At 46.5% G+C, this 137,989-nt stretch overlaps 1 protein-coding gene across 2 annotated transcripts; it reads right to left on the bottom strand.

Moving 5' to 3' along the window:
• Positions 1 to 1,289: 1,289 nt before the first annotated feature.
• Positions 1,290 to 121,595, bottom strand: RTN1 (reticulon 1). 2 transcript variants are annotated; one of them, XM_056851534.1, is made up of 9 exons: positions 121,568 to 121,595; positions 65,089 to 65,829; positions 61,288 to 62,085; positions 15,084 to 15,291; positions 11,042 to 11,180; positions 8,587 to 8,656; positions 6,847 to 6,893; positions 3,787 to 3,845; positions 1,290 to 1,520 (listed from the first exon to the last, which is right to left on the bottom strand). In XM_056851534.1, exons 1-9 carry the CDS (start codon positions 121,584 to 121,586, stop codon positions 1,478 to 1,480), a joined length of 2,124 nt encoding a protein of 707 aa, XP_056707512.1. In that variant the 5' UTR covers positions 121,587 to 121,595; the 3' UTR covers positions 1,290 to 1,477. The 2 variants fall into 2 exon arrangements, with proteins under 2 accessions (XP_056707512.1, XP_056707513.1); XM_056851535.1 differs by lacking the exons at positions 61,288 to 62,085; positions 65,089 to 65,829; positions 121,568 to 121,595 and adding an exon at positions 33,430 to 33,490.
• Positions 121,596 to 137,989: the final 16,394 nt, after the last annotated feature.

The following is a 137,989-nucleotide window of genomic DNA, read 5'->3' on the forward strand; positions in this document are numbered from 1 at the left end:
ACCTGTATAATATGGATTCTTGGCTGTATTTGCTATCTAGTGTTAAAACTGTGATCAAAAACAGCAAAAAGCAAGAACTTTGTGTGTAACATTTAGTAACATTTATTTCTGCATTCGGTATCAAGTACATAAGTGCAAATATTCAGAGTCCATAATTAAGTCCTACAGAGAACATAATACAAATTTGTGATACATGAAACAAGCCGGAAGTCTTCGGTTCCCATACATGTAAATCAGACTGTTGATCCCTTGACAACCAAAAGAAAAAGAAAAGTACCGGGTGGGTTGGTTGGTTTGATGTTTTTTGTTTTTCTTTTCTTTTTTTTTCTTGAGAGAGAGAGACAAGAGAGTTATACAAAATGGATTATACCACGTAAGTACCCGCTGCTCTTTCGTTTCTGCTGGGAAAAAGAAAACAACGTAAAGATGTTAAGTCTACGATTCTAGGATAGTAAAGAGGACCCAACCAGCGAACCCAGTGGACAATTAAGCGGACGGCATCAGTGCACAAAACAGAGGGAAGCCCCTAGCCACATGTAACATTAAAAGTTATCGAAGCAAAGCCAATAGAAGAAATTGTCATAGTAGTAGTAGAAGCACTAGAAAATAAAAAGGAGAAAGTTTTTTTTGGCTCTCACCATCATGCACTTGAGAAGCAACACAAGAACCACACCGAGGATACTTTTTTCCCTTTACTATACTTTAGTGCTTGACACACGTGATTGCAGAATAAGTCTAGAGAGTACAGAAACAGCAGAAGAGGGAAAACAGACGGCTGCTTCACTGTTTCATGCCTCCAGAGATTGTGGTGTTTTGCGAGAGAGAGAGAGAGAGAGAGAGAGAGAGAGAGAGAGAGAGAGAGAGAGAGGAGAAAACGGGTGAAGACAGATGTGACATTGTTAGAGAAGGGGGGGAGATGTTCTAGAAGCACCCTCGCTACGTACGATCCAAATGTACCTTCCCCACGGGGGGGGGGGCAGGACCCTGCCAGTTCTGGAAGTTTGAAGCAAAAATTGGCTGCACGCACAGTACTGATTGGCCAGCGCCCCGTGACGGCACCAAGAAACCTTTTCCCACCCCCGATTCCTGGGGCAATTTGGTACTTAAAAAAAAAAATACTAAGGTGAAAAATGACCAGAGAAATGCATGAACATTCACACACCCCTTTTATGGATCACCTTTCTGAAGCATTGGAGAAGGGCAAGTGATAAATTGGGCCAGAGGATGGATCCCAGGGACGTACATTAGTTATTTCAGCTGGGATGCCTGGGGGGAGACCAGGGTCACCCCCATGACTGAAGGACATGCTATGAACTGTCCTCTGGTACCACATCTGTCTTCACCCAAAGAGAGAGAGAGAGAGAACGAGAGAGAAAGGAACAATAAATTATGCGGTAAAAAGTAAGAACAGAGCTGTTTTCGTCCCAGACTCCCTCATCATTCACTCCTGTAAGCTGATGGATCCTCGCCGCCGCCTCTACTCAGCCTTCCTCTTTGCACCTGGGATTTTTGCTTGGATCCTAAGGGTGAAAAATGGGATTACAAAAAGGGGAAAAAAATTAAACAGCAGTTCACGCAAGCTGTTCAACAACACTGATTCAGTTCCCTAGAACGTGACTTCGTACTGCTTCTTTCCTTCAGGGACACTAATGACCAAACTAGACGTTATGGTGACCACAGGTCGGACCTGTGGATGCTGTAATGTCTAGTTTGGCCCTCTAAACTGAGCTTTAAAATTGAGAGCCAGCATGATATAGTGGTTAAGAGCAGTGGTTTGGAGCGGTGGACTCTGGTCTGGAGAACCGAGTTTGATTCCCCACTCTTCCACATGAGCAGCAGACGCTCATCTGGTGAACCGGGTTTGATTCCCCACCCCTACACATGAAGCCAGCTGGGTGACCTTGGGATAGTCACAGCTCTCTTAGAGCTCTCTCAGCCCCACCTACCTCACTGGGTGTCTGTTGCGGGGAGGAGAAGGAAAGATAATTGTAAGCCAATTTGATTCTTCCCTAAGCGGTACAGGAAGTCGGCTTATAAAAAACAACTCTTCATCTTCTTCTGTCTCCTTCCCTTCCCCTCCCCACAACAGACACTTTGTGAGGTATAGGGGGAAAAGGAGGATCCATCAGCTTGACTTCTATACCCGGAAAAGTGTTCGAACAAATCATCAAACAGTTCGTCCTTGAGCATTTAGAAAGGATGGATCTGATCACTAAGAGCCAGCACGGGTTTCTCAAGAATAACTCATGTCAGACTAATCTTATCTCCTTTTTTGAGAAAGTTACTACCTTGCTGGATCAGGTGAATGCTGTAGACATAGTTTATCTAGATTTCAGTAAGGCTTTTGATAAGGTTCCACATACTATTCTAGTAGACAAATTGGGAAAATGTGGGTTAGATCCTATTATTGTTAGATGGATCTGCAACTGGTTGACAGATCGTACCCAAAGAGTGCTAGTTAATGGTTCCTCGTCCACTTGGAGACGTGACTAGTGGAGTTCCTCAGGGATCTGTGCTGGGCCCTGTGTTGTTCAACCTCTTAATAAATGACTTGGATGAAGGAATAGAGGGGATGCTTATTAAATTTGCAGATGATACTAAATTGGGAGGGGTAGCAAATACAGTAGAAGACAGAGCCAAGATGCAGGATGATCTTGACAGGCTGAAGAAATGGGCTAGAACTAATAAAATGCACTTCAACAAAGACAAATGTAAAGTTCTGCATTTAGGTAGGAAAAATCAAATGCATAATTATAGGATGGGGGAGACTTGTTTGAGCAGTAGTGTGTGTGAAAAGGATCTTGGGGTCTTAGTAGACCAAACACTGAACATGAGTCAGCAGTGTGATGCTGTAACTAAAAAGGCAAACGCAGTTTTGGGCTGCATCAACAGAAGTATAGTGTCCAGATCACGCGAAGTGATGGTATCGCTTTACTCTGCTCTGGTTAGACCTCAACTAGAGTACTGTGTTCAGTTTTGGACACCACAATTTAAGAAAGACAAGCTGGAACGTGTCCAGAGATGGTGAGGGGTCTGGAGACCAAGTCCTATGAGGAAAGGTTGAAGGAGCTGGGTATGTTTAGCCTGAAGAGGAGAAGACTGAGAGGGGATATGATAACCATGTTCAAGTACTTGAAGGGCTGTCATATAGAGGAGGGTGCTGAGTTGTTTTCTGTTGCTCAAGGAGGTCGGACCAGAACCAACGGGTTGAAATTAAATCAAAAGAGTTTCCGTCTAGACATTAGGAAAAAATTTCTAACAGAGCGGTTCCTCAGTGGAACAGGCTTCCTCGGGAGGTGGTAAGCTCTCCTTCCCTGGAGGTTTTTAAGAAGAGGTTAGATGGCCACCTGTCAGCAATGCTGATTCTGTGACCTTAGGCAGATGATGAGAGGGAGGGCATCTTGGACATCTTCTGGTCACTAGGGCTGTGGAGGGGGGAGGTAGTTGTTAATTTCCTGCATTGTGCAGGGGGTTGGACTTGATGGCCCTGGTGGTCCCTTCCAAGTCTATGATTCTATGATTCTAGGTAGGTGAGGCTGAGAGAGTTCGAAGAGAACTGTGACTGGCCCAAGGTCACCCAGCTGGCTTCATGTGGAGGAGTGAGGGAATCAAACCCAGATCTCTAGATTAGAGTCCACCGCTCTTAACCACTACACCACACTGGCTCTCCTAAGCCTAGGTGTGGGACATACTGCAGGCCATACTGGACAACCCCAATACCCCTCTGTAAAATATAGCTGTCAGAATAACCTGACCCCTTTCAGGAAAGCTTTTTCTTAGACTCACTTTGCCACAACAGTATTTATGTGGGTCCTCACAAGTCCCAAGTACTGGTCAATCTGTGCCTGAAAAAAAAAAGGAAAAAACAAAATTAGAGAGAAGAAATCAAAATTGTAGAAGACTTCTCAGAGGCAGTTTACCAAACTAATGCAGCTTTGTTTGTATTCTCTAAACCAGGGGTACTCACAGTGTTGCTCACAGACAGCCATATTCAAACATATAAAAAAGTGTTCAGGGGTTTCCGGCTTGTGTCCCCTCAGAGGTGCTTCCTACAATGTGGACCTTCCCACAAGGGGGGAAGAGGGAGGTAAAGAACATAAGAAAGGCCATTCTGGATCAGACCAAGGCCCATCAAGTCCAGCAGTATGTTCACACAGTGGCCAACCAGGTGCCTCCAGGAAGCTCACAAACAAAACGACTGCAGCAGCATTATCCTGCCTGCATTCCAAAGCACCTAATATAAGGTGCATGCTCCTCTGATCCTGGAGAGAACAGGTATGCATCAAGACTAGTATTCATTTTTGTAAGGGTCTGTAAGCTTTTGCTTTGTGTGCTCCCCCCCTGGGCTCATAAAAGCAGTCCAGGCCTTTTGCCTTTCTTTGGTTCAGGCGCTGCGTCCAGCAGGCCCCAGGTTGGAATGTCTCTTCCCACCATCCACCTCCCTTGCTCTCTCCGACTCCCTCCCACCAGCTATTGCCTTGGTGTGTAGATAGCAATTACGAGCTTCCTGAGATCTTTGATGTTCCTGTACCATGCACAATTATCCCGTAGATTCCCATAACATGTATTTGACATCTGCTTCCCTGTAGGGGTTATAATTCTGTCTTTGTGAAATTGCTAGCACATGCAACTTTGCCATTGTAGGGCCTATACTAACCTGAAGCTTCCAATAAAGTTCCTTGTTTCTGCATGACCGTCTGAGCAAGTGATTTTATGGAGTTTGCACAGGGAGGTTGGGAACCCTCACAATTTTGAGTAGTAGCCATGAATAGCCCTCTCCTCCATGAACATGTCCACTCCCCTGTTCAAGCCTTCCAAGTTGACAGTTATCACCACATCCTGGGGCAGGGAGTTCCACAGTTTAACTATGCGTTGTATGAAGAAATACTTCCTTTTATCTGTTTTGAATCTCTCACCCTCCAGCTTCAGCAGATGACCCCGTGTTCTAGTCTTACGAGAGAGGGAGAAAAGCTTCTCCCTATCCACTCTCTCCATATCATGCATAATTTTATAGACCTCTATCATGTCTCCCCTTAACTGCCTTCTTTCTAAGCTAAACAGCCCTAAGAGTTTTAACCACTCCTCATAGGGCAGTTGCAACAGCAATGCATTCTGCGCAGAGTTTAGGAGCACACTCTCTGTTTTCTGCGACTGTAGGAGATTGCTCATTAAGGCCCTCGTGTCTCTCTTGGCAGGCAGCCACCTGACAGTGGCCGATGCCAAGATGGACTCCATCCACAGGGCAGTGCCAACCATCTGCTGAGCTTTTAGCCCGGCTAGCTGCTCCCGTGAACCTTGTGTATCTTGCTGCTCTGTGACTGGGTTGCCAGCTCTCTTGTTCCAGCCTGGATCTGTCCGGCCTGTCATTGGCCAACAGATGAACTCTGCATTCTGGCAGAGGAGATTCAAACCCATGCTTCCTGTGTGCTTTCCTATGATGAACGGCTGGGAGATCCCTTGAACCCTCGCGATGGAGAAGTCTCGGCCCTTCGTTCAGACTCGCCTAGGCCAAATGAACTGTGAAGGTCTGTGAGTGATGTGGTCAGAACAGCCACGATTTCTTCTCGGTGCGTCTGCTTGGGGGAAAGGGAACAGGGTTGCAGGCGAGGAACCAAACCCATATCTGCAGAGATGCGCGCTCATTCCTGGGCTCCTGTTGGTCAGGCCACTGTTCTCCTGAGTTGTATTTCCTTTGTCCCTTCAGTAATGGTGTTCTGATTGTGGGTGGTGCTCTCAGCTGCATGGAATTCGGCCTTTCTTGTCAATGTTTCCATGGGGAAGGCACTGGATATTGACTAGCTGTGTTGGCACCATGCCAGGCATTCGAATTCCACCAGCACACGGAGCTTAGGTTTTGACTGGCAGTGTAATCAATGCCTGTTTTAATGCTGGTGGTTTAATACATGGTTATTTCCTGTGGATTTTTTTTAAAAAAAATCTATTGTTTTAATGGCCTTTAAGCTGCCTTGAGCACTTTTGGGTGGAGAGAATGGGATAGGAACGTCTAAAGTTAATCAATACTCAGATAATAAATAATAAGTACCCTGATCCGAATGGGAGACCACTAAGGAATTCCAGGGTTGCTATGCAGAGACAAGCAACAGCAAACTACCTCTGTTCATCTCTTGCTTTGAAAATTTTATGGGATCACCATAAGTCAGGGGCAACTTCCACCACCCAAATTAAATAATAATCTTCAGTCATTCTCCCCTAAACATGCACCTGTATTGCTAACTTGCACACCTCCTCTTTTAACTGCACTGCACTGTACAAAAAGGTAAATTGAAAAAGATCCAAATTCTATAGAAACTTAAACATTCATTTCTAAGTAAAGAAAGCAGACTGAGAGCTGCTGTCCACATTTTTAGAGAGATACATATATGAATTGAATTGTTCCGATATAAATTATTCAGATCTATTGAATAAACTTACTGCATTGTTCGTGCAATAATACAGTCCTGACCTGGATAGCCCCAGGCCAGCTTGATCTTGTCAGAACTTGGAAGCTAAGCAGGGTCAGCCCTGTTAGTAATTGGATGGGAGACCACCCAGGAATACCAGATTTGTTGTGAAGAGCCAGGCAATGGAAAACCACCTCTGTTAGTCTCTTGCCTTGAAAACCCCACAAGGGGCTGCCATAGGTCAGCATAAAATTATTATGTCCTGACCTGGGCAGAAAAACTTATTTAATAGTTAGCATGCCCCTATGCATTTCGCACAAGCTTCTTCAGGGGGCGCTTTCTTTGCTCAAGCATCCAGAGCAAGCAATAAAATAATCATGAAATCAGGCCAGGCCGGGGCATTTAAGGTGCTACCAATAGCTATACAACAGGCTTTTGGACGTACCTGGTACTTGTCATATACGACAGGTAGAGTAAACATTGAGACCACAGCTAGACAGGAAGGAAAAGAAAGAGTGTTAACTGCACATCCCCCAGCATCATAAATACATGCATCACACAGACTGTAAATTGTGTTTCGCGTCACAAAGGTGTAAAATCGAGGATGATTGGAGGTTGATGAAGAGGTGATTTGGGAATTTCTGAAGTCACAGGGAGCTCTGCTGTGCTCTCCATAATATTTGTTCACACATTATGTGAACAGGATTTTCCTGTCTCCCCAATGCAGATCACAGATCTCCCCAAAATGCTGCTCCTGAGAGACAGGTGATCCTGAGGCAGGGCTGGTTTGGGGTTTTGGGGCCTCCTGGACAGACAGTACCCCATCTGGCACCCACCAGGGCCCCCATGCTGAGAGCCAGCATGGTGTAGTGGTTAAGAGCGGCCAACTGTATTCTGGAGAACCAGATTCAATTCCCCACTCCTCCACATGCAGCCTGCTGGGTGACCTGGGGCTACTCAAAGGCCTTTTATGCCTGGCGGTTTCCCTCGCCGTCACCCCTCCAACGACTTGGGGTCTTTGTTGTGATTATGTTGTGATGATGCCTGCCGTTTCCTACCGTCAGAGGTCGCCTCGCTCTCCCCTTGCGTTTCCCCGCATTTTGCCTGCATTTTGAAATCTGAGATAGAACAACTCTCTGAAAACATGGGCAAAACGTGGGGAAACGCAGGAACACATGAAGTTGCCTTGTACTGAATCAGACCCTGGGTCCATCAAAGTCAGTATTGTCTACTCTGACCGGCAGCGGCTCTCCAGGGTCTCAGGCAGAGGTCTTCCACATCACCTACCTGCCTAGTCCCTTTAACTGGAGATGCCGGCGACTGAACCTGGGACCTTCTGCATGCCAAGCAGAGGCTCTACCACTGAGCCATGGCCCCTCCCCGTGGGGAGGGGAAAGGGATGCCTAGATCATCGCACCATTTCATGTAAGAATTTCATCAGCCTTTTCTTTAAACAATGCTGCAATAATACAATCTTCCCAACTACAATCTTCCCAACAGGTGCAGGATGACCATTCTCTACTGAGTACCTGCTGGGAAGATCGAGACATCCCGTTCCTTTCCTCTACGTTAACACTGGAATTACACTTACCACGTGACTTCAGTGATGCTGCTGTCTTCTTTTGAATTTGTTTCTTTACTATATGGACTCTTCCACATTACCGATGTCTGATTGTTCTACTTGTTCATATTGCCACTGGAATGTATCTTACTATGCGTAACATAGATTACTGGTACGCATTAGCACACATGGTTTACTTTGAATACCCCACTGACCTGCAATTGCTATTTCACAAGGTATTTTCATGTGTGTCTGAGCATATGTTATGAATTACTAGTAAAATCATTATTATTGGTAGCCATTGCCTGGATGTTTTCCAGTGTGTTTGTATTTATCTAGCCGTTTATGCTGATGTTTGTATTACCTCGGTTACATTCAGCATAGATCTTTACGTTGGTCGAGAAAGGCGTGCATAATCAAAACGACGCACCGGAGCAGTCGGCGGTGTGACCGTGAGGGAAACAGCCCTGCACAAACGGCCAGTGTTACCCAAATAATTTGTAGTCCTTGCTAGGGAAGGCAGAGGGAAACAATTCCCGTGGAGCTGATGATGCTGTTTTGTTGTAACAGATATCGCTACTTTAATTGAAAGAGGAGATCTTGAAATAAATGATGCCACTTTACCCATTATCAGAAGAGTCAGGCCATTGAAGAGTGCTCCAACGTAAGTCAGCAGCCACATTAGTACTGCAAACTAAATTAAAATACAATAATTACATCTCCCGCAAGCACATTCGGCTGTCTGCAGAACAGTACATAACACTGGGAAACTTTGCTTTTTCACATCACTGTACTGTTTGTCACCCCGCCAGCTTAATTTGGCTAAGCCTGTAAATCAGTATGTTATAATCACTGTTGGCTCCTTCTAACCAATTTGTGTATGTGTTTTGTGACCTCTATGGGTTCTCAGCTACCTTTACGGAAGCTCAGAATTTGGGAGTCAGCACCACATTCAGCAGCCTGACCTACCTACCTACCTACCTACCTACCTACCTACCTTCCTTCCTTCCTTCCTTCCTTCCTTCCTTCCTGTCTTTCTTTCTTTCTCTCCCTTCCTTCCTTCCTTCCTTCCTTCCTTCCTTCAAAAAATAAGTTTCTAGTCCTTAAGGTTTGAAGGGACATGCGAACTGAGAAGGATTTCCAGATATTTGACAACAGACCTTCAGTGGCCAGCATAATTTTTGCATCTTCACATGCCTAGCAGAGCCAGAAGAAACTATGCAAATTAAATATGCTAATTCATACAATTTTTATAGGCTGTAGAACTGAGTTTCTCTTGGCATAGGGCATACTTTATTTCAATGCAGAACAGTTATTTGTTTTAGGCATGTAAAGAAGCCAGTCTGTAATATCTTAACAAACCAATTACTGCTCCATCCTAATGCCCTTTCCCGTGGATAACTTTTAATTCTGCATTGCCTTAAAAATCAATAAATAATTAGTCCACATTGACAAACACCCAAAACGTGCACATATGATGCATTCAGAGGTTTTGGCACTATGGGGTCACCATAAGTCAGCTGTGACTTGACAGCATTTTCTACCACCAATTGACAAGCGCTGATCTTGTGCAAATGGAAGTATTTGTGGTGAAGGAAGTGATCTGTACTGCTGCCAGAATGAAACGAGTACAGAACACGATCACTGGATGCAAGCCAGTGCGTCCAGCGACATACTGCCTCTGAACGAAGAGTGTTTGCTTAGTCCTCATGGCTACGAGCCATTGACAGGTCTATCCTGTATGAATGTGTCCAATCCTTTTTTTAAAAAGCCATCTAGTACAGACCATTAGTTTATCCTGCGGCAGTGAATTCCACAGCTGTGCTGCACACTGTGTGAGAAAATAATTTCTTTTGTCTGTCCTGAATCTACCGCTCAACTGAATCTACTGACATATAAGGACTGACAGATCGACATTCCTACTAGTATCCGATGAAGGGAGTTTTGACTCTCAAAATCTTATACCCTGAAAATTTTGTTGGTCTCTAAGGTGCTACCAGACTCGAATCTAACTGTTCTACTGCTCAACAGTTCTGTTGGCTTTGTCCAAAGAAGCCTTAGCAGAAATCTTTGAGAGGTATGGAATTGTCCTGCCTCTCCTCTCTCTTCCACTGCCATCTGCTTACAATGCTGCCCCCCACCAGGGTTAGGGGACCTCAGAGATGAGCACAGGGTACAACATGAGGGTCTACATTGGGAGGAGAAATGCCTCGCAAGAGCAGAAAAGGTTTAGAGCCAAGCCATTGACAGAACCTGGAATCCTAGCATGAGAAAGAGAGAAAAACTTCTCTCAGGTCATTTATGCATGGGAGTTTTACCTGAGGTCCGTTGCTCTCTAGTCTAGACCCACACTTTCCTGTTGGGAATCTATGCACCAGCAGTCTCCAACCTCAAATCAAGTTCTCGCCCCTTTAAATGCTGCTTTGTAATTAGCTTACTTTGTGGTGCTTACTGTGAGAGAAAAGTCCCCCCACAACCCAACTGCCTTATAAAAAAGCTTTTTAAGAACAAAAAACGGAGCAATGTGAAAGTGGAGTGGGGGGGAGAAATTCAAGCCTCGGTTTTAAAAAGCCTTTCCTCTGCTCAGAAAGAGCTCTGAGGAAGCAGGAAGCATTTAAATCCCTGCCTCTTTACATGCTGCTTTGTAATTGGCTGTGAGAGAAACCAAGCTTGCATGTCCCGCACTTTGCCTTATGCATGGGGATTTCACCTTGGCTGAGCTCAGGGGAGAAGAATCGGGTTAACAGAGGGACAGGAAGCTCAGGGGAGGTGGTAGAATCAGGTTAATAGAGGAACAGGAAGTCCAGGGATTTGTGAAGGCTAGCAGCAAGGTCATCTGTAATGGATGGAAAACCCATGAATAACTCCAAGGAACAACCGAGACAGACTGGGGGCGAAAGTACCCATGCATAAACGACCTCAGTCTGTTACACCATAATTTTATAAGCCTCCTCTCGAAAGAAGTTTTCAAAGGCTCATGAGAGCTATTGGCACGGAAGCAAAGGGACTGTGGGACTTTTTGTAGTGCGTCCAAGTGCGACTCTTTCCAAACCCTTTCAGCTCTTTGCTGGCCACGTACTTTTAAGGAATCCACCAGATCCTGGACGAGGAAAAGCCGCCGGAGCTCTTTGACTGTGTTGTTGACGTACAACTGGAGGCAATCTGTGTATTTCTGAATCTGTTCCGGGGAGAGGGACATTTCCATCTCCAAGTAATTCCTGTTGGGAAACACACACACACACACAAACACACACAGGCAGGTCAGTTTACAAAAATGCAGGCATGTTTCGAAGGAATTTCACACATGAACACAGGAAGCGGCCTTATACTGAATCAGACCCTTGGTCCATCACGGTCAGTATTGCTTACTCAGACCGGCAGCGGCTCTCCAGGGTCTCAGGTGGGGGTCTTTCTCATCACCCACTACCTGACACTTTCAACTGGAGAAGCCGGGGATTGAACCAGGGACCTTCAGCATACCAACCAGATGCTCATCCACTGGGCCATGGCCTTTCCCCGCTGGCTTGTCTTCTTTTCCCTTCCCTGCATTCATTCAGAGACTGCCAGGACCTGGAGCATGCACAGGCAGTCAAAATGGTGCCTACAGCCTGCAACGGGGCAGCATCTTTGAGGAGTGGCCCACCCAACCTTACCTGTACTCGTGTTGGTTGCTCACAGCAGCCACAGAACCCAGAGGAGAGGCGGAAGGCATCACATCGGTTCCGCTGGCATTTGGCCTTTCCCCTCTTCTTTGAGGCTTGTCCTCCAAGAGCCAAACCAGATGTTGCATGTGACACGAATCCAGATTCGGATGCCCGACCTGACTTGTCGTCACTGGAAAGAACTGGGCTACGTCCCTTGAAAGTGTTCTGTTCGGCTCTGCTGGTGAAAACAGCACGGGAGGGAAACCGGAAGCCCCTCTTCTCCCTCTGGCGGAGCTCCAGAGCTGAACAGAGCAACGGAACACTTTAAAGGTAAGATACCAAGTACTTACAGGGGACAGTGGTTCAGGTTGGGCATCCATATCCCGACTCATATCCCATGTAGCATCTCGTTTGGCTCTCAAATATCTGGATTTTGCCTCTGTTCCGCAACAGAAGCCAGAGTGGTGTAGTGGTTAGAGCAGGAGTGTCAAACATAAGGCCCGTGGGCCGGATCCAGCCCCTTAAGAGTTCTTATCCGGCTCGCGAGCCAGCTGAGGCAGCCACCCCCCACTCTCAATCTGGGCTGGCAAGGCATGGCCCGGCCCGACCAAGCGACATCTATGTCATGTCCGGCCCTCATAACAAATGAGTTCAACACCCATGGGTTAGAGTGTTGGACTAGGATCTGGAGGCCCAGGTTTGAATCCCCACTCAAGCCACGGAGGCTCACAGGGTGACCTTGGGCCAGTCAAACACTCTCAGACTAGCCTACCCTACAAGGTTGTTGTGAGGATAAAATGGGGGGAGGTAATACGAGCCGCTTTGGGTTCCCATTGGGGAGAAAGGCGAGGTATAAATGAAGCAAGCAATAAATTATAAATAAATGGCATGGCTGCGGAGGCTGGATTCCTGAGCAGCTCCAAAGCATCCAGAGCCTCACGTGAACACATGAAGCTGCCTTATACTGAATCAGACCGTTGATCCATCAAAGTCAGTATTGTCTACTCAGACAGCAGCGGCTCTCCAGGGTCTCAGGCAGGATAAGAGCTCTCAAGGGACCGGATCCGGCACGCGACTCTTTATGTTTGACCCCCTTGCTCTAACCACTGCACCACGCTGGCTCACATACAGGCTTAAGGGAATCAATCTGTCTGCCATAACAGTGCTGATTACATTTCAGCGTCACATGAACACATGAAGCTGCCTTATACTGAATCAGACCCTCGGTCCATCAAAGTCAGTATTGTCTACTCAGACAGCAGCGGCTCTCCAGGGTCTCAGGCAGAGAGGTCTTTCACATCACCTACTTGCCTAGTCCCCTTAACTGGAGATGCCGGGGATTGAACCTGGGACCTTCTGCATGCCAAGCAGAGGCTCTACCACTGAGCCACAGCCCCTCCACAGCCTCCTGCTGTGGGAAGATGGGCTGTACAAGCTGACCAGGCCATGTGGGATAAATTCAAGATAATTAACCCCAAAATGGTAGAATGGGGGGATGGAGGGGTTTGAAGAATTCCCTACCAGCAGTTAAAAACTGGATAGCAGACAGAGCTGGCACTGTGAGGAATTGCATTTCTATTAAATGACAGTAATTAAGTGTAAATTAGGAAAACGAATGTTAATTGGAATTATACATGTAGTCCATTTTCCCCTCTCTTTTGTCTTGTGCCGAACTCATTTGTTACGAGGGCCATTCACACAGGTCACCCTGCTGATTGCTCCGGTGCTTCGTTTTGATTATGCATGTCTTTCCCGACCATCAGAGGTCGCCTCACTTTCCCCACACGTTTCCATGCGTTTTCCAGATTCTCGCTAAAACAGCATCTGGAAAACATGGGCAAATAGCGGAAATGCACGGGGAGAGCGAGGCAACCTCTGATGGTCAGAAAAGGCATGCATAATCAAAGCAAAGCCCCGAAGTAGTCAGAGGGGGTGACCACGGGGAAACAGCCCTGCATAAATGCCCTTTGGGTCATCTGTAGATGGCCTCCCTGATTTAGATGTGGGTAGCCACAGACAACACCTCAGCATTTGCCTTATCAATTTTTGTTCATATCCCTAGAAGAACTTTGGCTTCTTCTCTGCTGTCAGACTTCCAAGCCTCAGTCTTTGCCTGTCTGCCCAGTGGCTTCGTTTATTTATTTTATTCTATCCACTTATTGAAAATGTTTATTAGCTGCCTTGCTACCTTACAGGAACTCATGGCGGCTTACAGTGTAAATTGTAACAAAATACCTAAAAACCAAAAGTTAAAATCAATTAATTTAAAACCGCCAGTAGGCAGAAGAACTAATCAAATGCTGTCAAGAATAAAACTGCCTTCAGCTGCCTCCAAAAGGCTGAGAGTAAAGGGTCCAGGCGCACCTCCCTGGGGAGGTTGTTCCATAAACGTGGGGCTGTCACTGAAAAGGCCCTCTCTTGTATACCTATCAGACACACACATGAAGCTGCCTTATACTGAATCAGATCCTCGGTCCATCAAAGTCAGTATTGTCTACTCAGACCGGCAGCAGCTCTCCAGGGTCTCAGGCGGAGGTCTTTCACATCACCTACTTGCCTGGTCCCTTTAACCCCACTGGGGATTGAACCTGGGACCTTCTGCATGCCAAGCAGATGCTCTACAAACTAAGCCACAGCCCCTCCCCGAGCTTCTTTGGACAATGGGACAGTCAGGAGGGTCAACTGTTGTGATCTTAGTTCCCAGGCAGGAATGCATGGGAGGAGACAGTCCTTCAGATACCCCAGTAGGAGGAGATGTCATTTGTTTTCCAGATACCTGGAGCTGACAAGTGAGGAGAGAGGGAGGCAGGGTTACCAACATCCAGGGGGGGCCTGGCATTCTCTTGGAATTATAACTGAGCAGCAGACTACAGAAATCAGTTCCCATGGAGAAAATGGCAGCATTGAAAGGCAGACTATATGGCACACATCCTTGGAGAGCCAGCGTGGTGTAGTGTTAGAGCCAGTGTAGTGTAGTGGTTAAACTCTGATCTGGCAAACCAGGTTTGATTCCCCACTCCTCATGAGCAACGGATGCTAATCTGGTGAACCGGGTTAGTTCCCCCACTCCTACTCATGAAGCCAGCTGGGTGACCTTGGGCTAGTCACAGGTCTCTTAGAGCTCTCTCAGCCCCACCTACCTCACAGGGTGCCTGTTGTAGGGAGGGGAAGGGAAGGAGACTGTAAGCCGGTTTGATTCTTCCTTAAGTGGTAGAGAAAGTCGGCATACGAAAACCAACTCTCCTTCTTCTTGGCAAGCGCCCTTCCCTCCCCAAACTCTGCCTTCCCCAGGTTCCGCCCCCAAAACTGCAGCAATTTCCCAACCTGGAGTTCCTAACCCTATTGGGAAGAAGCAGGCAGGGAGGCTCTCTTGGGCAATGTTTTCCCTACCTCCCTCTCCTCATTTTCGCAAAAAAAAGAAAAGAAAACATTTCTTGCTCGTGCCAAATGAAACGGCAAGGCCCGCCGAGGACTCACTTGAAAGGGTGCCCTTCATCGGTCTTCTGCACAGCCTGTAGCACTGACTTGTAGATTCTGAAGCTAATGGTGGCCGAGAGAGCTGCAAGCGCCAGGTAGGCGACCACGCTGACGACGCTGAACTGGGTGAGGGAGAAGAGCAGCAGCAGGATGCTCCCAAAGACGATGCCCGTCTGCTTGATGTCGCGCCAGTACAGCAGGTCCATAGCTGTGGATGAGTGAGTGGGGGAGGGGGAGGGTTGTGGGGGGGGGGGAGAGCAAGACAAAATGTTAAAGCCGGTCTCTGAAATGGGCCAAGGAAGGTTAGTGCTTTGAATTCCCAAGAACCCACCTCCTTGGCAGAGCAGCTGTGGGAACAAAAAAATTACAAGAGTGTAAACAGAGACCAACATCCCCAGTCACATGAACACATGAAGCTGCCTTATACTGAATCAGACCCTGGGTCCATCAGTCAGTATTTTCTACTCAGACTGGCTGCGGCTCTCCAGGGTCTCAGGCCAGAGGTCTTTCACATCACCTATTTGCTTGGTTCCTTTAACTGGAGATGCCGGGGATTGAGCCTGGGACCTTCTACATGCCAAGCAGATTCTCTACCACTCAGCTACAGCCGCTACCAATTATAGAATTACAGAGTTGGAAGGGAAGTTGAAAGGTACCACCTGGGTCATCTAGTCCAACCCCCTGCACAATCTTCACAATTACGCTGTGAAATAGGTGCCCAAGGAAAAATTTATGAGATGAAGAAAGTTCGAGATGAAGATTTAACCCTGGCCATTTATGCTTGGTAATTAGCAGCACATTCCAGGCTGAAGTGCCCTGCATATTTTTTTGAGTTCTTCACACTGAATCGTCATTCCAGAAGTCACTGCAAAGACGGCACATACTGGCTACGCATTTCTTAAGAGCCCCTTTAACACGACCTTTTTTATTTCCTCCATCCCTGCCTCGAAGCATCCACTCAGGGGAGCATGAAGAATCACAGCTGCGGGTTAGCTATGCAAATGACGCAGGAGCAGGCGAGTAGTGTGGTGGTGAATTTGTTTGACTTTCTCCTCTTGCATTGGGTCCGTGAATAGGCATTTTAAAGGTCGGATTTAAAAAAGGAGCTTTGAGCAAGCATCAAAATCGACCCTGCATAAATGGCCCTTGTTTTCACACCCAAATGCAATACTCTTACACCTGCACCGCTTTTTGGAGCAGTGAGAAGTTCCAGGCTGGTTTCCTCTGGAGAAGAGAATGCTGGAGGCCAATGGCTTTTTTGGGTAAAATTGTAGTATTTCTTTATTTATAAATATGCAAGTAGAACGCAAATGGAGGCAAACAGGCACTCCTGCAAGGCAGCAATTCCACTGTTGCACAACAGATCCCCAGAGAGAGATAAATCTTTTATGCAAGGGAGTTTTACCTGGGGTTCGATGCTCGCTCGACCCACACTTTTCTGCTGCGAATTCTAAAAAATGCTATGCACCAGCAAAATCACCATCTCAAATCCAGAAGCGTCTGAGTCCCTGCCCCTTGAAAACACTGCTTTGTAATTGGCTTTACTACTTAATGTGACAAAAACGTCCAGTTTCCCTCTCCCCCTGGTGGAAACCCAAGTGCCATTTTAAAAACGATTTCCCAAAATGGAGCTCTTTAAAAGGAATGGGGTGATGGGGGAAACCGAAGCATGGTTTCAAAACCCACTGTGAGGCAAATGTCTGCTCAGGAAGAACTCTGGGTGGGAGATAAAAACTGACCAGTTTCCAGAAGCTACCATTTTTATTTCTCAGTGTTGTGGAGGTAGGAGAGAAGCAAGCAGGTGTGAAATGATGGAAGAGCGTGACTTAAGGAAGCAAGGGAGAAAGATTAAAGGCATCGTACGGCACAGGTGCGCTGCCACCTGGGCACTGGAGACCTTGACGCACCCCCCCTCTCTCAAATGTCTGTCCCAAACCTTGAGTGCAAGATATTAAAGGTAAAGGTCTCCTGTGCAAGCACCGGGTCATTCCTGACCCATGGGGTGATGTCACATCCTGACGTTTACCAGGAAGACTTTGTGTATGGAGTGATTTGCCAGTGCCTTCCCCAGTCATCTTCCCTTTACCCCCAGTAAGCTGGGTACTCATTTGACCGACCTCGGAAGGATGGAAGACTGAGTTGACCTCGAGCTGGCTATTAGCATTCAAAAAAATCTAGCTGATATCTAGATCAGGAGAGCATTCTTGATAATGGAACAACACAGGAGGTTGCTTTTATAAGAGCACAGGTCTATAGTCTATTGCAATGTTTAGTGTGTGTTTCATCTTGCTTTTAGTGCATCATCATCTACCTTTGTAACCTACTTTCCACATTATGGTATGTCTTGCCATAGATAAATTTTGCATTGCTTTGCTTGCTTTGCTTTTCAGTTCTACAATCCTAGTACTATTACATTGTTTGTTAGATGTTTTATGCTGTTTTATTGAATTTCTTTAAATTCTGCAATCCACCTTGAGTCTTATCAAGGAAGGCAACTACAAATTAATTAGAGAGAGAGAGAGAGAGAGAGATTCTGCACCAAATACCAGATTTCATGTGGAATCTCAGAGAGGCATCTCTTGCTACCATCATGGGGTAAAATATAACCAGATATTGCCTATTTCACACATATAACATTTTGTCTGACCAATGAGGAAAGCTGACAGGAAGAAAGTTGATTCATTTGAAATGTGGAGTTGGAGGAGAGTTTTACGGATACCCCAAACTGTCAAAACGGACAAAGCAGTGGGTTCAAGATCAAATCAAGCCTGAACTCTCCCTAGAAGCTAAAATGACTTAAACTTGAGGCTATCATATTTTGGTCACATTATGAGAAGTCATTGGAAAAGACAAGAATGCTAGGAAAAGTGGAAGACCTAACATGAGATGGATTGACTTGATCAAGGAAGCTGTGGCCATCAGTTTGCAAGACCTGAGCAGGGCTGTTAACGAGATGGAGTTTTGGAGGCCATTAATTAGTAGGGTTGCCGTAACACACAACATTTTCCCTCTGAGGCAGCATTGTGGTTAAGGGAGCTTTTCCCCAAGGATACCCACCTGTTGCCCACTCTCTTGGCTTTTAGGCGCCAGGCAAAGACTGCTATATTTTCCAGAGCTTTAAAAAAACCTTCATCAGCTTCTGTTGAGAACTCTTGCTGCTGTCTAACTTGTTTATAGCTGGTGCCTTTGTTACGGTTATTGCTCTTAGATTTTTTAGAAAGAAAGAAAGAAAGAAAGAAAGAAAGAAAGAAAGAAAGAAAGAAAGAAAGAAAGAAAGAAAGAAAGAAAGAAAGAAAGAAAGAAAGAAAGAAAGAAAGAAAAAGAAAGATGATAGATTGACAGACATATAGATAGCTGGACAGATAGATTGATGACAGATTGACAGACAGACATATAGATAGACAGATAGATGGATGGATGAAAGAAGGAAAGATAAAGATAGATACATTGAAAGACAGACAGACAGATAGCTAGATGAAAGACAGAAGGATAGATAGATTGAAGATAGACAGGCGGACAGATAGACAGAAAGATGAAAGAAAGGATAGATAGGTAGACAGATGAAAGAAAGAATGCTTCTTAAGCCAGCCAGTGGGGAGGGGCTGTGGCTCAGTGGTAGAGCATCTGCTTGGCATGCAGAAGGTCCCAGATTCAATCCACGGCATCTCCAGTTAAAGAAAGTAGGTAAGTAGGTGATGTGAAAGACCTATGCCTGAGACCCTGGGGTGCCGCTGCTGGTCTGAGTAGACAATACTGACTTGGATGGACCAAGGGTCTGGTTCAGTATAAGGCAGCTTTATGTGTTCATGTGCTCAAACCCAAATAATGACCAAAAGTGTTTGTCTGATGAAGGGAGCTTTGACTCTCAAAAGCTTATACTCCCAAAATCTCTAAGGTACGACTGGACTCCAATCTAGCTGTTCTACTGCACACCAACATGGCTACCCTCTGCAACAAAACAGTCCAGGCACTAAATCAGTTCCCATCCAGATGACAAAACAAACCAAGGATCTTCTTATCGCCTGGGTGACTCAGGGCTGGAAGCCTGGCTTTATCACGTTAATTAAAGAAATAATTGACTAATGAGATAATGAGTTGTTAGCATTTTGCCTCTGAGAGCCTCTCCTATGCCAGGCACGTTGGGCCTTGATGTTTTTGCCTTCCTTTTGAAGATGCCTTCCCATCTCTGAAGAAGAAACATTGTGTGTGTTTGAAGAGAAAGAAGAAAAGAGGTGGTTGTTAATTCAGGTCCATCACTGGATAAAGAATTGAAATCTAAGGAGAGGCCTAGCTGTACAGGAGAGAGGGAAGGAGAAATGGAGGGGGTGTCACCAGCTAATCAAATGAATGCATAGTGAGCAAATTTGGCTAGCAAGAGAAGAAGAATCTGTCTTTTGGAGAGACTGCCGAATTTTCTGTTGACCCTGGTGATTTTCCTGTTTAGAGGGATTTATTGTTACATATTTCCTCCTCTTTCTCTTCTCTTAATTTCATTAACTCTACTTGTTCATTTTCCAAGTGGTCTCACTTCTACCAAGACTTGATGGGTGCAGCCGTTTTCCTAGAATCTCCTCAAGCTTTCCCCCAAAGGTTGCTTGATGTTTGTTTTAGGAAAAAAGGAGGAAATCCCAATGTCAGATGACATGGTCATACCCAATTGGATCATTACCCCTAGCCCAGCATTGTTGAATCTAGGAAACAGCAGCTCTCCAAGGTTTGGGCAGAGAAAGATTCATTCTAGATGTGCTACTTGAAGATCTTTTTTTGTGAGAGATGACAACTAGTGATTCTGGGACCTTCTGAATGTGGGAATGATGTTGTGAGGCAGAGGCAGGGTGCCTATTTTCCATGCGGAACATCCCAGGTTCCATCTACCAATAAAAGGCTCAGGTAGTATACACACATGAACACATGAAGCTGCCTTATACTGAATCAGACCCTGGGTCCCTCAAAGTCAGTATTGTCTACTCAGACCGGCAGCGGCTCTCCAGGGTCTCAGGCTAGAGGTCTTTCACATCACCTACTTGCCTAGTCCCTTTAACTGGAGATGTCAGGGATTGAACCTGGGACCTTCTGCATGCCAAACAGATGCTCTACCACGGAGCCACAGCCCCTCCCCAATGCCCTGGCCTGGATGGCCCAGGCTAGCCTGATCTTGTCCGATTTCAGTAGCTAAGCAGGGCTGGTCCAGGTTAGTACTTGGATGAGAGACCACCAAGGAAGTCCAGAGTTGCTACACAGAGGCAGGCAGTGGCAAACCTCTGCTCATCTCTGGCCTTGAAAACCCCATGAAGAGTTGCCATAAGTCAGCCAACGTATGCAACTTGACGGTACTTTCCACCACAGTAGGTGATGTAAAAGACCTCAGATTGAGACCCTGGAGAGCTGCTGCCAGTCTGAGCAGGCAGTACTGATCATGCTGGACGAACAGCCTGACTCAGTGTAAGGCAGGTTCATGTGTTCTAAGCATGTATTTCACCCCAGAAATACAACCCCTCCTAAGCATCAACCTAGGAGCACGCAAACACCTTTGAATATTTTGCTAGTCGTTTTGGCTTCCGTTAAATTCCTCAGCTATTTTGCCCTGGGCGGGGGGAGATCTCTACATCTGGTGGGCACAATTCTCTTGCAACTTAGAGATATATGGAGTTTCCCCAAGAAGTTTTGCTAAGCTGGAAGCTGTTTTTTGTTTGCCCCAGACATATCAGAATAACCTAACTCATGTTACAAAATATGAGATCATGCACTTTATACTCCCCCGCGTAACAAAAACAATAGTTCCCCAAGCGGGTTGGCCTCGACCTTTCTATAGCATTTACACCTCTGTAATTGCAAGCGCTGGGGGAAAGGCTCCTTAGGCACCCGAAGTTAACTGAAGAGATTAGAATTCATTCTATTTTTTTTTGCAATACACAATAACCAAACGCATAATAAAACTTAATTCATTTTATACTTCAATAGCTAGTGTTTATTCATCACAACCAATGAACACATGAAGCTGTCTTCTATTGAATCAGACCCTTGGTCCATCAAAGTCAGTATCGTCTACTCAGACTGGCAGCGGCTCTCCAAGGGTCTCAGGCAAAGTATACCTATTATATTAGGTGCATTGGAACACAGGCAGGATAATGCTGCTGCAGTCGTCTTGTTTGGGGGCTTCCTAGAGGCACCTGGTTGGCCCCTGTGTGTGAACAGACTGCTGGACTTGATGGACCTTGGTCTGATCCAGCATGGCCTTTCTTATGTCCTTGTGTTATACTCTGAAACTCTCTTTGGTCTCGAAGGTACTGTGTGTGTTGTGTTAAGTGCTGTCAAGTCGCTTCCAACTCATGGTGACCCTATGAATCAATGTCCTCCAAAACGTCCTATTGTCAACAGCTGTGCTCAGGTCTTGCAAAATGAGGGCCGTGGCTTCATTTACAGAGTCAATCCATCTCCTATTCCGGCTGGACTCAAATCTAACTGAGCAACTCCTGCAGCCCCCAGGAGCTGTCCAAAGTCCTGATTCTAGCCAGCTACCCTAAAATAGTTCTCTGCTTGCAGAGACCACTTCCTTAGTCTTTGTTAACACACTCAGCTGCCTGCTGCTGTTCTTTCTCTGTTCTAGGTCATTTCTTTGGACTGACCTTATCTAAGAACATAAGGAAGGCCATGCTGGATCAGATCAAGGTCCATCGAGTCCAGTAGTCTGTTCACACAGTGGCCCAACTAGGTGCCTCTAGGAAGCCCGCAAACAGGACGACTGCAGCAGCACCATCCTGCCTGTGTTCCTTCCAGAGCATCTAATATAACAGGCATACCCCTCTGATCCTGAAGAAATATTTACTCAGAAGAAACCATTAAAAGCTCTTCTTTACAAGCATAAACACCATTGTTAAAGGCTATCTCTTGAAAATGCCACTGGAAAACAAGGAAAATCTATAGGAGATTGATCCTGTACAATTTACAGACTCGCCACAGAGCCAGCGTAATGTAATTGGTTACAAGCAGCCAACTCTAATCTGGAGAACCGGGTTTGATTTCTCGTTCCTTCATATGAAGCCTGCTGGTTATTGGTTACAAGCGGCCAACTCTAATCTGGAGAACCGGGTTTGATTTCTCGTTCCTTCACATGAAGCCTGCAGGGTGACCTTGGGCTAGTCACAGTTCTCTCTGAACTCTCTCAGCCCCACCTACCTCGCAAGGTGCCTGTTGTGGGGAGGGGAATGGAAGGTGATTATAAGCCGCTTTGAGACTCCTTAAAAGGTAGAGAAAAGCTGGATATAAAAACCAACTCTTATCTTCTTCTAAGGACACAGAAGCATCTTCAGAGACACGTGTTTCTTTTTAATCATGTTCACCAGCACAGCTTCCATGATAAAGCTGGAATTCACATTCAACATTTGACACACCAATGCTGCCACTATTAGTTACACAAAGTGTCTCTGCTGTAGCCTCCTCTGGTTTTGAACACATGAACGCATGACGCTGCCTTATACTGAATCAGAGCCTTGGTCCATCAAAGTCAGTATTGTCTGCTCACACCGGCAGCAGCTCTCCAGGGTCTCAGGCTGAGGTCCTTCACATCACCTACCTGCCTAGTCCCTTTAACTGGAGATGCCGGGGATTGAACCTGGGACCTTCTGCATGCCAAGCAGAGGCTCTACCACTGAGCCACAGCCCCTCCCCTTTTCCCAAGGCACACAATGTGGCAAAAAACGTTGTTTCTGGAACCTTGCCTCGATGAATTCCCTTTGAACTGGAAGGGCAGGCAAGGAAATCAAAGGAAAGAAAATGGGGACAGCACATTGCGAAAAACGTTACAGCAAGCCATAAAATGTCTATACATTCATCAGAAACAGGAAACCAGCCCAAGGAGGAGAAGGGATCGTTAGAGGATTAAGATTTGAAAGGAGTACTGAAGGAGAAAAAAAAGATTACAGAAAAGCTCAATAGATTGTCTGCATCAATTTTCATGGCAGGTGCTGCCTAAAGTATTTTTCCCCCCAGGGAGGGCATTTGAAGAACTCTATTTAAATTTAGTTTTGTCTAAAAGGTATACATCCTGCCTTTCAGTCAGCTGGTTTTTAAGATGACTCACAAACAAAAAAACCCTATTTAAAACAATTGCTGCAATAAAACCAAATCACTGCTAAATAAAGCAACAGCTAAAATGACAGATCGGTATTACAAGCCTCCAAGCAAAATGCTGCCAAGATTGTGGGTAAACAAAGAAGGTTCTAACTAGTGATTAAATAGTAGCAAAAAAAAAAAAAAAGGATGCTTGATTACTGTATCTGAAGGGAATTCCACCATGGGGTGCCACCACAGAGAATGCTCTGTCTCATATCTGAAGGAGGGGGTGTCTCTAGAGCAGGGCCTCAGCAGAAGACCTTAACAGCTAGGCTGATTCGTATATGTGCAGAAGATCTTTCAGACATTTCCTTATGCAGGATATTTCTATGCCGCCTCTTCAAAGCCCTGTTAAAGGCAGCTTACAATCAAAACTATGTAATAATATAAATGCCCTGACCTTGATAGCCCCAGGCTAGCCTGATATCAGATCTTGGAAGCTAAGCAGCGTCAGCGCTGGTTAGTGCTTGGATGGGAGACCACTGATGAAGTCCAATGTTGCTATGCAGAGGCAGGCAACGGCGAACCACCTCTGAACGTCTCTTGCCTTGATAATCCTACAGGGTCGCCATAAGTCATAGAATCATAGAGTTGGAAGGGACCACCAGGGTCATCTAGTCCAACCCCTTGCACAATGCAGGAATTTCACAACTACCTCCCCCCCACATGCCCAGTGACCCCTACTCCATGCCCAGAAGATGTCCAAGATGCCCTCCCTCTCATAGAATCAGCATTGCTGACAGATGGCCATCTAGCATCTGCTTAAAAACCTCCAGGGAAGGAGCAGCTGTCAAGTCAGCTGTGACTTGACGGTGTAATAATAATAACAATTACAATTACAACAACAACAACACTAATATAAAAGCAAGCTGTATGAATACACATGAAGCTGCCTGATACCTAATCAGACCCTTAGCTCATCCAGGTCAGTATTGTCCACTCAGACCAGCAGTAGTTCTCCAGGGTCTCTCCAGGCTGAGGTCTTTCCCATCACCTACTGCCTGATCCTTAACTGGAGATGCCGGAGATTGAACCTGGGACCTTCTGCTTGCCAAGCAGATGCTCTACCACTGACGATGACACTACTCCACAGTATGAAGCTGCCTTATACTGAATGAGACCATTGGTCTATCAAGGCCTGTATTGTCCATTCAGACTGGCAGTGGCTCTCTAGGGTTTCAGGCAAAGGTCTTTCACATAACTCACTGCCAAATTCTTTAACTGGAGATGCTGGGGATCAAACCTGGGACATTCTGCATGCCAAGCCAATGATCGGCCACCAAGTCATTGTCCCTCCCCAGAGGTATCTATTGATTTGTCTAGGATATTTCTTTGCCAGCTGTCCAGAGCATAGCTACTTGAGGTGACTCAGAACAATTTTTTTAAATCACAAAAAGTCAATCATTCGCAGTAAAATCATAACAACCCTGATCAGCAACAATAATTTTAAAATGACCAAAGCACCACAGAACAGTACAACCACAAAAACAGCAAAATATAAAAATCTAGCAAAACAAAGGTATAAATAGTAAACCAGTGAACACACACACATGAAAACACATGAAGCTGTCTTATACTGTATCAGACCATCAGTCTATCAAGGTCAGTATTGCTTACTCAGATTAGCAATGGTTCTCCAAGGCCTCAGGGAGGGATCTCTCACATCACCTCCAACTTGATCTTTTAACTGGAGATGGTGGGGATTGACCTGGGGACCCTCTGCATGCCAAGCAGATGCTCTACCACGGAGCTATGACCCCACCCCACAGTATGAAGCTGCCTTATACTGAGTGAGCAATGAAATCAACATAGACAGCCAAACACTGCTGTAAATATTAATGTATAATAATATATAGCTCTCTCTCTCTCTCTCTCTCTCTCTCTCTCTCTCTCTCTCTCTCTCTCTCTATATATATATATATATATATATATATATATATATACATATACACACACACACACTGCAAAATTCCATAGGATTGTACAATCAACTGCCAATAATTATCCAAAGTGAATACCGATAAACATCTGATATCCAAAGATCAAAGGTAAGTGTCCATAAATATCTAATCTCCAGTTTGGAACCGTCCAGTTTGGAACCGTCGGAATAGATAGCTGCAATAGCATTGTGCTGGGATTGTGAGCTCTTCAGAGACGTCTTTGCACACATTGGAGAGGAGACAAATTGAACTGATGAAGTCAAAAGACAGAACGGAGCACAATTTCTAGAAAGCCGTTTTCAGTGTGGATATTGAATTCTTCAGTTTGGCAATCTCTTTTGGAATGCTTTGCAAACAATAGTTTTGGAAAAATCGATGGATTTGTTGACACACCAGTGTACTGGAGATTAGATATTTATGGACACTTACCTTTGATCTTTGGATATCAGATGTTTATGGACATTCACTTTGGATAATTATTGGCAATTGGTTGTACAATCATATGGAATTTTGCAGTGTATATATATACAGTATATATAGAGAGCTATATGTTATTATACATTAATATTTACAGCAGTGTTTGTTGATTTCATTGTTGATTTTGATATTACATAGGAGAGTAAGCTTTTTGAGTTTATACTGAATTAGACCATCGGTCTATCAGGGCCTGTATTGCCTACTCAGACTGGCAACGGCTCTCCAGGGTCTCAGGCTGAGGTCTTTCACACCACCTATTTCCAGATCCTTTAACTGGAGATGCCAGGGATTGAACCTGGGACCTCCTGCATGCTACGCAGATGCTCCACCACTGAGCCATGACCCTCTCCGCACAAGAAGCTGCCTTATACTGAATCTGCCCATTGGTCCATCAAAGTCAGTATTGTCTACTCAGACTGCCTGAAGCTCTCCAGGGTCTCAGGTAGAGGTCTTTCACATCACCTGTAACTTTTAACTGGAGATGCCGGGGATTGAACCTGTAAATATAAAGGTAAAGGTCCCCTGTGCAAGCACCAGGTCATTCCTGACCCATGGGGTGACGTCACATCCCGACGTTTCCAAGGCAGCCTTTGTTTGCGGGGTGGTTGCCAGTGCCTTCCCCAGAACCTGTAAATAAATAACTAAAAATAAAATAAACATGAGACCTTTTGCATGCAAAATAATCTCTTTGCTACTGAGCCCCAGCCCCACCCCTAGCAGCTACTAGGGTTTTAACTGGAGATCATATTTCACTTGTATTTTCATCTTTGCTGGCTGCCTATATGTTGCTGGGCCCAGTTCACAGTACTCTGTGTTGACCTTTCAAGCACTAAGCAAGTTAGGGCCAGAATACCCAAGGGACTTCACACATGAAGCTGCCTTCTACTGAAACAGACCCTGGGTCCATCAAAGTCAATGTTGTCTACTTAGACCAACAGCGGTTCTCCAGGGTCTCAGGCAGGGGTCTTTCACATCACCTACTTGCCCGGTCCCTTTAACTGGAGATGCCAAGGATTGAACCTGGGACCTTCTGCATGCCAAGCAGACGCTCTACCACTGAGCTACAGCCCCTCCCCACTTCCTCCACCCATGGAACCCTATGCCCTAAAGATCACCTGGCGCTAGTTTTCCTTCACATGCCCAGATTAAGAGATAAGGGAATGGTGTGGACACGTGATGTTTTATTTTGGTTTTTTTTGCAGCTGTGCATTCCCAGACTTTGGAACTCCTTGCTTCAGGAAACTTAGCGTGGCCTTTGATTTTGGCCTTGTGACCTGTTAAATCCGTTTTGCTCCAGGGATTATTGAATCGGTCTCCTGGTTGATTTGTCTGTTCCCTGCTGATTCTTGCCGACTCATTTTTATTTTTTACTGTTGATTGAAGGCTTTTATAGTTTTTAGTATTGCATTGATACTGTTTTCTGCTTTTTCTTTTCTTTTTTTGCTGCTTTATGATCAAACATTTGCTGTTTTTTGGGGGGGGGCTGTCGTATAGATTTGTATTTGATCTGTTTTTTAAAAACTTTGTAAGTGGTTTTTAGTACAAAGAAAGAGTTATCATAGAATCATAGAGTTGGAAGGGACCACCACGGTCATCTAGTCCAACTCCCTGCACAATGCAGGGAATTCTGCTCCCCCCACACCCCCAGTGACCCAAACTTCAGGCCCAGAAGATGGCCAAGGTGCCTTCCCTCTCATGATCTGCCTAAGGTCAAAGAATCAGCATTGCTGACAGATGGCCATCTACGGTAACCTTAAAAACCTCCAGGGAAGGAGAGCTCACCACCTCCCGAGGAAGCCTGTTCCACTGAGGAACCGCTCTAACTATTAGAAAACTCTTTCTAATGTCTAGACAGAAACTCTTTTGGTTTAATTTCAACAAATGAAGACGGTGACACAAGAAAAGATTACAAGACCCTATCCAAATGACAACCGAGCGAGCATGCACCGGCAAGCAGCAACTGCGTTTAAACGCTCGATAGGATGACATCATTGGAAATGATGTCGATTCTGCTGCCAGAATGTTAGCACATGTCTAAACATCACATGCAGGTCTGTGCTGGACAGCTCAATCCTGGCTTAGTCAGAATGTGTCACTTTCTAATGTACGAAAGATGCTAACGTTAAGTTAGTCATTTGCTGTTTGTTTATGTTGCATCTATATGTGATTTAATCTTGCTCTTCTTCCAAGATTCTTTTTGGAGGGGAGGGAGGAGGTAACAATCTGTCAACAGCCCTGAGTGCATCATCTGCACGTGGGAGCCAGTGTGGTGTCATGGTTAAGAGTGTAGGGCTAGTATCTGGGAGACCTGGTTCAAATCCCATGCCATGGAAGCTGGCTAGGTGACCTTGGGCCAGTCATAGTCTCTTAGCCGGACCCACCTCATAGGGTTGTTGGGAAGATAAAATGGAGAGGAGGACGACAACGTAAGCCGCTCTGGGTCCCCATTGGGTAGAAAGGCAGGGTACAAATGAATGAATGAATGAATTAGGGGAGGGGCTGTGGCTCAGTGATAGACCATCTGCTTGGCATGCAGAAGGTCCCAGGTTCAATCCCCGGCATCTCCAGTTAAAGGGACTAGGCAACTAGGTGATGTGAAAGGCCTCTGCCTGAGACCCTGGAAAGCCATGGAGAGGGGATGTGACTCAGTGGTAAGGCATCTGCTCGACATGCAGAAGGTCCCAGGTTCAATCGCCGGCATCTCTAGTTAGACTAGGCAAGTAGGTGATGTAAAAGACCTCTACTTGAGACCCAGTAGAGCCATGGAGAAGGGACGTGACTCAGTGGTAGAGCGTCTGCTCGGCATGCAGAAGGTCCCAGGTTCAATCCCCCGGCATCTCCAGTTAAAGGGACTAGGCAAATAGGTGATGTGAAAGACCTCTCCCTGAGACCCTGGAGAGCCGCTGCCAGTCTGAGTAGACAATACTGACTTTGATGGACCAAGGGTGTGATTCAGTATAAGGCAGCATCATGTGTTCAATGAATGAATGAATGAATGAATGAAATGAATGCATGAAATAAAATCTCCATAGCAGGAAAAAGGAAATCTTGTATACGTCCCTATATACAAGGATTTTGTAACTTCTTATACATATTTAATCCAGCTGTGCCTATAAAAACAAAGGAACGTACCTGAGCAAATATACAGAAATGCAATCACATGTGCTTGGACATTAGAACATATGAAGATATGTCTACCTAATATCTATAAGCAAACCACCTCTGTTCTTCTGTTGCCTTGGAAACCCTATGGGGGATCACTGTAAGTCGGCTGCGACTCGAAAGCAATTTCCAGCACCTCCCAAAACATTGAATAAACATCTAAAAATCTGTGTGAACGCACTTTATTGTTAGGCAGATAGTAAGCCAGGATCAGCTGCAGTTCCCTATTGAGTGCACATGTGGGGGCAAAGCCAGGTTTACTGCTGCATAATGTGTGAAACCAATTCTGATTCTGTAAAGTCCTAGGCCGTTTACACGTGGTAATTAGCAGCGCGTTCCAGGCTGAAGCGCCCTGCATATTTTTTTAAATTTCTTCACGCTGAACCGTCATTAGCCCCTTTAACGCAACCTTTTGTATTTGCTCCGCCCCCGCCTCGAAGCATTCACTAAGGAAACCTGCAGAATCCCAGCAGAGGTTTAGCTATGCAAACGACTATTGCTAATGGCTATGCAAACGAAGGAGCAGGCGAGTGGGGGTGGGTGGAATTTTTTTTTACTTTCTCCTCTTGCATCTGGACCATGAACAGTCATTTTAAAGGTCAGATTTACAAAAATCAGCATTGAGCGGGGAGCAGAACTGGCCCTGCATAAATGGTCCCAGGGAACTTTCCCACTAACATTGGTTTCCAGTGATACAACAGGTTCTTCCTCTGGTGCAAAACACTACCACTGGTGGAAAAGTTCTAATTCATTCAACCTTAATTTTTTTTTTTTGTTTCCTGCCTTTCTCCCAGTGGCTACCCAAAGCAGCTTACATCGTTCTCCTCTACTCCGGTTTATCCTCACAACAACCCTTTGAGGTAGATTAGGTTGAGAGTACACGACTGGCTCAAGGTAACCCAACAAGCTTCCATGGCAGAGTACGGATTTGAACCAGGGTTCCCAGATCCTAGTCCAGCACTCTAACTCAGGGCTGTTGAACTCAATTGTTATGAGGGCCAGATATGACATAAATGTCACTTGGTGGGGGGCTGCCTCGGCTGGCTCGTGGGCAGGATAAGAGCTCTCAAGGGACCGGATCCGGCACGCGACTCTTTATGTTTGACCCCCTTGCTCTAACCACTGCACCACGCTGGCTCACATACAGGCTTAAGGGAATCAATCTGTCTGCCATAACAGTGCTGATTACATTTCAGCGTCACATGAACACATGAAGCTGCCTTATACTGGATCAGACCCTTGGTCCATCAAAGTCAGTATTGTCTACTCAGACAGCAGCGGCTCTCCAGGGTCTCAGGCAGAGAGGTCTTTCACATCACCTACTTGCCTAGTCCCCCTAACTGGAGATGCCGGGGATTGAACCTGGGACCTTCTGCATGCCAAGCAGATGCTCTACCACTGAGCCACACAATACTTACCAAAAATGTTTCGACAGAGAAATTTCCAGGCTCAACCACGTGATTAATTTACATATGAAACCTCTGCAGACTAAAAATGCTATCACAGTTAAGTTGCTAGTCCTCACTCTCAATACATTTGCATTCCTTGCCTCTTCTCTCAAATTCAGTAAGCTCTTCCACCACAATTCTTCTTTCCCTCGATCAGCATCGAATTCCCAGTACGATTTTCATGGGCTTTTATTCTTACTTGTTCTAAAGTTAGTTTCTAGGGAATTTAAAGGTACCTGAAGCAATGAGAATGAAGAAACCCCTAGAAAATGTCCCTACCTAATGTCTACAAGCCAGTGGTTAGAGCTAGCATAATGTAGTAGTTACAGAGAGTTGGATTAGATCTCGAGAGACCTGGGTTCAAATCCCCACTCAGTTATGAAGTTCACTGGTTGACCTTAGGCCAATCAAAAGCCAGCATGGTGCAGTGATCAGAATATCAGGTTAGAATGCGAGAGAACCAAGTTCAAGTCCCTACTCTGCTATAAAAGTGGCTGAATGACCTTGGGCCACTAATTCTCTCTGAGCCTAGCCTACCTCACGGTGTTGTTGTGAGAATAAAATAATGGAGGGAGAACATTTTAACTGTTTTGAATCTCTCACTCTCCAGCTTCAACAGATGACCCCGCATTCTGGTATTATGAGAGAGGGAGAAAAGCTCCTCCCTGTCCACTCTCTCCATACCATGCATAATTTTATAGACCTCTATCGTATCTCCCCTTAACCACCTTCTTTCCAAGCTAAACAGCCCTAAGTGTTTTTACTGCTCCTCACAGGGCAGTTGCTCCAACCCCCTGATCATTTTGGTTGCTCTTTTCTGCACCTTCTCAGGCTCTGTAATATTCTTTTTTAGGTGTGGTGACCAGAACTGTACACAGTATGCCAAGAGTGGTCTGACCATAGATTTGTACAAGGGCAGTGCATGTTGTGCCTAAGGTCCTCAGAGGAACGGTAGGTTAAAATATATCAGACAGATTATCTACCTTGCAGGGTTGTTGTGAGGATAAAACAAGGGAGGAAAGAACCATGTATGCCCTGCGCTTCTTGGAGGATGTGTACTATAAATACAATAGATGTAAAGCAACTATGTTTTTGAGCAAATCAAGATTTCCCTCCTCCTTTTTGCCCTGGATGTTTACCAACATACTATTATAACCACAGACAACATGCTTATTAATTTTTTTTAATCACCCATTTTCACTGCAATAGCCCTATCAGAGGTAAACAGGCACCGAGGATTGATTCCATACAATCTCTGTTCATTACAATTTAAATGTAGGTTGCAACATTTCAATCCGTTTTAAGCAATATTTGCTCCTGATTACCAAGAAGGTGACAGTGGAGCAAATACACGGAGACAAACGACATCATCTTTTTCGTTCCTTGCCAAGCACAGAGCAACGCAGCTTGAAGAAAACTTTAATTTAAGGAAAAGCCAGGCTAATTCAGCTACTTGGTTTAGCAAACCTGATTTTTCCACCCTTTGTGCTACTAACAGAAGCAATATTTTAAGGGACAGTGTAATAAAAAACATTCCATAGCGGGTGAAGTCCTGTATCTCACAACCGAGCATCACTATGCATGTAAACATGGAGCTTTTGTAGGTCTTCTCCGAAAAAGACTGCAAAACCTGACCATGTTATATATCAGCTTGCAAATACCAGGTGCTTTTGTTTGGCATTCTTCAGAGAATCAACTTCTTGGTGGGGGGGGGGGAGATATCCCTGTAGAATCTCAAGGCGTTTCCAAACACGGCCGAGTAACCAGCCCATCCCAGCCGGAGAGGCAATTGTTTATATCTTATTTCTAAAAATAGAACCTGATTTAATAAAGGATTGGCAGATCACGTTGCTGTTAAAAGAGCGACGCGTCCTTTTGGGGCATTACGAAATTACGTCTGAACAGATACACCAAGACACACACACACACCACACTGAGGTCCTTTCATTCAGCTTGAACGTAAGCCTCGGCTCCTGGCACACCATTAATGACACCGGTTCTACGCGGACGGCCACGATCCAGTTTGCCAAAGCCAAAAAGAGCAATCTGAAAATGAAACGTTCCAAAATGCACACAAGTGTGTTTGCCAGGCGGCGTTTCCTCTCTCGACCCAAACAAAGAAAGGTGGCTACTCGCGCTTAAGTCTGCATAAAATGGCTGAAAAGTCGCTCAAAGCCAGAAGGTAACCAGCCACACCCTATGAGACCGGGTTCAAAATAAACACTGTATGACAGAAATGCTGCCTCTATTGTTTTGCCACCTGTTCGTCCAACAGATGATCAAAAATCACAGAACGGGTTTTCTTTTTTGGTTTGGGAGAGGAAGGTTATTCGTTTGTAGGCGACGGCTTCAACAGCGTGCCAAGGATGCAAAAAGCCCCAATCGCTGGCGATTGGCAAAGACAAAGTTAATATGGGGGGGGGACCACAGATATTGTGACAGGGGCAATATGCCGCCCATGTCGGCAACAGGCTTTGTGTCCACAATAGACTGAGTGTTCACAATGGGTGTGTCCCTTGCCAAAAGGATGCTCCGGGGCTGCCTCCGAAACACAAACACGACAAGCCCGGACCGGAGGGCGAACGCTCCAGCTGCGGGCTGCATCCCAAACCCTGGGACGGACCCGTGGTGGTACTTAAAGATCAGCAAGGGGTTGGCGAGTTACGGCTGCCAGGTTGTCATGGGGAGAGGAAATCGACATGACATTTTTTCAGAACGGCACACTGGAGAGTGAGAAAGAACACAAGAACATAAGAAAAGCCCTGCTGGATCAGACCAAGGTCCATCAAGTCCAGCAGTCTGTTCACACAGTGGCCAACCAGGTGCCTCTAGGAAGCCCCCAAACAAGACAACTGCAGCAGCACTGTCCTGCCTGTGTTCCACAGCACCTAATACAATAGGCAAAAGAACATAAAAAAGGCCATGCTGGATCAGACCAAGGTCCATCAAGTCCAGCAGTCTGTCCACACACGCTTAAGCGTTGGGAAAAAAGCATTGAAAAAGGCACGCCTAAGCGTTGAAAAGGTCCCATTCTGATGACTAACGTGTAGAATTTTTTTTAAAAAAAATCAAAGATGCCAGAGGTGGTACGAAAGAGACAGAGATGAAAAAGACCCGTGCTCTCTTTAATGCCCTTCCCCACACACACACACAATCTTTCTTTCACACACACCCCAGGCATGCAAAACAGAGAGGAGACCCGTATACCCTGGCCTTTCCAATTGCTCCAGAGGCACTCCATCTTTGTGGAATCAGCGCCGGCTTGCATCTTGCTGGGGGAGAGGAAAGGAAAAGAAAGGGCTGGCTCCTCTTCTGCGGCTACCACTCGAGTCTGCGGCTACCACTCGAGCATTCCCAAGCACGGGAGTAGGTGAGTGGGGGACCACGCCGTTGCTGCTCTCACTCTCTCTCTCTCTCTCTCCCCCCCCCCCTTTGCACTGGCTAGAGAGAGATGCTGTTAAGCAGCACGGGGGAAGATGGGGGAGGGCCCATCGGAAGGGCTGCAGTCTCCGCTGCAGCAAATCAGCGGAAGGATGCTGTAGCGGCGGCTCTGGGGACCGGCCTCTTTTGTAAAAGGGAGAGATGCTGTTGCAGCGGCGCTGGGGATCATAACAGTGAAGAATAAAAACAAGAGAGGGAAAGCTTCTGTTTCCTGAAGCCGTGGAAATGGTTAACGAAACCAGACAGCCCCAGAACAAAAACAAGTTGGGTGTGGATGGAAATGGGGGGGAGGAAGAGATGGGGGAAACGGGGAGGGCTTGGGGGGAGAGAAGGGCGCGGTTCCCGAGGTGTTTACTGAGCAGCAGCTATTCCTTTTCGAGAAATTTCTCGGCAACTTTTCAGAAATCGGGTGTTTTTGTCTGGGGTGGGGGGCGGTTCGGCTCCGGCAGCTGCCCATCCTTGTTTCCCCAGCCGTGTCTGCGACAAACATGGCAGGGGGGAAAGAGAGATGGAGAGACAGGATGCCATGGAAGCAAGTACAGGATGCGATTCGGTACTAGATTGGGAGCGATGCTGGTCAAGACACACCAGATAATCTTGCGATTGCAGCTTTGCTTTGCACGGCCTTTCCCATCCCCAGCAATATAGTCCAGAAATGTATTTGAAATTAGCAAAATTGATAGCGTGTGGAAGACCTTTTGGCTCCAGTTCCCTGATGAATTAGCAAGAGTAAACCCAGCCTAGGCCCCTGGGGAACCATTCTACAGTCACAGTTCACATCATTCTTGTTTTACGCACAGTCAATGGATAGACGGTTGGATTCCCTGGATGGATTTCACAGGTCCTTTTCTGGCAAGGAAATGCATTCCAGTACATGCCAAAGGAAGAATGCATCACATAGACACAGCGAACTGGGGGTCCCTGTGTCCCATCTGTCTCTCTCCAACTCTCCGTGACAGATGGGTGAAGTCTAGGGTTGAGAGTGTCAGGCTGTGGAGACCCCGGTTCAAATCCCCACTCTGCTGTGGAAGCTCACTGGGTGACCCCGGGCCAGTCACTCTCAGCCTAACTCACCTCACAGGGTTGTTGTGAGGATAAAACGAGGAAGGGTGAACTTATGTATGCCACTCGCAGCTCCTTGATGGGAGGGGGAGAGAGGGTGATGAGCGTGGTGTAGTGGTTAAGAGCGACGGACTCTAATCTGGAGCACTGGGTTCGATTCCCCACTCCTCCACATGAGCGACAGACTCTAATCTGGAGAACTGGGTTTGATTCCTCACTCCTCCACATGAGTGGCGAACCGGGTTTGATTCCCCACTCCTCCACATGAAGCCTGCTGGGTGACCTTGGGCCAGTCACAGTTCTGTCTGAACCCTCTCAGCACCACCTACCTGACAAGGTGCCTGTTGTGGGGAGAGGAAGGGAAGGAGATTGTAAGCTGGTTGGATTCTCCTTAAAAGATAGAGAAAGTCAGCATATAAAAAACAACTCTTCCTCTTCTTCTAAAATATACTAGGCCAACGGTACTCAAATTTTTAGCAACCCACGGACAAGTGTCATACAACAAAACAACAACAACAACAACAACAACAACAATTGTGTGCCATCAAGATGCAGTGGACTCCGGGCAATCCCAGGGCAATAGGGCTTTCAAGGTAAGAAATGACCAGAGATGGTTTGCCATCGCCTGCCTCTGCATAGCAACCCTGAACTTCCCATCCAAGTACTATCTGCAGCCTTAGCTTCGCTCACAAGCTCTGACAAGGTCAAGTTAGTCAGAGCTATTCAGGCCGCTACAATAAAACCTACACTTCTGATATTCAACTGAAAACTGTAATTTGCTATCATTGTCTATGGATGCAGAGTGGCTTCTCTTTATGTCCCGGGGGGTGAAATCCTTTGGCTTGGGAAACTGAATGGAAACCTGGTCCATTAATACCTGAGGGAACTGTGATTATTGTATTTGGGCTATACCTCTTTGGTGCCACACAGTCAATCAGAACTCCTCAGTTGAACTATTTGATCCCGGCAACTAATCGGTGCATTTTCTGGATAGTGCTCTGAGGTGATCTAGAATAGGGGTGTGCAGTATGGCAGCTTTTTAATCTCCATTTTATAAAATCCCTCCACGGAGGTGGAGATTCCCCTATTCCCCTTCTTAGAAAACTGAGAACTGGTCAAGACGATACATACACCCATCACAGAGAATCTTTTGTTTTCCAGAGGTATACCTGTTTGTTTGTAAGGGTTATCACTAGGGCTGTTAACAGGCCTGGGGGAAAATGTCCCGACCCTTTAACAGAAGTGGAATGTGTAGTCTTTCTCCTGACCCCAGGTGAGTGACAACAATAATATAAAATACCCTTGTAGAAGTTTAAACTGTGCAGGTTGAGGGACTGCAATGAGGAGAAGGAGAAGAAGAAGAGGAAGAGGAAGAAGAGTTGGTTTTTATATGCCGATTTTCTCTACCTTTTAAGGAGAATCAAACCATTTTACATTCTCCTTCCCTTCCTCTCCTCACAACAGAAACCTTGTGGGGCAGGTAGGGTTGAGGGAGTTCTGAGAGAACTGTGAATAGCCCAAAGTCACCCAGCAGGCTTCATGTGGAGGAGCAGGGAATCCAACCCGGTTCTCCAGATTAGAGTCTGCCGCACATGTGGAGGAGCGGGGAATCAAACCCGGTTCCCCAGATTAGACTCCACCGCTCTTAACCACTACACCACGCTGGCTCTCAGCATGACCTTGCTGAGAGCAACCAGCGCTCCCCCCACCTAAATAAAGACCAGTCCACAGGCCACGGGGGTCTCTTGTCTGGATCCCGTTTCACACTGTTGATTCCCATCCAACGCATTACAGCATCGGAGCATCGGTTCAGGGCGGAGATTCCTGGACTCGGTGACGAAGGAGAAGAGCTGGTGCCATCAGCATAACGATGATATATTCAATATTGCAGCCAGCATGCTGTAGTGGATAAGAGCGGTGGTTTGGAGCGGTGGACTCTAATCTGGAGAACCGGGTTTGATTCCCCACTCCTCCACATGGGCGGCGGAGGCTAAACTAGTGAACTGGATTTATTTCCCCACTCCTACAAATGAATCCAGCTGGGTGACCTTGGGCTAGTCACAGCTCTCTTCGAGCTCTCTCAGCCCCACCTACCTCACAGGGTGTCTGTTATGGGGAGGGGAAGGGAAGGTGATTTGTAAGCTGCTTTGATTCTCCCTTAAGTGGCTGAGAAAGTCAGCATATAAAAACCAACTTTTCTTCTTCTTTAAGAATACCCTTGCCTACCCTTGCTGTGTTTCCCCATAACCTGAGATTTGGCATTTTGCCTGACCGCACTATCAAACCGAAAAGAAAAAAAAACATTCAATGTAATTTTTAAAACTGCCAACATGTGGTGAGGTATGATTTTTGTACTTGTGTCTAGGATAGGGTTGCCAACCCTGGGTTGGGAAATCCCTAGAGATTCGGGGGCGGAGCCTGGGAAGGGTGGGGTTTGGGGAGGGGAGGGACCTCAGTGGGGTCAAACGCCATGGAGAATTACAACAGATTTCCAGAGGACAGAGATCAGTTCCCTGGGGGGGGGGGGAAGGCTGCTTTGAAGATAGGACTCTATGGATTTCGTAGAATCATAGAGTTGGAAGGGACCACCAGGGTCATCTGGTCCAACCCCCTGCACAAGGCAGGAAATTCACAACTACCTCCCCCCCACACCCCCAGTGATCCCGACTCCATGCCCAGAAGATGGCCAAGATGCCCTTCCTCTCATGATCTGCCTAAGGTCACAAAATCAGCATTGTTGACAGATGGCCATCTAACCTCTACTTAAAAACCTCCAGAGAAGGTTTAATTTCAACCCGTTGGTTCTGGTCCGACCTTCTTGAGCAACAGAAAACAACTCAGCACCCTCCTCTATATGACAGCCCTTCAAGTACTTGAACATGGTTATCATATCCCCTCTCAGTCTTCTCCTCTTCAGGCTAAACATACCCAGCTCCTTCAACCTTTCCTCAGAGGACTTGGTCTCCAGACCCCTCACCATCTTTGTCACCCTTCTCTGGACACGATTTAATTTCAACCCATTGGTTCTGGTCCAATTTATACCCCTCTGGCTATGAAAGGCTATGAAAACATGCTTTTATCTCTTTCAATGGTTTTATGGCCATGTGTTGTCTAAGGGGGGGAACGTTTGGCATCCAAAATAGCAAACACTAATTGGCTAGTGATTAATGAATTCTGAAGGACAGGTTTGCAATAGCTTTGCTTACAAAATCAGGACCAGATTTGTTATATGCATTAAAAAAACACCTCGAATCCTATTTTGGCATGAAAATAACAGGCACATTTTCCCAAACTGGAGATTAATTTAGAAATATCTTGTCCCTTCTGTGTCTCATATCCTATTTTGGCATGAAAATAACAGGCACATTTTCCCAAACTGGAGATTAGTTTAGAAATATCTTGTCCCTTCGGTGTCTCATATGGCTGGTTTCATTTTTCAGAGTGTGGCGCTCAAAATAAAATGACAGTTGAAGTCTGGGCTGCATGTTACTATTTCAAGCCAAATAATATCTTTGAAAAATGTGCCCTCAGGTGGGTCACCCCCTTTGCACTACAGAGAGGTAGGGGGTCGGCATAACCAGGGGTACCCTCCAGGTTTGTAAAAAAAAAAAAAAAATCTTACTGTTGAGAAAAAGATAAATTTTGGGGCGACCTCACCCCCAGTCTGACTTGCAGGGTTTGAGCATGTGCAGATGGCACAAAAAGCAAATCGCTGGTGTTTCAGCTGTTTCCATAGCAACCCCAAACGAGGGCAAAAATTAGAAATGACCAGACAGCCAGGAAAAAGAGGAGAAGGAGGCGAAAAGCTGAAACCAGCAGACAGGGAAGACAGGAAAGGGAGGCAGGAAGCGGTAGGATTGCTAGGCAGGAGATTTTTGGGCCGCTTTCATCCCCGTCCTCTTCCTAGGGTTGTCAACCTCTAGGTACTAGCTGGAGATCTCCCGCTGTTACAACTGATCTCCAGGTGATAGAGATCAGTTCCCCTGGAGAAAAATGGCCACTTTGGCCATTGGACTCTATGGCATTGAAGTCCCTCCCCTCCCCAAACCCCGCCCTCCTCGGGCTCCGGCCCCAATAACCTCCTGCCAGTGGCAAAGCCTAGTTATAATTCCAGGAGATCTCCTGGCAACATTGTGGGAGGGGGGAGAGATAAAAACTGTGACCTAAACTTCGAGGGTTGGCTAGGATCATTTCTTCCAGCCCTACAATTCTAAAAATCAATTATTCTGGTGAGCCGCTGTTTGAACGGAGCTAGAGCTGAAGGGCAATTCAGTGTACCTATTGACTCATCAGGTATACCCACTGACTCATTTCCAGTCAAAGGGCTCTTTGTTCGTACATACAGAAGCCTTGGCAAAGCTGTTTCCTTAAAAAGCCCTTGGCTGTTGGATCCCATTGGCCTAGGGTTGCCAACCTCCAGTTACTAGCTGGAGATCTCCTGCTATTACAACTGATCTCCAGCTGATAAGAAATCAGTTCACCTGGAGAAAAGGGCCACTTTGGCAATTGGACTCTATGGCAATGAAGTCCCTCCCCTCCCCAAACCCCACCCTCCTCAGGCTCGATCCCAAAAACCTCCCACCAGTGGCAAGGAGGGACCTGGCAACCCTACATTGGCCCTCAAGCAGTTTAGGTGCACTTGCAGACAGGCTCCATAGAGGCCTTTGAGTGTTCTAATGGTGTGTTTAGAGTTGCCAATCTCCAGGTGGTGGCTGGAGATCTCCCAGAATTACAACTGGTTTGCAGATGACAGAGATCAGTTCCCCTGGAGAAAACTGCTGCCTTGGAGGGTGGACCCTATGGCCTTATACCCTGCTGAGATCCCTCCCTTCCCCAAACCCCACCCTATCCAGGCTTCACCCCCCAAAAAAAATCTCCAGGTATTTTCCAACCCAGTGCTAGTAACCCTATGTATGTTTGTTAAAGAGTTATTTGCGTCTCTCAGCTCACATGAAAGAAAGTGCATGAAGAAGAGTTGGTTTTTATACCCCACATTTCTCTACCTTTAAGGAGTCTCAAAGCAGCTTACAATCTCCTTCCCTTCCTCTCCCCACAACAGACACCTTGTAAGGTAGGTGGGGCTGAGAAAAAGATAAATTTTGGGGCGACCGAAAACGGTGACTAGCCCAAGGTCACCCAGCAGGCTTCATGTGTAGGAGTGGGGAAACAAACCCAGTTCTCCAGATTAGAGTCCACTGCTTATGTGGTGCATTATAAAAGGGTTGGGGAGATATACTTTGGATTGGGGAATAAACTGTACAGATTGGGGTCTATAAAGTTGCCAGCCTCCAGATGGGGCCTTAACATCATCCAGAATGACAAATGATCTCCAGACCACAGAGATCAGTTCCCCTAGAGAAAATGGCTGCTTGAGAAGGTAGATTATACCCTGCTGAGGGGGGCATTATACCCCACTGAGGTCATTTATGCGTGGGTGTTTTACATGGCCCTCCCCTTTAAATGCTGCATTGTAACTGGCTTACTTGTAGTGCTTACCGTGAGAGAAACCCCCCCCCCAAACCCAATAAAAAAGCATTTTAAGAACAACAACAACAAAAAATGGAGCCATCTGAAGGGGGGGGAGAAATCCAAGCCTCGGTTTTAAAAACCTTTTCTTCTGCTCAGAAAGAGTTCTTAGAAAGCAGGAAGTATTTGAATCCCAGCCTCTGGACATGCTGCTTTGTACCTGGCTTTGTGAGCAAATCCAAGCTTGCATGTCCCGCACTTTGCCTTATGCATAGAGATTTCACCTGGGCTGAGCTCAGGGAAGATGGAAGAGTTGGGTTAACAGTGGAATGGGAAGACCCAGACATTGCGAGGGCTGGCAGCGAGGTCATCTCGAATGGACGGAAAACTCATGCAGAACTCCAAGGAACAACTGATTCAGACCGGGGGGGGGGGGGCGAACATGAGTGAAAGTACCCATGCATAAACGACCTGAAATCCCTCCCCTCCCTAAGCTCTACCCCTACATCTCCAGGAATTTCCCAAGCCAGAGTCGGTCATCAGATAGGAAGCTGGGGTGGGGGAGGTTCAGATAGGAAACCTGGGGTGGGTGGGTGTAGATGTATTGAATTCTTGAACTTCCAGTTGATGACCGCTAATCTCTGATTTGAAGTTGGTTGGTATTTAATAAAAGGCTTCTAGCTTGGGCCGTGTAAAGTGATTTCTGAAGGGGTGCCTACAAGCAATTGTGAATAATTAATCTGCACAAAGAGTCCGCAGAGCCTGGCTGTCTTTTGTCCTCCATATGGAGAATTAGCTCCCTTTTACCGATGTCAGACAAAGGCAGAGCGACTGCAGCACGCCCAAGGCAAAACAGTGTCTTGGAATGGGCTTTCATAGGCCTGTGTCTATACTTCTTGCCCTTCAGCTCAATCTAGGATATGACTAGCAACCTCCAGGTGAGGGCTGGAGACCTTCTGGAATTATTCATCTCCAGACTGCGGTGGTTATAAGAACATAAGAAAAAGCCATGCTAGATCAGACCAAAACCCATCAAGTCCAGCAGTCTGTACACACAGTGGCCTCTAGGAAGCCCACAAGCAAGATGACTGCAGCAGCATTGTCCTGCCTGTTTTCCCAAAGCACCTCATATATTAGGCATGCTCCTCTGGTCCTGGAGAGAACAGGTATGCATCATGACTAGTATTCATTTTGACCAGTAGCCATGAATAGCCCTCTCTTCCATGAACATGTCCACTCCCCTCTTAAAGCCTTCCAAGTTGGCAACCATCACCACATCCTGGGGAGGGGAGTTCCTCAATTTAACTGTGCGTTGTGTGAAGAATACTTCCCCTTATCTGTTTTGAATCTCTCACCCCCCAGCTTCAGCAGATGACCCCGCATACTAGCGTTAGGAGAGAGGGAGAAAAGCTTCTCCTGCCTGTGTTCCACAGCACCTAATATATTTGGCATGCTCCTCTGATCCTGGAGAAAATGTCCTGGTCAGTTCCCCTGGAGAAAATGTCTGCTTTGGAGGGTGGACTCTATAGCATTGTACCCCACTGAGGTCCCCTTCCCAAACTCCACCCTCCCCCAGGCTCCACCCCATAATCTCCAGGAATTTCCCATCCCAGAATCGGCAGCCTTAACCTAGGATCCAGGGTTGTATCTGAATCACTGCCATGGATTCTGGATCTGGCATTTGTTTATTTGACAAGATTCATTATCTCCCTGCTCTCGAAAATCTGCCAGCGGAGGCTAACAGCATCAAGCAAAACAAAGCAATAATACTATTTAAACAATTTAAGAATGGCAATTAAGATAATTATTTTTTAAAAAAAATCAGCATCCGCGATGAAAATCCATCCTCAGCATTTTAAAAGAGCAACCAGTAGAACCCGGCAGAATAACTTAGCATAAAAAGATGACATAAAAGCAATTGGGATAATTGGCAGGGAGACAACAGCGAAAGGAGCTAAATTAAGCTCTAAACACTCCCTTGATATTGGTCACTTAGCAATTATGACTGTTTGGAAATTTTGCTAAAATTCATCCTCACTTATCATTACTTTGTGGACAGAATTGTCTGCAGCAGCCCTTGATTTCTTCAGCCCTCTAAAAAAGAAACCACCCGTCTCTTCCTCCTTGTAAACCCACCAAAAAGCCACTTCACTGATTGCCCTTTGGAGATGCGAGGTCCTGTGGCTCAGTGGTAGAGCACCTGCTTAGCATGCAGAAGTTCCCAGTTTCAATCCCCGGCATCTCCAGTTAAAGGGACTAGGCAAGTAGGTGATGTGAAAGACCCCTGCCTGAGACCCTGGAGAGCCACTGCCAGTCTGAATAGACAATACTGACTTCAATGGACCAAGGGTCTGGTTCAGTATAAGGCACCTTCATGTGGCCAACAGCAGAGCTGATACATAAAAAGTCCGGGGAGGGGTTGTGGCTCAGTGAGAGAACATCTGCTTGGCATACACAAGGGCCCAGGTTCAATCCCTGGCATCTCCAGTTAAAAAGACCAGGGAGTAGGTGATGTGAAAGACCTCCGAGACCCTATCTGAAGAAGTGAGCTGTGGCTCATGAAAGCTCACACCCTGCCGGAAATTTTGTTAATCTGTAAGGTGCTCCTGGACTCTTGCTCTTTTCTACTGCTAGTGACAGACTAACACGGCTACCCATCGTGATCTATCTGGCTGGAAAGAGGGAAAGCTCTTTAAAAAGCCCATGGAGGGGGGCATCTTGTGTGAGGACCTTCATGACATCCATTTGAACTCCGGACTAAAACTTCCAGGCAGGTTTCCATGGAAGCAGAAGCGGGAACTGACAACCCCTGGCTGCGAATCATTCTTATTACACCGTCTGTCTGAGGCCGGCTGAAAGTCTTCTGTTTTCCCCCCCCAAACAAAACTGTGCATTATTTGCAGCGCCGTCTCCTGATTAAAGAAACTTTCGCTGATTCCTCCTATGAGTTTTAGGCAATTAATCATTAATTTTAAAAAATCTGCATACAAAGAACATGAAGGAAAAATGGTTATTTTGCTTATTAAATGATGGGTAAATCAAAATAACAGCACACAAATATGTTTTATAGCAAACACAGGTTGTATTAACATTGAAGTGACAAGAAAATAGGAAATACCTAACTAAGAGCATGCAAACAGTATATATGAAAGGACAAGTGGTACTGAACCAGGCTATCACAAACTAATATTTACAAATATATACAGTATGTGTGTGTGTGTAAAGTGCCTTCAAGTCGCAGCCGACTTATGGCGACCCCTTATGGGGTTTTCATGGCAAGAGACTAACAGAGGTGGTTTGCCAGTGCCTTCCTCTGCACAGCAACCCTGGTATTCCTTGGTGGTCTCCCATCCAAATACTAACCAGGGCTGACCCTGCTTAGCTTCTAAGATCTGATGAGATCAGGCTAGCCTGGGCCATCCAGGTCAGGGCATATATAGTATACAAAATACAAAATAGGTCCCACAGCACGCTTATATAAGTTTGATAATATATCTTTAGAACCCTTTGGGTACAGGGTAAAGTAAGCAGTTAGCGGACTTGACTTGCATCAAGTGCACAGTCAATATCCTTAGTTTCACCTGTAGTGTTGGAGCCGATACGAATACCTTAAAAGGGTAATGTAAAGCGTCTGGTGGGGCTCACAGTGAGGATGTTGTTCAGAACCGCACAGAAGGTACGCAAATCCCAGGTATTCTTTTGCGTTTCACCAGAAGAGGCTTCATCAGCCTTGCATGTCTCTGTGTGTGTGTGTGTGTGTGTGTGTGTGTGTTAAGAGGTGTCAAGTCGCTTCCGATTCATGGTATTCTGATCACTAAGAGCCAGCATGGGTTTCTCAAGAATAAGTCATGTAAGACTAACCTTATCTCCTTTTTTGAGAAAGTTACTACCTTGCTGGATCATGGGAATGCCGTAGACATAGTTTATCTAGATTTCAGTAAGGCTTTTGATAAGGTTTCACATAGTATTCTAGTAGAAAAATTGGGAAAATGTGGGTTAGATCCTATTATTGTTAGATGGATCTGCAACTGGTTGACAGATCGTACCCAAAGAGTGCTAGTTAATGGTTCCTCGTCCACTTGGAGAGAAGTGACTAGTGGAGTTCCTCAGGGATCTGTGCTGGGCCCTGTGTTGTTCAACCTCTTAATAAATGATTTGGATGAAGGAATAGAGGGGATGCTTATTAAATTTGCAGATGATACTAAATTGGGAGGGGTAGCAAATACGATAGAAGACAGAGCCAAGATGCAGGATGATCTTGACAGGCTGGAGAAATAGGCTAGAACTAATAAAATGCACTTCAACAAAGACAAATGTAAAGTTCTGCATTTAGGTAGGAAAAATCAAATGCATAATTATAGGATGGGGGAGACTTGTTTGAGCAGTAGTGTGTGTGAAAAGGATCTTGGGGTCTTAGTAGACCAAACACTGAACATGAGTCAGCAGTGTGATGCTGTAACTAAAAAGGCAAATGCAGTCTTGGGTTGCATCAACAGACGTATAGTGTCCAGATCACGCGAAGTGATGGTATCCCTTTACTCTGCTCTGGTTAGACCTCAACTAGAGTACTGTGTTCAGTTTTGGGCACCACAATTTAAGAAAGATGTAGATAAGCTGGAACGTGTCCAGAGAAGGGCAACAAAGATGGTGAGGGGTCTGGAGACCAAGTCCTATGAGGAAAGGTTGAAGGAGCTGGGTATGTTTAGCCTGAAGAGGAGAAGACTGAGAGGGGATATGATAACCATGTTCAAGTACTTGAAGGGCTGTCATATAGAGGAGGGTGCCGAGTTGTTTTCTGTTGCTCAAGAAGGTCGGACCAGAACCAACGGGTTGAAATTAAATCAAAAGAGTTTCCGTCTAGACATTAGGAAGAATTTTCTAAGTTAGAGCTGTTCCTCAGTGGAACAGGCTTCCTTGGGAGGTGGTAAGCTCTCCTTCCCTGGAAGTTTTTAAGAAGAGGTTAGATGGCCATCTGTCAGCAATGCTGATTCTGTGACCTTAGGCAGATGATGAGAAGGAGGGCATCTTGGCCATCTTCTGGTCACTAGGGGTGTGGAGGGGGGAGGTAGTTGTTAATTTCCTGCATTGTGCAGGGGGTTGGACTTGATGGCCCTGGTGGTCCCTTCCAACTCTATGATTCTATGATTCATGGCGACCCTATGAATGAAAGTCCTCCAAAATGTCCTATCTTTGACAGCCTTGCTCAGATCTTGCAAACTGAAGGCTGTGGCTTCCTTTATTGAGTCTCTAGTGGCATGTCTCTAGAGGAATTCAAATTCGCCTTGAATACAGGTCTGGAGAATTTCTAAGAGGTTTCACAGCGTGAAATGCAAAAGTGTGAAACACAAAAGAATACCTGGGATTTGCGTACCTTCTGTGCGGTTCTGAACAACATCCTCACTGTGGGCCCCACCAGACGCTTTGTGTGTGTGTGTTAAGTGCCGTCAAGTCGCTTCCGACTCATGGCGACCCTATGAATGAGAGTCCTCCAAAATGTCCTATCTTTGACAGCCTTGCTCAGATCTTGCAAATTGAAGGCTGCGGCTTCCTTTATTGAGTCAATCCATCTCTTGTTGGGTCTTCCTCTTTTCCTGCTGCCCTCAACGCTTTACATTACCCTTTTAAGGGATTCGTATTGGCTCCAACACTATGGGTGAAACTAAGGATATTGACTGTGCACTTGATGCAAATCAAGTCCACAAACGGCTTACTTTACCCCGTACCAAAAGGGTTCTAAAGATATATTAGCAAACTTATATAAGCGTGCTGTGGGACCTATATTGTATTTTGTATACTGTATATATTTGTAAATATTAGTTTGTGATAACCTGGTTCAGTACCACTTGTCCTTTCGTATATACTGTTTGCATGCTCTTAGTTAGTTAGGTATTTCCTATTTTCTTGTCACTTCTATGTTAATACAACCTGTGTTTGCTATAAAACATATTTGTGTGCTGTTATTTTGACTGAGTTTCTCTCAGTACAGCACCGGGTGATTGTTATTTTGGTTTATTAAATGATGGGAGCATGTTTTAGGAGAAATAGGAAAAGCACCAGTGGGGAAATGCTTTTATTAGGAACAATTAAAGACATGGAGAAAAAAAAGGCTAGGTCAAGACAACGCACAAAGCCACGGCTGAATTAAACTAACTGTGGGTTAGAGTGATCATCTGAACGCGGGCACTCCACTATGGTTAGTTACGGTGCACCAAACCAGGATTTGAAACCATAGTTTGACATTGGGTTTTTTTAAGCACAGCCTTTACTATGATGCAGCCTCCTACTAGGGATGCCAACCACCAGATAAGGCCTGGAGATCTCCCAGAATTACAACTGATCTCCAGATTTGAGTCCAGTAGCACTGTAGAGACCAACAAGATTTCCGGGGTATAAGCTTTTGAGAGTCAAAACTACCTTCATCTATTACAAGAAGAAGAAGAAGAGTTGGTTTTTATATGCCGACTTTCTCTACCACTTATGGGAGAATCAAACAGGCTTACAATCACCTTCCCCTCCCCACAACAGGCACCCTGTAAGGCAGGTGGGGCTGAGAGAGCTCTTAATAGAACTGTAACTTGCCCAAGGTCACCCAGCTGGCTTTGTGTGAAGGAGTGGGGAAACAAATCCAGTTCACCAGATTAGCCTCCGCCGCCCATGTGGAGGAGTGCGGAATCAAACCCGGTTCTCCAGATCAGACTCCACTGCTCCAAACCAATGCTCTTAACCACTACACCATTTGATGAAGGGAGCTTTGACACTTAAAAGCTTATACCCCCAAATTCTTGTCTGTCTCTAAGGTGCTACTGGACTCGAACCAAACTGTCATAGTGCAGACCAACACAGCTAACCTCTGAAACTGATCTACATGGTAGTTCTGCTGGAGAAAATGGCTACTTTGGAGGGTGGACTCTATGGCGTTTTACCCCACTGAGGTCCCTCCCCTCCTCAAACTCCATCTTCCCCAGGAACACCTTCAAATTTTGAGGAATTTCCCAACCCAGAACCAACCTGCAAGAGAGGCAGATTCTGCAGGTGAAAACGCACCCTATATACCATGGCAGCAGCAATAGCCAATAGAATAGAATCATAGAGTTGGAAGGGACCGCCAGGGTCATCTAGTCCTACCCCCTGCACAATGCAGGAAATTCACAACTACCTCCCCCCCCTCACCACCAGTGACCCATACTTCATGCCCAGAAGATGGCCAAGGTGCCCTCCCTCTCATGATCTGCCTAAGGTTACAGAATCAGCATTGCTGACAGATGGCCATCTAGGCTCTGCTTAAAAACCTCCAGGGAAGGAGAGCTCACCACCTCCCGAGGAAGCCTGTTCCACTGAGGAATCCCTGGCCAATCTGACCTGGAGGAAGATTGCTTCCTGACCCCAAAGTGTGATCGGCACTACCCTGGGCATGTAAGAAAGGACCACGAGAGCCAAACACTGGCTCACCCCTTCCTGCTCTCCCTCTCATGATCTGCCTAAGTTCACAGAGTCAGCATTACTGTCTGATGGCCATCGAGCCTCTGCTTAAAAACCTCCAAAGGAGGAGAGCCCACCACCTCCTGAGGAAGCCTGTTCCACCAAGAACCGCTCTAAGAATAGGTCAGGAACAGGTGGGATATCTCTGGGATACAGAATCATAGAGTTGGAAGGGACCACCAGGGTCATCTAGTCCAAACCCCTGCACAATGCAGGAATTTCACAACTACCTCCCCCCCACACACACCCAGTGACCCCTACCAAGAGATTGGCAACCAGATGTGGCAGTATAGACAAAGGCTTAAGGAGAGCAGGCAGAAGCCATTCATCACACAGAGAGAAAAATAATGAGGAGGGGTGCTACCAGTATGGAAGGAGATCACGCCTGTTCCCCTTCTGCTGGGTGGAAACGACCTTGGAAAGGAAACTATTATCTCAAGGCGAGTGTTGCAGAAGGCAGCTAAGGAATATGGGGGGGGGGGGGATAATTACAAATGATAGTTTAGGCTTATGGCCTGATAAGCAGCTCACACAGTTGACAAAAAGAGAATTTTAAAATAAGATTAAGTGGCAGAACCCTAGCTTAAAAGGATGTGTGTGAACCACAATGCAAATGAGATTCCCTGCCCAAAAAGAATTCAGGGAGAATTAAAGGCATATACCGGTATGCATTTTGTAAAAAGATATAAGGTCTAATAACACTGAATTTTAGGGTTGCCAACCTCCAGGTACTAGCTGGAGATCTCCTGCTATTACAGCTGATCACCAGCCGATAGAGATCAGATCACCTGGAAAAAACGGCCGCTTTGGCAATTGGACTCTATGGCACTGAAGTCCCTCCCCTCTCCAAACCCCGCCCTCGTCAGGCTCTGCCTCAAAAACCTCCCACCGGTGGAGAAGAGGGATCTGGCAACCCTACTGAAGTTACAGTCACGTAATCTGGCAATCTGGTGCTACAACCCTAGCAGTCTGCAATGCGACCATAGGACATTTTTCTAAGCCACCCAATCGTGTAGGCAGGAGAAGCGCATGATTCACGCAACCGCAGCGGGTTTGGACTGAAATGGCAAAGTGGAAGTGGCGGAGACAGAAATTCACGACATAACCAAGAGTGCAAATTAGGGTGGCCATCTCCAGGTTGGGTTGGGACTTCAGCGGCATGGCACTGAGCCAGCGTGGCGTAGTGGTTAAGGGTGGTGGACCCTAATCTGGAGGACCGGGTTCGATTCCCCACTCCTCCACATGAAGCCTGCTGGATGACCTTGGGCTAGTCACAGTTCTCTCTGAACTCTCTCAGCCCCACCCACCTCACAAGGTTTCTGTTCTGGGGAGAGGAAGGGAAGGAGACTGTAAACTGGTTTGATTCTCCTTAAAAAGGTAGAGGAAATCGGCATATAAAAACCAGCTCTTCTTCAGGGAATAATGCCATAGAGTCCACCCTCCAAAGCAGCCATTTTCTCCAGGGGAACTGATCTCTGTCGGCTGGAGATCAGTTTTAATTCTGGGAGATTTCTAGGCCCCACCCGGAGGTTGGCAACCCTAAATGCAATCCTATGCCCATCTAAGCCAGCTGGTTTCAATCAGCTTAGAGTGTTGTAACTCTGCATAGGATTGCATTGTAAGGCTGCTAGCGGGGCCTTCTCACGTGCTCTGCCCCATAACTAAGGTAGTGATCCTCCATTTGAGGCCTGCAGTTCTCCTGGAATTACAATTGATCTCCAGATTACAGGGATCCGTTTCCCAGGAGAAAATGGAAGCCTTGGAGAGCAAACTCTATGGTACACCATAGATTCCAGGCGAAATCCCTTCCTAAATTCTCCCCTCTACAAGCATTCCCCCCCCCCACAAATCTCCAGGAATCTCTCAGGCCAGATGTGGTAACCATATCCATAATTTATGAAATGGCAAGCCAGGAGATGAGCTGGCGTATTTATTTCAAATATAGCTTTCTCTCACAAAACTGGCCTCAAGGGAGTACAACAAACATTTTAAAAAGATAACCAGACTGATAGCAATTAAAACTCCCACTATAAAACAGCTTTAAAAGCCAAGATACACCATTAAACATCAGCATAAAAAGAAATCAGCTAATGTTCAGCAATGAGACCATGTTCTAAAACAATTTTTATTTGTTATATATATATAATTTATTTATGTATTTAATTACACTTTTACCCTGCCCTCCCTGGCCCAAAGGCCAGGCTCAGAGCGGCCTGATTTAAAACAAATAAAAGTTTATTTTAAAAAAAATGTTTTGGAACATGGTCTTATTACTGAACATTAGCTGATTTCTTTTTATGCTGATATATATGATTTTTCATGTCTGAAAAGATTTAATGTTTTGCTTTTATCTTCACTACTTTGAGGACCCTGAATCTGGTCGAAAGGCATCATGGGAATGTTATACTTAAATAAAAAATAAATAAGGGGCAATATAACAAAACCATGGGTTCTTGTTTAAGAGACAAGCCGTTGTATTCTGCACTAACTGAGGTTCCCAGGCAGTGTTCATGGGCAGCCCCATGGAAAGCACATTACAGTAGTCTAACCTCAAAGTAACAGTGGTATGCAGAGTAGCTAAGCAAACATGCATCATTATTTATTTTAAAACACATATAGACCATCTGGTGCATAATCACAGCAGCAACAAACACCTGGAAAAACACCTGGTGTGTGAGAACCAGCATGGTGTAGTGGTTAAGAGAGTTGGGCTAGGATCTGGGAGACCCAGGTTCGAATCCCCACCCTGCCAGGGTAGCTTGCCGGATGACCCTGGGCTACTAATGCACTCTCTGCCTAACGCACTTCACAAGGTTCTCGTGAGGATAAAACAGAGAGGAGAACAATGTAAGTTGCTCTGGATCCCAGTGGGGGAGAGAGGCAGGATACAAATTAAGTAAGTAAGTAAGTAAAGCTGCCTATCCCATCTGCGACTCTAGTGGTCAACTGACATGGGAAAGCAAAGTCTACCTGCATTGTTGGATGGAAACTGTTTTGCTCTCTCAATTTCACCTCTCCCTCCCTCTTGGAATCAAGCAAACTTCAGGGGTTGCCATAAGTTGGTCAGGCCGCACCTGGAGTGTTGTGTGCAGTTCTGGAGGCCTCACTTCAAAAAGGATGTGGACAGAATGGAGCGGGTGCAGAGGAGAACGACGAGGATGGTCAGAGGCCTGGAGACCAAGCCCTACGAGGAAAGGCGGAGGGACTTGGGCATGTTCAGTCTGGAGAAGAGGAGGTTGAGGGGGAGATGATTACTCTCTTTAAATATCTGAAGGGCTGTCACTTAGAGGAGGGCAGGGAGCTGTTCCTGTTGAGAGCAGATGATAGGACACGCAATAATGGGTTTAAACTGTGGGAGGAAAAGTACCAGCTGGATATTAGGGAAAAGATTTTTGCAGTAAGAGCTGTTCGACAGTGGAATTAGCAACCTAGGGAGGTGGTGAGCTCCCTCTCAATGGCAGTCTTCAAGCTGAGGCTGGATAAGCACTTGTCAGGGATGCTCTAGGCTGATCTTGCATTAAGTAGGGGGTTGGACTAGATGGCCTCTATGGACCCTTCCAACTCTATGATTCTATGAAACAAAAAAACAAAAAAAAAGGATGGGCCAGCCCAGAGCACGAAAAGGCAGCATTTAACAGTGGCTACGTCGCACATAATATTTCACTCATGTGGCCAGGCACCCTGTTAATTATGAAAAGGCATGGCTGGGATGCAGCCCGACCACTGAAAGTAATTGGCTTCTAGTATTACTGCATTAGTATTGATTCCCCCCCACCCCCAAGTTCCGCGTTGCAGCCTTTATGAATATTCCCTCCAGTCACTCCCCGCAAAAATCCAATTAGGGACATGTTTTTGGACGTAAACAGAGGTTGGGAGCTGGATCTAACATGACGCATCTCCCGGGGTATCTGCACTGCTGTTAGGCTGACCTTTATGCACACAGTTCCAAACGCCAAGGGCACAGTGGCTAGGCCATAATGAATCCTACCCCAGTCACAGCTGAAATACGACTGTGTGTTTTGAATTTTCCACACTGAGGAAACCTGAGGTTCATTGCTTGCTGGACCCACACTTTCCTGTTGGGAATCTATGCATCAGCAGTCTCCAAACTCAAATCCAGTCCCGCCCCTTTAAATACTACTTTGTAATTGGCTTACTTTGTGGAGCTTACTGTGAGAGAAAATCCCCCCCAAAAACCCAATTGCTACATAAAAAAGCATTTTAAGAACACACAAAAAATATATGGAGCAATCTGAAAGGGGGAGGAAGAGAAATACAAGCCCCGGTTTTTATAAGACTTTTTTCTGCTCAGAAAGAGCTCCGAGGAAGCAGGAAGCATTTGAATCCCCGTTTCTTTACACGCTGCTTTGTAACTGACTGTGAGAGAAACCAAGTTTCTGTGTCCTGCGCTTTGCCTTAATGCACAGGGATTGCAAGCGGGCTGAGCTCAGGATAGAGGGAAGAATTGGGTTAAGAGAGGGACAGGAAATCCCGGGGTTTGTGAGGGCTGGCAGTGCGGTCATTTCTAATGGAGGGAAAACCCATGCATAACTCCAAGGAACAACCGAAACAGACCAGGGGCGAACGTGAGTGAAAGTACCCATGCGTAAACGACCTAGGTCTGTATGGCCCCATGGCCCATCTCGGGATTCCAGTAATTTCTTGGCACAGCTTGACTGGTTGGAGACAAGAAAACCAGCAAGTCCACCACCAGATTCTGGCTATTTCCAGAACCGAGCAGCACATATAGTCAGAAAGCGTGTACTACTTCTGTTCAAGATCTATCCAATGAACTGAAGTACTACACACTTTCTCACTGTATGTGCTGCGTGAATGTAACGAGTACAATAAACTGGGTGGGGACACAGAATCCAGATGAGGCAGAATAAGTACTTACAAAGCTTCATAGATAGCTAGGGCTGAATTGAGTGGTAACTAGTCGAGGCATTTCCATAATCAAAGAGCACACACACGTGGCTGTTTTAATTCCTTTCCACTTCGCTGGCTAGTGTTATTTCTGTTTTGTCAGCATGCCCAGCAAATCTATCGATCAGCTCATTGGGCTGTGAAATATACCCCCCTCACTAAGACAGAATGGATTTTGCTTTCTCTAACATGGATATATATATATATATACATATTGTCTTAAGCCAAGCCCAACGTGAGCTGAAATGGGGCTTCTTACTTAACAATAATCATCAATAAAAAATTGTCACTCTTGATTTTTGTTGCAAGAGGAAAGGCGTCAGGGGTTAAAAAGTCATTATGTGAGGAATTATGTGATAAGAAATCTCTTTAAACTATAAATGCTGGCTACGTATTATCCTGCTTGAAAATATGGACATCTTTGTGTTCTTGTAGCGTCTCTATTCTCATACAAAAGATAATTCATTACCTAACTCTCCCTCTCTCACACACAAACACACACACACACACACACACTGAAACACTTTAGAAGACTCTTATCTGTCTAGTCTAGACAACATTATTTACCCTTCCATAGACTGCACATTAAAATTTCATGTGAAAGCCAATGGGGCATAAAGCTGCCTTATATCAAATTAGATTCTTGGCCCATTAAGGTCAGTATTGTCTACTCAGACTGGCAACAGCTCCCCAAGTTCTCGGGCCTTTCGCTTCATCTACTACCTGGTCCTTTTAACTGGAGGTGCTGGGGACTGAACCTGGGAACTTCTGCATGACAAGCAGATGTTCTGCCACTGAGCCACGGCCCCTCTCCATGGCTTTCCAGGGTCTCAGGCAGAGGTCTTTCACTTTTAGCTGGAGATGCCGGGGATTGAACCTGGGACCTTCTGCATGCCGAGCAGAGGCTCTGTCACTGAGCCACGGCCCCTCCCCACGTGTGTTGGCCATCCTTTTGGTGCTAAAGTGCTGTTTACTGCCCAATGTGCGGATTGACGTTTGTTTCCAACGTGAAATCATAAAGGAACAGAAAGCCACCAAGTGTGACCTTCTGTTCCAGGTTTCCTTAGAAAGCAGCTGTTTCTAGATTAATCCACATAATCCGTTGCAGACTCCACTAAGCCACACAAAGAGGCCAGGCAGACTTGGAAGGACATGCTGTGACCGTGCCCACCCACGGGTGGGTGGGTGGGCAGTTCAGCATTCCCCTTGAGCCATGCAACTGCTGCTCAGAGTGAGCGGTCCTAATGAAGAAGAAGAAGAGTTGGTTTTTATATGGCGACTTCCTCTACCACTTAAGGAAGAATCAAACCACTTGCAATCACCTTCCCTCCCCTTCCCCACAACAGACACCCTGTGAGGTAGGTGGGGCCGAGAGAGTGTGACTAGCCCAAGGTCACCCAGCTGGCTTCATGAGGGGAAACAAATCCAGTTAACCAGATTAGCGGCTGCCGCTTATGTGAAGGAGTGGGGAATCAAACCCGGTTCTCCAGATCAGAGTCCACCGCTCCAAACCACTGCTCTTAACCACTACACCACGCTGGCTCGCTAATGCCAGCAGGTTGGACCTACCATCCCATTCTGCCACAGAAAGGCTCTGCATTTAGATTAACAACGTGGGAGAATCCAACCCCATGTTTTCTTATGGTACCGCACATAGGTGCGCATGCGCGGTATCACAGTTTCACTCTCTATTCCGTGTCTAATTATGGCCAGCATGGAACTTGCCTTTTTCACACCACCCCCACACTGGGTTGACGTCTTCATCGAGCGATCCACTACCACCCAAAGATCCTATTCTTGGTCTGTCACTGCCAGCACAGATCCCAACCGTGTACATGTGAAGTTGGGATTCTTTGCCCCAATATGCACCACTGCTAGACTTGATGGACCTTGGTCTGATCCAGCATGGCCTTTCATATGTTCTTACAAGATTCCTCCTTGACAGGATCAGTAACAGCATACTGATGAAAGACAACTTGCCAACAATCATAGATCTCCCCTAGCTACCTGCTCAGTTGCAGCTTTACTGAAGAGTTAGGTTCGAGTCCAGTAGCACCTTAAGAACATAAGAAAAGCCCTGCTGGATCAGACCAAGGCCCATCAAGTCCAGCAGTCTGTTCACACAGAGGCCAACCAGGTGCCTCTAGGAAGCCCCCAAACAAGGCGACTGCAGCAGCACCATCCTGCCTGTGTTCCACCGCACCCAATATAATAGGCATGCTCCTCTGATCATGGAGAGAATAGGTATGCATCATGACTAGTATCCCTTTTTACTAGTAGCCATGAATACTCCTCTCTTCCATGAACATGTCTACTCCCCTCTTAAAGCCTCCCAAGTTGGCAGCCATCACCACGTCCTGGGGCAGGGAGTTCCACAATTTAACTATGTGTTGTGTAAAGAAATATTTCCTTTTATCAGTTTTGAATCTCTCACCCTCCATCTTCAGCAGATGATCCTGCGTTCTAGTATTATGAGAGAGGGAGAAAACCTTAGAGACCAACAGGATTTTGGGGTATCTCCTGTTGGTCTCTGAGGGGCTACTGAACTCAAAGCTTGCTCTTCTCTTACAAACCAACACAGTTACCCTCTTAAGATTTATCAAAGTGTACTAAATCACAGTGGGTAGCCATGTTAGTCTGTTTGCAGTAGTCAAAAAGGGCAAGAGTCCAGTAGCACCTTAAAGACTAACAAAAATATTTTCTGGTAGGGTATGAGCCTCACGAAAGCTCATACCCTACCAGAAAATATTTTTGTTAGTCTTTAAGGTGCTACTGGACAAAGTGTACTAATCCAGCATCCTTAGAAGCATGTGGGATGAACCAGACAGACCCTCGTGTCGTTCTAATATATCCACGAAAACACTCGTTCCATCGAACACCTGCCGCAATCCAACCCGTTTATTTTGACTGATTGTAGAAGACAGCCGCCAGTATTGTTCTGACAAGATGGCTGTGAATGAAAAGCATGCCATACAAATGAAAATCTCAGGCCGCCTCTGAAAAACAGGCCCGCTGGGAAGCTGCAAAATTCTGCTTCTCCATGGCAACGGCAACAATCCCTCGGTCTCTCATGCATGCACAAAAAGCCTTTTGTTGTGCTTCTTGATCACCCATCTCTCTTCTAAGGTGAAATGTGTGGAGACATGTAAGACACCAGGGAAAATACAGACGAACACATGAAGTTGCCTTATACTGAACCAAACCCTTGGTCCATCCAAGTCAGTATTGTCTACTTAGACTGGCAGTGGCTCTCCAGGGTCTCAGGTGGGGGTCTTTCTCATCACCTACTCACCTAGTTTGTTTAACTGGAGATGCCGGGGATTGAACCTGGGACCGTCTGAACTCAAGCAGATGCTCTACCACTGAGCCACAACCCCCTCCCCCAAATGGCATGTTTCAACATCTGAATACATGAAGCTGCCTTATGCTGAATCAAACCCTTGCTCTATCAAAGTCAGTATTGTCTACTCAGACTGTCAGCAGCTCTCCAAGGTCTTTCACATCACCTATTTGCCTAGTCCCTTTACCTGGAGATGCCAAGGATTGGACCTGGGACCTTCTGCATGCCGAGTAGATGCTCTCCCACTGAGCCACAGCCCCTCCCCAAACACAAACAAACACAAGCTTAGAAGAGAGGGAAGGAACTTCAGGTCTACCCCCCCTTAAAAAGGTAAAGGTAGTCCCCTGTGCAAGCACTGGGTCATTATTGACTCATGGAGTGACGTCACATCCTGACATTTACTAGGCAGACTGTGTTTACAGGGTGGCTTGCAATTGCCTTCCCCAGTCATCTACCCCCCCTTAGGTTACTACTAATTGATATACTGGTGGGCTCTGGCTATTTCGCAGGCCCTGCAGTGGACTTATGCTACAAGTAAGCACCACGTGTTATATTTTTATTATGTAAAACTGGAATAAGAATCTTATTGATTTTTAGACACATTTTGTGTTTTTAATTAGTAGTATTTTAGTACATTATTGTATTATTGAGGTTTTGGTTGTGAGCCGCCCTGAGCCCGCCCTTGGCCGGGTGATGGGGGCGGGGTACAAGATTGAATGATAAATGAATAATAAATAAATATTGTTTTTCAGCTGAAAACAACATGCCCCCCCCAAAAAAAATCTGACCTTGAGAGGATCACTAGGGTTGCCAACAGATCTGGAGAAAGTATCCAGCCTCTTAATGTGGGGAGGGGCCAGTCATCTTGTTTGGGGGCTTCCTAGAGGCACCTGATTGGCCACCGTGTGAACAGACTGCTGGACTTGATGGGTCTTGGTCTGATCCAGCAGGGCTTTTCTTGGTTTCTTACAAATTTGCCCATCCAACTTGGAAGGCTTTAAGAGGGGAGTGGACATGTCCATGGAGGATAGGGCTATCCATGGCTACAAGTCAAACTCAACACTAGTCATGATGCATCCCTATTCTCTCCAGGATCAGAGGAGCATGCCTATTACATTAGGTGCTGTGGAACACAAGCAGGACAATGCTGCTGCAGTCGTCTTACTTGTGGGCTTCCTAGAGGCACCTGGTTGGCCACTGTGTGAACAGACTGCTGGACCTGATGGACCTTGGTCTGATCCAGCATGGCCTTTCTTATGTTCTTATGTTCTCGTCAGTGCTTTGCGATTGGCTGATGCCAATTAACGGCTGACCTAACGAGGGTTTTTAAAATATGTATATATATTTTTGACGGTATGCCGGTATACCATTGTTTCAACATTAAACTCTTTTTTAAAGCAAGTAGGGTTTTAGACTCCCCACCCCCTGCAAAATAAAATCAGCCGTGCGCCATGACTTTCAGGGTGCAGCGAGGCAAGCAAGCAGGTGCGTGCGAGTGATCCTGGCCGGTGAATGAGCTCCAATGGTGGGGAGAAGGCTTGGAGGACGGCTGCCTCTTCGTTCTTGGGGGGGGGAGACCTTCTTTTGCTGCTGCATCGTGCGCCCCTTCTCTGCGCCCCAGCCTCTGCTGCCGCAGACGGTTGGGTGTGTGTGAGCGTATAGGGGAGCAAGGGCAGAGCTCCCAGCCACAACGCTCCACTTCCGTGTTTCTTGTTGCTGCTGAGCCTTATCAAAAAGGGAAGCACCACCCACCCGCTATTCCAATACATTGGTATACTGACACACCGGCTGAAAAACTCGTTTTAAAAAAAATGGGAATGAAGGAGCACTCCGAAGATGTATTTCCCTTCCGTGCGATGGCGGACATTTTCCAGAGTTTCACCAAGAGGGAAATGGGAGGAGGAATTGGAGGGAGATCAGGGAGTGGAATCAGGGAGAGGGAGGGCATCTCATGAGAGGGGGGGCATCTTGGGCATCTTCTGGGCATGGAGTAGCGGTCACTGGGTGTGAGGAGGAAGAAGAGAAGGAAGAGGAAGAAGAGGAAGAAGGTTGTGAATTTCCTGCATTGTGCAGGGGGTTGGACTAGATGACCCTGGTAGTCCCTTCCAGCTCTATGATTCTAGAGAATTAGGGGAGCCAACAGAACTGCAGAGAAATGTCCTGTCCCTTGAACTGAACCTTGATGTGTGGGAAATAACATCACCTGGTAAATCACATTATATTAAGCCTCGATTAAAGGGACAGGAAGCTATTTCTCCAGGCCGCTGGCAACACTGCTGCCAACAACAGGTAGGGTTGCCAGCTCCAGGTTGGGAAATACCTAGAGATTTTGGGGGTGGAGCCCGAGGAGGGCAGGGTTTGAGGAGGGACTTCATTGAAGTATAATAGTGTCCACTGATCTGTCACCTGGAGATCAGTTGTTATTCCAGGAAATCTCCAGCCACCACCTGGAGGTTGGCAACCCTAGCAGGTAAGGTTTTACCATAGAGTTTCCACTGATTCCTAGAGCTATCCTCTGGGTTTTTTCTGGAAATGATCTAGGGATGCAGCCAACATCATGACCCCCCCTCCCCCCGTCCCTACTACCAATCCTCCCGCCAGCTGCCAAGCTCAGTCTGGTAACCCTACCAGAGTAACAGTTCTGCAGGCAAGAACTTTAGTTGTCTAAAAGAGAGGGATTCTTTCTCCTTTTTGCCTTAATTGCGGCAATTCCCTTTGACTGATAAAAATAATCCCCAACAATTAAATCCCAAATATTGTCGAAGGCTTTCACGGTCAGAGTTCATTGGTTCTTGTAGGTTATCCGGGCTGTGTGACCGTGGTCTTGGTATTTTCTTTCCTGATGTTTCGCCAGCAGCTGTGGCAGGCATCTTCAGAGGAGTAACACTGAAGGACAAATACTAAGACCACGGTCACACAGCCCGGATAATGTGTCTCTGACACTGTCCTTCAGTGTTACTCCTCTGAAGATGCCTGCCACAGCTGCTGGCGAAACGTCAGGAAAGAAAATACCAAGACCACGGTCACACAGCCCGGATAACCTACGAGAACCAATTTAATCCCAGTTGGATAGAGAAGAAAGGGGTGACAGCCGGAACAGTTTCCCATTGAAACTGATGGATACCAAAAAAAAAGATAATTTAATAGAGAAAACAAAATCATGTAATAAGGGAAACAGAAATGATTTTTAAAAATATATATATGAACATAATGAAAGCCATGCTGGATCAGACCAAGGCCCATCGAGTCCAGCAGTCTGTCCACACAGTGGCCAACCAGGTGCCTCTAGGAAGCCCACAAGCAAGACGACTGCAGCAGCACCGTCCTGCCTGTGCTCCACAGCACCTAACATAATAGGCATGCTCCTCTGTTACTGGTATAAAACTACAGTGAATTGAAAAGGAGGAAGAGGAGGAGGAGGAATTAGAGGAAGAGGAGGAGGAGTTGGTTTCAATTCCCTAGTTTTCTCTCCCGTTAAGGAGTCTCAAACCCGTTTACAATCACCTTTCCTTCTCCTCTGTACGAGAGACACCTTGTGAGGAAGGTGAGGCTGAGAGAGATTCAAAGATAACTGTGACTAGCCCAAGGTCATCCAGCTGGCTTCATGTGGAGGAGTGCGGAAACCAACCCGGGTTCTCCAGATTAGAGCCCGCCACTCCTAACCACTACACCACGCTGGCTCGCTGTTTTTGTGCACCTCCTTATTCAGTTCTGGTTAAAATGAAAAACAATGGAAGTGGGAAACATTAGGCAGTTTTTTCCCCTTGTAGTCCACTGGGTGGCAACACAGATTCAACAGAAAGAGCTTTTACCATGGCTAACTAGAAAAGTCAGGTTTCTGTTTCCATTCTTTTTAGCCTGAAGAGGGGAAGACTGAAAGGGGACATGTTAACCATCTTCAAGTACTTGAAGGGCTGTCCTATAGAGGAGGGTGCCGAGTTGTTTTCTGTTGCAGTTATCCTGATAGCATGGGCAGGGAGAAATCCAAGCCTCAGTTTTAAAAAGCCTTTCTTCTTCTCAGAAAGAGAAGCAGGAAGTATCTGAATGCCTGCCTCTGGACATGCCTCTGGACATGCTGCTTTGTAATTGGCTGTGAGCAAAACTAAGCTTGCGTGCCCTGCACGTTGCCTTATGCACGGAGATTTCACCCAGGTTGAGACAGAAGGAGAGGGAAGAATTGGGTTAACAGAGGGACGGGTAGTCCCAGGATTTGTGAGGGCTGGAAGCGAGGTCATCTGTAACGGAGGGAAAACTCATGCATAACTCCAAGGAACAACCGAGACAGTCCAGGGGCGAACATGAGTGAAAGCAGCCATGCATAAACAACCCAAGAGTCTGACTCAGTACAATAGTTTCATGTATTCACTTAATCATCTCTTAAAATTAGCGATTTCACATTTCTTCCCTCTACCGATTATGTTTTCTAATTCGATGCAAAGTATATTGGAAGGTAAGATTTATCCTGTGGCTGCTGCATCGAAGTGGTCCGTACCACACCTCCCTGGATGATATTCAGACAAAGGTCCCCTGCTGGTCAATAAACAAGAAAATGGGTGGGGGGGGAACCGTACCTGAAAAACCAAAAGCTGGGTACCCAAGATCGGGTAGCGAAAGGTAAAATGATGTTATAAATATATTTATTTTAAGGCGCTTATATCAGGGTTAAAAACATTAAAAATGATAAAACAAAGCACAATTGCAACTGATAAGGTTGATAAACTTAAACCACGCACCATACGCATTTCGACCGTTTCAGCAGGTTGATATTAGCAAGCACACTCTGTATGGGAGATAAATATATCCCAGAGGAGAACAACTTGCAGGTATTTAATCCAGCGGGCTTTCAAATTTGAAATTTGTTATACACCCTACATACATATCTTGGCTTTTATAATTGTGTTTATATATTGTGATAATTTGTATATTGTTTGTGTGTGCAGTATATGGGATTGTATCTGACCACTGATGAAGGCCGGTAGGCCGAAACGCGTATGGTGCGTGGTTTAAGTTTATCAACCTTATCAGTTGCAGTTGTGCTTTGTTTTATCATTTTTAATAATAGAACCATAGAGTTGGGACCACCAGGGTCATCTAGTCCAACCCCCTGCACAATGCAGGAAATTCACAACTACCCCCCCACCACCACATCCCCAGTGATGGCCAAGATGCCCTCTCTCTCATCATCTGCCTAAGGTCATAGAATCAGCATTGCTGACAGATGGCCATCTAGCCTCTGCTTAAAAACCCTGATATAAGCGCCTTAAAATAAATATATTTCTGTATAACATCATTTTACCTTTCTCCACCAAAGGTCCCCCATTGTTCAGAAGATACAACATACCCACAATTACCTTTTTGCTTATTTAGAAACGGCAGTGGCGGAGAAGGCCAGGGACTTCTTGCCACCGAGCCCTTGGAAGGGGGCTGGCTCGGGCCCCCAGCTGCCCCTGCGTCAGACGACTTCTTCTGAGGAACTTTGTCCTTTTTCTCTTCGGCGACCATGGAAGAGGAGGAAGACGCTTCGACATTTGCTTTCGGTGCGGCGAAGGAACACTTCAGGTAGGAGGCTGAGTCCGCCAGGTTTTCCCTGTTCATCCTGCTCTCCTTGGAACTGTTGACGTGGTAGTTCGAGGCCGCCCGGCTTTCGTTTCGGGAGTGGTTCTCCTCCTGGATGATGTCCATGATGACCGGCTTCATCAACGGGGAGTCATGCTCCCGTTTGGGGCTCTCCTCAGAGGCCGACGAGGCATCGCACGACTCGATGATGAGCTCGCTGTCCAGTTCGGCCTCTCTTTCTTCCCTCAGGATGCTGTACTGTATGGAAGGGGAGGCCGGGGAAGGCGGCGGCCCCCCGGCGTGGCTGAAGGTCATGTAGCTGGAGTGGAGAACCTCTTCGGCAGCTAAGGGGTCTTCCGAGACCAGCTCTATTTCCGAATCACCGGATTCGGCGCTGCTTACCTCATTGTCTACGGGCGGGCCGCCCCCAGGAAGACTCGACTTGCTTTGGGGGTCTTGTTTTTTCGGCAGGGCCGCAGGCGATCGTTGGCCATCGGGGCGTTCGTGGGGAAAGCCCTTTGCTTCCTTAATGGCGTTGATAAGTTCTTCCTCAGACAGGCTTCCTTTCCCTTGGGACTCTGAGCCGGATGGTTCTGGAATGGCGAGCGAGGAGGAACCAGGAAAGGGAGAGAAGGAAAGAAGTAGTAGGTGAAACAGAATAAAGCGGGGGGACAAAACAGAGACAAGAATATTCGCATTAGCAAAAACCAGTTTTTCCCCTCTTTGCCATTTTAAAAAATCCCAACTGACAACAGCAATAAAAACTAAGTTAGTACAAAAGGCATCAACCATTTCCTCCATACACACGAGCCATTTCCACTTCTGGAGTTCACGCATATCCTGTACAAGCTCTCTCTTCATATACTGCAACGGAGTTTCAACAACTTCAGACAGACATGAGAAATACAGGGGAACCTTTGGGATCATAGAATCATAGGGCACTTTCACACAGCCCAAATAATGCACTTTCAATGCAGTTTGAAGGTGGATTTTACTGTGTGAACTTGCAAAATCCACTTGCAAACGATCGTTAAGGTGCAATGAAAGTGGATTGAAAGTGCATTATTTGGGCTGTGTGAAAGTGCCCATAAAGTTGGAAGGGACCACCAGGGTCATCAAACCCAAGCCCCTGCACAATGCAGGAAATTCACAACTACCTACCCCCACCCCACCCCCAGTGACCCCCTACTTCATGCCCAGGTGACAGCAAAAAACCCTCCAGGATCCTTGGCCAATCTGACCTGGTGGAAAATTGCTTCCTGAACTTAAAGTGGTGATCAGCACTACCCTAGGCATGCAAGAAAGGGCCATGAGCTCCAAACACTGATGCCTGCCCCTCCCTCTCATGATCTGCCCAAGGTCATAAAATCAGCATTGCTGACAGCTAGCCTCTGCTTAGAAGCCTCTAGGGAAGGAGAGCCCACCACCTCCTGAAGAAGCCTGTTCCACTGAGGAACCGCTCTGTTAGAAAGTTCTTCCTAATGTTTAGCTGGAAACTCTTTTGATTTAATATCAACCCACTGGTTCTGGTCCGACTTTCTAGGGCAACAGAAAACAACTCGGTGCCCGTCCTCTATACGACAGCCCTTCAAATCACTGGATAGGACAGAGCGCTGGGTGAGCCATATATAGGCTTTTTAGCTATAGGTTTTATAAGATATTGCATAATTCTGTGATTCTACAATTTAAAATGTTTTTTTATCATGAGTTAATTGATATTCCGGATGTCTGAATTATTGTTATCGATTCTATTTTTATTATCTCACATACAGTGGCAAAGCTTTGCTATATTACTACCAGAATACAAAGATCGTTGTTGCGGTGTGAAACAGCTCGCTAACTATACTATTGTATGATCATGTACTACTGTTATTGCTTTTTTATTGTTATGCTAGTCAGTGACTGTATTTAATAAATCTATCTGTGACAGAGGGCTGGAGATGTATGGTGCATAATAGCCTGTCTATAAATCTACAGACTGAGCAGGCTTTTCTTGGGCGTGAGAGGAGAGCAGCTCACAGACAAGCAGGATCCCTGGGAGGGCAGAAGGGAGGGGAGCGAGAGAGAGAAAGCCGCGACGCTGTCCAACCAGGCAGCTCAGTTCTGAACCTTCAGAGAAAGAATGACTGCTCTGTCATACATGCCAAATAATGCACATTCAATCCACCTCCAATGCACTTTGCAGCTGGATTTTACTGTGTGAAATGGCAAAATCCACTTGCAAACTATTGTTAAAGTGCATTGAAAGTGGACTGAAAGTGCATTATTTAGGACATGTGAAAGTGCTCTGAGTATCAGAGCTGGCCTTGTATGTAAGCAGGCTAAGCCGGTGAATGCATGGAGAAAGGGTTTGCATCTCCAGAATGCTAGCAGGGAGAGCACCTGTCTCAGGAGGCGTCAGAAGTCTCAGAACCTGTTTTTCATGATAAAGAAGGCTAGCTTGAGGGAGGCAGGAAAAGTGACATGGTATATAGCCCGATCTAGTCAGATCTCGGAAGCTAAGCGGGGTCAGTACTTGGAAGGGAGACCTCCGAGGAACGCCCTGCAGAGGAAGGCAATGGCAAACTGCCTCTGTTTCTCACTTGCCTTGAAAGCCCCTTGCTGGGGTCACCATAGGTGAGATCAGTTCCCCTGGGAAAATTGGCTGGGTTGATAGATGGACTCTATGGCATTCATACGCCACTGAGGTCCCTCTCCACCCCAAACCCTGACCGCCTCAGGCTCCATCCCCAAATCTGGATAACTGCTCCAGACTACTTTGTGACTGAGATGTTGACGTTTTATTTATGGCTGTAGTTTTCATTTGTAAAGAAGCCTTAAACAGAGGGAGACGTTTTGCAGTTTCATATATTAATTGTGAATCTGCAAACACAACGCACATATAGTCACAAAGATTTTTAGCAATTTGATGTATATTTTGTAGTCTGGAGTGGTGATTGTTTAGACCACTGAAGAAGGAAGTATGACCGAAACGTGTATGGTCTGAGTTTGATTGTATGATTTTATGTCTAATTGTGTTATATGAGTATATTTATTTGGTAGGCTTTTGCAGGGCCATATATGTGTTATTAGATTTTAACTTCAATAAATTTATACAGACATTGTGCACTGACATAACCTTTTAATTGTTTAACTTTTAACGGTGTAAGTTTTGGCCTTGAATGGTTTTTTTCTTTTTTCTTGACCTTTTGGGTACTTAATTCTGTTTTTTAGGGTTAAGCACCCCCTTTTTTGGGGTCCACCACCAAATTTCCAGACAGTGTCTGGCAGCTGTCGGGAGGCTGTGGGCAGGGATACGAGGGAATGTTGGATGCCATAAGCAACACAGGTAGCTGTAGGAATTGCTGAAAACTCTATGGTTTTACCACAGAGTTTCCAAAGATTCCTAGAGCTACCCTACGCGGCTTCCTCTTTTTTTTTACTGGAAGTGACACAATGCTGCAGCCAGTGTTGTGGGTTTTTAATTTCTCTCTCTCTCACTGCTGCTCAGAGTGGCAGCGGACAATAGAATTGGGTTGGGTGGGCAGTGGAAATCCCTGTCTTGACCGGGGGCTTAGAGACCCTAATCCATGCCCATACATGCAGGTGATTTTTACCTGTTCCTGATGAAGGTGGTGTGATTGAACCTGGGCTGTCATCTTCCGGCTCAGACACGGTCACTGTTGGGACTACCTCGTGGCTTGGTTTGAGGCCTGGTTCTCCTTTTCCTGCAATTTTCTCCTTAGCAGCAGGCTCCCCTACCGCACTTTCGATCTCAGTAAAAGTAATCTTGACCGGGGCTTCTACTGAGGCATGGTATTGATGGTCGCCAAATGTCTCTGATGAGAAAATGGACCCCTCAAATAAGCCTGGCTCTTTGCCCCCGTGTTTTTCCTCAAAAGCTGTCCCTTTGGAGCCAGGTCTATCCTCCTCACTTTTATTCCTCCAGCTCGGGGGGCCAACGTCTCCCACGCCTGTGTCACACCGCTCTTGGCATTTAATCTCTTCCGATCGACTGATGTCCATGTATTTATAAGCTTCTGATTTCATTTGCTCCATGGGATCAGCAAAGGTTTTGTTGACGTCGGTGGATTCCGCTGGGGTCATCTCTATTCCCGAATCAGAGGTGAACAAGCCGCGAGACTCAAAGGTGGTCCCGTCCTGGATGTGAAACCCTTCAGTGCTGTCTGAAGTCGTAACATGGCTGTCCCCTTTCGGCTGAATCCCAGTGAAGTAGGACGAATCCTGAGGAGACGTGTAGAGGTCATCAGAAATCAAGGAGGTGTAGAAGGAGCCGTTGCCCCTGTCTGATGCCTTGGAAGAACTGTAATCATAGAGATGAGATGTCGCCATGCCTCCTAAAACACAAATAAATAACATTTTGTGAGGGGAAAGTTCTTATCTGGCTAAGATATTCTTATTCATCTTTAGTATCCTTCACATGACAAAGTTTGCAGAGTTAAAGCCATGTAGAAACCTGTGAAGGCAGGAACAAAACATCTCTCTATTTGGGTTGACAACCTCCTGGTAGGGTCCAGAGATACCCCAGAATTATAACTTTTGTTCAGACAACACAGATCAGAAGGGTTGCTAGCTTAAGGTTGGGAAATTCCTGGAGATTTTGGGGGTGGAGCCTGAGGAGGGTGAGGTTTGGGGAGGGAGGGACTTCAATGGGGTGTAATGCCACAGAGTCCACCTTCCAAAGCAGCCATTTTCTCCAGGTGAACTGATTTCTGTTGTCTGGAGATCAGCTGTAATCCCAGGAGGTCTCCAGCCACCACGTGGAGGTTGGCAGCCCTACAGATCAGTTCCCCTGGAGAAAATGGCCGCTTTGGACTCTATGGCATCATACTCAGCCGAGGTCCCTCCCCAACGTCCACCCCCAAATCTCCAGGAATTTCCCAACCCAGCATTGGCAACCTTACTCTGTACACATTTTTAAAAAGGTAAAGGTCCCCTGTCAAGCAACGGGTCATTCTTGACCCATGGGGCGAAGTCACATCCCGACGTTTCCTAGGCAGACTTTGTTTATGGGGGGGGGGGGTTGTCGTTGCCTTCCCCAGTCATCTTCCCATTACCCCCAGCAAGCTGGGTCCTCATTTTACCGACCTCGGAAGGATGGAAGGCTGAGTCGACCTTGAGCCGGCTACCTGAAACCAACTTCCGTTGGGATCGAACTCAGGTCGTGAGCAGAGCTTGGGACTGCAGTACTGCAGCTTAACACTCTGTGCCACGGGGCTCTTTCTGTACACATTCCCTCCCTCAAAACGGAAGCCAGAGGTACCTTTAAGTCTACCCAAGTTTATTAACATAAGAACATAAGAAAAGCCCTGCTGGATCAGACCAAGGCCCATCAAGTCCAGCAGTCTGTTCACACAGTGGCCAACCAGGTGCCTCCAGGAAGCCCACAAACAAGATGACCGCAGCAGCACCATCCTGCCTGTGTTCCAAAGCACCTAATATTATAGGCATGCTCCTCTGATCCTGGAGACAATAGGTATGCATCTTGACTAGTATCCATAAGAACATAAGAAAGGCCATGCTGGATCAGAGCAAGGTCCATCAAGTCCAGCAGTCTGTTCACACAGTGGCCAACCAGGAGCCTCTAGGAAGCCCACAAGCAAGACGACTGCAGCAGCAGCATCCTGCCTGTGCTCCACCGCACCCAAAATAATAGGCATGCTCCTCTGATACTAGAGAGAATAGGTAAGCAGCATGACTAGTATCCATTTTAACTAATAGACATGAATTCCCGTTTCCTCCATGAATATTATTCCAGCATAAGCTTTTACCTCTCAGACCTGGGTTCTTCAGACGCATGTGAAATGGATACTTTACACAAATATTTGCAACCAAAATTGTAGAAGCAGCTACAGGTACTTTAACCACTGTGAAGGCCAGATTACTGCCCTCGCTACACGGTATCCCTCAGAGCAAGACTTTGCTTCCCCTCACAGGAATCAATAGCAAGCTTTCCTTTTTGAGGGGAAAGTAAGCGTTGGCAGGAGCCAACAATGGCTGTCAACAGCGCCAGTCCGAAAATTAATTCTGGTAATCTGTAGGGAAAACATCCAGTATTTACCTCCCCATAGCTAACATTTTGTTTAAAAAACCCTCCTAACAACACAGGATCAAAATGGCACCAGGCTCTGCTCCCAAACTTCCAGGAATTTCCCAACCTGGAGTGTATAATGCTACAGAATCCACCCTCCAAAGCAGCCATGTTCTCCAGGGGAACTGATCTCCATGGTGAAAAATGAATGTGTGTGTGTTAAGTGCCGTCAAGTCGCTTCCGACTCATGGCGACCCTATGAATGAAAGTCCTCCAAAATGTCCTATCTTTGACAGCCTTGCTCAGATCTTGCAAATTGAAGGCTGTGGCTTCCTTTATTGAGTCAGAAAAAAAGAAAAGAAAAATGAATACATAAATAAATTAAATCGTGTAGCACTTTGGGTCCCCATGGGAGGCAGGGGGAAGCAGGGTATAAACACAAATAATAAAATCTGCTCACATCCTTCCCTTGCTGACCTGGCTTAAGAACATAAGAAAAGCCAAGCTGGATCAGACCAAGGCCCATCAAATCCAGCAGTCTGGCCACACAGTGGACAACCAGGTGCCTCTAACAAAACAAACAAGGTGACTGCAGCAGCATTACCCTGCCTGTGCTCCACAGCACCTAATAGAATAGGCATGCTCCTCTGATCCTGGAGAGGAGTGCATCATGACCAGTATCTATTTTTACTAGTAGCCATGAAAAGCCCTCTCCTCCATTAACAGGTCCACTCCCCTCTTAAAGCCTTAACATAAGATACATAAGAAAGGCCATGCTGGATCAGGCCGAGGTCCATCAAGTCCAGCAGGCTTTTCACACAGCGGCCAACCAGGTGCCTCTAAGAAGCCCACAAACAAGACAACTGCAGCAGCATTTTCCTGCCTGTGTCCCAAAGCACCTAATATATTAGGCATGCTCCTCTGATCCTGGAGAGAATAGGTATGCATCATGACTAGTATCCATTTTGAGTAGTATCCATGGATATCCTGCTCCTCCGTGAACATGTCCACTCCCCTCTCCTGTGTCCTGGTTTAGCCTCTGCTATTAATATTCAGTTGTAAATCCCGTGTTGGCACAATCATTCCTTTTTTGCTTGTGAGATTCCTTGAAGTGCGAAACACTTTGCACATTTACGGTGGGTGTGCAAGACCCATCCGTATAGCCCCAGTAGTTGGGGCTGGTACCCTCCTCACAACAGGAGGCATGTGTGGGGCGGGGGGGGGGGAGGCACAACAGCTCTTGCCTGTCGAAAACCCACGTCCACCCAAAAGGCTTAATTTGCCTTTGAAACTCTCTCCCCACGTTTCCATAGTTACAGGTACTACCTATGAGATGCGTATCTCAGGAAGCCAGGAAGGGGGTTAAAATAACTTTGTTTTACTTACTCACTTAAGAAAGAAATGATATTTTTAGATACTGTTATAGCCCAGTAGATGGTGCTGTCGGTACTGGCTCATTCCTAGGAAGCATCGGCTCAGGTGCGCACTCCCCCACCCCGCACCTGTTTGGAAAGTTGGGCCCAGCAGGGAACTGTCTGCTGCCGCAGACAGAGGATAAATCATTCACTGGCATTTTCTGAGCTGTGTGAATCTGGGCGGCCCGACACGTTAGCCCTGTTGACCGCACCAGAATTTTAATTGGGTCATGTTCTTGAGCTGAATTCGGCACATGGAAAAGGGCCAGGTAGAGGGAGGCGGGTGCCGTTAACAGCCGAAGCACAGTCAAGCTCTTCGGTCATTTGTGCACGGGAGTTTTACCTGAGGTTCGTTGCTGGCTGGACCCACCCTTTCCTGTTGGGAGCCTGTGCACCAGCAGACTCCACGCTCAAATCAAGTCCCCGCCCCTTGAAACGCTGCTTTGTAATTGGCTTACTTGTAGCGTTTACTGTGAGAGAAAATCCCCCCCACCCAATTGCCTCATAAAAAAAACATTTTAAGAACAACAACAACAAAAACCCAGCACAATCTGAAAGGGGGGAGGGGAGAAATCCAAGCCTCGGTTTTAAAAATATTTGCTTTTGCTCAGAAGGAGCTCCAAAGAAGCGGGAAGCAGGAAGTATTTGAATCCCCACCCCTGTCCATGCTGCTTTGTAACTGGCTGTGAGAAAAAGCAAGCTTCCGCGTCCAATGCTTTGCCTTATGCATGGGGATTTCACCCAGGGTTTGCTCAGGGAAAATGACAGAGCTGGGTTAACAAAGGAATGGGATGACCCGGACATTGTGAGGGCTGGGCACTAGGTAGGGTTGCCAACCACCAGGTACTAGCTGGAGATCTCCTCCTACTGATCTCCAGCTGATAGAGATCACCTGGAGAAAATGGCCGCTTGGGCAATTGGACTCTATGGCATTGAAGTCCCTCCCCTCCCCAAACCCCGCCCTCCTCAGGCTCTGCCCCAAAAACCTCCCACCGGTGGCGAAGAGGGACCTAGCAACCCTACTTCCTTCCCAAAACGGTGTCCTCCCCAAGGATCTGGCCCGCAAATCTCCAAGAATTTCCCTACCCAGAGCTGGCAACCCTACTCACTTTCAGCCTAGCCTACCTTGCAGGGTCGTTAAAAACCTGGAAAAGAGAAGTCTGCATGCTCCTCTGAGCTCCTTAGAGGAAGAGCTGGCTTAAAATTGTGAGAGGAGTGCCATATCAGGAATCCATATACCTTACCAATTAAGCCTTTCAAGTTGCCAGATTCCAGCAACATTCCAGATAATCTTTTAATCCCTTAAGGCTACACTTTCCTCTGAACTGTTAAAACCAAACTTCAATTCACAGATTGTAAAGTCTTCCTGTCCCCTACTTGGCCACTCCAGGTCTGCTCTATCAGGTGTGCGCCTGGAGCTCTGTGGGCAGAACGCCCCCAATTTACCCCTAAAACAACCCTGTGAGGTAGGTTAGACTAGGGTTGCCAGCTCCCTCTTCACCATTGGTGGGAGGTTTTTGGGGCGGAGCCTAAGGAGGGCCAGGTTTGGGGAGAGGAAGGACTTTAATGCCATAGAGTCCCATCGCCAAAGCAGCCATTTCCTCCAGGGGAACTGATCTCCATCGGCTGGAGATTAGTTGTAACAGCAGGAGATCTCCAGCTAGTACCTGGAGGTTGGCAACCCTAGGTTACATAGGAGCACAGTGTGCCTCAAGGATAATTAAGTGTCTCTATACGGTTCATATCTAGAAAGAGTCTTTTTGTTTCACTGGCATGCACCGATGAGAATAAATTCAGTGTTTTGTGAGCGCTGCAAGAACGCTTGTCAGCAAACATCCGTCGTTGAAAGATGATGGATTTACAGCTGTCCTCTGGGGAGCAGCAAAGACGAATGGATAAGCCTAACACAACTCCCTGGTTTAAAAATCCATTTCATCCCAAGGAGACAGAATTCTGTGAGGGGAGCTACGGATCTCTAACAGAATATCTTAGCACCCTCACCAAACTACAATTCCCAGCATCCTTTGGAAGGGGAGGAAAACTATAAAATCGGTGTAAATATATACTAGGCTTGCTGCACAAGCCTAGGCAATAGGAAGACCATACAGGGTTAGGCAAAAAATACACAAACCCAACTTCTAGCAAAATAGGCAGTGATACATACATTCAGTCTTCTCCTCGACCACACAGGCTGAATTCAGAGAACCGGTAAATACAAGTACATCTGGGGTTGGTTTGGCAAATAGGGTTGCCAACCTTCTGGTGGGGGCTAGGGTTACCAGTAGGGTTGCCAGGTCCCTCTTCACCATCTGCGGGAGGTTTTTGGGCTGGAGCCTGAGGAGGCAGGATTTGGGGAGGGGAGGGACTTCAATGCCACAGAGTCCAATTGCCAAAGTGGCCATTTTCTCCAGGTGAACAGATCTCTATCGACTGGAGATCAGTTGTAATAGCAGGAGATCTCCAGCTAGTACCTGTAGGTTGAGCAAACTGAGAAAATGTATAACAAGCACACAGACCACAATAGTGATACAAACAAACTTAAGTACTATCAGTGTTGTAGGTTGTTCGATCATTATAGTGACTGTCACTCATACAGGGATATTACAAACATAACAATTAGTATACAAGAACCATAAAACGCCTCTAGAGTAAACGCTAGAAAAGATCCTCCAAACGGGACGGAATGGAGCGTGTCCCCAAGTAGCGCTGTTCCAAGCATGCGCAGTAGTTGAGAAGTGCGCTGCACTGAGCATGCGCAGTGGTGAAAACTGAAGAGCGAGGACTGATCAGTGTGACAATAATAGCTTCCAATAACGTAATGGACTCTTGTATATCCACAAAGCGTTTGGTGTGTACTGAAAAGATCTTGTATACACCACCCGAAAACCGGGAAACCAGCTGAGCTAAAAAAGCTCAGGGTAGGATCGGAAAACCTGATCCATGTATGGAGAACAAAATGACAAGCTCCGGTCAGACTTGTTTCGTTTCCTTCTTCAGAATGAAATTCATAGCATAATATCCATCAGACCGCAACATTTGCCGTTCTTGGAGAGACTCATGTGTCATCAGTAGGTTGGCAATCCTAGTTGCTAGCCTGGCAACCACCGGGAGGGCTGGGAGCAGGGACATGGTGGGAGAACAGCGCCATGCACATGATGACATCACTTCTGGGTTAAGCCCAGAAGCAACAGTGGTAGCTCTAGGTCGTTTCAATGTTACATCGCTGTATGTCCGGCATATCTCTCTGCAGATTTAAACTGCAGGTTTTTATGCTGGACATAAACCAGTGTAATATCAAATAGACCACTAGAGGGAGCAAAACATGTACAGAACAGACCCCCCCCCCCCAAAAAAAAGAAACAGGAACTTACAAATGAGGAAATTGAGAATGCAGAAAAGGCCCTAGCTGGAGACCTATGTTAATAGGAGTTTCCAGGAAGATGTCTGGACCATCCACATAGCTCTACCACTCTAAAATTAACTTGTAAAGCAGTACAGATGCCAGCCCCCGGCTAGGCACCCCTGGGAGCGTTGTGGAGGGGCAGGGGATGCAGAAATCGGTATCATGCAATGCTGGTGTCCCTCCCACATTTTGCTCCTGATGCTCAGTCAAGCAGCAGCCGGAGTCTGGGGACAGACGTTTGGCAAGCCTAGTATGGGAGCAAGCCTAAGCAAGTCTACTCGGAAGTAAGTCCCATATTATTCCTTGGGGAAAGTGTTTTCCAGCTGCAATCTTGCAGTAACTTATCGCCTGGGGATTCGCTCGGTAGCAATTCAGTTCTGCCCTAAGATTTCCCCTGCCTTAAATTTTATTTTAACAATTGGTGCTACTTACCAAAACACACTTAGAAAATAAAGCAAGCGCTCTCAAGACGTCATGTAGCGTCTGTTAAATATTTTAAAGACCTTTCATCTAGATTTTAACAGTTGACAAGGCACGGAACCACACACACCCCAGTGCCCAATACGTCTGTAATTCTGTGTGCAAATCCCCCAATAAAAGGGGGCTGTTAGCCAGAGTCAGCTATCTCAGCATCTTAATCCTACCCAATATTCTGTAACCTTACAGTTTGCTCCAAGTCAGCATAAATTGAACCTAAATAATAGATCAATGGAAGGCAATCCCATGTAAAAGTCAGACTGGAGAACATGGCATTTTTTGGGGGGGGGGCACAGAATCTGGGTTAAATTGGCACCAAAATTCTGTGTTAAAAATGCACACCCTGAGCACGCTGCTATGTGCCACCAAATACACCAAATCTGTGTCAACTCAACAATCCTTTTGCTGAGGATCTTAAACAACATAACATTTATTCACTAGAGCTTTTCACTCAGACCTATAATTTGCAGGGGTGTTTGTTATTGAAATAGGTCAGGGGAAGCCATGTGCCACTACACCTGAAAACAAAATGGATTTGTTGCATCCATCTTGAACTTGAGAAAAGGCAGCTGAAAACAAATGAGCATAATTCTCCAGGCTGCAATACAGACACAAACTGGAGGTAGGGGTGGGGAGCGGTAGCAAAAAAGGCAAATGGGACCTTGGGCTGTATCAACAGACGTATCGTGTACAGATCACGCAAAGTGACGGTATCACTTTACTCTGCTCTGGTTAGACCTCACCTAGAGTATTGTGTTCAGTTTGGGGCACCGCAATTTAAGAAGGACGTAGACAAGCTGGATCGTGTCCAGAGGAGGGCAACAAAGATGATGAGGGGTCTGGAGACCAAGTCCTATGAAGAAAGGTTGAAGGAGCTGGGTATGTTTAGCCTGAAGAGGAGAAGACTGAGAGGGGATATGATAACCATGTTCAAGTACTTGAAGGGCTGTCATATAGAGGAGGGTGCCGAGTTGTTTTCTGTTGCCCCAGAAGGTCTGACCAGAACCAACGGGTTGAAATTAAACCACAAGAGTTTCCGTCTAGACATTAGGAAGAACTTTCTAACAGTTAGAGAGGTTCTTCAGTGTAACAGGCTTCCTCGGGAGGTGGTAAGCTCTCCTTCCCTGGAGGTTTTGAAGCAGAGGCTAGATGGCCATCTGTCAGGGAATTCGGGATGCCGTTGCCCACTGCCACTCCAAGCAGTGGGTGGGGAAAATATAAAAAAATGGGTGGCATCACAAGTGTTATGATGTCACTTCCGGGAAAAACCCAGAAGTGATGGTAGGTAGCTCTAAGAACCATAGATTTTCTGCCAATTCCTAGAGTTACCCACTGTCACGTCCAGTTTTCCCTGGAAGTGATGTCGTCACATCTGTGATCCCCCACCACCAACCCACCAGCCGGTTGCTAAGCTCGGCTTGGCAACCCTAAGGGGAACTGATCTCTGTAGTCTGGAGATCAATGGCAATTCTAAGAGATCCCCAGGCCCCACCTGGAGGTTGGCACCCCTACCTACCTCACAGGGCTGTTCTGAGGATAAAATGTCTACAGCCCCTAAAGCTCCTGGAAGGATAGGCAGGATGAAAATGTACCAGACAGATTAAAGCATTTGCAACATCAGGAAAGCACCGTAGCTGGTGTTTTCAAAAAGCTGCTGTCAACCAGGATCTCGGTTTCCTACACAGTCAAACAAGGAAACTTTCCAACTCATGTAGTCCCAGATGTGCTGTGAGCTGTGATTTATGGAGATTTGCATGAATTTGCCTAATTTAGCTGCTAAATCTGCAGTCGTTTGATCTGGTGTGGGTGGAAGAAAAGGGTTGAAAGCACAAGAGGACAGAGATTGGGGGGCCTATGCAAAAATCCATGGGCAGAACTCTTAGGAATTTGGCCCCCCTTTCGTGTCTCATTTGAATCAATGGGATGCAGCCTGCTGATTGGTGAGAATCAGTAAATAAAGGCCCCATGGCCAGAACTAGCCCCTTCAGGATTACAATCTGACTCCCCAGCTGCTAGGGTTGCCAACCTCCAGGTAGCAGCTAGAGATCTCCTACTATTACAATTGATCTCCAGCTGATAGAGATCAGTTCACCTGGGGGAAATGGCTGCTTTGGCAATTGGACTCTATGGCATTGAAGTCCCTCCCAAAAGGATGTTCAGTTCCAACAGTGATGCTTCCAATGGATAGAGTTGCCAACTTCCCGGTGGTGGCTGGAGATGTCCTGCTATTACAACTGATCTCCAGGCAACAGAGATCAGGTCCCCTGGAGAAAATGGCCATGTTGGAAGGTGGAACCTATGGCATTGAAGTCCTTCCCCTCCCCAAACCGTGCCCTCTTCAGGCCCCACCTGCCAAATCTCCAAGTATTTCCCAACCTGGCAACCCTACCTGTAGACTACACTGGGGCACAGGGGGGCTGGGCCATCCCCAAACTGTCTGACCCTTTCTCAGTGGCAATCTCATAAAATCCGTGGCCAACCAGGCAAATTAAAGGCATGCTTATTGGCTACTTTGCAGTCCACTGGAATGGAAGCCAATCCTATCCGGTATTCTTGTCAGAAGATCAGCAATTTCCCATCGGAATTCTTCAGTTCTTGGGCAATTGCCATCCAGAACTGGCAACTCGACAAATTAAACATTAACCAGTTGTCCCCAGATCACGTACCTGAGACTTCTCAAATATGAAAATGCTCATCTCCTAACAAAAATGATCAAGGGACTAGAGCAAACCAAAATGATCAGGAGGCTTTAGCAACTGCCCTATGAGGAGCGGTTAAAACACTTAGGGCTGTTTAGCTTGGAAAGAAGACGGTTAAGGGGAAACATGATAGAGGTCTATAAAATTATGCATGGTATGGAGAGAGTGGACAGGGAGAAGCTTTTTCTCCCTCTCAATACTAGAACGTGGGGTCATCTGCCGAAGCTGGAGGGTGAGAGATTCAAAACTGATAAAAAGAAGTATTTCTTCACACAACGCAGAGTTAAATTGTGGAACTCCCTGCCCCAGGATGTGGGGATGGCTGCCAACTTGGAAGGCTTTAAGAGGGGAGTGGACCTGTTCATGGAGGAGAGGGTCATTCATGGCTACTAGTTAAAATGGATACTAGTTATGATGCATACCTACTCTCTCCAGGACCAGAGGAGCAGACCTGTTATCTTAGGTGCTGTAGAACACAAGCAGGATAATGCTGCTGCTGCCGTCTTGCTTGTGGGCTTCCTAGAGGCACCTAGTTGGCCACTGTGTGAACAGGCTGGACTTGATGGGCCTCGGTCTGATCCAGCATGGGTTTTCTTACATTCTTATGTTCTGAAAAATATTCTACTTGTCACTAAACGCATAGGACTAAACGCAGCCGGTAACCCCCCCCCCCCCAGGATGAACAGGGAGGCAGGGCCGGCATTGTACCAACCCATGATGTCACTTCTGGAGCAAAGCCAGAAGTGACTTCATCATGTTGGGGTAATGCTGTACAATTCACCCAAAAGTCCCCGCACCTTTACTGCACAGGTTTTTGTAGCAGGTCTCGCATACATTTACATAGAATTTGAGGAGTCGCTCCCCACCAAAAGGATGCTGGGAACTGTAGTTTTGTAAGGGTGCTAAAATGTTCTCTTAGAGATTCGTAGCTCTCCTCAGAAGACTGTAATTTTCTAGAAGAAGAAAAAAAGGATTTCATCTCCCTGAGAATAAAGGGGGGAGTTCAGTATTGTCTACTCTGTCCGGCAGCAGCTCTCCAGGGTCTCAGGCAGAGGTTTTTCACATCACCTGCTTTCCTAGTCCCTTTAACTGGAGATGCTGGGGATTGAACCTGGGACCTTCTGCATGCCAAGCAGAGGCTCTACTACTGAGCCACGGCCTTTATCCAAACTCACATGAAGCTGCCCTATACTGAACCAGATCCTGGGTCCATCAAAGTCAGTATTGTCTACTCAGACTGGGAGCGGCTCTCCAGGGTCTCAGGCAGAGGTCTTTCACATCACCTCCTACTTGATCATTTTAACTGGAGATGCCAGGGATTGAACCTAGCAACTTCTGCATGCCAAGCAGATGCTCTACCAGTGAGGCACCGCCCTTCCTCTACTTCCAACTCTGTGTTCAGAAATACCTGGAGGTTTGAGGGTGGAACCTGGGGAGGGTTAGGGTTTAGGGAGGGGAGGGACTTTGGTAGGGTATAATGTAATGTGGTCCACCATCCAAAGCAGCCATTTTCTCCAGGAGAAGTGGAATAAATGTTTCAAATAAATAAATAAGCAATAAGCAATGTGTATGTAGTCTGGAGATAGAGTTGCCACCCTCCAGAAGGTACCTGGCAATCTCCCCTATTAGAGTTGATCTCCAGGCGACAGAGATCTGTTCCCCTGGAGAAAATGGCTGCTTTGGAGGATGGACTCTACGGCATCATACCTTGCTGAGATCCCTCCCCTCCCCAATCCCCACCCTCCCCAGGTTCAACCACCAAAATCTCCAGGTATTTCCCAGCCCAGAGCTGGCAGCCCTATCGGGAGATCAGTAGTAATTCCAGGTGATTTCCAGCCCCCGCCTGGATGTTTGCAGCCCTACAGTACACAATCATCTTGCGAGGTAGGCCCCTATACTTCCCAGGTCACAGATGGGACACGAGATTGATAAGCGGGGACTTCCCAAAAGGCTGGTTTTGTTGAGCTGGTTTAGAGATTTTTTTCACGCCGCAAAAATGTGCATTTGAGCAGAAAGCAACCCTACCCTGTCTTTTCACATCTGGCAACCAAAGGCAAGCCGGAGCCCCCGAAACTCAAGAGGGGAAAAGGTGGAGGAGCTCTGATACACACATAATTAACTGCAACGTTGCACCAATTAGGGCCACTGCAGGCTGCGAGAAGGCAATTAACATACGTAGCAGTTGGCAATAATTTCTGGCCTAGATACTAAACTGAGCGGCGTTTGGGAGTCCTATTTTTAGACGAATCGGCGCAGCAGCGTGGTAGGAGAATGCAACAGCCCAACGGGCGCAACAAAGCAGTCCTTCCAACTACGGTCACATTTCTGCAGCCACCACGGAGGAGGAGGGGAAAGGCTGCATAACCCAGGTGGAAGATGGAGAGTTCCTGGGGCCAGGTATATCAGGATCCTAAGAATGCAACAGCATTAGGGTTGCCAGCTCTGGGTTGGAATATACCTGGAGATTCTGGGGGGCGGAGCCTGGGGGGGTTGGTTTTGGGAGGGGAGGGGCCTTATTGGGTTATAATGGCATGGAATCCATCCTCCAAATCAGAGATTCCCAAACTGTGCTCCAAGGAGCATTTGGTGCTCCATGAAGCATCCCCTAGTGCTCCATGAAGAGACTGGAAAGAAAAACAGTACTGTCATTCGGTTTAGTATAAAGGTGCTAGGTGAAAATTAGTGCTTTGTGATTAATTTCTCCTGAAAAGTGGTCCATGACTCAAAAAGTATGGGAAACTCTGTTCCAAAGCAACCATTTTCTCCAGAGGAAGTGATTTCTGTCATCTCGGGTGTTAGAGTGAGTGACTCAACATGCCTGGACATCATTAGGGGGGCGCTAAATCACTCTAAGCCCATTTATGTATGGTCCTCTTGTCCCCCTTTTCTGATCTGGTGAACTGGATTTGTTTCCCCCCTCCTACACATGAAGCCAGCTAGGTGACCTTGGGCTAGTCACACTCTCTCAGCCCCACCTACCTCACAGGGTGTCTGTTGTGGGGAGGGGAAGGGAAGGTGATTGTAAGCTGGTTTGAGTCTTCCTTAAGTGGTAGAGAAAGTTGGCATATAAAAGCCAACTCTTCTTCATTATCCCCACCCCGCTGCATCTCCCGCCGATTGCCAGTACAGGTTGAGCATCCCTCATCTGGACATCCCATATCCGGATTGACCTGAAAACTGGACCATTTGAGCCGGCATGGAGGCAAATCCACGCTACCCAGAGCAGGGTACAGAGGAGACAGGAAGGAGGATGGGAAAGTGTGGGGAATAAAAAAAGGGAAGCCAGCTTTCCTTCCAAAATGGAGGAAACAACCACGGGCACGCCTGCTAGAAGCTGCTTCAGTCTCTCTGCCTCAGGCTGGAGACCATATATTTCAAAATATTCCAAAATATGGAAAGATCCGAAATACGGACCACTTCTGGCCCCAAGCAGTCCGGAGAAGGGATACTCAACCTGCATTCGGCTGGCGACCTCAAACCAAGCATAAAGACTAATAGGGTTTCCATTTACCCATCGGGGGCGGGTGATGTCCCACCTCCAGCACTCACCCACCACCGCTGTCAGAAACAAAATTATTTTAAAATTACCATTGGTGCGATGGCATTACATTACTTCCAGGGAAAACTTGGACGTGATGTCACACCGCTCTAGGAATTGAAGAAGAAGAGTTGGTGTCTATATGTCGACTTTCTCTACCACTTAAGGAAGAACCAAACTGGCTTACAATCTCCTTCCCCTCCCCACAACAGACACCCTGTGAGGTAGGTGGGGCTGAGAGAGCTGTGAGTAGCCCAAGGTCACCCAGCTGGCTTCATGTGTAGGAGTGGGGAAACAAATCTGGTTCACTGGATTAGCCTCCACAGCTCATGTGGAGAAGTTGGGAAACAAACCCGGTTTTCCAGATCAGAGTCCACCATTCCCAACCACTTTTCTTACACCACGCTGGCTCTCACTTCTTCCAACCCTGCCACAGCTAACAAGGTTGGCCTTCTGGTATTATTATCCATAAGCGTATCCTGCTTTTTTTTCCATTTGTGAACTGTTGGATAGTATGCAATTGATTGCAAATTTTACCAGGATAATTTATTGGAGGCTTAGAACTTGCCCACAAGGTGCTTAACTACCATAATAAAACCCAAAACGCATGAGGATAGAGGCTGATAAGGCCTATCTGAAAAACATGCATGCTTGAAATAGCACAAGTAAGGGAGAATAAAGACCCAGAGGCACAAAAAGTGTGATGAGCTATGGAGGGAAGACTCGAGGGGATTGATTGCTCCATTTGTAATACCCTCAAGGTGTCCGCAGAAATGAAGGAAGGGAATTTGTCACAGTCTCAGAAGCCTATAGGAATGCTCCTATGAATGAAGGTAAAGACAGAAAATTAGGTTAGAAAGGCTGAGAAATGTTCTCCATCAGAGCCAGCAAGGAGGGGATTTTCTCCAAAAGATGGCCGGGGGTGGGGATGGGGGAAGAGAGAAATGAGCCCTGTGCTGCTGGCAGAGAAGAGCTCAGTGGAGACGAACCACAGACCTGGCAAGACCAGGACCGATCAACCAGGCAGCAAATCTGCCACAGGGTCAGTCTGGAGATAGAGACCGTTGCAAGCCCAGTTCTGGGACCTGTGAAGCAAGACCAATTGGAGGGGGGAAATACTGGGAGAACCAGAGTTTTGCAAAGAAATGGCAGGAGGTGAATGAAAAGAAAGGAAGGACATTGCAAGGGAGGAAGGAGAAAGAGTTTGGGGATTTAAAAGAAATGAGGGAAAGAAGAAGAGTTGGTTTTTATATGCCGACTTTCTCTACCACTTAAGGGAGACTCAAACCGGCTTACAATCACCTTCCCTTTCCCTCCCCACAAAAGACATCTGTGAAATAGGTGGGGATCAGAGAGCTCAAAGAGAGCTGGGACTAGCCCAAGGTCACCCAGATGGCTTCATGTGGAGGAGTGGGAAAACCAACCAGGTTCACCAGATTAGCCTCCGCAGCTCTTGTGGAGGAGTGGGGAATCAAACCTAGTTCTCCAGATCAGTGTCCACCGCTCCAAACCACCACTCTTAACCACTACACCACGCTGGCCAGTATGGGTGACCAAGTCCTATGAGGAAAGGTTGAAGGACCTGGGTATGTTTAGCCTGCAGAGGAGAAGACTGAGAGGGGATAATGATAACCATCTTCAAGTACTTGAAGAGCTGTCATATAGAGGATAGTCCCAAGTTGTTTTCTGTTGCCCCAGAAGGTCGGACCAGAACCAACGGGTTGAAATTAAATCAAAAGAGTCTCCATCTAGACATTAGTAAGAATTTTCTAACAGTTAGAGCCGTTCCTCAGTGGAACAGGCTTCCTCGGGAGGTGGTAAGCTCTCCTTTCTTGGAGGTTTTTAAGAAGAGGCTAAATGGCCATCTGTCAGCAATGCTGATTCTATGACCTTAAGCAGATTATGAGAGGGAGGGCATCTTGGCCATCTTCTGGGCGTGGAGTCGGGGTCACTGGGGGTGTGGGGGGAGGTAGTTGTGAATTTCCTGCCTTGTGCAGGGGGTTGGACTAGATGACCCTGGTGGTCCCTTCCAACTCTATGATTCTGATTCATTATAATTCATCTCTGTACGTGAAACACTTTGCCATGGGCTACTCAGGGAATGGGTTTCGAGCCATATAACCGGATAGTAAAGAACCTTTCGAGCTGAAACACAGATACATTTTAATTATTGAAACTACCATAGGCATGCATGTTCAGGAAATATTTGAATTAGTACAGGAATCTTGATTTCAGTCAGTGATTTAAATCTGCCCAGTTTCTGGGCGGTTTTAAAACACTTTGATTTAAATAAATCCACACTGTTTTTCTGCTTAGCCCCTGCCTGTCCTGTCGTCCCCTGGGGCATGATAGAGCGTTAGAACTGGCTTTTATGAAGGGAGATTAGAGAAACTGTTAACCAAAAACAAAACAGGAGGATTTAAAAACCCCAGCGGTATGGATCTTTCTCTGGAAAAACATGCCTCCTCATAACTTGAGATCTGTTGGTCTTTACCCCCTGATGGAATAAAAACCTACTTTACTCTTAGTCTAGGGGGGGGGGGAGGATTTCACTCTCTGTATGCTTATCATTTCAACAGGAATCCCATCAATTTGTGTATCACTGGCACACGGAAACGGAGTTGCCGTGTGCCCAGAAGGGGTTCACAATCAGTTTCCTGCACTGGAGTAAAATCTTTAGTCTTCATGGTACCATCAGACTCCTGTTTATTTTTGCTAGGAACTCACGCGCACAAAAATCCTAAAAGGGCAATCTATCTACACATAGGGTGCTTTCACCCATGCTGAATAATGCACTTTCAATGCACTTTAACAATGGTTAAATTCTTGTTTTTACTGTTGAATTCCGTAACTTTTTCTAAGTAATGATGTTTCCTATTATATATTATGGTTACTATGGGCGTTTTCACACATGCTGAGTAATGCACTTTCAATCCACTTTGCAGCTGGATTTAAAATGCATTATTCAGTATGTGTGAAAGCGCCCTATGTTATCTTCAAAGTAATCCTCACCATGAGTCGTTCTACTTAGAATCATAGAGCTGGAAGGGACCACCAGGGTCATCTAGTCCAACCACCTGCACAAGGCAGGAAATTCACAACTATCTCTCCCCACACACCCCCAGTGACCCCCTACTCCTTGCCCAGAAGATGGCCAAAATGCCCTCCCTCTCATGATCTGCCTAAGGTCATAGAATCAGCATTGCTGACAGATGGCCATCTAGCCTCTTCTTAAAAACCTCCTGGGAAGGAGAGCTCACCACCTCCCGAGGAAGCCTGTTCCACTGAGGAACCGCTCTGTTAGAAAGTTCTTCCTAATGTCTAGTCGGAAACTCTTTTGATTTGATTTCAACCCATTGGTTCTGGTCCGACCTTCTTGGGCAACAGAAAACAACTCGGCACCCTCCTCTCTATGACAGCCCTTCAAGTACTTGAAGATGGTGATCATTATCCCCTCTCAGTCTTCTCCTCTGCAGGCTAAGCATACCCAGGTCCTTCAACCTCATAGGACTTGGTCTCTTCATCTGTAGTAAACTCAGTCCTCTTTGTCTTTCTGTTTTGTTTTTATTAATACTTTACAATAAAAATATGAAATAAACAAAAATGATCCTAACAAGGCATCCCCCAAAGGAAAAATGGGGGATTTCCCTGTTTTCTGGTGCCCCCTCTGGAGTAAATTGTGCCCGTTTTGGTAACCAGAGGCACACGCAATTCGGGGCTGAAGCAAACATGGCTTTAAGCCTCAGGTGTGAAAAATGTTTCATAAGGTTCTTTCCCCTCCACCAGGCCCAAAATCCCGGTGAGCTGATTCCCTTCTCCCTGCAGATGGGCAGATGATCCACATTGATGGTATGCCAAGAGCAGCCTCATCCACCCGTCCACTTCCAGGGGAAGGAATCTGCCGCGCTCAGCCGTCAGTGACCTAGAAAGCAAAGACCGGCTCTCCGTGAAAAAACGGACCTGTATCTCCAGCCCTTCTGACTCCCGCCCCCCCCCCCCGCCCCGAATTTGGCTTCCTCATCTGTCACCAGCAGGTGCCTGTTGCAAAATATGAGCTTGGCAACGGTTCCCGAAGGGGAGTACGATCAGCTGCTCCCTGTCGTAAATAAACAAAATGGAGGCCGAGCTGGGAGAGGATTTTAATTCGGAAGGATGCTCAGGGTCATCCTCCGCGGCTGGAGCAAATCCCAAATGGAACGATAACCGTCTGGGATTTTCCCCCACTCCCCTCTTTGTTTTGCAGCATCATCTCTGCGTTCTTTCTATTTCCTCCTCCGTTCTCTGTGGAAAAAAGAGGACTATAATGAGAAATACTGCTACTTAATCGGTAATCGCGGCCCCTCCCTGGGTCACCCCCTGCCGGGGTATTTCTAATAGCTATTTTCTTTCTGCCGAATGGGTATTATTCCATCTTGTTTATTAACACTGCTGTATTGCAGCCCCCTAATCCTAAACAGATGGACGGGGATGGTTTGGCTGCCGTTCAAGGAAGCACCCGCTGGCTCCCATAGCCTCTCGTCCGGAAGCGTGGTGAGACAGGGACGGCGCAGAGGTCGCGCCAAGCCTTTCTCCGAGGCGGTGTTTTCTCCAGCTGACTTTTCCACAAGAAAGGGAGAAGCAGTTCTCTCTCTGCCTATGAGAACGCCTGCTCTTAGTAGGGTTGACAACCTCCAGATATTGGCTGGAGATCTGCTATTACAACTGACCTCCAGCCGATAGGGATTAGATCACCTGGAGAAAAAGGCCACTTTTGAAGGGTTGCCAACCTCCAGGTACTACCTGGAGATCTCCTGCTATTATAACTGATCTCCAGCCAATAGAGATCAGATTGGAGGGCTTGGAGGGCTTTAAGAGGGGAGTGGACATATTCATGGAAGAGAGGGGTATTCATGGCTATTAGTTAGAATGGATACTAGTCATGCTGCATACCTATTCTCTCTAGTATCAGAGGAGCATGCCTATGATATTAGGTGCTGTGAAATACAGGCACAATCCTGCTGCAGTCGTCTTGTTTGGGGGCTTCCTGGAGGCACCTGGACGGCCACTGTGTGAACAGACTGCTGGACTTGATGGGCCTTGGTCTGATCCAGCATGGCTTTTCTTATGTTCTTATGTTCAGATTTTGATTCAGTTGAGTCAGTTATACATATTTTATTACACTGTGAATTTTATCGGGACTTTGAAATAAGCTGATTTTACCTGTGTTGACTAGAAATTTTAGAAATGTAGCCATTCAGATGATTTTATTGTTCAATTTTTATTAGAAGATAAAGATGCTTTTATCTCTTATTCAGTGGCAAAGTGATGTTATGTAGCCAGTAAGATGCAGAGGTCCTCAGTTGGGGTTTTAAAACTGTAATTTTGTATTGATACTTGCTGGTCAAATGACTGTAAATAAAGTTGGGGGGAAAGATCAGATCTTCAATGCCATAGAGTCCAGTTGCCAAAGTGGCCATTTTCTCCAGGAGAAAATGGCCACTTTGGCAACTGGACTCTATGGCATTGAAGTCCCTCCCCTCCCAAACCCTGCCCTCTTCAGGCTCCGCCCCCCAAAACCTCTGATGTTACTACATTCATTCCCACAAGATGTGGCGATGATCCTTGGTTGATTTTAAAAGAGGGTTAAGTAAATGTGCAGAGGAGAGCCTTCTGTTAGGCTATTCGCTATAACACCTAAATGGAGCCTCCATGAGCAGAGGCAGCGTACCCCAACGTTGCCACTTAAAGTCCGCCTTGTGGCTACAACCACCCTGCCTTCTCTTCCCCCCAATTTAAATCTTTTCGACAACTCATACAAATTTCTCTCCAGTTGCAAAGAGGCACAAAATCAGTACCGCACGTTCCATTTGAAAATACCCTTTGATCTCTCCTGGTTTTTTTTTCTTCCTGTTGTCTCATTTATTGATTAAACAACAGGCCCTTTGAGCTTCGGAGCAGAGCGGAGTAAACACGGCCCTCGAATTAAGTGCTTTTACCAGCGCGGTGCCAAGGATAAATGAACGTGAACCAAGTACCCGGAGAGGAGGAGGAGCATGTGGTGTTTGCACGAAGAGAGGAGAAAGCCATTTTTGGATTAATAAAACAGGAAGCGGAGAATGGCAGATTCCAAAATCGATAGATGCACCGTCTCGGATACCATTACACAGAAGCGCTCATTCCCAGATCCAGATGCGGCATCTTTTAATAACGCTTCCGATAACTAATGAAAATCCTCTGATCAGAAAACCACCTCTTTCGGATCTCCTCTGATCAGAAAATAACCTCTTTCAGATCTCGCTTATAGAAGCAAGAGAGTAACAGCATCTGGGTGAGGGGGCGGGAACAGTCCCTTTTCTTTCCCCATCTTCCCCATTCCTCGTGCCCTGTGTTCCTAAAAGGTAAAGGTAGTCCCCTGTGCAAGCACCAGGTCATTACTGGCCCATGGGGTGACGTCACATCCCAAAGTTTCCAAGGCAGACTGTGTTTACGGGGTGGTTTGCCAGTGCCTTCCCCAGTCATCTTCCCTTTACCCCCAGCAAGCTGGGTCCTCATTTTACCTACCTCGAGAGGATGGAAGGCTGAGTCGACCTTGTATCTACCTGAAACCGACTTCTGTCGGGATCGAACTCAGTGAGCAGAGCTTTTGACTGCAGTACTGCAGCTTACCACTCTGTGCCACAGGGCTCGGTCCTATGTTCCTACCTGCATTTTTCCCCAGAGAGCCAGTGTGGTGTAGTGGTTAAGAGCATTGGTTTGAAGTGGTAGACTCTGATCTGAGGTTTGATTCCCCACTCCTCCATATGAGCGGCGGAGGCTAATCTGGTGAACTGGATTTGTTTCCCCACTCCTCCACATGAAGCCAGCTGGGTGACCTTGAGCTAGTCACAGCTGTCTTAGAGCTCTCTCAGCCTCACCTACCTCACAGGGTGTCTGTTGTGGGGAGGGGAAGGGAAGGTGATTGTAAGCCGGTTTGATTCTTCCTTAAGTGGTAGAGAAAGTCGGCATATAAAAACCAACCCTCCTTCTTCTTCTTTCAGTTCTCCTTTCTCCCTTGGGTTGCCAATTTAAAACTGGGAACATCCTGGAGATTTGGGGGTAGAGCCTAGGAAGGGTAGGTTTGGGAGAGAGAAGGGACCTCAGCAGTGCCACAGAGTCTACCCAACAAAGCAGCCATTTTCTCCAGGGGAACTGAACTCTGTAGTTTGGAGATCAGTTATAATTCTCGAGATCTCCTGTTCCCTCCTGGAGGTTGGCAATCCTACCCATGTTTATGCAGGTGTCTCTCTCCTCCAAGTCCAGCAATGGCACAAAGAAAAGATCTATCTTATTTTAGGCCATTGATTTGCCATCTTTCCAATTAAAAAAAAATGAAGCACTTAAGGCAACTCACAAACAAAATGCAAATAGAAATAGACCGCTTCAACTCAAGATGCATTTTAAAAACAGGAGGGGGGAATAATAGAGATGAAAACCAAGGCAAGAACTCAGTTGGAAAAGGCTTCCAAAATAATAATTTAAAAAGTTTTTAGCTAACATTGGAAGCCCTGCAGTGAAGAGGCTAATTTCATTCCAGCAGCAGGGAGTTCCAAAGATTAGGGGTGGCCACCAAGAAGGCACTCATAAGTCACAGAAGGAGAGGCAGGTTGTGTTTGGCCTTTTTTTTTTGTCACCTGACCCTTGCCCAGGTGATACCTTCAGTAACAGCCCTGCAGCCCTCTGCGCTTGTGGTGTTGAAACCCTATTAAGAGCAACTGAGCATCTCTTTGGTCTGCCAAACTACCATGGCGGTGGGAAGAGCAGGGTATCAGTCCCTGGTGTGAGACCACTGAGCGTGATCTGTTTTTGAGTCTGAAGAACCACCATATTCAACCCAAATTCCTCTGTGGGCAAATTTCAGTAGCAGGACTACGCTCATAAGCTTGTGTGCACAGGTGTAAACATCCTAAGGAAACAAGGTCATCTGGGACCCCAGGATTTTGTGGGATATATTTGGGTATAGGGAGTGGTGTTCCTTAGTGTTACAGATACCATGGACCATCAAAAAAAAATCAGTGGGTTCTAGATCATATCAAGCCTGAACTGACTCTAGAAGCTCAAATGACTAAACTGAGGCTGTCGTATTTTGGTCACGTCATGAGACGACAAGAGTCACTGGAAAAGACAGTCATTCTAGGAAAAGTTGAGGGCAGCAGGAAAAGAGGAAGACCCAACAAGAGATGGATAGACTCTATAAAGGAAGCCACAGCCCTCAATTTGCAAGACCTGAGCAAGGCTGTTAAGGGCAGGACGCGTTGGAGGACTTGACGGCATTTAACACACACACACATATTCTATAAAATACCTGTATTCGGGTCCTGAATATGTTCAGAAATATTCGGGAATATACAGGACTGGCATTTTTAAGGCTCCCAGAACTTTTAAAATTTTTTTATAGGTTTAATATTGTGATGCCTTAACAATATATGTGATTTTCATTACTTTACATACAGATGTGAATGTGTAAGCATTATGTGATAATATTTGATAATTTCAATATTCTGGGTATTTTTCTTTCCTACATCAGATTGTTGTCATTACCCCTCCCCTTCATATTTATATTGAATTTTCTCCAAGGGAACTGGATCTCTATAGTCTGGGGGAATCCATTGTAATTCAAGGAGAACTCCAGGCTCCACCCGCAAGCGGATCAGGTGCCCAGCTGAATTTTGGCTCGGCTGTTCCCAAGCGGGCCCTTCTTCTTCGCGATCAAAAGGCAAGGATTACTCTGACCGTACATCGCAGTAGGGAACCCTTGGGAAACGAAGGAGTTGCCCTCTCAGCTCTTCAGGCTTTTGACTTTCTCATAACGGATTGCTTGTTAATCTGCGCGGAAGGAATGTACCAGCAGCAGAGGTTCTCTGCCAAGTCAGAGTCCTCCCATCACAATAAAAAAGAGCATCTCCCTCCCAGACACATTCCGACGCGGGCCTCCGACGGGCCTCCTCTTTGTCTTCTTCCTCCGGGCCTCTCAGTCCAATAGCAACCACGTCCCACGCAGATGCCCTCTCCAAATATCAGCCGCCGGCAGGAGAAAGCCGCACAGCAAACATCGGCATTTCCATGTGTTACGACGCGCCGGCGTCTTCGTCGGCTCCTCTGCCAGACGCGGTGCAGTGGTTCTCTTTTGCACAAAGGAAAGAGGCACCTGGGAGTTGGGGGAAAAAACCCTCCCTGCAACTAGTGCAACTGAACTGTCCAAAGGGGGGCCAAAGGGCCATTAGCCAGAAGTGATGTCATCATGCTTGCAACGCTAGTTTTTTTTAATTTTTCCCCTGCTGCTTGGCAGTGGAGTAGGCTCGCCAGTTGCCAGTGGGCAATCTGGGGGTAAATGGAAGGGTGGCATCTGTGGTGCTGCTCCAGGAATTTCTCCCAGTCTCTGTGGTAAAGAGCATAGAGATTGGGGGGGGGGTTCCCAGAGTATTTCCAGGAAGTGATGTCACACTCCCCTGAAACTCCACCCCTCCCAGGCCACTCTCTTGCCCCAAATCTTCCAGCATTGGGCAGAGTAGGGCTGCCGAACCCTACAGCAGAGGGAACAGTGTGCAGAATTGTGCATTCTGCTGCCTTTTCCAGGCCACTCCTCCACCAGGAAATGGAAGCGCCACAGAAGTCTCTCTCGTTTCCCCCTGGAAGGAGCCTTGGAAGGAGTGAACGGCTTGCCTGTTAGAAACTGCTGCCCCGGTGGAGGAAGCTGAGCGCGAGATAATTGTTTGCTCTGCTGTTTTCTCCTGGCACTGCTCCCATCGTGAAATGGGAGATTGTTCCAGAAGCCCCTGCAGTGGGGGCCTCTGGGGGCAATCTCCCATTTCCGTTGGCAAAGAAGCCAAGATACCCATGCATAGACTACTTCAGGAGAGAGGAAAAGGCCAGGAGCAAAACAGGCAGCAACGGGGGAGATGAATGGCAGCTCTCATGAATTTCATGTATACCCCACTTTTCTCCCCAAATGGGGACCCAAAACGACTTACATTGGTCATTTATGCATGGGTACTTTCACTCAAGTTGGCCCCTGTCTGACTCAGTTGTTCCTTGGAGTTCTGCATGAGTTTTCTGTCCATTAGAGATGACCTCGCTACCAGCCCTCACAAATCCCGGGACTTCCCGTCTCTCTATTCACCCGATTCTTCCCTCTCTCCTGAGCTCAGCCCACTTGAAATCCCCATGCATAAAGCAAAGCGCAGGACACAGAAGCTCGGGTTCTCTCACAGCGAGCAGACAGCCAGTTACAAAGCAGCGTGTCAAGGGGCCGGGATTCAAATGCTTGTGAGGTAGGTGGGACTGAGAGAATTCTGAAAGAACTGTGACTAGCCCAAGGTCACCCTGCTGGCTTCAGGTGTAGGAGTGGGAAAACCAACCAGTTCTCCAGATTAGAATCCACCACTGTTAACCACCACACCACACTGAGCTCTCGAAAATGGCTGGTTTGGCAGGTGGACTCTATGACAGTGTACTCGGCTGAGGTCCCTCGCCTCCCCAAGCTCCACCCCCCAAAATTCCAGGAAGTCCCCAACCCCAGATGGATGCTAGTCATGATGCATACCTATTCTCTCCATGATCAGAGGAGCATGCTGAATATATTAGGTGCTGTGGAATACAGGCAGGATGGTGCAGCCGCAGTCTTGTTTGGGGGCTTCCTAGAGGCACCTGGTTGTGCCACTGAACAGACTGCTGGACTTGATGGACCTTGGTCTGATCCAGCACAGCTTTTCTTATGTTCCTATGAGTTGGCCCTGCATGCCGACAATATTTTGGAGGTCATTAATTCATAGGGTCACCATAAATTGGAGATGTGATGGCACTTAACACACATACGCACACTGTCCACTAAGCAATGAATCCTGGCGGCAGGTTTCTTTGAAGCTCAGGAGTATTTTGCAGGTTTTCCATACCCGCTTCATCTTGCCCGCTTTCAGCGTTGGCCTATATATCTTCTCAGTTCATTGCCTGCATTTGCAAGGGTCAGCAAATACAGAATGTGATGATATCACACTACAGCCTTCTCTTCCTTTTTGCGTTAACACAGAGAGAGCAGCCATGCATCCCCTATCACGGTGGCGTGGTTCCGCGCTGCACCCTTTATGCATGGCTGAAGGATTCATGTTCCGGATTTAGCCACAAACAGAACTGAAATGGGGGTTCTGCACAGTTCTGAATTCAAGGCTATATTTGGCATAAACAGCTATCTCCCGGGCAACATCTTATTATAGGTCTACTCAGAAACAAGTCTGCTTCAGCAAAGGTTCCGTTTCCCACACAGTGACTACGGGTGCGTCCAAGGATATGTTTTTCAGTCCATGTGGAGAAATAATTAGACGAATGAGTAGGGTTGCCAGGTCCCTCTTCTCCACCGGTGGGAGGTTTTTGGGGCAGAGCCTGAGAAGGGTGGGGTTTGAGAGGGGAGGGACTTCGATGTCACAGAGTCCAATTGCCAACTTGTGAACTTATATAGATATCGGCTGGAGATCAGTTGTAATAGCGGGAGATCTCCCGCTAATGCCTGGAGGTTGGCAACCCTACGAATGAGGCCCAGCCAGAACTCCATGCAAGCTGGTTTTCAGATCAAGAACATATTCCAAGAATCCTCTGCGATAGGGTTCAAGGGTAAACACTGGTATAGAGAAGGTTCATTGAAGCCAGAAAATGTACTCACATGTATATTCATCACATGTATAGCCAACCTTTCTTTCAAAGAGCTCAGGGCAAAGAACACGGTACCCTCCACTTTATCGTCACAACAACCCTGTGAGGTAGTCTGAGATACGGTGATAGGACCAAGGTCATCAGGTGATGAACACGGATTTAAAACATGATTTCTCAAGTTACAAAAACACGGTCTTTAACACAATCACCCCTTAAAAAATCAGAAGAATTAAGAGCCAGAAGAGATGGTGGCGAGGGGATGTGGTTCAGTAGGAGATAGGGTTGCCAAGCCCCTGCTATGGGCGGGGATCCCCTCCCCCAGTTTCGTTTCCTGCTGCTGCCACTGTGGCCAGCAGGAGAAAAATAATCTTTAAAAATAACTATCAGGCAATAGCATGGCATCAATTCAGGAAGAAAAAAACACCCAGAAGTTATGTCATTCCTCTAGGAATCACTGGAATCTCTATGGATTAACCACAGCGTCTCCAGCAATTCCTAGAGGCATCAGGGTTTTCCCTAGAAGTGACATCGCTTCCATAAATATAATACATATAAATAAAGTAAATAAAGAAAGAAAAGAATCATGGTGGCAGTGTGCCCTGCCTTCACGTCCACGCCTCCGGCCTCCCACTGGTTGCCAAGCCATGCCTGGTAACCCTAGTGTGGTACATTTATACCTACCTCGCTGGGTCTCAAATGCCACAGCTAGACTGGGGGCAGGGTTGGTGAGGGTAGAGGCTAGGGCCTGCTTGGCTTCTATTACTTTGTGGCTTCAGTTAAATCTCAGTCCCCAGGGCTTGCTACCCCTGCTAGTGCAGGACAAATCCCAATCATCATGGCTACAGGAGGTCTTCAATAATATGGCCCGGCTGGGCCTCTCTCCACCTTTCCTATTAGCCATGGGTACGGACCAAGCAGTAAGCTTCTGGAAGCAAACGGCAAAAAGATATCGAACCTCAAGTATGAAAGCAGAGCTGAGTCTGTGCATGGCAGAAGTCTATAGTTTGGCTGCTTGAGGAATAAATTCACACTCAGGCTTATTACTTTAGGAAAGAAACAGAAGTTCTTTATTGTAGGTGAACTCCATACTGGATAGGAAAGGCAGAGTAAAGGCTTCTAACTAACTATCACATTCTGGGTAACAAAGGGACAGCATTGGGGATGGTTAAAAGGGGGGGGGGGAAAGGTCCTATCTACCCCTATACTCTCTTCTGCGCTCCCCAGTTGATCCAAGGCCTGTGCTAGCATTAAGTGACATTGCACAGTCCATTCCTTCCAACAAAGTAGACCTGGGGAAATCTCCTTTTTTTTCAGCACCAGAAAAATCCAGACACCTAGTTACACCTGGGGCTTCTCTCTCCCACTTGGGACTCATTAGCTATCGGAAGGCCGACACTTTAGCCCGATGCCAAGCCTTCGATGGAAAATATAAGAAGATCCCAAGATCTGAAAGGCTGTGCCCTTGTAGGACAGGTGACATAGAAACCATCGGACTTTTATAGTTGACCAGGAGACCAGATCGGTTAGGACGGAAATTAAGAACCTCCACCTGACAAGCAAAGGCAGGCTCTGAGTAACCGACTATCGACCCATCATATAGGTATGGCAAATGACACATCCCTGCAGGGTCGTGTGTGTAAGTCCTACAGATAAGCACGACATGAAGGTGCGAGGTGCCGCCGCACGACCAGGGGCAAAGTGCATATCCATGGAACTTGACTGTGTCGTCCAGTCCCCAGGTCTAGAGAGGGGTACTCCCCCTCTCTTTGTTAACTAGGTAGAAACGGGAATAGTACCCATAGACTCGATCCTCAGAGGGGAACACCCAATTGTTCAGCTGTCTATTTTATTATGGGGCTTGTATTAGACTTATTGATCCCCTGATCAGTGGATTCTCAGATAAGTCGGCTGAGTTCCTGTCTAAGAAGCTTCTGATGGGGGAGATTCCTCATCTTTCGCTCCCCACTACTAAATTCTGCGCCAGTGCAATTAAAATACGCAAAAATAGGGTGGGGGAAAAACGGTGAAACTCTTTTATACTTTTATATTTTTAGAAATCTTAAATTGGCAAGCCACTTTTGTGTCATGCACTAATGTTGTATATCTTATTAATACCAGATTTTTTAAAATCAATTTTTGTAATTTGTAACAGTTTTTACAGTTTTATCAAGTTGGACAATATGATAAACTAACTTCTGGCTGGTCAAATAGACCGTATTAATAAACTTGACTTGGCTTGACCATAGTGGTACAGCATCTGCTTTGCACACAGAAGGTTCTACTTTCAATCCCCAGCATCTCCAGTGAGGATTCAGTCATAGGTGATGTGAAAGACCTCTACCTGAGACCCTGGAGAGCCGCTGCCAGTCTGAGCAGACAATGCTGAGTGACAGACCAACTGTCTGATTCAGTATAGGGCTACTTCAGGGGAACAAAGAAACTCAACCTAAAAGTCAAGGGAAACCAAAGGGGTTGAACAAAACACTTTCTAATATAGCAACCAATAATTCTATTTTACCAGCACAAATGTATTTAAAAACACAGGGCCTAAAATGCAGGCTTCTTTAAAAGCACAAGAATAGTTACAAATATTACCAGCACATAGCAGTTGATGTTCGTACAAAAAAAATGACCAAAATCTGACCAATTCAGTTTTGGGCACCACAATTAAGAAGGATGTAGAGAAGCTGGAATGTGTCCAGAGGAGGGCAACAAAGATGGTGAGGGGCCTGGAGACCAAGTCCTATGAGGAAAGGTTGAAGGAGCTGGGTATGTTTAGCCTGAAGAGGAGATGACTGAGAGGGGATACGATAACCATCTTCAAGGACTTGAAGGGCTGTCATAGAGAGGATAGTCCCGAGTTGTTTTCTGTTGCCCCAGAAGGTCGGACCAGAACCAACGGGTTGAAATTAAATCAAAAGAGTTTCCGTCTAGACATTAGGAAGAATTTTCTGACAGTTAGAGCGGTTCCTCAGTGGAACAGGCTTCCTCGGGAGGTGGGGAGCTCTCCTTCCCTGGAGGTTTTTAAAAAGAGGCTAGATGGCCATCTGTCAGCAATGCTGATTCTATGACCTTAAGCAGATGATGAGAGGGAGGGCATCTCAGCCATGGAGTAGGGGTCACTCAGGGCATCTCAGCATGGAGTAGGGGTCACTGGGTGTGCGGAGGGGAGGTAGTTGTGAATTTCCTGCATTGTGCAGGGGGTAGGACTAGATGACCCTGGTGGTCCCTTCCAACTATGATTCTATGGCTCACAGCTCACACCTTGTATATGGTGTCAAGTGTTTCAGGATGCGTACATCATCAAGAAAACGTTAAGATAATCATTCTTTTCTCCATGTTTGTTGATGTTATACACATCCTGAAACGCTGGACACCATATACAAGGTGTGAGCCGGGAGCCATGTTTTACATTTGTGCACAATATATAATAAAAATAGATTTATTGGTTGTTATATTAGATCGTGTTTAGCTCAACCCCTTTAGTTTCCCTTGCAGGGCAAGAAACCACTGCCGTTCACACACTGAGGTGTGTCACACAAGTCAGCTGCCGTTGAGCCTATTTGTTCCTCTTCGTTCCTCCCCCCCAAAATCCCTTGGCGACAATTAATTATTTAAAGCTTGCCTTGCAAAGAACGATTATGTAAGTAAAAGAGACGCACAGCAATAATCTCTGACAAAGGCCTCCTGGTTTTTACAAGGCTCAGCTGTGTACGATGCTGTCATTTATTGGTTTTTAGGAAGCCACGTCTGCTCCGGTGTGATGGTTACAGACATGGCGTCATCCTTTGGGGGTTGATGGAGAAGTCTTTCCCCCCCCAAACTGAAGCTATAAACTTTGGCACCCAAACAAAGGCGACCAACCTGCAGAAGCAAAAAAGAGTCGCCATCCTCCCCACAAGATTATGTCACCCAATTTGTTACTTCTTGCACAATATATGTTCCCGGGAGGAAAGGAATTGGGTTTGGTCCAGGCTTCTCGCAAGCAGATATGCCAGTTTGGTTTGTCAACCCAGTGTATGGCTGCTGTGAAAAAGTCCAATTCCATGCTGGCCATAATTAGACAAGGAATAGAGAATAAAACTGCTGCTATCATACTGCCCTTGTACAAATCTATGGAGAGACCACACTTGGAATTCTGTGTACAGCTCTGGTCACCACACCTAAAAAAGGATACTGCAGAGCTTGAGAAGGTGCAGAAAAGAGCAACCAAAATGATCAGGGGAGCTAGAGCAACTGCCCCATAAGGAGCGGTTAAAACTCTTAGAGCTGTTTAGCTTGGAAAGAAGGCGGTTAAGGGAAGAAAACAAATAAAAGGAAATAATTCTTCACTAGGGTTGCCAGGTCCCTCCTTTCCTCTGGCGGGAGGCTGTTCTTGGATAGCGTGTGTGCTATCAGGGCTGACTCTGCTTAGCTTCTGAGATCTGACAAGATCAGGGGAGCCTGGGCCATACAGATTAGGATAAAAATGGTAGAAAGTGCTACCAAGTCTCAGCTGACTTATGGCAACACCATGGGGTTTTAAGGAAAGAGGTGGTTTGCCATTGCTTGGCTCTGCATAGCAACCCTAGAAGTCCCTGGTGGTCTTCCATCCAAATACTAACCGGGAATGATCCTGCTTTGCTTCCAAGATCTGATGAGATCTCGCCAGCCCGGGCCATCCAGGCACAGGCCTGACCAAAGGGTTAATGAAAAATGAACTATAGTAATGAAAATGCTTTTGCCAGACTTAGCTGAAAGGTAGACATAAACCTGCAAGATACTGGAGGAAAGACTCTTCGGTAAATAGCAACTGCAAAGTAACTGCAAGAAGAACACAAGAGATAAGATAGAATGACATATACCCATCTCCCACGGAATTCCTGTGGGCATTCATTGTCTCAGCAGTTGTAGATTAGAGGGAGCTAACTTGGTCAAGGACAGAGGTAGAGGCTTTACTTCATTATCCCAGTAAATTGCCCACCCTAAAGGCAGAACTGCCTCCATTTTCTGATCATGGGTCGTATGGAAATTCTCCTGCATGTGCCCAGGCAAGCGTTGGGAACCCTTGAGCTGAGTGGGTGGGGAACCCCAGCCCCACTTGTGCCAGATGTCATGTCTGGTTTGGGCCTAAGGCGGGACGCAGACCCCAACCCAGCAGTTCCGCCTCTCATAAGAACATAAGAAAGGCCCTGCTGGATCAGACCAAGGCCCATCAAATCCAGTAGTCTGTTCACACAGTGGCCAACCAGGTGCCTCTAGGAAGCCACAAACAAGACGACTACAGCATCATTATCCTGCCTGTGTTTCAATGCACCTAATATAATTGGCATGTTCCTCTGAGACTGTAGAGAATAGGCAGGAATCATGGCTAGTATCCATTTTGACTAGTAGCCATGGATAGCCCCGTCGTTAGGGTTGCCAGGTCCCTCTTCGCCATCGGTGGGTTTTGGGGGCAGAGCCTGAGGAGGGGAGGGTTTGGGGAGGGACTTCAATGCCATAGAATCCAATTGCCAATGCGGCCATTTTCTCCAGGTGAACTGATCTCTATCGGATGGAGGTCAGTTGTAATAGCAGGAGATCTCCAGCTAGTATCTGGTGGTTTTGAAAATAGTAAACTTGGACCGCAAATAATTAGTTAATCAACCCTATGCAGTCACTATGGCTAAATAGTAACTTTACCGGATCCCTGTCTTGTTTATTTGATTACTATTAAGACAAAGGATGAATTGTATGATCTTGTGAGGTAACAAGTATTTGCTTATTTTGCTGCAATTAAGAAAGAGAATGCATTGTATGTATTTGTGAAGTAACAAATACTGTTGGGTTTGTACAAAAGTAACAAATTGTTATATTTTATATTATATATTAATTGAATTTATTTTCAAATTGGTGTTATTGTTTTGTATTCTATTTAGCCATAGTGACTGCATAGGGTTGAGTATCTGGTGGTTGGCAACCCTACCCGTCCTCCATAAGAACTGCTGGATCAGACCAAGGCCCATCGAGTCCAGCAGTCTGTTCACACAGTGGCCAACCAGGTGCCTCTGGGAAGCCCACAAGCAAGACGGCTGCAGCAGCACCATCCTGCCTGTGCTCCACCGCACCGAATATAATAACGTCTGTGGTAAATATGCTTAGTGTTAGATCCTAAAGCTGATTGACTGGTTTTATCTTTCAGGTGCACATGCAGGCAGAAGAGCAAATAGCACCCCGGGGAGGGGGACGTTTCGGGTTAGGAAAATGGAGCGGGCGGAAACTGAAGACCCTCCTCCCCTTGTGCCACGGCCCCGATCTGAATCTGCCCCCCTGCATCACTTCAAAATGGAGTCCTCCTAGGGAGCTCGAGCGGCTGTCTGGCTGCAAATCATGCGCTACACATAACGTCTAGACCGGGCCTTACGTTAACAATAATGGGAACGGTGCGTATGAAAAAATCAAGTGCCTCTTCAATCTGAACAAGGCCTCTTATGTTCACAAAGAACTGTACACTTCTCATTCTCATAGCGCTGCATTGAATAGTCATGTTCATAACACTCCCATTCAACCTTCTGAGTAGGGTTGCCAACTCCAGGTTGGGAAATTCCTGGAGCCTGGTGGAGTCTGGGGTGGGTGTGCTTTAGGAAAGGGAGGGACCTCAACAGGGTATAATGTCACGCAGTCCACCCTCCAATTTTCTCCTGGAGAATTGATCTTTATAGTCTGGCAGGTTGGCAGCCCTGCTTCTGAGTTACTGGATGGGGGGGGGGGAGGCAGGGAAATATGTCTTTTCAGCTTTTTTGGAGAACCACAATGACCAGGAACAGACGTTTAGAAGAAGAAAGAGAAGGAGGAGAAGGAGAAGGAGTGCTGGTTTTTATATGCCGACTTTCTCTACCACTTAAGGAAGAATCAAACCAGCTTGCAATCACCTTCCCTTCCCCTCCTCACAACAGACACCCTGTGAGGTCGGTGGGGCTGAGAGAGTTCAGGGAGAGCTGTGACCAGCCCAAGGTTGCCCAGCTGGCCTTATGTATAGGAGTGGAGAAACCAACCTGGTTCGCCAGATTAGCGTCCGCCGCTCATGTGGAGTAGTGGGGAATCAAACCTGGTGCTCCAGATCAGAGTCCACCGCTCCAAACCTCTGCTCTTAACCAGTGCACCACGCTGGCTCTAATTCTCTGTGCTAGGGAACATGTAGGGTTGCCAACTCTCTTGGAATTACAACTGATCTCCAGGTAGGGTTGCCAGCTCCAGGTTGGGAAATACCTGGAGATTTTTTGGGGCGGAGCCTGAAGAGGGCTGGGTTTGGGGAGAGGAGGGACTTCAGTGCCCTAGAGTCCAATTGCCAAAGCGGCCATTTTCTCCAGGGGAACTGATCTCTATCGGCTGGAGATCAGTTGTAATAGCGGGAGATCTCCAGCTACTACCTGGAGGTTGGCAATCTTATCTCCAGGCAATAGAGCTCAGTTCCCCTGGAGGAAATGGCAGCTTTGGAGTGTGGACTCTATGGCATTATACCCTGCTGAGGTCCCTCCCCTACCAAAACTCTGCCCTCTGCAAGCAGGCAGAATGTAATGTAATATTCTTTATGGACTACACACTTTCCATTCCGACATTTAAAACTAGCTCCCAAGCTCAGCCGCTGGCGTTCTTACCTCCTTCAATGCTCTGTCTCAGACTCGTGATAATTAGAGGATCTTAAAATGTCCTACGCTAGTAGGTGGCTTTCAAGTGACTCAATTTTGCATTCTGAAAAGAACACGTGAATCTCCAGCCCCTCGCAGCTATTTATACATCACCTGCCAGAAAATCTACAGAGGAACAAACTACTGAGCTACAGTCTCCCATCTCTAGTGCTCAGGGTAAAAGAAAATCCACCGAGATGTGAGCCACTTATTTTATGGTGATACTTCACAGTGCAGTCCTAAGGAAAGTCGTGGAAAGAGCTGTCAAGTCACCGCTGACGTCTGGAGACCCCGACAGGGTTTTCAGGGCAAGAGATGTTCAGAGGTGGTTTGTCACTGCCTGCTTCTGCATACAGAACCCTGGACTTCCTTGGTGGTCTCCCATCCAAGTACTAACCAGGGCCAATCCTGCTTAGCTTCCAAGGTCTGATGAGATCAGGCTAACATGGTCCACACACTCTTCTAAGTTCACCAAAGTCAATGGGCTTAGAAGGGTATAAATCTGCTTAGGATGGCATGGTTAGAATGTCAGATTGTTGCCTGAAGAGACCAAAATATCTGCTTCATCATTAAGCTCTCTGAGATATACTAGGTTAAGTCATCCTCTTTCATCCTTGGCATACCTCACAAGATTGTTGTAAGAATGAAGAAGAGTTGGTTTTTATGTGTCGTCTTTCTGTACCACTTAAGGAAGAATCAAACCGGCTTACAATAACCTTCCCTACCCCACAACAGACACCCTTTGAGGTAGGTAAGGATGAGAGAGCTCTAAGAGAGCTGCGACTAGCCCAAGGTCACCCAGCGGACGTCATGTGTAGGCATGGGGAAGCCAACCCGGTTCACCAGAAGAAAAGTTGGTTTTTATACCCTGTACCTTTCAGGAGTCTGAAAGCGGCTTGGAATCACCTTTCCTTCCTCTCCCCACAACCGACACCTTCTGAGGTAGGTGAGGCTGAGAGAGTTCTGAGAGAGCTGTGACTAGCCCAAGGTCACCCAGCAGGCTTCATGTGGAGGAGTGCGGAAACCAACTCGGTTCACCAGATTAGAGTCCTCTACTCTTAACCACTACACCACGCTGGCTCTCATGATATTAATGATGGCGGAGAACCATGTAGGACATCCCCAGTTCTCTGGAATAAAAGGCAATGGACAGAGAATCTGGTCTGCATGAAGATCCTAATGCAGTCTGCGGCTGCTAACTATTTCTCCAGCCCCTGAGCTTTTAACAGCAGTTTGGGACAAAAAGGGACATCTTTATCTCTAATAGCCAAAGGCTGGCCTCTCCTGTAGATTAAAAAAACACCTCTCTACACAATGGGGCTAGGCACGGGTGGGATACAATCTGGGGTTCTGCAAATTTAAGAGGAAGTCCAGGGTTTGCTGATGATGATGGGTAAAGAATCCACGAAATATTAAGCATAAGCATTGTGCAGTAGGGTTGCCAACCTCCAGGTACTAGCTGGAGCTCTCCTGCTATTACAACAGATCTCCAGCTGATAGAGGTCAGTTCCCCTGGAGAAAATGGCAGCTTTGGCAATTGGACTCTATGGCATTGAAGTCCCTCCCCTCCCCAAATCCCGCCCTCCTCAGGCACTGCCCCAAAAACCTCCCGCCGGTGGCGAAGAGGGACCTGGCAACCCTATTGTGCAGACCAGTGCTTGGGTGGTATGTTAGGGTTGCTTTAGCAACCCAAAATGGCACCCAACATTGCAACAGTGGCTGCTGCTACCGATATGAGGAGGGGGAAGAAAAGCCATAGGAAGGAAGAAGAAGCCACTGGCGGGGAGAGGGGTATACAGGGGCATTACAATGTTAGTGGTGGAGTGGTTAAGAGTGGTGGACTCTAATCTGGAGGACTGGGACCGATTCCCCACTCCTCCACATGAAGCCTGCTGGGTGACCTTGGGCTCGTCACAGTTCTCTCCAAACTCTCTCAGCCCCACCCACCCTACAGGGTATCTGTTGTAGGGTAGGGAAGGTGATTGTAAACTGGTTTGAGTCTTCCTTAAGTGGGAGAGAAAGTCAGCACATAAAAACCAATTCCTCCTCTTCTTCTTCCTCTTCTTCCTCCATTTCCTCTTCCTCTTCTCCTTCCAGCTGTTGTCAAGCCCATTTACCTAGTTTGGTCCTACGTTTTTAGTGAAACTGTAAATATATTTCCAACTTTCCACCGCATTCCTGAGGATTAGGTTCTTGCTTAAAAAAAGAAGTTTAAGCTAAGTTCCATTTCCAGGGCAGGTGACCAGACTACCGTTGCTAGTTATGCCGATTCTGAAACATCCTGCTTTCCCCCTCCCAGCTCGGTATGGCTATTCTGTCCTGATTCTAGCATATTAAACATTTATATAATCCTGCACTGAGGCGGCAGCTGTTTTCATCTGGAGAACAAGAGGAACCTCGGACTATACAGGAGAACAGATTGCGAGCAGATATACAAGCAGGGGCCTATTTATTCTCCCCAGCGCAAGAAGAAGAAAAAATCCCCTTGCTGTGTACAGGAAGAGGGGCATCAATATTGCACTAGCAATAAATGCGACTGGCTGCCGAGGCGAGGTCATTCCTCCGACGTTCCCCGAGCAGATCGCTCCGTCAAGCTGATCGCTTCTGACGGGTAAATGGAGTCTACACTTCATTGCGCCTCCACCTCCAGAAAAAAAAAAATTCTCCTGGCAACAAGATGAGCACTTTTTTATTAGAGAGAGAGAAAGAGAGTCCTCATAAGCTCCATTTCCATTTTCGCAGAGCTTTCACTTCTGTGCCTTTTTGCATCCTCTGACGTTCCACTGTTCAGACTGAAGGACAGGCTTTTAAGAGACGCGACATCACGCAGATGCCGGCTTGCCAAAACTGGGACTTGTGCCTCCGAAGGATGAGGGCTGGTACAGGTGGAAGGGGCCGGATTTCTTAGCTGCAGCGCAGAGATCAAGAGCCGGCCATGAGAACACCTGGGTCCCTCTCCATGGCTACTCCCTTCCCCAGGCTGGTTCTCCAGCTAAGCTGCCCAAAACACTATTTGGGACAGTGCCACATAGTGTTGCACACCTCCAAGTACTAGCTGAAGATCTCCTGGTATTACAACTGATCTCCAGCTGATAGAGATCAGTTCGCCTGGAGGAAATGGCCACTTTGGCCATTGGACTCTATGGCATTGAAGTCCCTCCCCTCCCCAAACCCCACCCTCCTCAGGCTCCACCCCAAAAACCTCCCACCGGAGGTGAAGAGGGACCTGGCAGCCCTAGTGACACAGCTTCTGGGTTTGCTCACAGTGCCATGAGAATGGACTGGCATTGCCTCCTGGTAGGGTTGCCAGCTCTGGGTGGGGAAATATCTGGGGATTTTTGGAGCAGAGCCTGGGGAGAGCAGAGTTTGGGAACGGGAGGGCTGAGGGCATGTGATTTAGTAATCCAGTTGCAGGAGCCATTTCCATTTCAGTTAGGGTTGCCTTCCACCAGGTGGGGCCCGGGAGATCTCCTGGAGTTACAACTGATCTCCAGATGACCGAGGTCATAGAATCATAGAGTTGGAAAGGACCAGGAGGGTCATCTAGTCCAACCCCCTGCACAATGCAGGAAATTCTGAACTACCTCCCCCCACACCCCCAGTGACCCCTACGCTATGCCCAGAAGGTGGCCAAGATGCCCCCACTCTCATGATCTGCCTAAGGTCACAGAATCAGCATTGCTGACAGATGGCCATCTAGCCTCTGCTTGAAAACCTCCAGGGAAGGGGAGCTCACCACCTCCCGAGGAAGCCTGTTCCACTGAGGAACGGCTCTGTTAGAAAATTCTTCCTAATTTCAAGACAGAAATTCTTTTCATTTAATCAGTTCTCCTAGAGAAAGTGGCTGCTTTGGAGGATGGACTTTCTGACATTATACCTTGCTGAGGTCATTGCACATCCCAAACCCCACCCTCCCCAGACTCCACCCCAAAATCTCCAGGAATTTCCCAACCCGGAGCTGGCAACTCTAATTTCAACTCCTTTAAAACTGCGCTGTTTCCTTTCTTTAAAAGAAAAAAACCCACAATGGTGCCAAATTACAAAGGCAGACAGCCTGCCCGACACATGCAGGGAGGGGCAAATGAAACAGATGGCCTTGGTCCCCCTTGGATCCGTTGACAAATGTGTCTGTCAAAAGCACTGCAAAGGTGGGGACCCCTCTGCGGGACTGAACGTGTCAGGTCTTCTTTTTGAGGAATCTGCACCACCAATTCTCCCTTAGGCCAGCTTACTGGAGACCCTACGAGGAAAGGCTGAGGGAGTTGGGAATGTTTAGTCTGGAGGAGAGGAAGTTGAGGAAGGACATGATTGCTCTCTTTAAGTAGCTGAAGGGCTGTCACTCAGAGGAGGGCAGGGAGATGTTCCTGTCGACAGCAGAGAACAGGACTCGCAATAATGGGTTTACATTACGGGCGGAGAGATACCAGCTGGATATTGGGGGAGGATTACAGTAAGAGTTGTTCAACAGTGGAATCGGCTACCTAAGGAGGTGGTGTGCTCCCCCTCACTGGCAGTCTTTAAGCATAGAATCATGGAGTTGGAAGGGACCACCAGGGTCATCTAGTTCAACCCCCTGCACAATACAGGAAATTCCAAACTACCCCCACACCCCCTATTCCATGTCCAGAAGATGGCCAAGATGCCCTCCCTCTCATGATCTGCTTAAGGTCATAGAATCAGCATTGCTGACAGATGGCCATCTAGCCACTGCTTAAAAGCCTCCAGGGAAGGAGAGCCCACCATCTCCTGAGGAAGCCTGTTCCACTGAGGAACCGCCTGTTAGAAAATTCTTCCTGATGTCTAGAAGCAGTGGTTGCTGCTCAAGATCAATTGATCAAGGAGCTTCTAAGGGATAAAAGGAAAGGAGAAGCAGTGGCTGGTATGTGACAAGGTGGATCATTCCCTTCTGCCCATGAGAACAGGACTCAGCGCAGCGGAGAAGAGCGGGTGGGGCTATGGATCTTGGCTGGGTGGTGGCAGTGCTATGGTGGGAGATTTTAGGGGAGGAATGGCCATGCTAAGTGGCTTGCCCAGTATGTGGGCCTGTGATAATTCTGTGCCCCACACGTCTTGGTCTTTTGTGTTAGTTAGGAGAGGGGGGGGAGATTTACACATATCTCCATTAAGACCTTCATGTTCCCAACCCTAGCTTGGGAAATTCTTGGTAATTCAGGGGCAGACCAGTCACAGCTCTCTCCGAACTCTCTCAGCCCCACCTATCTCACAAGGTGACTGGTGGGGAGAGGAAGGGAAGGCGACTATAAGCCGGTTTGAGTCTCCTTAAAGGTAGAGAAAATTGGGGTATAAACACCAACTCCTCTTCTCCCTAATAAATATGAACACAGGAACCTGCCTTATACTGAGTCAGATCATTGGCATATCAAGTTCAGTCTTTCACATCTCCTCCTACTTGATCCTTTTAACTGGAGATGCCAGGGATTGAACCTGGGACCTTCTGCAGGCAAGGCAGATGCCTTAGCATTGAGCCATCTTTTCACGCAATAGCACTTATGATAACATCACATAACCTTCAGTACCTGGAAAAGTCATATCTGCAGAGTTTTGGTAATATACTGGACTATGTAAATTCAATCAATTAATTAGTTAATTACTCCATTAAAGGCCAATCAATGAAAATAGGTTAATTGTTTAACTTCCTTAATGTTAAGGTTACTATCTATTTTTACAGTTATACATCTGATTTGATTTTTTTTTTTAAATCTTAGATAGTGAACAAGGGATCCTGTATAAACGCTTTCTTTAAACTTTTAAAGTGTATGTAATCTCTCCTGTAGGACACTTAACATTGTGTTTCATATTTTATTTACAATTTAAACCGATTTCTCTTTCTCTCTACTTACCTCAGGGGAATCTGATGCTCAGAAGAATTCTATTTTGAGTAAATAAGCAAGGCTGCCGATTATATTTAATGGAGAGGAAATCGATAGGATTGCAGAGGGAAAATGACTTCAAGGGTTTACTGAGGAAAAATAAAAAAATATAAATTCATTCCCCAATGACTTCTGGGTAACAATTATATCTTGGCACCAGGTGGAATAATTTTATTGACTTAGTTATTCCATGATAGGTCACTATTCTAAGGCTGCAATCCTAAGCAGGTTTTTTCAGAAGCCTATTGGGGTTTCATCAGTAGGGCACTTGGACAGCCCATACCTGGGGGGGGGGGGGATCCACAGCAGCCGGGATCGGCGTTGCCACGCTTCCTTCTCAGAGGCTTCCGGTCCGCTGCGGAGAATAAAGAAGGCAAAAAATAAAAATAAAGAAGGCAAAAATGGGGAAAATGCCCTCACTGAGAACAGGGGGGCTGCAACACCAAAATAGGTGTTGTAGCCCCACAGCAGATGTGAGGGGCGTTCCCGGACTGGAAGGGGTTAGAAGGCAGACTAAAGTCAGCTCTGCCCCTGGGACCACCTCTAGGGCTGCCAGGTCCCTCTTCGCCACCGGCGGGAAGTATTTGGGGCAGAGCCTGAGGAGGGGGGTACTTCAATGCCATAGAGTCCAATCGCCAAAGTGGCCATTTTCTCCAGGGGAACTGATCTCTATCGGCTGGAGATCAGTTGTAACAGCAGGAGATCTCCAGCTAGTACCTGGAGGTTGGCAATCCTAACCGACCCACGACCACCCTATGCTGGCGCCATCATTTTCTTCCAGGATTTAGTTCCCGGAGAGATTAGGAGAAGATCCTCAGTTTATGCTCCAAACTGCCAAGTTCTGTGCTGTTGCTATTAAAATACACAGAACTTTATTAGAGGATGATCATTAAAATATTTTACAATTTTTAAATTTTAAGATGATAATTTTAATCAGGGGTTGTTTTTATTGATTTTACACCTTTATTTATACGGGCCGTCTGTGATTCTGCAGTGCAAAACTATTGAGTCTGGACATTTTGATGCGCTGGCATCTGATTGGTCAGTTGACCGTATTAACAAATTTGATGTGATAGTTCCTGGAGAGGCTGCGCCAGCAGGGGAGCCCCGCATAGCTCCACAGCGCCCAGGCGCCAGCGGGAATGTCCTCCGCGCCAGCATAAGGGCCCCTTATACCGTGATAAGTGAGCACTTACGCTGGCGTGGGGTCACGACGCCTACAATCGACTCCCACCCCCCAGGAATGCACTCTAAATCTAGCATAATATAGCTTCTCCCACTTTCCTCATTAGATTATTTTGCTGCAGCTGTTTAGCACTGGAAAAACTGATTAGCATTAAAACAGCAGGTTATGCTGAGAGGTCATATGTTTCAGAAGAGGAGGAGGAAGAGTCTCAAAGTGGCTTACAATTGCCTTGCCTTCCCCTCCCCACAACAGGCACCTTGTGAGGTAGGTGGGGCTGAGAGAGTTCAGAGAGAACTGTGACTGGCCCAAGGTCACCCAGCTGGCTTCATGTGGAGGAGTGGGGAATAGAACCTGGTTCTCCAGATTAGACTCTTAAATACTACACCACGCTGGCTCTCAGACTTTTATTTATAGTCCACCTTTCTCACAGAGACTCAAGACAGATTATACATATTAGCAAAAGAAAGCACAAAACGACGCATGAAAAAGAGGCTGGGACTGCCGCTGAAAATGGAAGCCACGTGTCGCGTTCTGTCTTCCCACTTCCGCAATTCAACTTCCCTCGTGTACTTTGGACACCATTATAACATGTATTTTCCTACCTCAGCAGGACGCAGCCAATGATGTGAAACAGGGGCAGAGGGGAAAAAAACATCATCATGACAAAGGGAAAGTTGAACTAGATGTTACAGAAGGGGGGCGGTGAAAACTGACACCAAGATGCCATTTTTGGCAGCATCCCTGTTCTATCTGGATTGGATGTTTTCGTCCTTCCGGCCAGGGTCTGAAATATTTATACCTTTACCACGACCAGCGGTTTAATGCTAATCGGCTTTCTAATGCAACTGCGGTTTCAGACTAAGTGCCTTTATTTGCTGAATTATGCCTGCCCATGGACTTGATTTTCCTTCATTTTTTCACAAAGTTAGCGACGCTATATTGAATCAGATCATTACAACCGACATCTTTTGAACATCTGGCTCTATCCTGATGGACACGGAGCTCGGGCAAATTGATGGAAGCTGTACAGCTAGGGTTGCCAGGTCCCTCTTCGCCACCGGCGGGAGGTTTTGGGGGCGGAGCCTGAGGAGGGCGGGTTTTGGAGACAGGAGGGACTTCAATGCCATAGAGTCCAATTGCCAAAGCGGCCATTTTCTCCAGGCGAACTGATCTCTGTCGGCTGGAGATCAGTTGGAATAGCAGGAGATCTCCAGCTACCACCTGGAGGTTGGAGCAGAAATTGCACATATACTACAATAGTCAAGCTAAAGGAAAAGAGCAGTAATGGCTCTAAAAAATGTACACAAACAAGTATCCAATGAAAAAGCATTTTGTAAGTTTCCTTTGTTAATTTTTGTAGTTTTCACTTTGGCACTAAATTCACTTTTTCATTGAATACTTGTTCATGTACATTTTTTAGAGCCATTACTGCTCTTTTCCTTTAGTTTACCACCTGGAGGTTGGCATCCCTACGTACAGCGACCCACTGCAATAGGTGTGGGTCAAGAGTTTCATGCCTTCCTTAACAGCAACTTTGCTACAATATGGGGAGGTGTGGTATGGACCAGACCGGTCTGATCCATGCTGGCGCCAGCATAATATAGAAAAGACAGCTACTGCGTTTGAAGAAGAGTTGGTTTTTATATACTGATTTTCTCTACCTTTTAAGGAGAACCAAACCAGCTTACAATCTCCTTCCCTTCCTCTCCCCAACTGACACCTTGTGAGAAAGGTGGGGCTGAGAGAGTTCGGAGCGAACGGTGACTAACCCAAGGTCACCCAGCTTGCCTCATGTGTAGGAGTGGGGAATCCAACCCGGTTCACCAGATTAGAGTCCGTCGCTCATGTGAAGGAGTGGGGAATCAAACTGGGTTCTCCAGATTAAAGTCCACTGCTCTTAACCACTACACCATGCTGGCTCTCCTTTGGACAATGCGACCTCAGGATCTAATTTTACATGTGCCTATTTAAAAAAAAAAAGTTTTCAGTTTGTAACAGCCAATGTGGGATAGTGGTTTTACTAGAACTGAGAAAGTCAGGGTCCAATCCTATCCTCTTTTGGGTCCCCGCTGGGAGAAAATTGGAAATATTCCACTCGTTTCGTTTTCCTTCATCTCCATTTATATGATCACGAGAAGCTAAATGTGTTGGTGAGACAAGCAAGAATGCCTTGTCTTTTCTCTTCGTTCGCGCTGGAAGAACAGAGTTGTTGGGTAAATATACTTGATCAGATGAAGGGCGGCTGTTTACTAGGAGGGAAACTGAAAATAACTATTCTGTGGGTGTTTACCCAACTACAAGAGAAGGAGCTCTGTTGGGGTGATTACATTACCACCTTACACGGTTTAATGATCCATTGGCTTCTACCGGCTCGGTGAAAATGGAAAAAGAAAGGCAATGTTAACTCCACATTAAAGCATTTTAAAGTAATTGGGGAAGATTGCTGACGCACGGTGAGATCCACTTAATCGAATCCTGCACTAAAGGGTGAAGGGCTGAGTGAAGCTCAGAAAACAACAAGCCACTAAGATGCATCTCTTTTTGGAACGGCAAGGCTCATCCACGGAGAAAACGTATTCATCGGCAGAATGAGGAAAATGACACACGCACGCATGAACCTGCCTTAGGCTGAATCAGGCTTTTAGTCCATCAAGGTCCCTATCGCCTACTCCAAAGAGTCAGGCAAAGATTTTTCATATCACCTACTGCCTAAAGCCGGGGATTGAACCCAGGGCCTTCTGCATGCCAAACAGACGCTCTAGCACTGAGCCACAGCCCCTCCCTTAGTAACCTGGAAGCAGCTGGGAAGTTTTACCTTCAGGGTTGAATTTTAAGTTGCCAGCAAGGCTGAGCGTCTGACCCTGTATAAGTCAGCTTCATTTAGGGAAGGGCTTTACTCAGTAGCAGAGCACCGCCTTGGCATGCAGAAGGTCCCAGGTTCAATCCCCAGCATCTCCAGTTAAAAGGATCAGGTAGTAGGGGATGGGAAAGACCTCAGCCTGAGATTTAACTCTGCAGTGCATGAAGAAATACTTCCTCTTATCTGTTTTGAATCTCCCAGAGATCTCCCGGAAATACAACTGATCTCCAGACTACAGAGATCAGTTCCCCTACGGAAAATAGCTGCTTTGGAGGGTGGACGCTATAGCATTGTACTCCACTGAGGCCCCTCCCCTCCCCAGACCCTGCCCTCCCCAGGCCCCGCCCCCAAATTCCCAGGACTTTCCCAACTCAGAGTTGGTAACCCTACATAAGCGTGATAAAACATCTCGAAAGAAAGTAAAACGAGGGAAAGGCCCACGTTTATTGCAGAGGAAAAAAACAGGCTGGGGTGAGAGAGAGGGAGAGAGAGAGACAGAGATGTTTGTTTCCAACTATGTATTTTTTTTGTAAAAGAAGAAAGCTACTTCTGTAAACGCTCCCTGCGGTCTCCCCTGGTAACTATTACATCGGCCAGGAATCCTGGAGTGGATCTGAAAAATCTTCAAGCCCCCTTCCTTTTTCTGGTTGCTATACATTCAAACTCTCCTTGCATTAAACCTAGGCCTACCCGTCCATGGCTGCTTCGAAGACTCCTCCTCAGCCTAATTTCTTCACAGTCTGCAGTTCTGACTTGTTACATTAGAGTACACAGTAGGGAGACAAAAAAATTAATGCGCAAGGGAGACGGTTGGGGGGGGGGGGAAACTGCATTATCTCCGTGGCCTAATAGGGAGCTCTTTCACGCTGACTTCTACATGGCTCTCCTGTACATTAGTTGATACGGCTGTTTGCTTTTGAGCCAGGATTAAGAAGCCTTTGGAGCCGCTGTGAACAATAGTGCTTTTGTTGGTAATGATAAATTAAACTCTCCTCAGCAAGAAAAAGAGGGGGGGATAGAAGGGGGGGAAGCCACACTGGAGATAATGTAACCTCTTTGCAAATGATCTGTAGCATTTCTCTTTCTCCAAAGGTCAGAATGTACAGGGTTGCGTAACTAGGGTTGCAAACCTGCAGGTCGTGGCTGGAGATCTCCCGCTATAATAATAACAATAACAATAATAATAATAATGACCACGAAGAAGAGTTGATAAAAAAAAAATTATATGCCAACTTTCTCTACCACTTAAAGGAGACTCAACCCGGCTTACAATCACCTTCCCTTCCCCTCCCCACAACAGACACCCTGTGAGGTAGGTGGGGCTGAGAGAGCTGTGACTAGCCCAAGGTCACCCAGCTGGCTTCATGTGTAGGAGAGGTGGATCAAACCCGGTTCACCAGATTAGCCTCCGCCGCTCATGTGGAGGAGTGGGGAATCAGACCTGGTTCTCCAGATCAGAGTCCACCGCTCCAAACCGCCGCTCTTAACCACTACACCACGCTGGCTCTCTGATCTCCAGGCGACAGAGATCAGTTCCCCTGGAGAAAATGGCCGCTTTGGCAATTGGACTCTATGGCATTGAAGTCCCCCCCTTTCCCAAACTCTGCCCTCCTCAGGCTCCACCCCCAAAATCTCCAGGTATTTCCCAACCTGGACCTGGCAACCTTACTGTTTCCTGGTGGAAGTTCCATTATGGCCTTCAAGACTAAGACGGGTACAGTTTTGTTTGTGACAGTCCAAAGGTACGGGAGAACTTCCTATGGACTTATGCCAGAGAACAGTTTCCAGGGAATAACAACAGTGTATGTGATATTTATGGAAACATTTTTTTAATCGCCACTTATGTAGAAAAATAAGAAGCAGGATCCAGGTCCAGATGGTACGTTGGGTGCCAAGAAACGCACAAAAGAAATTCATCCTCTCTCATTTCACAATGTGGAGGATTGGGCCCAAACTGCTCCTTGCCCCTCCCCCTCCCCCAAATGCTCATTTTTGTAAGGGTGAGAAGTAGACAAAGGAAGGAGGCATGGATGGATGGGTTTGAAATTACCATACCCCTAGGGATGCCAACCTCCAGGTATTAGCTGGAGATCTCCAGCTATTACAACTGATCTCCAGCCGATAGAGATCAGTTCTCCTGGAGAAAAATGGCCGCTTTGGCAATTGGACTCTATGGCATTGAAGTCCCTCCCCTCCCCAAACCTCGCCCTCCTCAGGCTCCGCCCCCCAAACCTCCCACCGGTGACGAAGAGGGACCTGGCAACCCTGCATAGTCCACAAAAGTGCTATGCATGCTTCTTCTTGCAGAAGTAGCAATATTTTGCCTGGTTACAGTTGGTCTGCTGGGAGAAAATGTACTCTAATGATCACTGTATTAGCCATGTGGAAGGAACAGATGTGAACCTTTCAACTTTTCACAGCTTGGATTTTTGACTGAAATGTTTAAGCATCTACGCATTAAATCAAATGTTCACTGCCGCTCGCCCTGTCGGGCCCACCATAGAGGTTCACACACAATCCATATGGATGTGTCCCTGCTCATTTTGTCTTGAACTCAGAACCGGAACAGGCATGCCGTCACATGCCAGCAATGCCCTTCCACTCTCTACACTGGACAAATGGCCCAGTCCCTGCAACAAAGATTAAATGGACATAAGCCTGACATCAGAAACCACAACAATCAGAAACCATTTTAACCTTCCAGGACATTCAGTTGCTGACTTAAGAGTAGGAGTTCTTTTTACAAAGAGATTTCAAAGGGGGATTAGAGAGACTGATGAATTACAACTAATAATGAAGCTCAAGACAATGTAATCTCCTGGACTGAATAGGGACCTGGGATTCATGTCTCGTTACCAATATTGATTTCTCCATGCCTACCACCCCTCTGCATATCACACCTAATCCAGTCATGCCTGCTAATGTAATTTATTTGCTTTTTACATTTACATGCTATTGCCATTGGGTATCCTAATTCACTCTTCTCTACTTAAAGATAAATGGACTCACATTCTAGCTGTATCTGAAGAAGTGAGCTGTGACTCATGAAAGCTCATACCCTGCCAGAGGTTTTGTTAGTCTTTAAGGTGCTGCTGGACTCTTGCTCTTTTCTACTGCTACAGAAGAGCCATTTATTGATGCCCCTTTTAGTAAATATATGTGTGTTTTAAAATGACTCCTTAGCCTCTAAGGAAGCAGAATAGGGACGGGGTGGGGAAACAATCAGGAGGCAGAACTGGTCATTGTTAGAACGTGTAGATTTCCAGTATTACACCAGGTCAGTCCAGTTAACTCCACCCGTTCTACTTTGATTGGTGGTAAAAAAATGCCGTCAAGTCACAGCCAACTTATGGTGACCCTATAGGGTTTTCAAGGCAAAAGACATTCAAAGGTGGTTTGCCATTGCCTGCCTCTGCACAGCAACACTGGACTTTCTTATTGATCTTCTATCCAAGTACTGTCCAGGGCCAACCCTGCTTAGAATTACAGAATCAAAGAATCATAGAGTTGGAAGGGGCCATACAGGCCATCTAGTCCAACCCTCCTACTCAATGCAGGATCAGCCTAGAGCATCCCTGACAAGTGCTTGTCCAGCCTCTGCTTAAAGACTGCCAGTGAGGGGGAGCACACCACCTCCATGGGTAGCTGATTCCACTGTCGAACAGCTCTTACTTTAAAAATAATTTCCTAATATCCAGCTGGTACCTTTCCTCCCACAATTTAAATCCATTATTGCTAGTCCTAGCCTCTGCTGCCATCAGGAACAGCTCCCTGGATGACTGTAATGAGGTGAACGAGCGTCACCAGGCAGAGAATGCTGAGTCAGGGTAAAGCGCAGCAGCTGATCCACTTCAGGGCTATTTAAGCAGGCCAGCGACTCATTGTGGGAACTACTTGTTGCCACTATTCTGTGTTGACTGTTATGAGTTAGGAATGTTTACACTCCCAGATGACTGTAATGAGGTGAACGAGCTTCACCAGGCAGAGAATGCTGAGTCAGTGTAAAGCGCAGCAGCTGATCCACTTTTTAAATCAATTTAATTTAAATCCATTATTGCTAGTCCTATCCTCTGCTGCCAACAGGAACAGCTCCCTGGCCTCCTCTGACACCCCTTCAAATACTTAAAGAGAGCAATCATGTCCCCCCTCAACCTCGTCTTCTCCAGACTAAACATTCCTAACTCCCTCATTACAGTCATCTGGGAGTGTCCTTCACTGAGCTTGTGGTCTTGCACTTCTCCTATCATGTAGCTGTGCCCTGAGTCTTTTGCACCTCTGCTCCAGCGGCTCTGGAGGGCTTTCTGCTGGCACGCCTGACGCTGAGCTTCTGGCACAGGTCAGTCCCCTGCACTGGGCAGCTGTAGACACGGGGAGGCCCCTTCTGCCTGTGGTTGTTCAGCCTGCAGCGGCTGCTCTGTCCTACTGCCTCCCTCTGCTTCGAGGTCCTCTTCGTCCAAGGAAGTCTCAGCAGGCTGACTCATGACAGAGTTATTTGTTTTTCTTTTTTTAAACGACACTAAAATATTGATATATACTGCTGCAGCATTGTAACAATAGGCTTTTCAGAATCTCCGAATTTCCAGCTTTAATTTAATTAAATGCAGTCATGCAAATCACCTGTCATACATTGCATTCCTCCCTCCACATATTATAATTTAGTTAAAACTCCTATTGAAGGGCTTTGTGTTGCTGCAGCCCTTGTCTGATTGGTTGCTCATGCACTTGCCATCCTTCAGGTGGGGGCTGGAGTTGTCATGGAATTACAACTGATCTCCAGATTAAGATCAGTTCCTCTGGAGAAAATGGCAGCCTCAGAGGGCAGAATCCATGACATCACACCCCTGCTGAGATCCCAAACTCCAACATCCCCAAGCTCTACCCCAAAATCTCCAGGAATTTCCCAACCCAGAGCTGGCAACCCTATATGTGCCACTGGATCAAAGCCACTGGTATCAGCAACATCTCCTCCTTCCCTGGAGTTTTTTAAGCAGAGGCTAGATGGCCATCTGTCAGCAATGCTGATTCTGTGAACTTAGGCAGATCATGAGTGGGAGGGCAGAAAGGTTTGCGTCAGTGTTTGGCTCTCATGGCCCTTTCTTGCATGCCCAAGGTAGTGCCCGTCGCCACTTTGGGGTAAGGAAGCAATTTTCCTCCAGGCCAGATTGGTTAGGGAGCTTGGAGGGGCTTGTTTTTTTGCTTTTTTTCCATATTCCTGTCGTGGAGTAGGGGTCACTGGGGGTGTGGGGGGGGGGAGGTAGTTGTGAATTTCCTGCATTCTGCAGGGGGTTGGACTAGATGACCCTGGTGGTCCCTTCCAATTCTATTATTCTATCTGTGTGTCTGAAGAGTACTAAATAAATGCCTCTACTTGGTTCTTAAAAAGAAAAATCAGATACAAAGAGATCAGAGGCATCACTCAGCGAAAGTGTTTTTAACTTGGTAATTACCTGCTGACTAATCAATTGATTTAAATAAACCTCCCTATTACTAAAATGTCAATATAGAACACAGGTGCCTTTAAGAGGTATTTAGCAAAGATAATGTACAGCGTGGTTAAGAGCAGTGGTTTGGAGTGGTGGACTCTAATCTGGAGAACTGGGTTTGATTCCTCACTCCTCCACATGAGCAGCGGAGGCTAATCTGGTGAACTGGGTTGGCTTTCCCACTCCTACACATGAAGCCAGCTGGGTGACCTTGGGCTAGTCACAGCTCTCTCAGCCCCACCTACTTCACAGGGTGTCTGTTGTGGGGAGGGGAAGGTAATTGTAAGCCGTTTTGATTCTCCCTTAAGTGGTAGAGAAAGTCTCTCTTCTTCTTAAGCACAGGAGGGTGTGGAATGGTGTAGTAAAGCCCAGACTTGTCAGATGTCGGACGCTAAGCAGAGTCGGAACTTGGGTGGGAGACCATCATGGAAGACTCTGCAGAGGAACGCAATGGCAAACCACCTCTCCTCTTTGCCTTGAAAGTCCCTTGCTGGGGTTGCTGTAAGTCAGTTGCGACTTGAGGACACTTATGTAGGTACGTAAACACAAGAAGAACAAGGCGGTCTTCAGTGTTTTCCGCTCTGCCTGCACCAGAACGAGAATAGCCTCAAAAACAAGAACGCCTGCCCTTAGCTTTCAGCCTCACACTGATTAATATTTGCCCTCAGAGATTAAATTTATATGGACATGTCAAGCTACTTTATACCAATGCTGTCTAACCCAATTTCATCTGTTCTGACTGGTGACAGCTTTCCAGGCCTCTTTTCCAGCGTTGCTATCTGAGATCCTTTTCACTGGCTTGGAAATACCAAGGATAGAACCCGGGACTTTTCGCATGGAAATTGCATGTTCTACCAGCGAGCAATCGGTCCTCGCTGAAATTATTCCTTCCAGGCCACGATTAATGAGCTAAAGAGTTAATTGAGCAATCAACTGATTAAACCAATTAGAGCTAAAATCCTATGCACGCTTACTTAGAAGTAAGAGCTTGACTACATGCAGAGGTGTGTGGCAAAAGCAACGTCAAAAGCGACGTTTGAAGCAGAGCTAAAATAAAGGAGACTGAACAAACAAACAGAATCATAGAGTTGGAAGGGGCCATAGAGGCCATCTAGTCCAACCCTCTGCTCAATACAGGATCAGCCTAAAGCATCCCTGACAAGTGTTTGTCCAGCCTCTGCTTAAAGACTGCCAGTGAGGTACATAACCATGTGCAAACCTGGTTCTTCTCAATTCCCAACTGCACATAGGGTTGCCAACCTCCAGGTGGTGGCTGGAGATCTCCCGCTATTACAACTGATCTCCAGCTGATAGAGATCAGTTCAGCTGGAGAAAATGGCCGCTTTGGCAATTGGACTCTATGGCATTGAAATACCTTCCCCAAACCCCACACTCCTCAGGCTCTGCCCCAAAAACCTCCCGCCGGTGGCGAAGAGGGACCTGGCAACCCTAAATGACCTCCAAGCCCCCCCCCTCCAAGTTCAGTATTTGCTTCTCTGAACTCATATTCCGACCTCCCACACATAAACAGATTGACTGTACCATATATGGCATTCCCACCATATTCAGACAGGAAATATATTTATTACACATTTTTCTCACACCTTTCTTGCTAGGAGCTCAGGTGAGTGGGTTACCCCTCCTCTGTTTTATCCTCACAACAGCCCTGTGAGGCAGATGACGCGGAGAGAGACGGTTACTGGCCCCAGGTCACTCACCAATTTTCACGGCAGAGTGGGAATTTGAACTTGGACCATCCAAAAACCTAGTCTGATGCTCTAACTACCACACCATAGTGGCTCTCGTTTGATCTGGACTGGACCAAATGATATTATTTATTTACTTACTTCATTTATACCCTAGTTTCTCCCCAACGGGGACCCAAAGCGGCTTACTTAATTCTCCTCTCCTTGATTTTATCCTCACAACAACCCTGTGAGTAGGGTTGCCAGGTCCCTCTTCGCCACCGGCGGGAGGTTTTCCGGATGGAGCCTGAGAAGGGCAGGGTTTGGGGAGGGACTTCAATGCCATAGAGGCCATTTTCTCCAGGGGAACTGATCTCTATTGGCTGGAGATCAGTTGTAATGGTGGGAGCTACTACCTGGAGGTTGGCAACCCTCCATGTGAGGTAGGTTAGGCTGAGGGTGTGTGACTGGCCCAAGGTCACCCACTGAGCTCCCAAGGCAGAGTGGGGATTCGAACCTGGGTCTCCCAGATCCTAGTCCAGAGCTCTAACCAATACACTGAAAGCCCCTGATGTTGTGCTACAAACACTATCTAGCTCCTTCAAGCTGAAAGCATTTTTTGGGTTTTTTTGCCTCTTTTAGGGAAACAAGGCAGAGCAGAGTACAGGCAGTCCTCTAAGTCCATATTTCTTTGCAAAATGCATCTCTTCTCGTTTTTTTTTTCAGGCAGCCATATTGGTCTGCAGTAGAAGAGCGAGATGAACACACATGAAGCTTCCTTATACTGAATCAGACCCTTGGTCCATCAAAGTCAGTACTGTCTACTCAGACCAGCAGCGGCTCTCCAGGCAGGAGTCTTTCACATCACCCACTTGCCTAATCCCTTTTAACTGGAGATGCCGGGGATTGAACCTGGGACCTTCTGCCTGCCAAGCAGAGGCCCTACCACTGAGCCACAGCCCCTCCCCTGAGATTCGGGTCCAGTATCGCCTTACAGACCAACAAAGCTACAGACCAACAAATCTTGACCTTGTTGTTTCTGCATCTCTCTTCTCTCATATAGTTTCCTCCACTGCCAAAATGTTTAAAAGCCATATTTTGCAAGTCATAGGAAATTTGCCCCAAAAGATATTCTTGGGGAAAATTCTCCTCCTTTTAGCCATACCCTCTAGGAGTTTTTGCCACATTGGGTGCATTCCGTTGCTCCTGACCTTCTGATGCATAGTAAAGATTGCCTTGGTTCCAGAGGGCGTTTGGAAGGGCAGCGTAATGATTTTGTTTGATGCCGCTTTCCCCGTATCTCGACTGAGATCTGCTCTTGCTAAAATGACACAGAGCAGCGTGCAAAACGTTTGAGCTGTCCAAAATGCTTCACTGGGGAATATTTTGAAAAAGGGGGCAAAGTTAAAAAGATGTTTCAAGACTCTTGTTTTTGAAGCTTCTCATCTGAAGAACTCTCCGAACTGGAGCAGACAAAAAGGCCTCAAGATTATGCCCTGACACATCTCATCCTCCCTCCCTTTTTGGTTTTTGAACATCCAGCCAGATGAAGAGTTTTGAAGAACTCGAAAGCTTTCACAGGCCATTTATGGAGGGTCGATTTTGGTGCTTGCTGAGCTGCTTTTTAAAATCCGCCCTTTAAAATTACTATTCACGATCCCAGTGCAAGAGGAGAAAGTCAAACAAATTCCACCCCCCCACTCGCCTTCTCCTTCATTTGCATAGCCATTAGCAATGGTGGTTTGCATAGCTAAGCAGAGGCTGTGATTTTTCATGGTTCCTTCAGTAAATGCTTAGTTGTGGGGGTGGAGCAAATACAAAAGGTCACGTTAAAGGGGCTCTTAAGAAATGCAAAGGAGGTATGCCCCAGCTTCCCCGTGAATGCTGGAATGATGGTTCATTGCGGGGTATTTCAGCCTGGAACGCACTGCTAATTACCAAGCATAAACAGCCAGTGTTCTGTATTGTTTTGGTTGCTATTAATAATGGTATTACACAGATTTTGTTTGGGGGATTTTTCTTTAGACCACTGTGATTACTTGGACGTTTGGCGCCTGCTCTTTCTGATTATTCTCATTTGCTACATTTTCATAATGGGTTTTTTTTTAATTGATTTTATCTTCTACTTTGTTTTCCCTCCCGAGTGTCTCTTGGCAGAAATGTAGGGTAGAAATATTACAAACAAATAAATGTAACGCTGAATCTCCATGACAGTGGGAGATTTCCTGCCCCTGTGAACAACATTTATTTATTTATCTGCTTGCTTACTTCATTTATCATCTGCCTTTCTCGCTAAGGGAGACTGCAGAGTTTATAAGAACAATACAATAAAGATCGGAACAACACACACAAGGAAGAATGCGATAGAACTGGATTATTACAGAACAGTAAAATAAAAACAGTATAATACATCCACAGTAGCCCGGATAAACTAGACAGGGCCCAATAAACTAGATTTCACAATGAGAGAAAAATGAGATAAAGAGAGTAGCAACACATACAATAAACCAGGAAAGGGTGGGGAAACCCATATAAAGATCACACTGCATCACGTGGAAAACATTCCTAGTCAGGGAGTGGGAAAGTTGCTACGATAGAACAGAAATTATCAGCGGCATCCCCTTGCTTATAATTCATAGCCTACTTCAGAGGTCTCCAACCTTTTGGAGCCCACTTGGAATTCTGACTTGGCATGGTGGATGCAGTAATAAAATGGCCACAAAATGATTGCCACAGCTTAACTTCAGTAACACAGTGCAGATCCTTGTGCTGTGTTGGCAGCTGCTGACAAAGCAGCGTTTAAAAAAATCTGCACGGCCAATCAAATCTCCAATAGTCAATCAGAAGCCTCGCTGGGCAAAAGCCCTACCTGGCCCCGCTAGGGTTGCCAGGTCCCTCTTCACTACCGGTGGGAGGTTTTTGGGGCGGAGCCTGAGGAGGGTGGGGTTTGTGGAGGGGAGGGACTTCAGTGCCAGAGAGTCCAATGGCCAAAGCAGCCATTTTCTCCAGGGGAACTGATCTCTATCAGCTGGAGATCAGTTGTAACAGCAGGAGATCTCCAGCTATTACCTGGAGGTTGGCAACCCTAGGCCCCGCCCACTTCCTAAATACACTTGGTGGGCACCAGAAAAGCTGTTAGTGGGCGTCGTGGTACCCATGGGCACTATGTTGGGGACCCCCGTCCTAGCTCTTGAAGTATAAGCTCCTTGGGCAGGGACCTACCATTTATGCATGTGTGGCACAAAGACAGTCACAGTTCCAGCAGGACAGCTAAAGTGATCCCATGCAAATATACTGCCAGTTGTCTTTGTGCATGTTAACAACAGTTATGATTGCTTCACAGAATTTATTTCCCCAGTGCACTATGACAATCAGCGACATTTAATAAAAGAGCTTCTTTTATTAAAGCCTGCGATCTTAAATGCCCTTCCTAGAAAGTATCGTTGCTAAGAGCGGAAGGGACCTGTTTTTGAAACATGTTGCAAAGTTCATAGCATAAACAACAAGCCTACCCATGTGGAATGCTTTCAGAAAAATCGCTTCATGTGACAAAACAAAGGTAAATAGAAATACTTCCTCTGGCCACAGGAAGACACAAGGGTATTTATTGATGTACCCTTGGAGCACAGAGTATTAGTCAGATCAATAAGAGAGGGTAGGAGGAGCAAACCTTGATCTTAAAAGGACACATGAACACATGAGGCTGCCTTATACTGAATCAGACCCTTGGTCCATCGAAGTCAGTATTATTTACTCAGACCGGCAGTGGCTCTCCAGGGTCGCAGGCAGAGGTCTTTCACATCACCTACTTGCCTAGTCCCTTTAACTGGAGATGCCGGGGATTGAACCTGGGACCTTCTGCATGCCAAAAGCAGGTGCTCTACCACTGAGCCACGGGCCATCAAGTATGTCCCCATCAATTTCCATGGGATTTATTCCCTAACCAGGAATGTGGAAGACCGAGGCATATGTTTTGGACAAAATAGGATTGGGTACTGCAGTATTCAATAAAACACCCACAAATATACTCCTCTATTATTAAAAAGGAGACAAACGCAATCGAACGATCGAGTTGTTATATTTTTGTCAGCTTTTTTGAGCGGTGACCCAGCCACAAGGAGGAAGGCCTCAAAAATTACAGAGTCCATTCTGCTTTCTCAGTCTCCCTGGTTTAGCCCATATAAAAGTAAAGGATTTTCTTTCTTTTAATTCCTTCCACCTTTGTTTAAGCGCATATTCTCTACCATCCATTTAGAAATAGTAGAAATTGATGCTGTCATTAAGGAAACCACCCATCTTTGTTCCTGACAACGTCTAACCTTCACAATCACCAAGTTTCTCAGTCAAAGGGGATACTCTGTGGATATTATGGGTGCTTGTTCTTGGGGCAATCCTCCAGGGAAATCCACCTAAGGACCTCATCTCGATTTACCCACAAACACACCATTCCTAGCCACCTGCCTTCCCTACCTGTAATCACATTTCTTCCACTGAAACTGCTAAAATCAATAATAACTTTTTTTTTTTAAGTGCGATGCCAGGAAGGTTGATATGGCAGCGGATGTACTTGTTCATCACAACACAACCTCCTAACATGTTCTCACTACTTAGGATGCATTTCACTACCAGACTCAGAATAGAAACGGCAACAGGGGAGAGAGAAGAAGAAGAAAAATCCTTGTGAAAAATCCATGTTGTGCCTACAGCGAGGAGTGAATACTCCCACCTCCCTAAGCAAAGGGTGCTACAAATAGCCTGATCTTTGTGCAGAATAATGGCCAAAGGATCCGACAGGGAGGAAAGCCCAACCCAATAATGCAGTTCCGGAGGCGGCGATCCATTGCAGAACCGAGACCCATCTTTCTGCCCAACTGCCCCCACCCCCCAACTTGTTTCACCCAAGTTTAATACTGCAAGATTGCATAATCACAACACAAATCTGTTCCTTGGCAGGTGGGAATTACGAGAATAGGTAAGTTTCTTGAGACACAGGAACTAAAGGGGTGGGGTGCGGAAAAGCCTTGATCCAGCAATCTGCTTCACAAACCAACTACTCAGAAGAGCAAGAAGTACGCACTCAACCACAAAGAGTCTTGAAAAGAACTATAGATGAACAGGTCTGATGAATGGAGCTCAGAGTCCAAAATCTTATACTCTGGAAACCTCGTTAGTCTTTAAGGACTAGAATCCTTGTTCTTCTACCTCAGACCAACACAGCTACCCACCTGAAACTACAGTCTTTAAAGCGACAGACTATTTGCCTACCTCCGACCGGTGGAAATCCAACACAGACACACAACCCTGTGGAGAAATGAGCATGCCAAAACTCACCACGGCAAACAGGACCCAACACCCAACGAAAACCGAGCGTGATCCAAAAGCCAAAAACCAAACCAGCTCCATTCTCTGAATCCGCCTACCCTCCCCCATTAATGAAACCTGGAGATGGGAATGAATTAAATGCCAAAAGACAGATTATGATGCAATTCAACCCTCAGGACTGGGAAATGCATTCCGCCCTGTCAGGGGCTTTACATGTGAAGGGGGTGGGGCAGCGGGGACCACATTTCTAACTGAAATGTGATGCATTTACCAAAACTGATAACAATAACAACCGCCAGCCCAGGCCCAACGATGAATCTTGCATTCCCAAGAGCCAAGCCGAAGTTTAGAGAGAAAAGGGATCGCTTCTCTTCTTCCCATCCCTCCCCATCTCAGCCTCCCCACCCCCACCCCTGAACACATGAAGCTGCCTTATAACTGAACCAGACCCTTGGTCCATCAAAGTCAGTATTTACTCAGACCGGCAGCGGCTCTCCAGGGTCTCAGGCAGAGAAAGGTCTTTCCCATCCCCTACTTGCCTAGTCCCTTGAACTGGAGGGGCCGGGGATCGAACCTGGGACCTTCGGCATGCCGAGGAAATGCTCGCCCGCTGAGCCACGGCCCCTCCCCCCCCACACCCCAAATTTCTTCCCCAGGCCTCGACTGCGGATGGCCTCAGCCCCCAGGGAACCCGTCCAGGACGGTCCCCAGGGGAGCCGGCAGGAGTTCAGGGGAGGCGCGCGGCCCTTTGCGGAGCATCCCTGGGTACCGCGCCTCTTACCTGTGGATGCAGTCGCCATGGCAACGGGCGGGGGCCGCGCGCCTCCCGCCCCTCGCGCATCCCAGCGCCTCGCCGGGCTCCCCTCCTGCTCCTCCTCGGCGCCGTCGCCCACCCAGTGCGGTGCAGACATGCCGGCTGGAGGCCGGGCGGGGGTCTTCCTCGGGGCCGGGGGTCTGGACGGGGGCAGGAGGGCCGGGGAGGCGGGCCAGGGGGCGGCGGAGGGGCTGCAGCCTGCGCTCGCCGCTGCCCGAGCTCCGAAAGCGCCTCTCACGCAGGTGCAAACGGGCTCGTCGGAAGGGAGCCTGCCAGCCCCTTGCGTCACCCTGTGGCTGGCATATCACAGGGCAGGGGGGAGGAAGGGAGGAAGACGCTGGGGGGGGGGTTGCCACCCGCAGAGGAGGCGGGGGGTTCAACGGGGAGGCCTCTGACCTCGGGGGAGGGGACTCCCCTCTCCCCTTGCACCCCCCCCCCGCCTTCCTCTCCTTGCATGGCTCTCCGCAAAGCGCACACACACACACACACATACCCCCGCCCAGTGGCGGACTGGCCTGGGTTGCTGGGTACCCCAAGGTTGGGTGGGATGGGGGAAATGAGATAATGAAAATGTCATTTATTAGAAGCGCCATATAAGAATTAAAATTATTTAAAAACCGTTAAAATAGCATATAAGAATTAAAATTATTTAAAAACTGTTAAAATAGCATATAAGAATTAAAATTATTTAAAAACCGTTAAAATAGCATATAAGAATTAAAATTATTTAAAAACCGTTAAAATAGCATATAAGAATTAAAATTATTTAAAAAACGTTAAAATAGCATATAAGAATTAAAATTATTTAAAAACCGTTAAAATAGCACAGTGGCATTTCGTAAGGGTGATGTCTGTCGCTAGGGTTGCCAGGTCCCTCTTTGCCACTGGAGGGAGGTTTTTGGGGTGGGGCCCAAGGAGGGTGGGGTTGGGGGTTGGGACTTCAATGCCACAGACTCCAGTTGCCAAAACTGCCATTTTCTCCAGGTGGACTGATCTCTGTCGGCTGGAGACCAGTTGTAATGGCAGGAGATTGCCAGCCGCTACCTGGAGGTTGGCGACCCTATCTCAGAGATAGGGAAGAGCCCGAGGGGTCTCTGGTCGATGAGGTCGTTGTACCCCAATGAAGGATAATTTCCCTGCATGAATTTATCAACTGAAGAAGCTTTTTGTTGGCGAAACGTACACAAATCCGGAGGTGTCATTTTGAATTTTGAATGAACTTTGAAACCTTATTTGGACTCTAGATCCTGGAATGGACTTTGATTTTGGGCCTTGGACTTTGGACTATATTACTCTCTCATTTATGCATTAATTTTGTTCCATGTTGACTGGTGAGGTAACCAGACGTTATTATTATTTTGTTCTATTGTGTAATATGATGCTGGTGTCAGCATGATGTGGTAATTCATTAAAACAAGTATGGAATAAGTCTGTTGACAGTTACACTGAGATTATTTCTTTATTTGGGGCTTTTTACCCCTTCTATATCTATCTATCTATCTATCTATCTATCTATCTATCTATATTTAAAAAGTGTTACTTGAGCTGGGTGCTGTATTTCTCTTCAGCTACCTGGAGGTTGGCAACCCTATCTACCACCACAAGCCAAACACGTTTTGGCCTATATGGCCTTCCTCAGTGGTCTATTTAAATCATATATAAAACATGCACCCACATTACAAATATATTTACATGTACAGGCAATATACTACAGACCAGGCATGTGATAGGTTGTAGTGGCTTGACCTTTTAGTGGCTTGAAAATATAACAGATTTATTTTAAATTATTTATTTTTAATTTAATTTTTTTTTAAATTCAACTAGAACAATCTGTGTCACTGGCCACCAAGACTAGATTAATTCATGCCATAGTATTCCCTATTACTATGTATGGGTGTGAAAGCTGGACAGTGAAGAAAGCTGATAGGAAGAAAATAATTCCTTTGAAATGTGTTGGAGGAGAGTGTGACGGATACTGTGGACTGCCGAAAAACAACTACAAATCAGTGGCTTATAGATCAAATCAAGCCTGAACTGACCCTAGAAGCTAAAATGACTAAACTGCGGCTATCGTATTGTGGTCACGTCATGAGATGACAAGAATCACTGGAAAAGACAGTCATGCTAGGAAACGTTGAGGGCAGCAGGAAAAGAGGAAGACCCAACAAGAGATGGATTGACTCAATAAAGGAAGCCACAGCCTTCAATTTGCAGGATCTGAGCAAGGCTGTCAAAGATAGGACATTTTGGAGGACTTTCATTCATAGGGTCGCCATGAGTTGGAAGCGACTTGACGGCACTTAACACACACACACACACACAGAGAGACAATTTTGTTTTGAAACTTTTATAGGTTCATACTGAGGTCGTACAATGACTATAGTAGAGGACTGGGGAGACCTGAGTTAAAATCTTCACTCATTTACCTTGTCACACTCTCTCAACGTGGTCTACCATATTTCTGGCTTCAGACCATGAATTTATTTACACATAGAATCATAGAATTATGGAATCATAGAACTGGAAGGGACCTCCAGGGTCATCTAGTTCAACCACCTGCACAATGCAGGAAATTCACAACTACCTTCCCCCCCACACACACACCCAGTGATCCCTACTCCATGCCCAGAAGATGGCCATAAAAAAACCCTCCATATTTAGAATATTTCTGTGCTGCCTCTCCAGAGTCCTGCTGAGGTCTTTCTCAAGGCCATGAGCTTCCCAGCCCTTGAAAGAACATTGTTATTTGCCTTATTAAAAGTCTGCCATTTGCCGTGGTCCAAAATTGAATGAACAGAACAAAGAGGTGGCATTATGATGAACGGGGCAGATTGGCCTATCCAGATTAACACTCACCCACTTCTTTTTTTCAAGCAGATCCACAGGCTTTTGGAATAAAGCTGATAGAGGATGATACAAAGGTCAAGCTGAGGTTGGCGGGCAGCGGGGAGCTTGGCTGCAAGAAAAATAATTTGTACAGTAGCTTATGAAATCTTTGTCAGAAAATTAATCCACGTTTGAGCAGATGAGCGAGCTGTTCAGAAAGGAAAAAACAACAACGGCATTGCTGTTTGGATCTGGATCTGGCTGCTGTGTGAGTGCCAAACCCGTTGCGAATTCATCTGGCCCCTGTTTCCTTGATACTTCCCCCCCCCCTTCTGTGACATTCATGTTACCAAATATAAAGGAAGTTAAAGAGGGCTCGATCAGGGATGAGACGCAAACCCTCCCTCCCTCTCCACCAACAGTGGCACCAAAACGAACATTCTGGGAAGACAATATGCTCTGGTTTCTCTGCCAGGAATCTCGAACGCCAACAAATAAGAAAGCCGTCGATACTATTTTATGGTCCTTCTTTGGATGAAGATAGGGTGAATGTGGTAGAGTGCCCCCAAATTAGTTTAGATGCTGTGCCAGCATGGGCCCCGGTATCACCAGAGGAAGTCAAGTGTCTTATTGGCCAATTAAAAGCAGGGAAAGCTCCAGGTCCAGATGCAATTATTCCAGAAATCATCAAATCCTACCCGGACGGGTGGGGCTTCCTTGCTAGCTGATTTGTTTACAACAGTCGATAAGACTGGTCACACCCCTGATCCATGGACGAACGTTATTCTTGTCCCAATATTTAAGAAGGGTCATCACTCACTTCCAAGCAACTACCAGCCCAACTATGCTCTCCATAGTAGGAAAACTATATGCTAGACATTTGGTAAGCAAACTTACACTGTGGATGTCAGAGCGGGAAATTTTGGGTCCGGAACAGGCAGGTTTTTGCTGGGGGGAGTCATGATTGGACCACCGCATCATCTTATCTCATTTGGTTAACAAATATAGTTGTGGAAAGAAAACTAAATTAGTGGTGGCCTTCCTGGATCCAAAAGGAGCCTTTGACTCTATTTCTAGAGAACTGCTTTGGGATAAACCCCTAAAATCGGGGATAGATAGGAGATTATTATTCTTGATAAGAAGGTTACTCACCTCCACAAGCTGCCAAGTTAGGTATTCCCTTTCAGGAAAGCTCAGGTCCTTCTTTGGGACCAGAAAGCATCATTTCTCACTGCAAGGAGATGCACGCTCCAGGCTGGAGAGCATTCTTTGAAATAAGAACTATGCCATCTCATTATTTTTCTTGTTGCGAGGATTGTTGCAAGCATGATATTAAGGCATTGATCTGGAGGCATACGGAGATTTGGGGTTGTGGTAGAACATGCCCTTTGCATGCAGAGAGTTCCAGGTTTCATCCCTGGCATCTCCAGCTTGGGTCGAAATCAGTCAAAGCAGACAACAGTCAGGTAGCTGGTGCAATCTGATTAGGGATGCCAGCCTCCAGTTGGGACCTGGGGATCCAGCAGAATTACAGCTTATCTCCAGACTACAGCGATCAGTTCTCCTGGATAAAATGGGTGCTTTGGAAGGTGGAATCCATGGCATTGGACTTCACTAAAATCCCTGCCCTCCCCAAGCTCCCTCCCCAAATCTCCAGGAGTTTCCCAACCAGGCTCTGGTACCCCTGCCCCCCCCCATCACCCACTAGTGGCCAAGGAGTACCTGGCAACCCTCAATCTGATAGAAGGCACTGGGGAGGGGCATGGCACAGTGGTGGCATGAATCCACGGGAAAAAGTAATATGATAAGAAAGACACCGTCTCCTAACCTATATTAACCAGGTCCAGAAAACCTCCTAATCTGAGGTAAATGTTCTGGGGCAAGGAAGCAAGAATCTCCCCTCAATGTTTATTGACTGTAGTTGGGCCCAGTTACAAAGCATTCAGTCTTGCGCAAGAAAGATTATAACCGCTGGACTGCAATGGAGAGTCACTTTACCCATATAAGCTGTAAGAGTCCACACCTAACATTTCCTTTGCTGAATACCTTTTTGCTTTTTGTTAAATAAAACATGTTGTTTAGGCCTTTTGACTGTGTTTTATCTGTCCAGTCAGATGTACAGAAAAAGGGTAACTAAATTGACCTCATAAAAATATCCAATATTATTACAAGTGTCGGAATAAGAAACCTATGGCTTCAGTGCCATAGAGTCCAATTACCAACGCGGCCGTTTTCTCCAGGGGAACTGATTTCTATCACCTGGAGATCAGTTGTAATAGCAGGAGATCTCTAGTGATATGTCTGTCTTATTGTATCAATACCCAATACCCAATACCCAATAAAACAGCAGGAGGTTGAAGATTCAAAGCAGTTTGTTTTATTGGACAATACACAAAATGCCTGGTGAAAATTGCCCAAAGCGCAGGACAGTTCACCCAAACATCAAAGGAGTGCAAGCACGGATATAATCTTTGGCAACGGGAGGTTCAAAGACGTAATACATGGCGTCAATACGTAGAACCAATAATAGATATTTAAGGATTTGAATACCCTATTAGAGAATCGGAGGCGTTACATAGAAGTGGTGATCTCATTCTCACTAATGAGCAGTGAAGACCCTCATGGTCAGGTGCTTCTCTATTTGATCCTAAATTACTGCAGTTCTTCTTATCTTGGACCCTGGCAGCAGCCAAGGCTAACTAAGGGAGTTTTCCTAGCTGGCCCTTATGAGTGGGGAGCCAGCTTATGAGAGCATACTAAGATCGTCTATAGCTTCTCTAATTAACTTCTACTAGAGGGTAAAACGTGGCCCCTTTAGGTTTGAGGCCTACTAACATCTATAGGTGCTTGGTGTGACTTTATAATAGATGCCAACTCTTATACACTGAGTATGGCATATTCATAAGTGCAGATTATACTTTATTGATTACAAATAATATATTTCAAATCAAAGAATACATTTCCCATAGCATATAATGATTCAGGCATTTCACTAGCCACTACCTGCACATTGGCAACCCTAATAGCCAATCAGAAGCCCAGCTAGGCAAGAGCCCCACCTGACCACACCTACTTTCTAAAAACACTTGGTGGGCACCAAGGAAGGAGCCAGTGTGCACCACAGTGCCCATGAGCATCACGTTAGGGACCCCTGGTCTAGATGCTTTTCTGGACGCAGCATCTGAAATGGGCTTCCCAAATGTTGTTTTAGATGGAATTTCTAATGCACAACTCTGCCCCCTCCCATCTCTCTCCCAGCCCCCGCTTTCTACAGATTCTGTCGCCCAGCCAAGCGGTAATCAATTCTGCAAACCACTACAGAACAATCTCGCTGCAACTTCTTACCGTAAACGATGTTAAGGGGGATACCTTCATTGCAGGAAGTCAATTGCTCGCATGAGGCCGGGTGATGGCTGGACGGATCTTCCAGGCACAGACAGGTCGATTAAGACGCTGTTTCATCTTGGAAAGCTGGCTTCCACGGTTTCACTCCATCAGGGTTTCAGCAGCTTCCTACAGACGCGCAAGACCTGCCGACGCAGCAAGGGGAAAGATCTGACCCCGGGAGAGAGAACTTCTTTGCAATCTGAGCAGTTTGGAAGCTTGCCAACCTTGATTGCTTTCCCTGCCGGCATATTGGCGAGGTTGAGGTTTGAGACTTTTGACCCAGCCAGAGCAAGCAGGAAAACTTGCAATTTATTCCTGCAGTCCACTGTCTGGGTCAAAAAACTCTAGTGAAAGGGTCATTCCCTTCATCCAATGCTAGGAAAGAGCACTGGGGTTGCATCGAGACAATTAACTAATAGAAATAGAAGAAGAGTTGGTTTTTATATGCAGATTTTCTGTACCATTTAAGGAGAATCAAACCGTTTTACAATCTCCTTCCCTTCCTCTCCCCACATGAGACACCTTGTGAGATATGCGGGGCTGAGAGAGTTCGGAGGGAACTGTGACTGCATAACAGCATCTAAATCGATTCATAAATGCACATGGACAAATCATCTCAAAATCATCAATAAGACATCATGGAGACATCCAAAGCAAATAGTTCAGCGAATGGCTAGAGCGGAATCTGGAAAAAATCCCATTTCAAAGACAAATTTCTTCAGTCGTCCAATTGTTCGCTTCAAAGAAGGACTCAAAGATGCTCAGTGTGGAACTCAGGAACCACTGGACACATAATTGCATAAAATTCATGCTAGCAGATCATTGGTCCAGTATGTGTCTTCAGATGGACAGCGTATTAGCCTCCAGGTGGGGCCTGGAGATCTTCTGGAATTACAACATCTCCAGATGACAGAGATCAGTTTCTCTTGGAGGAAATGACTACATTGGAGGGCGGACTCGATGTTATTATGCCTTGCTGAGGTCCCTCCCCTTCTCAAACCCTGCCGTCTCAAGGCTCGACCCCTACATCTCCAAGAATTTCCCAACCTGAATCTGGAAACCAGCATGGTGTAGCGGTTAAGAGCGGTGGTTTGGAGTGGTGGACTCTGATCTGGAGAACCGGCGGGTTTGATTCCCCACTCCTCAACATGAGCGGCGGAGGCTAATCTCGTGAACTGGATTTGTTTCCCCGCTCCTACACATGAAGCTAGCTGGGTGACCTTGGGCTAGTTACACTCTCTCAGCCCCACCTACCTCACAGGGTATCTGTTGTGGGGAGGGGAGGGGAGGGGAAGGGAAGGTGATTGTAAGCCGGTTTGATTCTTCCTTAAGTGGTAGAGAAAGTCGGCATATAAACACCAACTCTTCTTCTTCTACTACTTTGTAACACAAAGGGGCTTCCTTACAGCAGCATCTACCACTGGCAAAAATATTTTTTTTCTCCCTGATGCGCTATTATTCCACCATTACGTCAAGGAGCACAGGGCAGTGTAGGTGATTCGCCCTTCCCCATCTTGTCTCACAACAACCCTGTGAGGTTGGTTAGGCTGAGTGTCTGACAAGCCCAAGGTAACCCAGCAAGCTACCATGGCAAAGCGGGGATTTCCCAGATCTTAGTCAAAAACTTTAACCACTACCCCACATTGGGAATGCCTAACACTGCCAGCATTTGCCTCATTAAAAACCAAAAAACCAAGACTCTTCTTTTGATAGTTTCAGTAGTCTATGAAAGTTGGGGGTACATAAATCTAAACTTTGTTTTACAGTAGGGTTGCCAGCTCTGGACTGGGAAATACCTGGAGATTTTCGGGGCATAGCCTGAGGAGGGTGGGGTTTGGGGAGGGTCTTCAGTGCCATAGAGTCCAATCGCCAAAGCAGCCACTTTCTCCAGGCGAACTGATCTCTATTGGCTGGAGATCAGTTGTAATAGCAGGAGATCGCCAGCTACTACCTGGAGGTTAATAGTAAAAGAAAACCTATACTGGCAATAGAATACAGCTGAAGCTAATTAACAGCCCACGTGCTGTTAATTAGGTTCAACCACCTGGAGGTTGGCAACCCTATTTTACAGTCCATTTAAATATTTATGCTTTTAACAGCAGGGCAAAATAAAATTAAAAAATCCCTAAAACACATGGCTACACCAGGTCTTAATTGATGCTAAGAGCCATCTATAAAGCGAGCAGACCTGTTTCAATTACAGCTAATCCATGATCCGGTTTTTAAAACGGAACATGTTGTATTTCGATTCCACTGTCATTATTCATCAGCTTGCAATGTAATCTCACAAGCACAGATAGCAAATGCGGCAGGTTTTCATTGATTCCCGCGTGCAATGAAAACATTAGAAACACAAGAGTTTTCAAAACATCTCTGCCCAACCTACTAACAAAACTTCTTGTGGGCAACCCTGAATGGGGCAAGTGTTAGGTGCCATCAGAGATGTTGGCAATCAGGACAGAGGGTTAGAGGTGGCACCAGGCTATGCCCAACAGCCTAAAGATGAAACTTGATGGACACGGGAGTCAAGCTAATATCAACAACGTTTGATGTTTTCATAAAGGGAATAAAGCTGTAATATAGTGAATGGAGGGTATTTTTATTAATAGGGTTGCTAGCTCCAGGTTGGGAAATACCTGGAGATTTTGGGGGTGGAGGGGAGGGAAGAATAGGAAGAAGAGTTGGTTTTCATAAGACCACTTTCTCTGCCACTTAAGGAAGACTCAAACTGGCTTACAATCTCCTTCCCTTCCCCTCCCCACAACTGGCAACCCTACTCCGCTACACCAAGAGCAAAATTCCTGAAGAAGCAGCAGGTGCCCGAGTGTGTAGGGGTATTACTGGGGGCAGAGCTGCCTTTAGGCTGCTTCCTAACCCCTTTGGACCCAGGAACACCCCCTTGAGCTGCAGTGTGGTATTTTCCCCCTTCCTCCCTTTTATTTTCTCCGTGGCAGTCGGGAAGCCTCTGTGGAGGCAGCGTTGCTGTGCTGCTCCTGGCCGCCACAGATCTATCCCCCCCTTCAGGAATGGGCTGAAAGGAATTCTTGTAAATCGACCTTTTGCTGTGTGCAAGCCTTCCGTGTCATTTGCTTCCGGCCCCCACCCCCAATACTCCTCGCCTTTGCATATAGGCTATGTCTGAGATGCATGGCATTAAAAATGCATTATGTCCAAGATGCATATGTAAGCACTTATCTAAATATCTGCTCTGCAAAAAGCACTTTGACTAACATTCATTTGGGAAAAAAGTTAACTCTCCAGTACCCCGCAACCATGATATTGGACATGTCAGAATGACTGCTTCTAGTGCTGATATGCTCAGTGGTAGAGCATCAGCCTTGAATGCAGAAGGTCGCAGGTTCAATCCCCAGCATCTCCAGTTAAAAAGACCAGGCAGTAGCTGACCTGTGACCCTGGAGAGCCACTGCCAGTCTGAGTAGATAGTACTGACCTTAATGGACCAGTGGTCTGATTCAGTATAAGGCAGCTTCATGTCTGTTCATGTGTGAGATCATTCCACATCCCTCTTTCTTAGGCATGGCATAGAATCAAAGATTAGTTTCTCCAGGAAGATGGTTATCATATCACCTCTCAGACTAATCACAATTTAAGCAAAATGTTTATTGGGGAGGTCGATCTCAGTTGCCTGATGTCTGCCCTTCCCAACACAGACTCATTGACAGCAGTTGGAAGCTGTTAAGTAAAGGGGCTATCAGCTGGATTTAGATTGTATTTATTTATTTCCACTTCATTTATACCCCCACTCTTCTCCCGGACAGGGACCCAAAGCAGCTGACAGCATTCTCCTCCATTCTATCCTCACAACAACCCTATGAGGTAGGTCAGGCTGAGAGTGTGTGACTGGCCCAAGGTCACCTGAACACCTGAAGCTGCCTTATACTGAATCAGACTCTTGGTCCATCAAAGTCAATATTGTCTACTCAGACCAGCAGCGGCTCTACAGGGTCTCAGGCAGAGGTCTTTCACATCACCTCCTTGCCTAGTCCCTTTAACTGGAGATGCCACTGGGGATTGGACCTGGGACTTTCTGCATGCCAAGCAGATGCTCTACCACTGAGCCACAGCCCCTCCCACCCAGCAAGCTTCCATGGCAGAATGGAGATTTGAGCCCGGGTCTCCCAGATCCTAGTCCAACACTCTTACAACTAAACCCGGCTGAACAGGGTGCTGCTTCTAGTGTAAAAATGAAGGTTAGGATCTCCCTTCCCCATCTGACTTGTTGAACCTGAATAGAGCTACTTGAGCACACCTACCTCTGTTGCCTTTTCCATGTTGGCCTTCCTATTTTCCTAGCATTATTGTCTTTTCCAGTGATTCTTGACTTCTCATAATGTGACCAAATTACAATAGCCTCAGTTTAGTCATTTTAGCTTCTAGGGAGAGTTCAGGCTTGATTTGATCTAAAACCCACTTATTTGTCTTTTCTGTGGTCCACGGTATCCGTAAAACTCTCTTCCAACACCACACTTAAAATGACTAAATTTTCTTCCTATCAGCTTTCTTTGTTGTCCAACTCTCACATCCATATACAGTAATGGGGAATACTACAGTATGAATTGTCTTGATTTTGGTCAGCAGGGACCCATTTTTACACTTAAGGATCTTTTTCTAGCTCCTTCATGGCTGCCTTTCTCCATCCTCAGCCTTCTTCTGATTGTAGTCTCCCTTTGGGTTGAAGCACATTTATTTCTTAGTGCAATGGAATTTGTACCATACTAATTTCCCTGCTCTTTTATGAGCATTCCAATGGCCCACCCATGCATGTAAGACTAATTATTATGAGCAACTAATTTATACAAGCTTGACAAAGACGGTACTAATACCAGACAAGGAAATTGTAATTGTGTTTTTAATGGGTGGGAGGTACAACAGGTGAATAAGAACGACACCTGGTGGCAACTTAATGTAATGCCAGGAAAGTTTCACGTTTGGATCTTTAAAGCTCTAACCAACGACGTTATCCAAAGAATGGGGTTCACCACTAAAGTCCTGACCCTTTAATAGAGGCTTATCGGGATGTGATTTACCAGGTGATGCTATTTTTCCTTCGTGCTAAAGATTCACCTCTCGATTCTCACACGCTAAACCTCTTTTAAAGAGGGACATTTCCCCCCACTGCGGTGCAGCCTTACAGCCCAATCCTGTCTGTGCTTACTCAGAAGTAAGTCCCACTGAATTCGATGGGACCTACTCCCAAGGAAGTGTGTAGATAGCTTTAAAAAGCACATGAAAAATCAAACCTTCATTAAAATCAATGAGACTGTCTTAAAAACAAACCCTGGTGGTGGTCGGAAGATCAGAATCTATATCTGACCAATTACACCTGTCAATTAATTGCGATTCCCCACAATTGGCAAAAACTGGCAGTAAAGATTGAATGAAAACTACTCCCCCGCCCTTTCGAGTACTTAATTCCGCGCAGAAATAGCGTCATGTGCCGCGTCACAGGGTTCTAGCCTACGCTCATTGGCTGCTGCTCGCCAGGGGGCGCGGCCAAGAAGGTTTCCTAGGCGACGGCAGGGGCCGCTGCTGCCACACACAGCCGGGCCTCAGTTGATTCTACGGACTCCAGGTGGGTGAGCGGCCTCTGGGAAGGAGGTGCTACCTGGTGTTGCCTAGCAACTGCCTCCCCGTATTTGGTACCCTGCAGCTTCCTTACCCCGCCTTTAGGAGGGAGTAAATCTACCTCGCGTTTACCCTCCTTAAAAGAGGAGTATCTGCTTCCCTTTGGGGTATCCTTTTTCTCCATCCTTGGGGTAGGTACTACTTATTGGAAAGCCCCTCTCCCCACTTCTGAAAGGTGGGCAGTTTATTTTTTTTTAATTGTCTTCATTTATACCTCACCTTCCTCCCTTTCAGGGTCTAAAAGTGGCTTGCATAGTTCACTTCTCCTCTGTTTTATCCTCACGACAACCCTGTGAGGTAGGTTAGGGTGAGAGCATGGACTGGCCTAACGTGATCCAGCAAGCTTCCGTGGCTGCCAACCTCCAGGTACTAGCTGGAGATTTCCTGGGATTACAGCTGATCTCCGGCTGATAGAGATCAGTTCACCTGGAGAAAATGGCCATGTTGAAAAGTGGATTTTATGGCATTATACCCCATTGAAGCCCCTCCCCAATCCCTGCCCTCCTCAGGCTCTGCCCCAAAAATCTCCAGGTATTTCCCAACCCAGAGCTGGCAACCCTATCCATGGTAGAGTTGGGATTTGAACCTGGGTGTCTTGGATCCTAGTGCAATTCTCTCACCACTATACCATGCTGCCTAGTGGGTGCATACTCTTGATTACTTAACTTGGGTTAATTACCCCACATTAGCTGTTGGTTTTGTATTTGGGACCTGGGGTAATGGGAGTGGCTACAAAGGGTGCTGTTCGTTATGGGTATATTTCTTGTTTAGAGTTGCCAACCTCCAGGTGGGGCTGGAAGTCCTCCCAGAATTCCAACTAATCTCCAGACTGCAGAGATCAATTTCCCTGGAGGAAACGACAGCTTTGGAGGGTGGATTCTATGGCACTATTCCTCAGCCAAGCTCCCTCCCATTTCTAAACTTTGTCCTCTAAGGTTGCCAACCTCCAGGTAGTAGCTGGAGATCTCCTGCTATTACAACCGATCTCCAGCCAGTGGAGATCAGTTCACCTGGAGAAAATGGCCACTTTGGCAATTGGACTCTATAGCATTGAAGTCCCTCCCCAAACTCCGCCCTCCTTAGGCTCCACCCCAAAAACCTCCCACCGGTGGTGAAGAGGGACCTGGCAACCCTACTGTCCTCCCTAGGCACCCCCCCAAAATCTTCAGGTATTTCCCAAGCTGGAGTTGGCAACCCTACGTGCACATCCAAGATCTAGGACCTCAGATTAGCCACCCATGGAAAAGCCTTTTTACAGCTTGGAAAAGAAGAACACCCTCGTGTATGAAGCAACAGAAGCACACAACAGTGAACTGACGCTGGGAATTGTGATGCTATTGTGAGCATACAAACCATAGCTGCTGGGGGTGGAATGCTCCTTTGTTTGGGATTGTTTTATAGGATGCTTCCGGAATGCTGTGGCTTTAAAAGTTCTTGATGGGCCAGCTTCTAATCCTCATGTACTGCAAAGTAATACATGCTTAACACTCATATGGTGGCTTTTGCATAGTCAGAATACTTCATATACATTAGCCCAGTTATCTGAACAACAGCAACCTTGATAGGTAGGAAAACATTACTATTAGAAGTAGAAAACCACAACATTTCTGTATCGGGGAGAAAAGTAATGTATAAACATCTAAATAAATGAACATAATGTAGTAGCAAGGAAGGGAGGAGGGCATGAGAAAGTAATTGCTTGCCTAATGCTATCTAGAGAGTTTATTATTGAATCATAGCGTTGGAAGGGATCACCAGGGTCATCTAGTCCAACCCCCTGCACAATGCAGGAAATTCACAACTACCTCCCCCCCCACACCCCCAGTGATTCCCTACTCCATGCCCAGAAGATGGCCAAGATGCCCTCCTTCTCATGATCTGCCTAAGGTCATAGAATCAGCATTGCTGACAGATGGCCATCTAGCCTCTGCTTAAAAACCTCCAGGGAAGGAGAACTCACCACCTCCCAAGGAAGCCTGTTCCACTGGGGAACACCTCTAACTGTTAGAAAATTTCTCCTAATGTCTAGACGGAAACACTTTTGATTTAATTTCAACCCGCTGGTTCTAGTCCGACCTGGGGCAACAGAAAACAACTCAGCACCCTCCTCTCTATGACAGCCCTTCAAGTACTTGAAGATGGTTATCATATTCCCTCTCAGTCTTCTCCTCTTCAGGCTAAACACACCCAGCTCCTTCAACCTTTATAGTAGAGAATAGCCTTGGACAGTGGGACTTGGCATCTTACCCACATTTTCAATCCTATGGACAGTTACTCCAGTCTAAACTGTTTGACTTCAATGGGCTTAGACTGGAGTAACTCACCCTAGGATTGCAAAGTTTGTTACAGTTTCATTGTGTTCTGTTATGGTTGCAATGTGGTTTTGTTCTGGTCATACCTTTAAAATTTGCCCCAAATCAAGTGGAAAACAGTGGATAAAAAAGCATTTCCCTGCCAAAAAATGTCAATGTCTTGGAAAATGTCACCTGTTGTTTTCAGTCCCTTATTTTTCAATTAAATACACAGTTTTCTTTCCAGAGGGGGGATTCTTCTGTGATTGCATCTATATAATTTACTTACAGTACTTAATGTATAGTCTATTTATTTATTTATTACATTTCTATCCCGCTCTCCCCAACCCGAAGGTCGGGCTCAGAGCGGCTGCCATTCCTGCTGAGTCTCAAGGTGAATCTCACACTGTTCTCATGGCACTGTTTTTTAATTGTTTGTACAATAAATGATGCCATAAAACTGGGTTGCAAAATTTAGGAATCAGTGCACTAAAACAGTATAGTACAGATGGAAAAGTAGCATTAGAAGACAGGAGAGCAATGTACACAACAGTTGGCAGACAAAAGATGGATTGCCATTTATTTATCTACTGAAACATTGATACCCTTCCTTTCCTTGTGGTTCAAGGTGGCTTACAATAATAGAATTTAAAAATTCCAGTTACAGCCATAATATAACAAACCACATCTATCCCCCCCCTTTCCCCCTTAAAAGATATCTGCCATTCAGACCTCCTCAAAAGCCATGGCAAACAGGCAGGCCTTACAGTGTTTCCTGAAGATCTCCAGGGCCCACCCCCCTTCACCTCTTCAGGGAGCCCGTTCCACAGAGACGGAGCCACGATGGAAAAGCTCTGGGCTCTCTGATTGATGCCAGACGGGACACCCTAAATGGTGGGATATCCAACAGATGCTTGCCTGTGACCACCACAGTTGGCACACAGGGACATGTGAGAGGAGAAGATGCAGTAAAACCTTCTGGGATAAAGAAATAACAGCAGTCTCGGTTTTGAAATAGCAGTTAATGAAATGGATCTTCAGCACTAAATGAGACATGGAGATCCATGGGAGGAACCAAGATTAGGGGGAACACACAGGTATCCTATTATTAATAAAACTGGAGACTCTTTGAATACACTAGATGAGGAGTAAATGGCAGCCACACCATTACTTAGTGGAGGGCAGAGCCCCATGTTAGATAGTCTTCATTATGTTGAAGAATCCCTCTCTTTATAGGCTAAATGCAGGTATTTTTCAGATAGACGGAGGTTGGAAGTTGCTAAGCTGGTCACCCCCCCCCCCAAAAAAGTCCTTTAATATACTTTTCATTTGTTGGTAGAGTAATTAAGGAGCTAGTGTGGTGTAGTGGTTAGAGCGGTGGAGAACCGGGTTTGATTCCCCACTCCTCCACGTGAGTGGCGGACTCAAATATGGTATAGAAGTGGGGTTGGTTTCCCCACTCCTACACACAAAACCTGTTGGGTGATCTTGGGCTAGTCATAGTTCTCTGTGAACTCTCAGTCCCACCTACCTCACAAGGTGTCTGTTGTGGGGAGAGGAAGGAGATTGTAAGCCCGTTTGATTTTCCTTAAAAGGTAGAGAAAAGCGGCTATAAAAACCAACTCTTCCTCGTCATAGCAAAGGTACAGAACCGGATTTAAGTGTAGATAAAGCTTTATTCAGGAACTAACGTACTTGATAGTGAAGAGGAGAGACAGAGGTAGTGTCCTAACTACAGAAGAAGAAGAAGAGTTGGTTTTTATATGCAGGAAATTCACAATTACCCCCCCCACACACACACACACATACTTCCAATGACCCCTGCTCCATGCTCAGATGATGGCAAGAAAACAACCCTCCAGGATCCCTTGACAACTTCGTCTGGAGGAAAATTGCTTCCTGACCCCAGACTGGCATTACCTTGGGCATGTAAGAAAGGGCCATGAGAGACAAACGCAACCATTCCTGCCCTCCCTCTCATGATCTGCTTGAGTTCACAGAATCAGCCCTGCTGACAGATGGCCATCTAGCTTCTCCTTAAAAACCTCCAAAGAAGCCCACCACCTCTTGAGGAAGCCTGTTCCACTGAGCAACCTCTCGAACTGTCACGAAGGTCTTCCTAATGTTTAGCCGGAAACTCTTTTGATTTAATTTCAGTCCATTGGTTCTGGTCCGACCTTCTGTGTGTGTGTGTGTGTGTGTGTGTGTGTGTGTGTGTGTGTGTGTGTGTGAAGTGCTG

Source organism: Euleptes europaea, chromosome 6, assembly GCF_029931775.1.
Source record: "Euleptes europaea isolate rEulEur1 chromosome 6, rEulEur1.hap1, whole genome shotgun sequence".
In the NCBI taxonomy this organism is placed as follows: Eukaryota; Metazoa; Chordata; class Lepidosauria; order Squamata; family Sphaerodactylidae; genus Euleptes; species Euleptes europaea.

Coding starts and splice junctions, on each gene's coding strand:
- RTN1 (XM_056851534.1), bottom strand. Junction 11,181..15,083: donor GATGAAGGGCACCCTTTCAA/GTGAGTCCTCGG, acceptor GTTTCCCAACAG/GAATTACTTGGAGATGGAAA. Junction 1,521..3,786: donor ATAAATACTGTTGTGGCAAA/GTGAGTCTAAGA, acceptor TTTCACCCTTAG/GATCCAAGCAAAAATCCCAG.